The sequence below is a fragment of the Schistocerca cancellata genome, chromosome 7, assembly GCF_023864275.1.
Source record: "Schistocerca cancellata isolate TAMUIC-IGC-003103 chromosome 7, iqSchCanc2.1, whole genome shotgun sequence".
In the NCBI taxonomy this organism is placed as follows: Eukaryota; Metazoa; Arthropoda; class Insecta; order Orthoptera; family Acrididae; genus Schistocerca; species Schistocerca cancellata.
In genome coordinates this window covers 421,605,436-421,749,614 of record NC_064632.1, presented here as the reverse complement: position 1 = coordinate 421,749,614, position 144,179 = coordinate 421,605,436, and the positions used below count along the sequence as shown (strand labels likewise).

The 144,179-nt window shown below is 41.5% G+C and overlaps 1 protein-coding gene across 1 annotated transcript; it reads right to left on the bottom strand.

Moving 5' to 3' along the window:
* Positions 1-69,885: 69,885 nt before the first annotated feature.
* Positions 69,886-116,304, bottom strand: LOC126092284 (protein decapentaplegic-like). The gene is made up of 3 exons (XM_049907802.1): positions 116,012-116,304; positions 82,048-82,373; positions 69,886-73,133 (listed from the first exon to the last, which is right to left on the bottom strand). The coding sequence occupies exons 2-3, from the start codon at positions 82,352-82,354 to the stop codon at positions 72,283-72,285; spliced, it is 1,158 nt and encodes a 385-aa protein (XP_049763759.1). The 5' UTR covers positions 82,355-82,373; positions 116,012-116,304; the 3' UTR covers positions 69,886-72,282.
* Positions 116,305-144,179: the final 27,875 nt, after the last annotated feature.

Sequence of the window (144,179 nt, the reverse complement as noted above, 5' to 3'; positions counted from 1 at the left end):
CGATGGAGATTTCTGAGGACTAATGGATGTGCGGGTTTTGTCGTTCAAAAGCATGTGTTGCCAAGATCCTCCAGCTACGTGAATGCTTTTGCGAATTTATCGCCGTACTGAAGAAAACTAACATGAGATCTGCGCTAGATAGAGCAGATGGGGTACACAGATTCCTTCTCGAAAGGATGGTTGCGTCAGGAAGGGTAACCGGTCACTATATGTCGCTAACACCGCCTAAACCGATACGTAACCGACGGTGATCTCGCAGAGAAACGGCAAAAGGAAGAAGAAGACATCAATGAATATGATCGGCGCGTGTCCTACGGAAACATCCGTTCTGTGCGCTGGAATAACTTGATATCCAATGACTGGGAAATTAGTTTCCCGCTGTATATAGTCCTACATTCTTCACTTAATAATGGTTCGTGAAACCTTGTGAGCAAGCTTTTCGGTTATAGATGGCGTCTACCTATAGTCTGACACTTGAAGTTTTTGAGTGTCTCACTGACGCTCTGCTGTGAGTTAGACTGACCTGGGACGATTTGTGCTGTCCTTCTTTGTATACATTCAACGTCTGCTGTTAGTCTTATTTAGTTAAGTGACCCACAGACTTGATCAATAATATAGAAGGTGGCGCCCGTATGTTTTGTAAGCAGTTTCCTGTGTATACTGACTGCATTTTCCCACTAGTCTATCAATAAGCCGGCGGCTGCCAAATTCACTATCACTGTTATACCCAGCTTTTTGTATGAGTGTCTAACATTCTGCGTGGTGTCTGTTTGTTCTAAGTCGTGTCTCCCTACCACTTTCGCGCAACGACGCTCTGAGCGTGTTTTTTAGGGAACTGAACCTGTGACCTGTTGCTGGTAAGGAGACGCCAGACCACACATGACATGTAGGGTTAAGAAGAGTTCAGTGAGACTAGCGATGATATAACCAAATACTTCATGATTTCAGCGTCAGCTCCACTGCACTCCCTGTAAAAGAATCTTAATAGCAACTAAATTTAGTGGAAGGGGTTCAAGGCTTTCCTATTTTTAGTTAGCTGGTAAAATAACGTCGAAAAAGCAGTTAAGTTTATCATTGGAAATTTTATTCTACTCACAAAACATTGTTTATAAATTGCACTATCGATAAAAGGAAATGTTTTAATACAGGATGATAGAAACCAACTGCGTTCAACAAAAATGCGAACGAATATTCCCTGAATGGGTTTCCAAGTTCTACAATGGATCGAAGGATGACCTATGCCATATCACATCTATGATCTAGATTTAAATTAAGTTTCATAAAAGAGAAAACTATCAAAATGGTCTACAGTGACCCTCAATTATCTTTAATTACTTATATAACTTATCGTAAATTACAGTGGCTGATGTGGCTTCTCAATAATTATATAACAGAAAAATCGTCGCGTTTCAGATTTTTACTTCAAGTAGCAAATGTGAACACCATGAGACGATCGACACTAGTATTACGTAAAAAGGGGGTGTAACAGATGAGACTTCTGCAGTTCTGAGTGAAGCTTTATGCGCTGTTATACGGCATCGCTTGCGTTCATTACCTTGTCGTTGGTTAGGCTGCATCAGGGGGCGGCGGGCGGCGCAGCTCCATACAGCTCGCCGTCTCGGAAGCAACTCTCTCCTAACTTCTCCTTACTACAATTTACCAAAGTTGGTTTAAAAAAAGCTATCTGGCTGTGTTTTCAACTGACCATTCAGGGTCTCAATGTTAACCTTAAGCTCCGCCTACAAAATTCTGTCTATCCAATGAGAAACGTTATACTTTTCATGGTGGGGCAATGTTTTTAACGTTTGCTACGTAACAGAGACGCGAAAAAGTCTCACGCTAAAAGTTGCAGCTGGTGTGGCCCTTTTAGTGTTATCGTAAGATCTATACTGTTCTTCTGGAGGGCTCTATCTTTTAACATGGGCTGGAGGGCTCTATCTTTTAACATGGGCTGGTGGTGATTTTGGCGGTTGGCTGGTGACTTGGGTGTCTGTCCCTTATCGTAGGGCCTCCTAGTCTATACGATTCTGCTCTCGGCTTCTGTTCTCGTTTCTCCCCTCAGAACTGCGTCTGTTTCACAGAGGGAAGGTATGACATGCATTTAGGCATTGTTGTGTTAGTCTGTGGTATTCCATTTGCTCACTCGTTGATCGTATTACGTTGGTTAATTTAATGTCAGGATTTATTCGGAGCTACGTGACATACTGCTGGATTTGCTTATCATGTCAGGGTTTTCGTGGAAGGTGTTGAATTTGCCTGACACCTTACGTATCACCACCCTTCGAACTTAATTTTTGCACTGAAGTTAGGCAATGATTGAATCGTTGTCTAAGTCAGTAAAAAATTATTCCTTTATCTAAATTTTGTTGCCTACTGTTCAGCCATGTTATTCTAGTTGTATGCTAGTTTGTATTACTAATTTATATTTTTATATTCTTCCACATTATTCTCAAAAATATGTTTATATTGACAAGAGAAGAATATTTTTATGCTATTATTATTATTAATTTTTAATTATTTTCTTTCTTTATTTAAGTGTAAAGTTTGTTTTTTAAGAAGTTTGTTATGGAAAATGAGGAGTGTTTCACATCGATTTTCTTATAAATATTTTTTTTATAAATGTAGTAATTAAGTAAAATCCTTTCCTAACACATTCTCTAAATATCATGTACAAGTAAAATGTTTTTGTTTCTAAACACTCATTTCAACATTGTTACACTAACAAATAAGAATTATTTCCAAAAATTGCTTTGACAAAGAAATATACATAAACAAGTATTGAGATATTATCCTAACAAATGGTACAAATGTTAAAAAAAGGGAAAACATCCAACAAGATAATTTTTATTCTTTGTTTTTATAAGGAGAAAATAAATAAAATATAGTTATTCTTTTATTTTTATGAGGAGAAAATAAGTGGCATATAGTTTTAGTGTTTATTATGCCTTAATTTTGTTCTTTATATACTGTCCATTTCAGAACTAATGACTTATTTTTATCGACAGAATATTTTTTACTTAAGTCCATAGTCACTGACTGTTATTTTGTAGTTTATTAGCTGTCTTGTGTGCTTTACTTATTTAGTTTTTCACACGTTTCTTTTGCACAATTCCTACATCACATAATTTGATTTCACACATTCACACAATCCTATGAATGTCTAAGGATGAGGTTGGCGCATGTTTTTGCATGAAGGTGATGGACTTGAGCGAGATGGATATGTGCAAATATGTGATGTACAGCTTCATTCGTCGTTCCTTGTTGGCTTTGCAACTGTGTGTTGCTGTTGTGGAGGTCCCATAATGGAATGGAGCTGTGAGTGCAGAATTTCGTGGTTTACTGGCTTTGTATGCGTGAAAGTCATCGTTATGTGTCGCTGAAAGCGGTCGTTTTTCGTTGTAATACTTTGCAGACGACTAGTTTACAATAGGATAGGGATTTGGGAAGGTATGTCGTCTGTTCTTCACCCATCTTCTTTCTTGGTCTCAATCTTGCGAATCTTTAATTTCTGTTCTTCCTGCTTTTTCTCTGCTTCTTACTTGATTCTTGGTTCTTCTCTGGGCAGGATATGGGAATATTTATTGATAACTAGTCGCTTTGAAGTTCTCCTCTTTGTAACAGTTTGATAAATTGCCTGCATATAATCGGTATAAAGTGCCTATGTCTTTCATAGATCGTGCTGCTGGATTTACGCTAGGTTTGTACTTAGATATGTAGGTGGGTTTTATTTTGTGTTGTTTTAACGTGTTCTGCCATTGCACTGATTTGTATTATGGGCCATTATCCGAAATTATTCGTTCCACTCGACCTACTTGTCTGAGAAAATCTTGTCTAAATGCTTTACTTATAGTAAGACCTGTTGCCCGTTTTAATGGTGTCAAGGTAACATATTTAGAAGTAAGTTCCAAAACGACAAATATGAAAATATATCCATTTTTTGTGCGTGGGAGGGGCCTCATCAAATCTGTTGCAGCTATTTGTATTAATTTTTTAGGGATTATTTGAAACATAGGTGGTTTGGTTTGGAAAGTGACGTGTTTAGCCCTCATACATTTTTTGCATTTGACTAATACTGTTCTAATTCGTCTTTCAATATTAGGAATATGACTTGTTTGTTTTATTTTTAAAAAGCATTTCTTTGGTCCAAAGTGGCCATTACCTAAATGTCTATACCATATGTACTTATTAATTAGTTCATCTGGGATATAAATTAACCATTCATTCGTTGCAACATTTCGTCTAAAAAATAAAACATTGTTTTTTACGAGATAGTGCTGTCGAATGTCTGGAAAATCCTTACTTCTCCACTTGTGTTTGATTCCTAGTATTTCGGGATCCTTGTCCTGTTCTTTGCCTATGTTTTTCAATGCTGTCGCAATGTAGTTTTCGAAAGGTACTTGTTTCATATAGTACATTGTAAACTGGTCTTCTGCTGCCTCCAAACCTATGTTATTGGATGCACCTTGTGGACATCGTGATAAAGCATCTGCTAATACATTCGCTGGTTCTGGTATGTGTGTAATAGTGAAGTCAAATTCTTGTAGTATTAACATCTATCTGGCTAACCTCCCATGAGTTAGTTTGGCGGGAAACAGAAATTCTAATGCTTTGTGGTCAGTGTATACTTTTGTTTTTCTTCCGAATAGGAAGTATCGAAAACGTTGGAAGCCCCATACAATGGCCAATGCTTCCAGCTCCGTGACTGAATAGTTTTTCTGGCTTTTTGTGAGTACACGACTGGCACTCCTAAACCTGTTTTCGCGCTATCAGTGGCCATACAAAAATTTTGTGTTAGATCAGGATGTGCTAAAATCGGTGCTGTTGTTAGTGCGTTTTTCACTTTCAAAAATTCTTCTTTGGCTTGTTGATCCCATACCCATGGCGTGTTTTTTTCTTCAGTCAATGCACATAGGCGTGGTGTTGCGAGAGAGTCGATCCAAATAAATTTTTTATAGAATCCGGTGAGACCTAAAAATCCTCTGAGAGTTTTCTTATTATATAGAGTACAGAATTCTTTGATTGCCGTTAGTTTTTTTGGGTCTGGCATTTCCCCTTTCTCTGAAATTATGTGTCCTAGAAATTTGACCTCTCGCCTTCCAAATTTGGATTTTGTTATATTTACTGTGACCCCATGCTCTTTCATGATCTGTAAAAACTGATTTAATGTGTCGTTGTGATGTTCCCAACAGGGTTCTGCTATAATCACATCATCAACATAACAAGTAATTTTTTGTAAAATTTCAGGACTGAGTATAGTATTAAATCCCCTAATAAACGCTGCTGATGATATGTTAAATTGGTAACATCTACCGAATACGATAAATGTTGTAAATTTTCTACATTCTGGGTCCAATTCTATTTGCCATAAACTACTCCGTAAATCAATTGATGAAAATATCTTAGCACTGTGGAAGTTTTGTATCAATTCCTCTAATTTTTCTGGGCGATCTGTCTCAGTGATTATGATTGTGCTGATCTGTCTCGAATCAAGCACTAACCTGATGTTCCCATCTCGGTTTTGTACAATATGGAGTGGGCTGTTATATGTGGAGGTAGCTGGTTCAATAATATCATCATCTAACATTGTAGATATCTCCTGGAATACTTTATTCCTGTTGGTTAATGGGATTGTATATGGTGGCACTCTAAATGGTTTGTGCTGTTTTACTTCAAACTTGTACTGAAAGTGTTTAATACTGCCAGTCTTAGGTAAAAATACCTCTGCTTTATCTCGTAAAATACCCTCTAATTCTCTTTTACTGTGTTCCGAAATACCTTGAACTTCTGGCAATTTTTCGTCGATTTCTTTATGGACTTCTAACATGAGTTGAGGCGATTCCCTTTTTTGTGCATAACATTCTAATTCTTCATCCTCTTTATCTCGCATCATTCTTAATTGTTTGTTTATAACTGGTATTTCTTCTAATTTTAGCTTTTGCTCGAAGAGAAGTGCGATATTTCCGAATGTTACGCTACCTCTCCCCATATCTATTATCGCTCGTCTCTCATTTAAAAAATCTGCACCTATAATCAAATCTACAGTTAGTTTAGGTATAATCACGAAGTTGGCTTCGATCTTTTGACCTTGACACGAAAGAGTTAACCTTGTTTGTCTCGTAACTTCCGCTGCATTGTTTCTAATAGGACCTCTTACTTTAATCTTACGTATTTTCAGAACTGGCAATTCCCCATTGGCATTACACTGCATGAATAAATTTTCTGAGATCGCGGTCAGTTCACTTCCGCTATCAATTACAATATTGACTGGGATACGCTTTACCATGGCCTTCACAATTGGTTGAATTTGAAAGGGTTGGTTCTGTTCTTCGTCTTCTTGCATCAACGAATCCTCCACTGAATCATACATGAGTCTTTTCAGGAATTTCCCTTGTGAATTCGAACTTTCTGTAGGATAAGCTTCGACTGCTACTTCTCTCTCTTTTATTTCCTCTTCTCTATTTCTTCCTTCATTTACGCTTTCTTCAACATCCTCTACTTTTTCCTCATCCTCGTCTGTCTTCTCCTTCTTCATCGCTACTTCCACATAATCGCATTTAAATGCTCTAATTATCGCTTCATAACTTCCTTTATTATATACGTTGGGTTGTGTGCCCACTAGTAACTTATTTTCAACTTCTGTCAACTGCGCATTATCCTCATTGAATTCGCTTTCCCTGGTTTCCATCTCAAATAGCTCTGCATTACTCATTACTTCGTCCTTTCTTCCTACATTCGTTGTGCATGCCTCTGGTAATTGATCTTCCTCGTCAGTATTCTCCCAATTAATTTCTTCCCAAACGATATTATTATTTTTCTGTCTTCGTTTTCATCTGGTCCCTGCGGTTTTGTTTCTTCCTTCTTCTCTTCTCGTGATAAGGTATTTACTTCTCTGTTCAAGGTGCTGCAATTATCCTGGGTCGGAGCGTCATTCTCTTTGGCATGGGCGCTTAGCTGTCAATTCGAACGTTTTTCGGGGTTTGGTGGTCTTACCTCCACCTCTTCTATCTGTATTCTCTTTTCTTGCTCCGCGTGTTGATATTGGTTTCTTTGTTGATAATTTGTCGGTCTATTGGTTCTCCAATACCCGTTCCGGTTGTCATTGTTCCCTCTGTAATAGATGTTGCCGTTCCTTGGTGAAATGTAGTTATTGCCGTATTCTCTTCTAAAGCCATAACCGTTTTTTTGTTGAAATCTGTTGTCGTTTCTTGGTGCGAAGTTATCATGTGGTTCGTAATTATTGTTTCTTCGTACTGTGTCTTGTGGATTCCACTGCTTTTTGCTTTCGTTTTCACTTGCGCTTCGTCTTTCTCTTGCGTCATCTTCCGAAAATATAAACTCTAGTTCCCTTAGAATTCCTTTAAATGCTTCGACGTCATTGCCTCCGCGACCTACTAATGATTGCTTGTATTTCAATGGTTACTTCATCGCGCGTAATTTAATCAACTCTCAGTCACTGTATGGTACATCTAAGCATTGATTTTTCTTTGCCATTACTTCGAAAAATTTCACGTACTCTTCTCTCCTGAATTTTCAAAATATGGGTTCTGTAATAATTCGTACTTCATTCTGTTCTGTTCTTCGCTGAACCGGTATCGCAAGAGAAACTTCTCTCTGAAATCTTCGTACGATCGGCATGTCGCTGCAACATTCTGCATGGTTTCTACGACTGATCCCGACATGTGTGCACGTATAAAGTCTAATTTGTGTGCTAGCGTCCAGTGTTCTGGTAATCCTACTCGGAATTGATCAATAAAAGTTCGTGGATGTAAAGAGTTTCCTTCTCGCAAGTGTTGAAATTTTCTGACTGTGAGGAAATGATCGTTGTCGTACTTCGTTATAGTTCCATATGAAATTCGCGATTCTTCGCCACTTTTGTTTCTGATCATTTCTCCCGTCGTTCTGTCCGGTTGTGGTAGATCCATTGTATATTGTCCACTGTAACTTTCGCCTACCCTTGCGTAGTATCGTTGGAGTGGTACGCAATAATTTTCTTCCATCGGTTGTGAACGTGTAGCTGAATGCATTGCACTGTACTCTTCGCGACCTGGCTTTCCATTGTCACATATTGGTTCGGTATCTTGTCTGGCTAACCTTGCCGCTTCATTGCACGATCCAGACTGTCTTGAAACATACATCTGTGGTTCTGCATTTGTTTGTGATGCCGTTTGTTCATCAAGAATTTCGAAACGTGTTTGTTGCTGTGCAGGCTGTCTGATTTCATGTATGTTACTTTCCGCCTGTGATTGGAATCGCAAATGCATGATATCTTCATTAATTGCTTGTTTTTCTGGTGCTATTACAGATACGGATGTGGTTAAAGACTCAGTACTTGTTCGATCCTGTTCACTACGCCCTTCAATAGTTTGCAACATCTCTATTCGCAATTTCTGAAATTGTTGCTTCGTTTGCCCTTCTATTTTGACTATGCGATTATCATATCTTTTCAGCGTTGCTTTTGTGATACGTTTGTGTAACACACTTTCTCTAGTTTCTTGACTTCTCCCTAGGTGTTGTTACGTAATGTTTTGATCTCGTCCAGAATGTCATTACGCAATGTTTGTACGTCCGCTTGTACCTTGTCAATGTCTGTTCTCAATTGATTGTGACCTGTTACTAAGTTTCCTATCACTTCTCGAGATTCTTTTGCCTCGTCTTCAATATGACTTAGGTGTAACTGATTTTTTTTGTTTTGTTCTTTAATGTCACGCATTTGTCTCGTGGTTTCTGCATTCTGAATTTGAATTTGGTTCGCTATTTCTTTATTTTGCTTTGTCATGGTTTCCGTAATTTGTTGTAATAATTCTGCCAGATTGGTGTGTCCTATTGCGTTTTCTTCCGACGTCCTACGCTCTGTGTTTTCGCCCAAGTGTTGGTTCGCAACCGATTGCATTGAACTGTGCGGTGACACGTTTCTGCTCGCATTCCTTGTACTCTGTGGTGAGGGAGCTCTGATTACTTGTACTATGGGTTCTAAGTCTTCAAGACGCAAGTTAGAATCCTCATCGACTGTCTCTCTACTTTCCTGCTCCTCTGTCGTATGCTAACCTATGTTTTCTATGCCTTGGCGTACATTATCCTCGTTATGGTGCGTTATCTGTCCCATTTCTCGCGATACTGCATCGTCTGTTGTACTGTCCTCTATTCTCTGTCCATCTTCTTGCTGGGTCTCTACCTCAATTCGGTCAATGTCTCGATCTGCCATTGCTAATCTTTCCGAATCCCTTATTTTCTGTTTTAAAAGCAATTCACGCGCCTTACTTCGCGTCAACATGCGCTCATACGATCTCACGCGTTTCATAAACTTTATGTTCACATGACTTGACACTTATTATACCCAAGACTGACAATCCATTCACTTACTTGTTGGGTCAGAACCAACTTGTCAACGATGTATCCGTCACCTGTGCGCTTGCATTGGAGAGAAAACTTAATTGTAACAATATTAAAATTCATAACTTAATTATGCTATTGTCTCTGCTAGAATGTCTCACTTTCTATTGAATACTTTCTTACTATCTATCGCTGCAGCTACTGTTTTCAACTACTTATGATTTTCAAAAAAAATTTAATTACGTAAGTTTTTTAACAGGATATTTTACTGACCTAGTTGGGCATGTGGTCGACCTTCAGTCATGGTATTTTACCATCCTGGCAGGGTCACCATTCTCTAACATTCTGCGTGGTGGCTGTTTGTTCTAAGTCGTGCCTCCCTACCATTTTCGCGCAACGACGCTCTGAGCGTGTTTTTTAGGGAATTGACTAGTTTGAACCTGGGACCTGTTGCTGGTAAGGAGACGCCAGACCACACATGACATGTAGAGTTCAGAAGAGTTCAGTGAGACTAGCGATGATATAACCAAATACTTAATGATTTCAGCGTCAGGTCCACTGCACTCCCTGTAAAAGAATCTTAATAGTAACTAAATTTAGTGGAAGGGGTTCAAGGCTTTTCTATTTTTAGTTAGCTGGTAAAATAACGTCGAAAAATCAGTTAAGTTTACCATTGGAAATTTTATTCTACTCACAAAACATTGTTTATAAATTGCACTATTGATAAAAGAAATGCACTCTTAGTTAAGAATTGCTATTGATATTTTACTGTCAGTAAGAACAGTCAGTAAGAACAATAAGAAGAAGAGTACTGTTGTTGATAGTTCTATGACATCGGAGGAAATGCTATATGTAGAAGTACCCACATCAAGCAAAACATTCTCAACCATGGGAAAGGACATTAACACGGCCGCAACGTTGCTTACTTTAATATTTTAGTGTTTTAAGTATTTCAAATTATGATGTTACAGTATACTCATTCGGCTGATTTGCATATTAGAAGTGCCTTCAATATTATTTAGCAGTCTACGTAAAGCAATACCTAATGTATATAGACGTCACACAACACCTGGCGGTGGAAATACAGATAATTTCAATAACACTTAGGTTGTAAGGGGTTTTGGGGACGCAACTACAACAATTTGCCCTCGCTCATGTAATTCATAAAGGAAGCAACGTTCTTCTAATGGCCCTTAGTTGTTTCCACTCTTTTGTGGAAATCTACTCGGACTCTTCTTCCTTCTTCCGTCCAGGAGTAATATAGAAGAGGAAAAGAGAAATTTAGAGAAGCGCTGATGAGGCAGTAAGAGGTGCAGCTACTGACAGCCGAACTCTCCGCCTCTGATTAGGGCGGTTGGCCTCAAGTTACCGCGTAAAGAGAAATGCTACTTGCCTCTCTGCAATAAACATAGCTGTCTGGGCTTTCATTTACCGGTAAACAAGACGACGCAGCTCGTTCCGTAAGCGGAACGGGTCATCGACAACGCAACGAAGGCTGCGTGAGAGGCTCTTTGCTGTGGGGCGTTGCTGCCCAGCAATACTCGAAAACATTCGTGCCATGCTTCATGATTTCTATTATCTAATCACTTCGTATCATACGTCAGGCCATTACATGATTCTATGAATAAGAATCTATTATGATATTTAACTCGTGTCTATCATTCTTTAGGTGTGTTCAGTATTATGATATAAATGGGTTACATAGTGCCAAATTATACTTGACTTCACTTGCTACAGACAGCAGTGGATTTAGAGAATCTAAGATAAATTAATTGAACCCGTGGATAATAATGAAGGGATAAAGAAGAGCATAACTTGGAGTGAAATATTGACTTCCTGTGAGGTCTAGCATGAACACTGATTTGCAGAATATACGACTGAGACATCTGTGTATTTCATATACAGTGTCAATCGTATATGCCAAATTACATTTTAATTTGTGAATTTAGTTAATTATTTCCTTTTTCACTTGTTTCCACTGTGCTGCATCTCTAAACTGTATGAAAACGTTGCTTATTATAATAAATATGAAATGTAGAAAACATTTTAAGGATTTAACATCTTCATCATCTGAGCTGTGTTTCAATGTTTCGTCCATAAAAGCTGAAACCACAATGCACGATTAGGGTCTTTCAATATTGGCGTGAAGATCACGGTTACGATTCTTGGTAAGCACCTCAGGATTTTTTTAGGTAGCAAGATTTGGAACATGACCCATTCAGTCTCGAGAGTCCGAATAAGTTGTCTTTGAATAAAATAAACACATACGTCACCGTAATTCCTGGGAACGACAATACATTATTTGTTTAGTGAGATATTGAGAACTGCGTGTAATGCTACCAACGTTTACATTCTCCATTTTAATTCCAAGCAGTGGTTTTACAAAAGCACTCTGTCATCATGAACTCGTAACATCCTTAGTTCCAAGGCATACGGCAACACTGAATAGCTGCACCGAGTATGAGGTACAGTGATTAATACACTGGGATACGATCGGAAAGAGCGGTATTCAAATCTATCACCAGATGTTCTTGTTTATGTTTCCTCTTTTCGAGACTCATAGTACGGCGACGGTCTGAATAATCTCATAAATAAGACTGCGATATGTTTTTTTCATCCTTTTCCGAGTTCATGCTTGGCCTATAGTGCAGATGCTGTTGTCAAAAGTGACTGCGAATTTCTCTGTCATTACACGAGCCGATCCATCTGTAGAAAATATTTGGAAAAACTTCTCAAAATACCCTGCAGATAAACCATAAATGGACGTATGTCGCAATTTATGCGTACTCTGATGAACGGAACGATTATGAATACCTGCCCAATTGCGTATTGAAATAGAGCTGCGATTCTGCATGCCATAGATACTACATGTCCTTGGTAAGACATATCACGAAGGACATATCCGAATGACATTAGCTGCTCCAGTCTCAATGAATTATCCAGTAAACTGCAATTTAAGTATTACGTTGAAACTTATTGTGTGTGGATGTGTGTGTGTGTGTGTGTGTGTGTGTGTGTGTGTAGGCGCGCGGGCGTGTGTGTGCGTGAGGGTATGCGTGTGTGTCACTGTAATTTTTTAATTCGAGTTTGCTGAGTTTATCGAATTTCATAAAACATTGCAACGTATCAGAAGGCAGCTTTCTGTGGTACCAACTTATTTGAAAGATAATTACTTGTACTATATGTTTACAGTCAATAGTAATGATCTATACGGTGAACATTTTTTTGTGTCTGTCACATCACTACATTCTCCATTTTCCTTTAAAAACTGGCTGGAAGGGAACTAAAGGGAATGAAAGTAGGCTAAATATATTGCATAAAAAATACTGGCTATAACTGTCTCACGATAACCGCCCCTCATATTTTTAGTTTAAAGGTCTTTAGTTTATGCACATACAGAGGATTGCCCTTATATCTTGTAATTACTGGACTAAAGCAATACAGTCATCTTAAAAAGTGCATAGCAGTGTTGTGGCGTCTTTAGGTGACTATGTCGCCTCTGTCGGAAGACATCCATACCGAAATGGCGTGGGGGAAAGATGCAGCAGACACGCCGCCGGATCGCGTTCACTCGAAGGTGTCAAATTTCTGGCACAGGTCTACTTGGTCCTGCCCTTTAGACCCTCGCCGTCGACCCAATCAATAGAGGCCCAGCTGCGTGTCCTTCGACACTTGCATATTCGCCTCATCACGAGTCTCAGATACAAAACTGTGTGCTCTTGCTGTGAGCTGCAGGTTAAGAGCTAACAAAGAAACATCACCAACTCGAACACATATGTTAAGAAGAAAAAAATCACACTTGCCAGATATCAGCGCCAGAAACAGACCCTGCGCGAAAGTTTGCGCCATAATTCTGATAGTACTCGGTTATGACGTTGTAAGTACAGCTTTTAAACTTGAGCTCGCACCGTTTGTTTGTCTCTCTTTCCGCCCCCACTGCAGCCACCTAACGCCAAAAGCGCGAACTACGGTTCATCGTAGGAACGACCGGAGCCCTCTTGTAAGCGGCATGTTGAAGACGAGGAAAGAGGAGGGGAGCAGTGGGCACTTCCGATTAACATGTTTTGACAACTTGTTCGAGAACAGCCATGATATTCTGTGCGAAAAAAGGTAAGTACGTGATGTCTTTATGTAATACGTCAACCTCATTCACTTAGACATTCAGTACTACAATAACAATATTCTCTAACTGATATTCTGCATCTGTATATACGCCTCAAAATAAAATTTAATAACTGAAGAATAATTATGAAATGAGCTTAATAATTTTCGATTTACATTTTAATCATGTTGATTGCAAAGAGTTCTCTGGCACCACCTAGACGCTAGAAACTGCGCGCTTTGACAGCGTCTTTCTCAGTTCGCTGCGAATGGTTGAAAGCTGTGCGTTCAGAAGTTCATAACTGCGTACTATCTGAATCAGGGCCTAAATCTTCGCGCGGGATCAATTGCTGGGGCTGACATCTGGAAAGTGCGCTTTTTTCACTTTGAAACGTGAGGTCAGTTTGACGAAGTTTTCTTGCAACTGTTGCAGAACAACCTACTCAAAGGAAAATTTGAAATGTCAGAAACATATCATAAGACTAATTATATTCCTAAATACACTGGCGTATGTAACTTCCTAGTGTCGACACCAGTCACATGACGGACCAGTGAAAGTGAACGTTGCTGCAACATCCATCATATCACAGACCAGTGGCAGTGTGCTCTCAGTAAGAGGCACATCGTTTGCCAGAGCAATGAAAGTGGGCCCTTACTAACAGACGAAACAAATTTTTAAGCTACTCGCTAGGGCTGTAACATGTAACCTACTCAATCACAGTTTCAATTGCTTCCTCCTTTTATTCCTTCACTAGCGATCCACTCCTACTCCATACGTTATCTACAGCCGGATGACTTGTTACAATAGGTAGTGAAGTACACGAAAGTTTCTCTAAATCAGTCTGAAAATTGGGTGATTTAAGCATTTATAGTTCGTGAATACTAAAAGGGTGGCCTAGCAAGCGATACCAGACAAATAGGGATATTTTAACTAAAATTGCATTCACTTTCTATGTGCAACGAATAACTTTCATTAACACATAAGCTCAAGGATACGTGATAGTGCGTGGAATGACTTGATATAGACTGTGGTAATTGCACTTCGCTTTTAAGAGCGTGTTGAGGCCTAGGAAATCACGGAAGATGTTCAGATTTATATGAGATATCAATAAAAGACTGCGGGTCAGTGATTGTAATTCATGGCAATTTAGTTGTTCTTAAGACCCTTGATCGCCATGGATCTTTACCAACATACACATAAATGTCTTCAGTCCATCAAACACAGATAACAAATATAATATCACAATATTAATTACAAAAACGTAAGTTTATGAAAATGAGGGTACTGCTATGGATACAATTTGTTCTGTGTACATAAGTTATAGAGTGGTGGTTCTATATGACCTTGTCCTTGACTATCAGATTACACTGATAGGATACCCATTGTCAGGTTACACAACTGCATAACTTATTTTCCAGGTCACACCCAGTCCATCCCTCCCCCCTCCCCCACCATTCTACATATGCACTGGGTGTACTGCCTGCTATTATTAATTTGGATAAGGACTTCTGGGAACCCAGCTCATGCAAATGTATGTGGTACATTCGAGGTCAGGATGTAAACTGTTATCGCACTAGTGCCTGTAGGGCGATAAAATTAGTGGGAAATTGGTCAACTTTGGACCAACGTGACTGAAGCTCTTCTCCCTCTCCCCTACTGCTTTGATAACTAGAGGACTCGAGTGATTGGTTACATTCTCTAGCTATACACCATAGGGAGTGGGTCATCGGATTTGTTATTAACAGCAACAATAATTTACTCTGTACGCAGTTCAGGTGAGGTAAAGGTTAAGTACCGAGATATTTTATAAACATACCGGCCGGTTGCAACCAAACATTCCCTATTTACCACGTTATAACGAGGAAATTATTTACCATATGAGGACCAAAGCTGGTAGCATTAATATCAAGGGCTTGAGGAAGAGAAATAACGCAGAATCAATTCAATTAAAAACTTTTTAATGTGCTGTACGGTACATCATACCATTACGTACCGGCGATGCTACGGTACATCATATCATTACATACCAGTTCCATTACTGCTCCAAAAGGGGCTCAATATGGCGCCCATCAGTGTCCAGAAGAATCTGAAAACGCAGGATTGCTTCCTGCACAGCAGAATGTAGCATGTCCGTAGGTATGCTGGCTACCTCTCTTGATACGATGCGCTTCAGATCAGCACATGTGCAAATGTTCCCCTAGTATACCGTGTACTTCAGGTAGCCCTCCAACCAGAAATCACAAGGAGTGAGATCAGGTGATCGTGACAGCCAAGCATTAGGAACCGACCGGTTGATAATTCGTCAGTTCCCAAGTGTGTTTCAGAGAAGCAGGTGAACTTCAAGAGCGATGTGTGGTAAGACCCCATCTTGCATGAAAACTGTTGAGTTTAGTACGTCTCTTTCCTGTAGGGCGGGTATGACATGCTGGCGAAACATATCGCAGTAATGCTGGCCAGTCATACTGCACGTCTTTGGTCCTTGAGTGTCATTATATTCACAAAAGAATGGACCAATGATGAATGTAGTCGTGAAGCTATGCCATTCGGTTACAGGTTCACCATACAGAGGAACTTCATGTGCAGTGACTGGAGGTGAAGATCCCCACACATGGCAATTTTGTGTGTTCACCTCACCCATCACAGAAATGAGCTTTGTCTGTCGTAGGGTGGTCCAGAGCCAACCCACATCAACTTCAATCTTTGCGAGAAAATGGAGAGTGAAGTCAACACATCATTGTGCATCCTGTGGTGCAGGCTACTGTACGATATGGATCTTGTAGAGATACCATTTGAGAATGGTTTGAACCACCTTCCGCACAATGGACCACAGAATGTCCAATGATCGTGACACAGCACACGCACTGCTTGACGATCGGGAATTGCGCGCAGCCTTGTCTGCCATAGTAACAAGGATTTCATCAACCACCTTTGGTGCAACCCGATCGTCAGCCTTGTCCTGGAGTGACACCCAGTTCTCCAGTTGATTCGAACTTCTTCATCATGTTCCGCACAGCAGGTGGAGAAAGAGGACGCTTTTGTAATCCTTTCAGCTGGCGTTATTCTGGAAGTGCAGGTGCAGCTTTACTGTTGTTTTGGTGATAGCGCTTCAGCAATAATGCTCTATTTCTGCTGTCCAACCTCATGTTGACACGCCAACAAGTGCACTGCGACTGGTCAGGTGTGTGAGGCTATGAATCACGATGACTGATCGCGGTACCTGGTGGCTGTAGTTGGAACTGGACGGTGGCGCTGTGATTCAAGAAAATTATGCAAACAATAGGGCAACAAGGACATCACCCCACATTGCAGGTTGCATTCATCAGGGGCAGATATGCACTCAGAGTCAAACCTATTGTTCTCTTTTGTTTGAAAGGTCATTAACCTGTTGTTCTGCTAAGAAGATCCTTCGTTTTGATTGACAGGTCCTTAACCTGTTGTTCCCCCTCTCCCCAACCCTCAGGAATCCTCCAACCCACTCTGTCTGCCTCACTGCTACATGTCCCTTTCAGATCTAAGTTATTGGAATCCTATCAATTTGATTGACTACTTAATTAAATTGATCAATTAATTAACCTCTCCCTCTCTGGTATACCCCCCTCTGTCCAACCGTCCCTCACGGAAATTGACATGAAAATGTCTCAGTTGACCAGTCATTTGGAGGGAATTCGTTTGCAGTGTGTGGAATATTGTTTAAACAATTCAGAAAATGTATAGAATATTATTTAATTATATATGGCAGTGTACAGAATATAGATTAATTATTTAGTTAAAGAATTTGTACGGAAATCGATTGAAGTGTATGTGATATTGTTTAAACAATTTAGACAATGTGTGGAACAGTGTTTATCTAAAATATTTATGGGATTCAAGGCAATGAATGGAATATAATTTATTTATTTATTTAAAGAATTTTTGAGGAAATCGATGCCCCTCTCTGCCGCCCCATTCCCACCCACCACCTCTCCCCCTCCTTTCTCCCTCTCCCCTCCTCTACCTGGAAACTGGTGGAGAGGAAGGATCTCAAGAAGGGAAATTCATGGGTATATTGTTCGTTTATAAAAAAAAAAAAAATCTGTTTGCAAGGGTTGGATTTCTCTCGCTCATCATTCTCTGCTGGAACGAGGCAGGTCTTGTTAGAACTAATTAAATCGATCGCCTTTCTTTTTATTCCAATAGCGCAAGGAATACTGCTACGAAACACACATCACACGTAATTATACAGTTAAAAATCTTTTAATCTCGAAGCACGCATCGCCCGCCGTCCCCTGTCTACTGGACCACACAGAACGCCACACAGACACGCTCCCAGGAGTCTGGATGCACCGGCGGCCCCTCCACAGTGACGATGACGCGGCCGTCAGCTGCCAAAATACGCGTAGGTGTCAATTCGGGCCCCGCAAGGATGAGGCGGCGGCATCTCTTTTATACACGACACCTGAGAAATATCTGAAGAAATACGTGTTCAACTAGGCACCGTTGCTGGCGCGATGATGCACAGCTGCGGGTCCAACACTGAGAGAGATGTTTGCATAGCGGATCACCCTCAGCGAGATGTTTGCATAGCGTTTCACCCTCACAAGTAAATAAGAGCCCAGTCTTCCTCTCGGAAATCTTAAAGTGTGGCAGAAACAGTTAATGGTCACTTTCGTTGTTGGTGTAGGAGCTTTCGTGGTATCTTAGCTTGTCTGCTTGGAAATTCTTGTCCTAACAGGACCTGTTTACGAAAATAGCCCAGAATAACACCGACTGCATTCTTCCTAACGAGACCTCACCTGTTCCGTTCCTTAAAATCATGACGTCCTGCTTTCAACATGCATCTGAGACACGGTAAACGTTCTCACCGCTTAAAGCCTTCGTCACGTCTGTGCACGTCGCGAAAACACTGTGATCATAAAAGCATTCTTGTTATTTGGAAAGAGAGCACTATCTAAGCACACACGGGGGAAATCAGAAGAATTAATCAAACAGAATTCGAAGCACTGTCCTACAGAAGAGAAAAATGGCGGGAATTTTCGGTGTCCTACAGCTACCGGTCTGGAGACGACCTAACGCCACACTGCTGGATCAGTGACAGCATCCCAGCCAGAGATGGATGGTCTGCTTCAGCTTGTCTTTTAGAACTTTCCTTAGAAACCTTGCCTCCGTTTTGTTCGAACCAGTTTGTAGAGGCTCCTATATCCCAGCACGAAGGACATCTTGTGAGTGAATGGCGTATTCTGATTGGCTCTTACTGAATTTACCCTCCAAATTACTGATGATGCCAATGTGGAAGCACTGTCCGCCACTTTTCTTCTGCAGATGAGACTTTCAGCGACGATACTATTTTGTACAGATCGCCGTATGGCACTGACAGTTAAACCCCGCAAAACTGGTCTACAGATCATCAGGTACATCCCACGTACTCACGGTGCCGCTGTACAGCGCCGATGGAGGATACTGCCACCACAAATGCGGCCCATGACCACAACTGCAGAAGAGTGTGTCAATCAGAGAGAGGCCAGCTGGCCGTGGAGGACCCCACACCCAAGGAAGACCTGAGTGGTAGGATTTCGGGCACTATCATACTCCCAGCGCAAACACACGTTGTTTTGAATCTTCTCAAATTTCTGCAGAGTACACACACAACAGACGTCGTCTCAATGACGACTCAAGCCAACTTGGTATTAGTTCACTATTCACTCGTCCAGGGGGAGCTGCAAGCCAATCTAGAAGCTTTCTCGGACTCTTTTGAACTGGTGTACAAAGGATGGGCAAGCCCCAGCTTGGAACAAAGGCGATTACGCTATATATATTGAGATTCAGGCCGGACGGGGTGGTCGAGCTGTTCTAGGCGCTACAGTCCGGAACCGCGTGACTGCTACGGTCGCAGGTTCGAATCCTGCCTCAGGCATGGATGTATGTGATGTCCTTAGGTTAGTTAGGTTTAAGTAGTTCTAAGTTCTAGGGGACTTATGACCTTGGAAGTTGAGTCCCATAGTGCTCAGAGCCATTTGAACCATTTTGAGATTCATTCCAGAACATTGCTTGGTGTCAGACTGCGGCAGCAATCCTAATACTTGTTGTAGTTACACTGATAAATTGTGCCTGGTTCCCAATATTCTTGTGAGTCTGGCGATAGCTGGAGAAATCACAGCAGGAAGCAAGCAGGTCGCAGCTGCAAACAGCATCTCAGCAGATGGGGCGTAGTGCATTATCCTGTTGGAATTTGAACTTCCCGCCATTTTCTGGGGGGGGGGGGTTATGTTAGTGGAGGTAGCCCAATTGACCTTCTTCCTGCCAAAATTGAAACTTACCGCTAAAATCCACCATCTTGAATGACGTAACGGCCGCCATCTTGGATGACACTATGTGCTGTTTCCAAGTCTACACGACGCCATCTTGAATGAAGTCATCGCCGCCATCTTGGATACATCTGGCAACAACGCAGAGTGGTGTAGCAGCCCCCTTGTCCCAATGGGAGGACCGGGTCCTGAGAGCCAACTGCAACACATGCACAGACACATACATATAGAAAACAGAGCAAACGCACTGCAGAATATGTGGGTGGGTGGAGGCTACTGGATGCAATCAAGTACAGTGCTATACATTCAGCCCGATTAGAGAAATAGTGCATTTGCGTTAGGTTTTGACAGCTGTACTACATTTATATGCAATTTTAGAACACGGAATGAGGAGTGGTGTCATGATCGTATGGGTACAAGTGACATAAAATCGACAGAAGTAGGAAAATGACGGAACATACGTATAAATTGAGTGAGAATAAACCGAAATTCGGGGGTACTGAGAAAGTATTTGCGTGTGTTTTGGCTGTAGCAGAACAATTCTTGTACGTGGGAACGAGAATGCGACAGCAAGAGGAATCCAAGAAAACGTTGACACGTAAGCGCCAGGAACTAGGGAAACAGTCACTTTTTTCCAGTCGAGGCAGCATACTAATGTATGTCTATTGAGATAATAGTGATACGAGGGTAAACCAATTATTATCCGCAATTTAGTTATATTTTTGTTTATTTTGGTAACACTGTCGATTTACGTTGATGACGCGTTGTTATATCTTTCCAAATTTCTGGCTGCTGGGTTAGTTTCGTTATCGCTGCCGTGCTGTTACTCATCGCAGCTCTGCTGTCTATTTGCACCAAAGAAGAGCAACATTCAGTGACCCGTCTTTTGTTGTCGGAAGGTGTATCAAGTGCCGAAACTCATCGAAAACTTTCACTACAGTATGGGAACAGTGTTTTACCACAACGGAGTGTCTACAAATGGATTTAAAAATTCCGAAATGGTCGCACAAGTGTTACGCACGATGAGAGAGCCGGACGACCGTTTACCGCCACAAACGAAGAAACCATTGAGCGTTCATGTGAAATGATTCTCTTAGACGATTAACTGTTGACGAAGTGGCACATTGTCTGCAAATTAGTCACGGTTGTGCCTACGAGATCATCGACAACAGACTTGGGTTTCATAAAGTTTGTGCAAGATGGGTCCCGAAACAACAGTTGCATAAACAAACGCGCTTAGACATCTGCAAAAAAGATTTGAATCGCTATGGTAAGGAAGGGGACAACTTCTTAGAGATGATCGTTACTGTTAACGAAACTTGGATCCATCATTACGAGACGGACAGTAAACGGCTGAGAATGAAATGGAAACATCCAAATTCGTCGTGCAAGAAAAAGTTCAAGACCCAAACGTCCGCAATAAAACTGATGCTTACGATTTTTTGGGGCGCACAAGGTCCAATACTGGAACATTATGAGGAATGGGGCACAACAATGAACAGTGTACGTTACAGTGAGATGCTTTTTGCCAGGCTAAAGCCAGGAATTCGAAGCAAACGTCGAGGATTGTTGTCAATAGGTGTTCTATCACTTGTTTGGTCCACGCAAACAGGCATTAAGAGGGGCCGTCGATTTGCCGCGGACGAAGCAGTGAAAGAAGCGGTGCATTCCTGGCTCGCACCTCAACCGAGAACCTTCTTTTATGAGGGCATCATGAAGCTTGTACAACAATGGACCAAGCGCGTTGAAGCGCAAGGAGACTATGTCGAAAAATGATGTCTTGTAAGTTTCCTATTTGATTACAATAAAATTTTGTAACTTCTTTGCGGATAATAATTGACTTGCCCTCATACATGCGAGCTGACTACCGTATTTGACGCTTTTCCGCAAAACAGAGAACCATCTGCCTCTAAAGTTACATGCATCTGGGTTAAAGCATAACAGAGAGTGGACAGAGTGATCGTTTGAGATGGAGCTTTAACGAGGTACGATTTAATGGCAGACTGATGATGCTACAGGTTATTTGACAATTTTTCTGCTGTTCTGTCGGGATGCATCAGTCGTGAGACAGCTTGAATTCGACTCGTATAGAACGACGTGTTCTGTATGTGACTTAGAGCACTGACTACTTGTGATCGATAACAGCTAACCTCTCGGTTATAAGAGGACTTTCATCTCATGTGTCATGAAATGTGACCATCCTGTGAGCGACACATTCCTCTAAATGAACGAAGACTTATTGGATGTACTTCATTCCCCTGTCACATCTTGGGTATAAAAATCGAGTCTTCAGTTTTACACTCCTGGAAATGGAAAAAAGAACACATTGACACCGGTGTGTCAGACCCACCATACTTGCTCCGGACACTGCGAGAGGGCTGTACAAGCAATGATCACACGCACGGCACAGCGGACACACCAGGAACCACGGTGTTGGCCGTCGAATGGCGCTAGCTGCGCAGCATTTGTGCACCGCCGCCGTCAGTGTCAGCCAGTTTGCCGTGACATACGGAGCTCCATCGCAGTTTTTAACACTGGTAGCATGCCGCGACAGCGTGGACGTGAACCGTATGTGCAGTTGACGGACTTTGAGCGAGGGCGTATAGTGGGCATGCGGGAGGCCGGGTGGACGTACCGCCGAATTGCTCAACACGTGGGGCGTGAGGTCTCCACAGTACATCGATGTTGTCGCCAGTGGTCGGCGGAAGGTGCACGTGCCCGTCGACCTGAGACCGGACCGCAGCGACGCACGGATGCACGCCAAGACCGTAGGATCCTACGCAGTGCCGTAGGGGACCGCACCGCCACTTCCCAGCAAATTAGGGACACTGTTGCTCCTGGGGTATCGGCGAGGACCATTCGAAACCGTCTCCATGAAGCTGGGCTACGGTCCCGCACACCGTTAGGCCGTCTTCCGCTCACGCCCCAACATCGTGCAGCCCGCCTCCAGTGGTGTCGCGACAGGCGTGAATGGAGGGACGAATGGAGACGTGTCGTCTTCAGCGATGAGAGTCGCTTCTGCCTTGGTGCCAATGATGGTCGTATGTGTGTTTGGCGCCGTGCAGGTGAGCGCCACAATCAGGACTGCATACGACCGAGGCACACAGGGCCAACACCCAGCATCATGGTGTGGGGGGCGATCTCCTACACTGGCCGTACACCACTGGTGATCGTCGAGGGGACACTGAATAGTGCACGGTACATCCAAACCGTCATCAAACCCATCGTTCTACCATTCCTAGACCGGCAAGGGAACTTGCTGTTCCAACAGGACAATGCACGTCCGCATGTATCCCGTGCCACCCAACGTGCTCTAGAAGGTGTAAGTCAACTACCCTGGCCAGCAAGATCTCCGGATCTTTCCCCCATTGAGCATGTTTGGGACTGGATGAAGCGTCGTCTCACGCGGTCTGCACGTCCAGCACGAACGCTGGTCCAACTGAGGCGCCAGGTGGAAATGGCATGGCAAGCCGTTCCACAGGACTACATCCAGCATCTCTACGATCGTCTCCATGGGAGAATAGCAGCCTGCATTGCTGCGAAAGGTGGATATACACTGTACTAGTGCCGACATTGTGCATGCTCTGTTGCCTGTGTCTATGTGCCTGTGGTTCTGTCAGTGTGATCATGTGATGTATCTGACCCCAGGAATGTGTCAATAAAGTTTCCCCTTCCTGGAACAATGAATTCACGGTGTTCTTATTTCAATTTCCAGGAGTGTATAACTAAGGTGATTCTAAGTTAGCGATAGGTGTTTTGAGGCACTGCAATCCCTGTGTATACTTCTGCTTGACAGATGTGTTGTTTACTGAGTTAGTGACGGCATGATGTGCAATTCACATGCCGGTCGCCGCTGCTACGGGTTTATCTGTTTCCTTGTAAGAGGTATTCTCCATTACTAACGATCCTTTTTTGTAGGAGTGCTGCAGGCACGTTATAATTTCTGAACCATGATCGGACGTGAACAGTGGACATTATACATCTTTGGAAAGCTACATCGCACATGTATCACACAGAATCGATATTTTAAGGAAGTAGTTTTTACAGTTTACAGTTTGTTACCATAGTATATCGTTGAGAAACCTTCAAGAAGGATGTATGTCATGCACTGTAAATATATTTCGTACATTGGAATATTAATAGTGCCGACTAATAGGTCGGAAACTGAAGCGGTCTAACATTATAGCCTGTTTTAATTGCAAATTCAGAAGAATGAAAAGTCCCCAAGACTGACTAAGTTTCAAGGAAGCTCGAAATTTAGTGCGGACGTCAATGCGAGATACTTTTAATAGTTTCCATAATGAAACATTGTCTCAAAATATGGTAAAAAACCCAAAGAGATTCTGGTTGTATCTAAATTACACCAGTGGCAAAAAACAGTCAATACCGTCACTGCGCGATAGCGATAGAAATGTTACCGGTGATGGTACCACTAAAGCAGCGTTACTAAATACAGTTTTCCGTAATTCCTTCACGAAAGAAGACGAAGTACATATTCCAGAATTCGAAACCAGAACAGCTGTTAGCATGACATAAAAGTAGAAATCTTAGGTGTTGCGGAACAACTCAAATCACTTAAGAAAGGCAAGTCTTCCTCTCGAGATGGTATACCAATCAGGTTCCTTTCAGAGTATGCAGACGCAGTAGCGCCTTTCTTAGCAATCATATACAACTGCTCACTTGACGAAAGGTCTGTTCCTAAAGACTGGAAAATAGCACAGGTCACAGCAATATTCAAGAATGGAAATAGGAGTAATCCAATGAATTACAGAGCCATATCACTGACCTCAATTTTGGAGCATTTACTGTACTCGCAACATTATGAATCACCTTGAAGAAAATGACTTATTGATACATAACCAACACGGATTCAGAGAATATCGTTCTTTTCAAGACAGTTAGCTCTTTATTCCCATGAAGTAATGAGTGTTGTCGACAAGGGATCTCAGATCGATTTCATATTCCTAGATTTCCAGAAGGCTTTTGATACCGTTACTCACTAGCGATTATTAATCAAATTGCGAGCATATGGAGTATCGTCTCAGTTGTGTGACTGGATCCATGATTTCCTCTCAGATAGGTCACAGTTCATAGTGATAGACGGTAAATGATCGAGTAGAACAGAAGTGATATCTAGCGTTCCGCAAAGTAGTGTCATAGGCCCTCTGCTGTTCCTGGTTTACGTAAATGATCTAGGTGATAATCTGAGCAGCCCCCTTAGATTGTTTGCAGATGACGCTGTATTTACCATCTAGTAAAATCATCAGACTATCAATTCCAATTACAAAATGATCTAGAGAGAATTTCTGTATGGTGGGGAAAGTGGCAATTGGCACTAAACAAAGAAAAGTGCAAGGTCATCCACACGGGTACTAAAAGAAATCCGATAAATTTTGGGTATACAATAATTCTCACAAATCTAAGGGCTGTCAGTTCGACTAAATACCTGTTGTTGTTGTGGTCTTCAGTCCTGAGACTGGTTTGATGCAGCTCTCCATGCTACTCTATCCTGTGCAAGCTTCTTCATCTCCCAGTACCTACTGCAACCTACATCCTTCTGAATCTGCTTAGTGTATTGATCTCTTGGTCTCCCTCTACGATTTTTACCCTCCACGCTGCCCTCCAATGCTAAATTTGTGATCCCTCGATGCCTGAGAACATGTCCTACCAACCGATCCCTTCTTCTAGTCAAGTTGTGCCACAAACTTCTCTTCTCCCCAATCCTATTCAATACCTCCTCATTAGTTACGTGATCTACCCACCTTATCTTCAGCACTCTTCTGTAGCACCACATTTCGAAAGCTTCTATTCTCTTCTTGTCCAAACTAGTTATCGTCCATGTCTCACTTCCATACATGGCTACACTCCATACAAATACTTTCAGAAAAGACTTCCTGACACCTAAATCTATATTCGATGTTAACAAATTTCTCTTCTTGAGAAACGCTTTCCTTGCCATTGCCAGTCTACATTTTATATCCTCTCTACTTCGACCATCATCGGTTATTTTACTCCCTAAATAGCAAAACTCCTTTACTACTTTAAGTGTCTCATTTCCTAATCTAATTCCCTCAGCATCACCCGACTTAATTTGACTACATTCCATTATCCTCGTTTTGCTTTTGTTGATGTTCATCTTATATCCTCCTTTCAAGACACTGTCCATTCCGTTCAACTGCTCTTCCAAGTCCTTTGCTGTCTCTGACAGAATTACAATGTCATCGGCGAACCTCAAAGTTTTTACTTCTTCTCCATGAATTTTAATACCTACTCCGAATTTTTCTTTTGTTTCCTTTACTGCTTGCTCAATATACAGATTGAATAACATCGGGGAGAGGCTACAACCCTGTCTCACTCCTTTCCCAACCACTGCTTCCCTTTCATGCCCCTCGACTCTTATAACTGCCATCTGGTTTCTGTACAAATTGTAAATAGCCTTTCGCTCCCTGTATTTTACCCCTGCCACCTTCAGAATTTGAAAGAGAGTATTCCAGTCAACATTGTCAAAAGCTTTCTCTAAGTCTACAAATGCTAGAAACGTAGGTTTGCCTTTTCTTAACCTTTCTTCCAAGATAAGTCGTAAGGTCAGTATTGCCTCACGTGTTCCAACATTTCTACGGAATCCAAACTGATCTTCCCCGAGGTCGGCTTCTACCAGTTTTTCCATTCGTCTGCGTTAGTATTTTGCAGCTGTGACTTATTAAACTGATGGTTCGGTAACTTTCACATCTGTCAACACCTGCTTTCTTTGGGATTGGAATTATTATATTCTTCTTAAAGTCTGAAGGTATTTCGCCTGTCTCATACATCGTGCTCACCAGATGGTAGAGTTTTGTCATGACTGGCTCTCCTGAGGCCATCAGTAGTTCTAATGGAATGTTGTCTACTCCCGGGGCCTTGTTTTGACTCAGGTCTTTCAGTGCTCTGTCAAACTCTTCACGCAGTATCGTATCTCCCATTTCATCTTCATCTACATCCTCTTCCATTTCCATAATATTGTCCTCAAGTACATCGCCCTTGTATAAACCCTCTATATACTCCTTCCACCTTTCTGCTTTCCCTTCTTTGCTTAGAATTGGGTTGCCATCTGAGCTCTTGATATTCATACAAGTGGTTCTCTTCTCTCCAAAGGTCTCTTTAATTTTCCTGTAGGCAGTATCTATCTTACCCCTAGTGAGACAAGCCTCTACATCCTTACATTTGTCCTCTAGCCATCCCTGCTTAGCCATTTTGCACTTCCTGTCGATTTCATTTTTGAGACGTTTGTATTCCTTTTTTGCCTGCTTCATTTACTGCATTTTTATATTTTCTCCTTTCATCAATTAAATTCAATATTTCTTCTGTTACCCAAGGATTTCTATTAGCCCGCGTCTTTTTACCTACTTGCTCGTCTGCTGCCTTCACCACTTCATCCCTCAGAGCTACCCATTCTTCTTCTACTGTATTTCTTTCCCCCATTCCTGTCAATTGTTCCCTAATGCTCTCCCTGAAACTCTCTACAACCTCTGGTTCTTTCAGTTTATCCAGGTCCCATCTCCTTAAATTCCCACCTTTTTGCAGTTTCTTCAGTTTCAATCTGCAGTTCATAACCAGTAGATTGTGGTCAGAATCGACATCTGCCCCAGGAAATGTCTTACAATTTAAAACCTGGTTCCTAAATCTCTGTCTTACCATTATATAATCTATCTGAAACCTGTCAGTATCTCCAGGCTTCTTCCATGTATACAGCCTCCTTTCATGATTCTTGCACCAAGTGTTAGCTATGATTAAGTTATGCTCTGTGCAAAATTCTACAAGGCGGCTTCCTCTTTCATTCCTTCCCCCCAATCCATATTCACCTACTATGTTTCCTTCTCTCCCTTTTCCTACTGACGAATTCCAGTCACCCATCACTATTAAATTTTCGTCTCCCTTCACTACCTGAATAATTTCTTTTATCTCGTCATACATTTCATCTATTTCTTCATCATCTGCAGAGCTAGTTGGCATATAAACTTGTACTACTGTAGTAGGCATGGGCTTTGTGTCTATCTTGGCCACAATAATGCGTTCACTATGCTGTTTGTAGTAGCTAACCCGCACTCCTATTTTTTTATTCATTATTAAACCTACTCCTGCATTACCCCTATTTGATTTTGTATTTATAACCCTGTAATCATCTGACCAAAAGTCTTGTTCCTCCTGCCACCGAACTTCACTAATTCCCACTATATCTAACTTTAACCTATCCATTTCCCTTTTTAAATTTTCTAACCTACCTGCCCGATTAATTGATCTGACATTCCACGCTCCGATCCGTAGAACGCCAGTTTTCTTTCTCCTGATAACGACGTCCTCTTGAGTAGTCCCCGCCTTGAGATCCGAATGGGGGACTATTTTACCTCCGGAATATTTTACCCAAGAGGACGCCATCATCATTTAATCATACAGTAGAGCTGCATGTCCTCGGGAAAAATTACGGCTGTAGTTTCCCCTTGCTTTCAGCCGTTCGCAGTACCAGCACAGCAAGGCCGTTTTGGTTAATGTTACAAGGCCAGATCAGTCAATCATCCAGACTGTTGCCCCTGCAACTACTGAAAAGGCTGCTGCCCCTCTTCAGGAACCACATGTTTGTCTGGCCTCTCAACAGATACCCCTCCGTTGTGGTTGCACCTACGGTACGGCCATCTGTATCGCTGAGGCACGCAAGCCTCCCCACCAACGGCAAGGTCCATGGTTCATGGGGGGAATTACAATTACGAGCAACTTAAATTGAAAGACCACATAGATAATATTGTGGGGATGGCGAAACAAAGACTGCATTTTGTTGGCGGAACACTTAGAATATGCGACAAACCCATTAAACAGACGGCCTACATTACACTTGTCCGTCCTCTGCTGGATTATTGCTGCATGGTGCAGGATCCTTGCCAGGTAGGATTGATGGGGGATATCGAAAAAGTGCAAAGAAAGGCAGCTCGTTTCGTGTTATCACGCAATAGGGATGAGAGTGTCACTGATATAATACGCAAGTTGGGGTGGCAGTCACTGAAAAAAAAGAGGTTTTTTTTTCCAGCGAGATCTATTTACGAAATTTCAATCACCAACTTTCTCTTTTGAATGCGAAAATATTTTGTTAACACCCACCTAAGTAGGGGGAAGTGATCATCATAATAAAATAAGAGAAATCAGAGCTCGAACGGAAAAATTTAGGTGTTTCTTTTTCCCACGCGCCATTCGAGAGTGCAATGGTAAAGAAAATGGTTCGACAAGGCACTTAAGTGTGAATTGCAGAGTAACCATGTAGATGTAGATGTAGAACCGTGTAGAATTAGCGGTGCGTGTGTTTATGTTCTCTCTTACCAATACTCTTCTGGTACTGATTCTAGACGCTAGAACAGTACTTCAAAATTGATAGCATAGTTGATTTATGTAAAATGCTTCCAACTCCATCTGTCTGGAGTTCCATCAAGTATAAAAACCACTCGTCTCTTGTTCTTCTTAACCGTCTTCTATTACATCAGAACACTTTCAAATCTACCACTATACACCGATAAGGAGTGCTAACCTCCTCGACATAGGTGCATCTGGAGAAATCTTGTGCACTTGGATGGGCGAGGACTCGGCAAGCTCCACTCATAAATAAGACACAGAATATAGTGGTCAACCTCTGGTCAGCTGCAGATTAAATCGATAACGGTGCTGCAGGGCGGGTTGGTCAAACACAGTGCAAGGGGATCTTTCAATCTCTCTTTCAATCTCTAATTTTATCCTAAGACTGCGAGAATGCCCTGTGACTCCCGTCTGAATAGAGGTACATCGTAAATTATGCTCGAGATGCTAGAAATATATAGATCGCTGTATGGATGTACTGCACAGTCCTCTATCTACAATGATACTCGCAAAGTAGAGAATGAGTGGTTTATCGATGATACTGAAATTGGTAAACAGGCTGCTGCATCATTGGTTGGTGTTGATATTACTGTAAAACTGCTAAAATTGTTCAAACTATCAACTATGATGCTTATTACTACAGTACATCGACGGTGTCTTTTCCATCCAATTCATCCACTGTACGCTGTTGGGTACCACATAATGATTGATTGACATCGCTTGTTTGAGATGGAGAAAGAGTTTTGGTGGAGGGGCAACGTCTTCTGGTGATGCCTAGCACCAAAACAGTGATCGTGTAGATCACTGCAATAAGAGGAATCAGTCGAAATGGAATGCAGAGCCATCAGCTATTCCATCACTGTGACAGATGAGTTAAAATGTAGAGGTCGTCAATTACCTTCGGACAGCAGTTTAGAAACGCTCCACAATGCCGCCAAACTCTACCTATTTCCCTATGTTGTAACTGTCTTTTATTTAAAATCATCCAATGTGTGTGGTGAGTTATGGTAGCAGCAGTTACAACATGATTTACACCATGCTACATCTAATTTTCTGTGAGAAGCAGTGGATGAGAACATGTTAATGTCAGTTTAGAACCTGACACACACCTCGAAGTCGTGGCGGAAAAATCAAAACGTATGGCAGTGTACAAAGCGTGTTACAGGAGGGGAAAAAAAAAAAATTATTCGACACAGGGTCACAGGGAGCGTCTCTTGCGACTTATGGTGTAGTTCTACATCTACATCTACATACATACTCCGCAATCCACCATACGGTGCGTGGCGGAGGGTACCTCGTACCACAACTAGCATCTTCTCTCTCTGTTCCACTCCCAAACAGAACGAGGGAAAAATGACTGCCTATATGCCTCTGTACGAGCCCTTATCTCTCTTATCTTATCTTTGTGGTCTTTCCGCGAAATGTAAGTTGGCGGCAATATAATTGTACTGCAGTCGGCCTCAAATTCTGGTTCGCTAAATTTCCTCAGTAGTGATTCACGAAAAGAACGCCTCTTTTCCTCTAGAGACTCCCACTTGAGTTCCTGAAGCATTTCCGTAACACTCGCGTGATGGTCAAACCTACCAGTAACAAATCTAGCAGCCCGCCTCTGAATTGCTTCTATGTCCTCCCTCAATCCGACCTGATAGGGATCCCAAACGCTCGAGCAGTCCTCAAGAATAGGTCGTATTAGTGTTTTATAAGCGGTCTCCTTCTTCCCAAAATTCTACCAATGAACCGAAGACGACTATCCGCCTTCCCCACAACTGCCATTACATGCTTGTCCCACTTCATATCGCTCTCCAATGTTGCGCCCAAATACTTAATCGACGTGACTGTGTCAAGTGCTACACTACTAATGGATTATTCAAACATTACAGGATTCTTTTTCCTATTCATCTGCATTAATTTACATTTATGTATATTTAGAGTTAGCTGCCATTCTTTACACCAATCACAAATCCCGTCCAAGTCATCTTGTACCCTTCTACAGTCACTCAACGACGACACCTTCCCGTACACAACAGTATCATCAGCAAACAGCCGCACATTGCTATCCACCCTATCCAAAAGATCATTTATGTAGATAGAAATGACAGCGGGCCTACCACACTTCCCTGGGGCACTTCATATGATACCCTCACCTCCGATGAACACCTGCCATCGCGGACAACGTACTGGGTTCTATTACTTAAAAAGTCTTCGAGCCACTCACATACTTGGGAATCAAGATTCTGCCAGATTCTGTAACTGCTTTCCCTGGAACATAATCTCCTCTGTAATTTCGATAAGACAGTCCTTTGGTGCGAGCTGTCTTTATCTTATTTCTATCACAATCTGAACTACTATTCTTCCTTTTTTGGAGCCACAGTAATACAACCAACTTCCGCTCATTGAACGTTAACAGTGACTGTTAGTGCGACAACAAAGGAAGTGGATAATTTCATCAACAATGTGTACCACCTTTTCTACCATTTGTAGGAGCATGGCGTGTTTCATTTCAACACCAAACGGTAGGCTGTACTCTTAAATGTACTATTCAGTGAAAATACGAAAACTGAAAATTTTGACTTATTTGGTTTCAACAATTTGCGATTCAATTGCAGAAAACGACCATATCGATGAATTCAAAAGCATAACACAGTAACAGTGGGCTCTTATGCCCAACTGCGTAAACTGAGGGTTACTCAGCAGTCCGTCGCAAGCAAAATCAATGTGACACCGACAGTCCATACTGTAATACACAGCAGCAAGGTAAGGGGTTAGCTTTCAAGGTGGTGTGCCATCCGGTGCTTTCTTCGTGTAAATGGATGTGAACGGTAACTGTGTTGTGACTCAGTAAATTAAAAACACTACTAACAACTTCGTCAACAACTGTGTAATGATTTTCATGCACATCACATTTGGAACCAACAGCATCACTTATCGACAGAATACAATGTCCTGTACTTTCACAGTGACCAAGTAGCTAAACGTATTGAATAGCAGCGCATAAGGTGTACGAACACTTTATCAGATCCTGGCTACTGAATTGCGATCACGTTCTGCAGATTCAAACAGAATACCAGGTCAACGGAAAACACGAAAACTCGACATCTCCAATTTAGAGCCCCTAGACAACACTGTTGTCGTAATCACAGACATCATGCCACTCAAAGCTTACCAGACAGCACTCCCTGCCTCGTGATCACTCCGGGTGCCGACAGCGCCGTTTGACAGCAGTGTGCGGCTCACGGCTGATGATTGGTGGGTGAAACAGGCAGAGGAACTACTCAGTTGGTGGCGATGACGCGAATTTCTGTGACCGAAACAATGTTTAGTGGTGATATCTTTCAGAAGTGGGGTGAAACTGGATGCCCAGTCAACTGGATCATTAACATGTAAGTATACACCGAGCAAGAGCAAGCAAGTGAGCGTCTTACCTAACCTTCTTTCCTTCTTGTTGCAAAAATTACCTAGTATGACACTTTCGACAAAAGTTGCTAACCATTCTGTGTTTGACTCACATCGCAATATCGTGCCAGTATTTCCCCAAATGTAGACGTTGCTCTTCTTCTCGCCAGGATCACTACTTTCTTTTGGGAGGGGGGGGGGGGGAGGGGGCGTGAATTCACAACATAAAACCGCACTGCACCTAATGGCGGAATACGGTGCGTCATTGGTGATTTTGGCGACAATACTTTCCAAACCGCCTTGGCAGGCAGTAAGGAAAGGGCGGGATCTACGTACCGCACATTTGTGTTTTGAGTATGGTTTTGTCGGATCCTGTACCCAAAAGCGCCAGCAACTACGGAATAGTCCAGTGCAGCTGCAGGACTTGCATAGTGATCCATAACAGATTGGGCAGGGGCACTGTTACTGCTAGGCCCACAGTGATGTCACAGCAGTGACCCACTGCAACATTTGCATGATGGGCTAGGTCGCAGAGAGCGTAGCGCAGACTGTGGCAAACCATGAGTCGTCAGTCCATTCCAAGACAAAGGACTGAGTTGTGGTATTGGCAGGTACTGTATATCGTCGGTGGTCTAGGCTGCGATGTGCTTGGCTGTAGGTACATCATCGCACATGGACTGGGCCGTGACGCATCTGGCTGAAGTGTCTGTGTCATTATTGATAGACGAGATTGCCATGTTGACACGTCTGGCCCCGGACACGTCGTTGATGGGTCAGTTGTTTAAGTGCAAGACTACATCCGTACACATTCATCCCCTCTGCTAGTATAAAGTATCAAGTGAGTGTAAAAACCAAGATATTATAGTAATTATAATAATAGTTATGCGGAAAATCTTTGATGTAGCCGCAGGTTACAGATGTGCTTCATCCTCAGAGCTCATTGGTATTTTGGCGTGTAATAAAACATTTTCCAACTCTGCCTGCAGTTCACTACTCCCTTGGTTCATAGCAATATTTTTATCAAGTGAACCTAGAAACAAATAAGAACATCTCTCATTAGAATTGGATGCATGTAAGTATTTGTGTGGGTAACATACATATTACTGTACAAAAGAAAAAATGAACTACTTACGTATTCACTTTCAGTGACTGGTGTCATCCGCCATGAGCTGATACTAGAGAATGGAGATGGTTCAAATAATGGTATCTCTAACATGGCTGGAGCAGTTGTTGGCTCAATCATAGACTGTGGCGTCTAAATTTGATGTCAGCAGCTTATATCCATTCACCTGTGTTATTAAAATCAATTGCATATAGAAACAAGCAAGAACAATCACACTAGTAATGCACGGAAATCCGTGGCTAACAAATTTATTGTTGTAAAAAAAATGAACTACTTACATCTCCTATCCTCAACAACTGGTGTCATCCCCCATAAGCTCACACCAGAGAAACCGTGAGAAATGAACATAAGCTGTATTTTTGCTGCAGACACCTCAGCTTTTAACTCAGGTGAATATCTTGAAAGGAACCTCATTGACTGCTCAAATCAGGAACCGACACAAGCATAAATGCCTATTGTCGATAAAAAGTTCTTAAAGTTTAAGAACGCACATGTCTAGGAACAATGTACCTTCATCAAATAGGCAGACTCTGAATGCCGGTAGTACATTATCGAGGTGACCCCATTGCCTCTCACACCTCCTTCACAAAACTGCATACCAGCACGTACTGTATATGACATATCAAGTTGTATGGAAGTAAGACCCCAACTGCAACAAATTCTAACCATACGTCAGGGACTATCCGCGACATAGCTGCTTTCTGAGCTTTAAGAATGTGTGGGAAGTTGGTAATATTTATCACAAGAACGTTCCCATGACTGTTTTGCAGGAAAAAGATTTCTTGTGCAGTAAGACACTTGACTGTTATAACTGTGGACTGTCGTTTGATACAAAAGTAAAATCTCCGCAAAGAGACTATTGTAATCTAATGGCAAAGTTCTGTGGTGTACCCTATAATCTATGCAACTTAAAGTTCCAACTGCCACAGCACATACCCGGTGTCTTCCATTTTTTGAGCATGTATGATGACAACTTTCTTGTTGAGCTCTTGGGTGACTTTGGTTTGAAGGATTATAAGGTAGAAGCATACCACATTTTCCAAGAGAATCACGTCGAGAATAACGCTCCACTTCCTGGATTTGCTACGTTCCATGCACATGCCTCTTTAGGAGCTTATTGAGACAATACGTCAGGAAGGTATACATATCACTAGAGTTCCAAATCCCGATGATTCAACGTTTCAACTCATGACAAAGAAGGGATCTTTCCTTGTGAATATGTGGATTCAGAGGAGAGACTCCACAAAACCACACTGAGCGACATAACTGCATTCTCCATTAAACTGACAGATACTGCCATAATGGATGTGGAGTTGAGCATGTCGTAGTGACTCTTTGGCAGGAGTTCTTTATCCCTGATTTAGGTGAATATGCAAGATTATACAGGATGATTATAATTAAAGTTAAACTTTAATAATGCTGTAGAAATAACACCAGTAGTCAGAGTGACGTCCAATTGCAACGGAATATTTTCGGAGAAGGAGGAAAACGTATGGCAGAAGAAAAAAATATGAGAAAATTGATCTCAGTAGATGGCGCTGTATGCGTCAGAATACGTAAATGAAAACACCTGTCATGTGCACGACCCATTGAAGGTGGTATAAACACGCCGGGTACAGGGCTTTTCCTCCTTTCGTGTCTGCGACGTTCGCCATGACTGTCTCAATACGCTCTGCTTGTAAAGCTGTATTACAAGAATTATGACTGTGCACACGTCAGTCTGCACGAGTTCCGGACACTGAAGGGTTTGAAAACAGGCAATGGTCCGATGACTGCCGCGGGTCTGGAGAAAATAATTTGGAAATTCTAAAAGATGGGTTCTTTTGGTGTGCAACCTGGTAGAGGGAGGAAACGAATTGATTCGACGTCAGTGGAAGCAGTGGCCACAGCAATGCAGGAGGAGACGAGTGGTGGTGTGCAAACGTGTAGAGCACGGAGAATTGCCCGAACATTGGACATACCCGTGTGCAGAGTGTGTAAAATCCTACGAAACGTCCTTCAATGGTATCCATTCAAAATTACCCATGTGCACGAGTTGCTTCCTGTTGACCTGCCAGCAATATAGACCTTTGCTTTAGAATTTCTTGCTCGCATGGAAGTGGACCGTGATTGACCGTGGAAGATTTTGTGGACAGACGAAGCCCATTTCCATCTGACAGAATATACCAATACATAAAATTGTCGAATATGGGCAATGGAAAATCCACACACAAATCAACCAGTACCACTTCATTTTGAAAAGGCCACGTGTGGTGCGGGTTTACGGTAGCATTTATCATAGGGCCATATTTTTTCGAAGAGACAGGTGCTTCCAGTCCTGTTACCTGTATCGTTATTGGTAAGCGCTATGAGTGTCTTTTGCGCTACCACGTCGTTCCAGCTGTCCAACAGTGTGGATGTGTGGATGGTATCATTTTTATGCAAGATGGTGCACCTCTGCACATTGCAAAGCCAGTTAAGCAGCTGCTGAAGCGCCATTTTTGAAATGCTAGAATTATCATCTGCCATATCCCTACAACTTGGCGGTCCCGATCACCTGATCTTAATCCGTGTGACTCCTGGCTGTGTGGCTATGTGAAAGATGTTGGGTTCAGTGTTCCGATTGCAAATTTAGCTGCAGTGAAAGCACGCATTGTGCTTCACATTCTGAACATGACCCCAGAAACACTTCTTTAGTAAATCTCAAATAGCATAAAATTCTATTCTTGCTACTGTCAAGGATGAAGTCATTTGTTAGACTATACAGTGGAAATAAAAGTTAAGTTCTGAAACGCTCCTAGTCCACTCTCTTGAATGCTAAGTTCTTTCACGAGTTAGAGGGGTGTCAAGTTAAATTTCCTGACTACAATCCCCGAAATGATGTCCTAGTCCAGGCCCGCCCAGCCAGTAGTGTTCGGTACCCGGTAACGCAACGTCTTCGTCACAAGAGCGGAGGTGAACAGTGGTCTGGACGACAGCAACTGCAGTAGCAACGTCTCTTGTGATGATCATCATTTCCAGGCAGGCGACATTTTTGTGTGTGTGCATGTGGCAGTAGCGAAATCTGCTTCTAGGATACGTGGTACAAGGAAATTTTCTCTTGGGCATTTAAGTGGGTCACTTCCTCCTCTGCAATCGTAAATGCAAAAGAATAGAAAACGGAACTGTACAAAGGTTCAACGTAGCTGAACATGTGAACAGTGAATGTAGGGCAGGTCAGTTCCTTGTGCTAACGGATCATCAGTTGTCGTGGGACATTGGAGCTATGACATGGATGTGGTTCGATGGTGCCTATAGGTATGTGTTCAGGCTGCCAGACAACATGTCGTAAGGCGTCAGTAATGGGACAAGGGCTGCGTCACCCCACTCTACATTGTTGCCAAATTTATTCAAGATGGTGGATCCAAGATGGCGGCGATATATGTCACAATGACTTCATGGTGGGAAGTTCGAATTTTGGCAGGAAGATAGATCAATTGGGCTACCTCCATTAACCTGCACCCCTGTCTCTCCCCCTCACCCCTCCTCGCTCCCTTCCCCTTCCCCAAGAAAATGGTGGGAAGTTCAAGTTTTTGTGAGGAAAAAAGGGCACTCGGACTACCTCCACTAACCTAAGAAAATAGTGGGAAGGAGGGTCACTTGGGCTACCTCCACTAACCTAGCTCATCTGACAACCACCTCTTCCTTGAAATTGGTGGGAAAAGGACTCAACCTGTACTGGGCTGCAGGATAGGATGGACATAAGTCCTTATTCTGCAGGCAGTTTTTATTTAAACAGTTTGAGTTGTCATAGGCAGTAGCTCCATCCAGTGTATTCACCATGAGTCCAACTGACCTAGTACTTACAAGGGAACCTCCCCATCGCACCCCCCTCAGATTTAGTTATAAGTTGCACAGTGGATAGGCCTTGAAAAACTGAATAGAGATCAATCAAGAAAACAGGAAGAAGTTGTATGGAACTATGAAAAAATAAGCAAAATATACAAACTGAGTAGTCCATGTGAAGATATGCAACATCAAGGAAAATCAGAGTGTAGGAGCCCCGTGGTCCCGTGGCTAGCGAGAGCAGCTACGGAACGAGAGATCCTAGGTTCAAGTCTTTCCTCCAGCGAAAAGTTTAATTTTTTATTTTCAGTTTATGTGACAAACTCTTATGTTTTCATCACTTTTTTGGGAGTGATTATCACATCCACAAGAAAACCTAAATCGGGCAAGGTAGAAGAATCTTTTTACCCATTCGCTAAGTGTACAAGTTAGGTGGGTCGACAACATATTACTGTCATGTGACGCACATGCCGTCACCAGTGTCGTATAGAATATATCAGACGTGTTTTCCTGTGGAGGAATCGGTTGACCTATGGCCTTGCGATCAAATGTTTTCGGTTCCCATTGGAGAGGCACGTCCTTTCGTCCACTAATCGCACGGTTTTGCGGTGCGGTCGCAAAACACAGACACTAAACTTATTACAGTGAACAGAGACGTCAATGAACGAACGGAGGGATCATAACTTTGCGAAAATAAATAAAGTAAAGTTGTCACTCGAGGGAAGACTTGAACCAAGGACCTCTTGCTCCGCAGCTGCTCACGCTAACCACGGGACCACGGCGTACCTGAGCGCAAATTGTCCTTAATGTTGCCTATCTTGCGCATGGGCTACTCAGTTTGTATATTTTGCTTATTTTTTTCATAGTTCCACACAACTTCTTCCTGTTTTCTCGATTGATCTGTGTTCCGTTTTTCAAGGCCTATCCACTGTGCCAACTTATAACTAAATCTGAGGGGGGTGCGATGGGGTGGTTCCCTTGTCAGTACTGTCACCAGAGGGCTCTATCATCCCATGATGTTCTGGGAGGGGGGGGGGGAGCGGAATGGCGGGATAGGAACTCAGCCTGTGCTGGGCTGCTGGACAGGAAGGAGTGTACTTCATTTATTTTGGAACAATTAATTTAGGGATGGATTTCACTTAGTTCATTTATTACACTGATACAAAACACTCGCCCTGGCGTGCTAAGGGCCACACTACATAGCCTACAGACCTGCAAACTACTCGTAAGTCATGCACTACACTGACGTACAGACATGGAAACAACTCGTAAATTGTCAAGATAATGCATGTAAAACGCTCTGCTAACACGCTTGCTGATTGTAAACTGTCGAAATAATGCTTTCCACAGCATACAGACCTACAAAGTGTTTGTAAACTACCGAAATAATTCAGTACACTGATGTACAGATATGCAAACAACTCGTATATTGTCAAAATAATGCATGTAAAAGGCTCTTTAAACACATTCACTAATTGTAAACTGTCGAAATAATGCATTGCACAGCCTACAAACCTGTTCACAAAATAATGCAACAAACATGTCCACCACTCGCGAAATTGCCAAAAAATAATGCATATATAACACTCTGTCAACACGCTCACAACGCTTAAACAGCCGAAAATAATGTAGTGCACAAACACTCATTGCATGTAAAACATGCTTTTGGACTATTGACAACCGAACTGTATCAGCGAACTGTTCCCTAGAGAGGCCCCAAGGCACAATGGCGGACTGCACGCTTGCACCAGTCCCATACGTGAGACCCCTCTGGGCCATGCAGACGTGTTTACCATTGCTTACACGATTATATATAGAATTTCTGCCTGCAGTCCAATGAAAACCTAATTGCCAAGCAACTCACCCTTGCAGACGTAGCTAAAATGTTCTCAATGTTACACTGATGTCACATGTCTATGTAAGTAACAGCCAAGCCTGTCTCTGAACGTGCTATAGAAATCTGTTGCAATGCTTCCCAGAATAGCACAGGTTGCATTTTCCCTGGCAATCCTAATGGGGCATGCAAGACGCCTCTGGCCGCGTACATGTTTAGCCAACCACCACATGTACCTGCCAGTCCAGCGTAGGCCTAACTACCGGGAGAGAGATATCTGTATAGCGGCTCACCCACGCAGGTGCAGCTAAAAGTCTGTCAGTGTTTTACTGCTGTCAGGTGTCTATGTAAATAAGAGCCAAGTCTACCTCTACGAAATCGTAAAGTGCCACAGACATAGTTAATACAAACTCGATAAGATTTTTACTGCATCTCACTCCTCCCATATATCGAAAATAAATACTCTCTGCATGCCGGCATCGAGCACATGTGACAATCCTATTAAATATACAGGTATTCATCAATTGCACAGGCCAGTGTAAAGTTGCATCGCCTGTTCTGTGGGAGGATGACCGTATCCCGCTTTTGACACAGCTCAGTGAGCCTTGAGCAGCCGCTGGTGAAGTATCAGTGAAGCAGCAGTGCAGTAGCGAGTCGCACATTTAGCTTTCATATTTGTTTTGTAGTCTGAGTCTTAATTTCTTTCCGAGTGTTTGTGCGCTTGCATATTTAATTACATAAAATCCTTGTGTATTCTCGTATTTAAGAGGAGTATATTGCTTATTGATAGCTGTAGAGTATAAATTCGCGGAGTCGTTAGATATTAGCAGTAGGATAGATAGGGTGTGTGCGTGCTGTGTGCGGGTGCAGGAGGAACTGGCTGCGGTTCGCGAGCAGATGCCTTCAGGCTGCTGCCTCGAGGTGCAGCGACGACGGAGGGTCTGGCGCGCCTTTGAGACACCCCAGGTGTCGCTTGCTGCGTCCGCTGACTCAGCCGCCCAGGCACCTTCTAGTGTACCCGGCGCGTTGGGGCCGCCCTCACCTCACGGTGAGTGGCGGACTGCAACGCGTTCGCGTCGCTCGAGGCGGAGGGTCAATGTGCAGGCTGGCCGGCTGGCGTCGCCCGTTCGTCCTGTCAGTGGGCTGGTGGCCGCTCTTTCAGCAGGGTCCGAGCAGGCACACGGGGGCAAAGGCTTGCTGGTTATTGGGAGCTCCAACGTTAGGCGGGTGATGAAGCCCCTTAGGGGAATAGCGTACAGGGCTGGAAAGAAATCCAACGTGCACTCGGTTTGTCTGCCGGGGGGCCTGATCCAAGATGTGGAGGCGGCCTTGGCTGCGGCTATCGAGCGTACGGGGTGCAGTCGTCTGCAAGTAGTTGCTCACATCGGCACCAATGATGCCTGTCGCTTGGGTTCTGAGACGATCCTCAGTTCGTACAGGCGGCTGGCGGATTTGGTGAAGACCGCTGGCCTCGCATGCGGGGTGCAAGCAGAGCTCTCCATTTGCAGCATCGTTCCCAGAGTGGATTAGGGTCCTTTGGTTTGGAGCCGAGTGGAGGGTCTCAACTAGAGGCTTCGTCGACTCTGTGACGGTCTTGGCAGCAGATTTCTAGACTTGCGCTATTGGATGGGGAATTGTAGGACGCCACTAGATAGGTCAGGGGTGCACTACACAAAGGAAGCGGCTAATCGGGTAGCAGAGTACTTGTGGCGTGCACATGGTTTTTTTTTATGCTAGGCAGTAGTTCGAGGTGTCCTGATGAACACTCACCAGTCGACGTGAAGGCAGGGAAATCAGGACGCTCTCAGTGCAAAGACACTTCAGCTATCAAGATACTAGCAATAAATTTTCAGAGTGTTCGGAATAAAGTACCTGAATTTACTGCCCTCCAGGAAGCGTGTGGCGCGCAAATTATTCTCGGGACTGAGACCTGGCCGAACACTGAGATAGGAAGTTCAGAAATATATAGTGAGGGTTTGAACGTGTATCGGAAAGGCACCGTAGAAGGTGGTGTCTTCATTGCAGTTGACAAAAATATTGTGTCTACTGAGGTCGAAAAGTCATCTGGACACGTTTAACAGGGCTAGGGGAAAAAAGTTAATTGTGAAGTGTTATTACCGGCCACCAGGTTCCACCGTGACAGTTCTAGAATCATTCAAAGGGAGTCTACATTCTGTATCATGCTATATTAGTCGGAGGCGACTTCAACCCACCTAGTATAGACTGGGTTTTCTATGGACTCATCACAGGTGGTACAGACAAGCCGTCGTGTGAATTACTTTTGAACACATTATCCGAAAACTGTCTTGAGTAGCTAAATCGACAGCCAACGCGTAATGGAAATATTTTACATCTGGTAGCCACGAACAGACCAACTGAGACAGGGATTAGTGATCATGATGTTGTCATTACGACTATGGTTACGAAAGTAAAAAAAAAACCTGTCAAGAAGGCTAGGAGCGTATTCTTACTAGAAAGAGTAGTAAGCAGTTGTTAGCATCCCACTTAGTAAATGAATCGACTTCATTTACTTCCGGAACGATGGACGTGGAACAATTATATGCAAATTTTAAACACATTGGACAAGTATGTGCCGAAAAAGTGGGTTACGCACGGAAAAGACCCACCGTGGTTTAACAGCGCAATTCGGAGAATACTCAGGAAGCAAAGGCAGTTGCAGTCGCGGTACAAGAAAGATCGGGAGAATGAGGACAGGCAAAAGTTAGTAGAGATTCGTGCTGCTGTAAAAAGAGCGATGCGCGAAGCAGTCAACCACTACCACCGTCATACCTTAGCAAAAGATCTTGCTGAAAACCCAAGGAAATTCTGGTCTTACGTAAAATCGGTAAGCGGGTCGAAGGCTTCCATCCAGTCACTCACTGATCAGTCTTTCCTGGTAAAGGAAGACAGCAAAACGAAAGCTGAAATTTTAAATTTAGCATTCGAGAAACCTTTCATGCAGGAGGATCGTACAAACATACCGCCGTTTGAGTCTCGTACAGATTCCCGTATGGAGGACATAGTGATAGACATCCCTGGGGTTGTGAAGCAGCTGAATGGTTTGAAAATAAATAAATCGCCAGGTCCTGATGGGTTTCCAATTCGGTTTTACAGAGAGTACTCTACTGCATTGGCTCCTTACGTAGCTTGCATTTATCGCGAATCTCTTGCCCAACATAAAGTCCCGAGCGACTGGAAGAAAGCGCAGGTGACGCCTGTATATAAGAAGGGTAGAAGGGCGGATCCTCAAAATTACAGACCAATATCCTTAACATCGGTTTGTTGCAGGATTCTCGAACATATTCTCAGTTCGAATATAATGAATTCCCTTGAGACAGAGAAGTTGCTGTCCGTGCTTCAACACGGCTTTAGAAAGCATCGCTCCTGCGAAACGCAACTCGCCCTTTTTTCACAGGATATCTAGCGAACACGTAACGTGTATCCACAGGACATGTGGCCTGTAATTGAAGAAGTGTCATGATGATCTCTCCATTGGCAAAAGATTCCGGAATAGTCCCCCATTCGGATCTCCGGGAGGGGACTGCCAAGGGGGAGGTTACCATGAGAAAAAGATTGAATAATCAACGAAAGGATAACGTTCTACGAGTCGGGGCGTGGAATGTCAGAAGCTTGAACGTGGTAGGGAAACTAGAAAATCTGAAAAGGGAAATGCAAACGCTCGATCTAGATATAGTAGGGGTCAGTGAAGTGAAGTGGAAGGAAGACAAGGATTTCTGGTCAGATGAGTATCGGGTAATATCAACTGCAGCAGCAAATGGTATAACAGGTGTAGGATTCGTTATGAATAGGAAGGTAGGGCAGAGGGTGTGTTACTGTGAACAGTTCAGTGACCGGGTTGTTCTAATCAGAATCGACAGCAGACCAACACCGACAACGATAGTTCAGGTATACATGGCGACGTCGCAAGCTGAAGATTAACAGATAGAGAAAGTGTATGAGGATATTGAAAGGGTAATGCAGTATGTAAAGGGGAACGAAAATCTAATAGCCATGGGCGACTGGAATGCAGTTGTAGGGGAAGGAGTAGAAGAAAAGGTTACAGGAGAATATGGGCTTGGGACAAGGAATTAAAGAGGAGAAAGACTAATTGAGTTCTGTAACAAGTTTCAGCTAGTAATAGCGAATACCCTGTTCAAGAATCACAAGAGGAGGAGGTATACTTGGAAAAGGCCGGGAGATACGGGAAGATTTCAATTAGATTACTTCATAGTCAGACAGAGATTCCGAAATCAGATACTGGATTGTAAGGCGTACCCAGGAGCAGATATAGACTCAGATCACAATATAGTAGTGATGAAGAGTAGGCTCAAGACATTAGTCAGGAAAATTCAATACGCAAAGAAGTGGGATATGGAAGTACTAAGGAATGACGAGATACGTTTGAAGTTCTCTAACGCTATAGATACAGCAATAAGGAATAGCACAGTAGGCAATACAGTTGAAGAGGAATGGACATCTCTAAAAAGGGCCATCACAGAAGTTGGGAAGGAAAACATAGGTACAAAGAAGGTAGCTGCGAAGAAACCATGGGTAACAGAAGAAATACTTCAGTTGATTGATGAAAGGAGGAAGTACAAACATGTTCCGGGAAAATCAGGAATACAGAAATACAAGTCGCTGAGGAATGAAATAAATAGGAAGTGCAGGGAAGCTAAGACGAAATGGCTGCAGGAAAAATGTGAAGACATCGAAAAAGATATGATTGTCGGAAGGACAGACTCAGCATACAGGAAAGTCAAAACAACCTTTGGTGACATTAAAAGCAACGGTGGTAACATTAAGAGTGCAACGGGAATTCCACTGTTAAATGCAGAGGAGAGAGCAGATAGGCGGGAAGAATACATTGAAAGCCTCTATGAAGGTGAAGATTTTTCTGATGTGATAGAAGAAGAAACAGGAGTCGATTTAGAAGAGATAGGGGATCCAGTATTAGAATCGGAATTTAAAAGAGCTTTGGAGGACTTACGGTCAAATAAGGCAGAAGGGATAGATAACATTCCATCAGAATTTCTAAAATCATTGGGGGAAGTGGCAACAAAACGGCTATTCACGTTGGTGTGTAGAATATGAGTCTGGCGATACACCATCTGACTTTCGGAAAAGCATCATCCACACAATTCCGAAGACGGCAAAAGCTGACAAGTGCGAGAATTATCGCACAATCAGCTTAACAGCTCATGCATCGAAGCTGCTTACAAGAATAATATACAGAAGAATGGAAAAGAAAATTGAGAATGCGTTAGGTGACGACCAGTTTGGCTTTAGGAAACGTAAAGGGGCGAGAGAGGCAATTCTGATGTTACGGCTAATAATGAAAGCAAAGCTAAAGAAAAATCAAGACACTTTCATAGGATTTGTCGACCTGGAAAAAGCGTTCGACAATATAAAATAGTGCAAGCTGTTCGAGATTCTGAAAAAAGTAGGGGTAAGCTATAGGGAGAGACGGGTCATATACAATATGTACAACAACCAAGAGGGAATAATAAGAGTGGACGATCAAGAACGAAGTGCTCGTATTAAGAAGGGTGTAAGACAAGGCTGTAGCCTTTCGCCCCTACTCTTCAATCTGTACATCGAGGAAGCAATGATGGAAATAAAAGAAAGGTTCAGGAGTGGAATTAAAATACAAGGTGAAAGGATATCAATGATACGATTCGCTGATGACATTGTTATCCTGAGTGAAAGTGAAGAAGAATTAAATGATCTGCTGAACGGAATGAACAGTCTAATGAGTACACAGTACGGTTTGAGAGTAAATCGGAGAAAGACGAAGGTAATGAGAAGTAGTAGAAATGAGAACAGCGAGAAACTTAACATCAGGATTGATGGTCACGAAGTCAATGAAGTTATGGAATTATGCTACCTAGGCAGTAAAATAACCAATGACGGACGGAGCAAGGAGGACATCAAAAGCAGACTCGCTATGGCAAAAAAGGCATTTCTGGCCAAGAGAAGTCTACTAATATCAAATACCGGCCTTAATTTGAGGAAGAAATTTCTGAGGATGTACGTCTGGAGTACAACATTATATGGTAGTGAAACATGGACTGTGGAAAAACCGGAACAGAAGAGAATCGAAGCATTTGTGATGTGGTGCTATAGACGAATGTTGAAAATTAGGTGGACTGATAAGGTAAGGAATGAGGAGGTTCTACGCAGAATCGAAGAGGAAAGGAATATGTAGAAAACACTGATAAGGAGAAGGGACAGGATGATAGGACATCTGCTAAGATATGAGGGAATGACTTCCATGGTACTAGAGGGAGCTGTAGAGGGCAACAACTGTAGAGGAAGACAGAGATTGGAATACGTCAAGCAAATAATTGAGGACGTAAGTTGCTACTCTGAGATGAAGAGGAGGGGAATTCGTGGCGGGCCGCATCAAACCAGTCAGTAGACTGATGACCCAAAAAAAAAAAAAAAAAAAAAAAAAAAAAAAAAAAAAAAAAAAAAAAAAAACTTGCGATCCATGGATGAAGGGTATCAGTCAGATGCCATATTCCTTGACTTCAGAAAGCGTTTGACTCGGTGCCCCACTGCAGACTCCTAACTAATGTACGAGCATATGTGCTTGCTACAAAGAGATCACTCTGTGTAGAAGTGCTTTTTTGGCCAGTGACTGACTAAAATTATAGTTAATGTGCAGTTAATCTTATTGCTGTTAAAATAATTCGGTTTCTTCTGTTGTGTCAGACCTTTTTCTATGTGTTCTTTCAAATTACAGTTCTTCGTAATCGTAAATCCTAGATATTTTGTTGAATTTATAGCCTTTAGTTTTCATTGATTTATATGTAACCGAAGTTTAACGCATTCCTTTTAGCACTCATGTGACGACCTCACAATTTTCATTATTTAGGATAAATTGCCAATATTCAAACCATACAAATATTTATCTAAATCGTTTTGTAATCGGTTTAGATCTTCTGATGACTTTTTTAGATGATAAACGACAGCATCATCTGCAAACAGCCTAAGAGGGGTGCTCAGACAGTCTCCTAAATTGTTTATATAAATAAGGAACAGCAGAGGGGCTATAATACTACGTTAGGGACACCAGAAATCATTCCTGTTTTACTCGATGACTTTCCTTCAGTTACTACGAACTGTGACCTCACTGACAGGAAATCGCGAATTCAGCCGCATAACTGAAACGATATTCTATAAGCACACATTTTGATTACAAGCTGCTTTTGAGGTATGGTGTCAAGAGCCTTCTGGAAATCTAGAAATACGGAATCAATTTGAAATCCCTTCTCGATAGCACTGAACACTTCGTGTGATAAAGGGCTAGTTGTGTTTCACAAGAACGATGTTTTTCAAATCCGTCTTGACTGTGTGTCAGTAGACAGTTCTCTTCGAGGTAATTCATAATATTAGAACACAATATACAGGGCTATTACAAATGATTGAAGCGATTTCATAAATTCACTGTAGCTCCATTCATTGACATATGGTCACGACACATTACAGATACGTAGAAAAACTCATAAAGTTTTCTTCGGCTGAAGCCGCACTTCAGGTTTCTGCCGCCAGAGCGCTCGAGAGCGCAGTGAGACAAAATAGCGACAGGAGCCGGGAAAGCGTATGTCGTGCTTGAAATGCACTCACATCAGTCAGTCATAACAGTGCAACGACACTTCAGGACGAAGTTCAACAAAGATCCACCAACTGCTAACTCCATTCGGCGATGGTATACGCAGTTTAAAGCTTCTGGATGCCTCTGTAAGGGGAAATCAACAGGTCGGCCTGCAGTGAGCGAAGAAACGGTTGAACGCGTGCGGGCAAGTTTCACGCGTAGCCCGCGGAAGTCGACGAATAAAGCAAGCAGGGAGCTAAACGTACCACAGCCGACGGTTTGGAAAATCTTACGGAAAAGGCTAAAGCAGAAACCTTACCGTTTACAATTGCTACAAGCCCTGACACCCGATGACAAAGTCAAACGCTTTGAATTTTCGGCGCGGTTACAACAGCTCATGGAAGAGGATGCGTTCAGTGCGAAACTTGTTTTCAGTGATGAAGCAACATTATTTCTTAATGGTGAAGTGAACAGACACAATGTGCGAATCTGGGCGGTAGAGAATCCTCACGCAATCGCGCAGCAAATTCGCGATTCACCAAAAGTTAACGTGTTTTGTGCAATCTCACAGTTTAAAGTTTACGGCCCCTTTTTCTTCTGCGAGAAAAACGTTACAGGACACGTGTATCTGGACATGCTGGAAAATTGGCTCATGCCACAACTGGAGACCGACAGCGCCGACTTCATCTTTCAACAGGATGGTGCTCCACCGCACTTCCATCATGATGTTCGGCATTTCTTAAACAGGAGATTGGAAAACCGATGGATCGGTCGTGGTGGAGATCATGATCAGCAATTCATGTCATGGTCTCCACGCCCTCCCGACTTAACCCCATGCGATTTCTTTCTGTGGGGTTATGTGAAAGATTCAGTGTTTAAACCTCCTCTACCAAGAAACGTGCCAGAACTGCGAGCTCGCATCAACGATGCTTTCGAACTCATTGATGGGGACATGCTGCGCCGAGTGTGGGAGGAACTTGATTATCGGCTTGATGTCTGCCGAATCACTAAAGGGGCACATATCGAACATTTGTGAATTCCTAAAAAAACTTTTTGAGTTTTTGTATGTGTGTGCAAAGCATTGTGAAAATATCTCAAATAATAAAGTTATTGTAGAGCTGTGAAATCGCTTCAATCATTTGTAATAACCCTGTATGTTCCAAAATCGTACAGTACCTCGTCGTTAATGGTATGGACCTGTAATATAGTAGACTACTCCTGTTGCCTTTCTTGAATGCTGGTGTGACTTGTGAAAATTTCGTCCCTAGGTACCGATCTTACGTTGAGCGAGAGCTTGTATATGATTTATAAGTTTGGAGCTATTGCATCAGCACACTCTGAAAGGAACCTAATTGGTGGACAGTCTGTATCGGAAGACTCGCTTTTATTAAGTGATTTAAGTTGCTTCACTACTCCGAGATATCTGCTTCTAAGTTACTTATACTGGCAGCTGTTCTTGATTGGAATTCTGGAATATTTGCTTCGTCTTCTTTGGTGAAGGATTATCGGAAGGATGTGTTTAGTACGTCTGATTTAGCAGCACTGTCATCGATAATATTTCTATTGGTAACGCGCAGAGAAAGCATTGATTGTGCCTTGTCGCTAGCGTACTTTACGTATGACCAGAATCTCTCTGGATTTTCTACCGGATATCGAGACAAAGTTTCTTTGTGGAAACTATTATGAGCATCTCGCATTGAAGTATGCGTTAAATTTCGAGTTTCAGGAGCTTATGGGCGCTCAACAGCGAGGTTATCAGCGTCTAGCTTCTGTAAAATATTTTATCATTCGTTTAAATTTGACATGCTTTTTGGTTGTTTCTGCAAGTGTTCTAAACTGTTTTGAGTATCGTGGGGGATCAGCTTCGCCTTTTTAAAAATTTTTTGGTATAAATTTTTCAGTTGCTGTCGACATTCTTTGAATTCAAGCCCCATCGGTCTCCACATACATTGCTAATCTGGAAGGAGTGGAGATAGTCTCTCAGGAAGCCGTCAAGCGAATTTTTGTCTGCTTTTTTTGAACAGATATGTTTTTCGTTTATATTTGATGGATTGGGGAGTTACGTCATTCAGTCTCGCTACGAAAATCCTGTGTTCGCTGATCCTTGCATCCGTTTGATGCTCTTTATTAGTTCAGGATTATTTCTTGCTAAGAGGTCAAGTGTGTTTTCCCAACCGTTTCCGTTTCCTATTAGAGTGCATCAAAGAACTAATTACTCGAAACAATTTTCAGAGAATGCGTTTAGCACAATTTCGGATGATGTGTTATGCGTACCTTAAAATTTAAACGTGTATCTTCGCTAACATATCGACAGTAAATTGAAGTCACCACTGTCTTAGTTGGGTGTGTGTTTGAAATTAGACTCAAGTTTTCTTTGAAACTTCCAACAATTGTATCATCTGAGTTGGGAGCTCGTTAAAAGGATCCATTTAGTATTTTTCTCTAGTTGCCAAGATTGACCTCTACCCATACTAACTCACAGGAAATATCTACTTCAGTTTCGTTACGAGATAAACTACTTCTAACAGCAACAAACACGCCACCGCCAGCTGTGGTTAGCCAGTCCTTTCTGAACTCCGTTAGGTTCTTCGCAAACATTTCGTCTGAACTTATCTCCGGCTTCAGCCAGCTTTAAATGCCCATAACGACTTGAGCATCAGTGCTTTCTGTTAGCACTTGGAACTACACTACTTCTTCAGCATTTACAAGTTTTACACCGGTGCTTCCTAGATCTTCGTTCTTCCTGTGTTCGACCTGCACCCTTTGAGACTGATGCCCTTATTGTGTTTCTCCGAAACCCTTTAACCTAAAAAGTCGCCTAGTCTACGCCACACGGCTCCCGCTACTCGTGTAGCCGCCTCCTGCGTGTAATGGACTCCCTACCTATTTAGTGGTACCCAAAAACCTCACAACACTACGGCGCAAGTCGAGGACTCTGCAGCCTACACAGTTGCAGAACCATCCAAGCCTATGATTCAGACCATCCACTCGTCTCTGTACGAGAGGTCAACAATTGGTTCTATCGACTATGCTGCAAATAATGATGCGCCGTGTGCGGCTCGGGTTGATGCCGTTAATAGTTTGGCATCTTGTAATAGCGATAGTGGCGTCTCGTTTTCTTAGTGTGTTCACTGGCGCCACTACTTTGCTCGCCTTGTCTGTTCGTGAGTGGCAGTAGCAGGGCTTATCGATAGCGCGTTCTGTGGTGCCATCTTTGGAGCGGCCTCTAGTATTTCCGGGTCGTCGTGTGTCGAGGTAGTTGAGTTGGGACGGAGCAGCAGTGAGGTCCGGACAGCCAGTACTCCTCCGACCGCTGGCGACACACATGCACTGTCCGACGGAAGAACGTGATCGCGAGAGTGCACGACCATCTCAAGGACCGGGTTCAGCGAATTTTAGTTGAATGGACCGTGATATTCGAGTAGTGTAACTTTCACTTGTGTGTGTGTGTGTGTGTGTGTCCACCCGTCGAAGTGACCTCATGGCAATAAGTTGTCAGTCGACGATTTATACTGGGATCTTTCCGTGCCTGACTTGAGTGGAGACTACCGTTGGTTGGTCGTTCGGTCGGTCGTCGCAACGGACGACGTGCATTTGGTCTTCCGACCGCTTCTGGCATCTCTGTGTTTGTGCCGACTGAAACGCGTACGTTTCAACCAGCGATGGCGAGGCATGACAGAATCTCTGACGAGAGAGTTATTTATCTATCGTTGCTAGTCTGCGCTTAACCGCGCGAGTGTGCAGTTCCGAGTTGGACGCAGTAGTTGTACCTAGCGAGTCGCGAGAGCATGTAGTTCAGTTAGAGAGCAGTAGCGCGCGGGAGACGTAGTTGTGTGTGAGGAGTCGGCGGGCGTCGACATGGGTCTCTGGTCACGATTCAGGACGAGGTATATTGTTAAATAAGGTATTGAAGCAGGGGAATAATGTATGGTAATTGTAATTAATTTGTTCAAGAAATGCCCCAATAATAATTTCGTTTTCAAAGCAATCGTTTTTAAGAAAAGAATCATTACAATTGAAACGATATTTCCTATGCTTTTCCTCACTGAATATTGCACAGGGCCTAAGGTCAGCGCAGCTGCCCTTATAAATTTATCAGGTTGATCGTAACGTTAATTTTGTAGGGACTTAACATTTTGCACATTTTATTATCATTGAGTTTTATTACTGTGGTAAGCTAACATTTGGCACTATTTGCAATTCTATTCAATTCTTTTCATTTTCATATTTTTACGGGGAGGTTGCACTTGGATCTATTCCCATTAACATTTAATTATTGTCCTTTAAAATTTTTTTTCAGAGAAACTTACGTATCTTATGAATAATTACGCAATTTTATCTAGTGACATATTAATTTTATTAAATTCTCTCTCCATTAAAGTATTTAATTCTCGCCACTACTAACTACACAACATACAAGGTGAACTTAAAGAAGGTTACAATTCTTGTCATCATTTTTTTTATGTATGTACAATTGTTTTCATATGCACTGTGAAATAATTAAGATATAACACACACCAGTTGACTTTGACATTTTTGCCCTATGATATCTCAAGATCGTGACTGTTTTACATTTTTTGCTGCTGCATTGTGATATTCTGTGTACATTTTTGCATTTGAACACTGTCTATTTAATTTTTTTCTCTTTTTTCATATTACGTTTTCTGTCATGGTATGCTGTATGTTTAATTATGTTATCATAAACCAGTCATTATTTAGTGAGTATATGACGTAAATGCAAGACATTAATCTTTGTTCATCAATTTCAGAAAGAAATGATGCGTAAAAGAAATAAATTAAACAGAAATGGGAATTTCATCTTCGAAATGAACGAAAGAAGATGCAAACCTCGTGATGAAGAGTAAATAGATCAAGATTGACAACCATTGTCAAGAATATACTGTACACTTCGTAGAATAGCAGTCTTAACTAATTTTTTCTTTCAGAATACAAGGCGATTGATGCAGGCTGTCAGACAGAACTGCACATCTTAGTTTTAGTGATGAAATATGATAGAGATAAGAAATAGTTATGTAATGAGTAATGAAGTGATCTTTTTTGCAGATGATAATGAATGCTGATGAATAATGATGAAGAATATGCTACTATGGATAATGAAGTTTTTCTTTACAGGTGATGATAATAATGGAGTTATGATAATGAAGTGATGGATAATGAAGCTTTTTTCTTTACAGATGAGGATATTGTTGAAGTTATGTATTTATGCTATGTAGTTATTTAAGTATTTGTTGCAGTTTGCTTTGACAGCAGGTGTTATATTGCATAGTATAATGACGGAAGGTTTTGGAAAGGACAGCTATGGAACACATTTTTATACACATTTCACTACCTGTTAATTCGAAGTTCACTACTTTTCAGCATAAAATGCATTTCTTCTTTCAGCTTAATAATCCACTTTTTTATATATTTTCGCAGGAGAAATTATTTATGAGATTAATGTGCTATAAGCAGTTGTTAATTAAATCTATATCACTTATGAACGTGATTACATATACTCTACTTGTTTCATAATTTTGCAACAGCGGACTCATGACGAATGACGTTACACATTTTCATTTACAGCAACAACCCAGAAGCAATTTTTTCTTGCTTTCCCCTATAATTACCCAAAGCAATGCATTGCTAACAAAAAAAAGTATTACCAGTCCCAAATAATGATACCAGTTTAAGAGAGTTCTGAGTAATGCTGATCAGCTATGAATAATATGTCACTTGAATAATGAATGCTACTGATTACGGTATTTAAATGACCAATGATTAATAATGCTTTGTAACTAGGAAATGAATGCTACTAATTATACTTTGTAACAAGGAAATGAATGCTACTAATTATGCTTTGTAACTGGGAAAAGAATGCTACTGATTACTGTATTGAGATGATTACTGTATTTAAATGACCAATGATTAGTAATGCTTTGTAACTAGGAAATGAATGCTACTAATTATGCTTTGTAACAAGGAAATGAATGCTACTAATTATGCTTTGTAACTGGGAAAAGAATGCTACTGATTACTGTATTGAGATGATTACTGTATTTAAATGACCAATGATTAATAATGCTTTGTAACTAGGAAATGAATGCTACTAATTATGCTTTGTAACAAGGAAATGAATGCTACTGATTATGCTTTGTAACTGGGAAATGAACGCTACTGATTACGGTATTGAAATGACCAATGACAATGTTGTCTGTAAATCAATTAATGAACATTTTTCTGTAATACTACATACATGGTACAGAAATGTTCAATAACTGGGCTATGAGTGCCGCAAACTACTAATGTAATTCCCAATGAAGACTAGTATGTGACTTAATGTCCTTCACTTTCTGACCTAACTACCCTGAATTACTGTAATATCCATTTGTCCTGTATATCCTCTTGATCATGGAGCACTATATTTGGTTTTTGCACCATTTCTACGTTGGTGTGCCTTGTAAGAGCGTGGTGTTGACACGACATGCTGCCCACCACCGTGAGCGATGGAGACGTTATTATGGTCGCACTGTTTGGTGTACCTGATGTACTGCCAAAATGATAACATGGAATATTACTACGACATTTCAGTGTCTTGGGTACGCTGATAAATACTTCTGGGAAAAGAACTTCAGATTGTTTGACTTGGTGTTGTACTTCTGTGGAAAGATATGGACTTTCAGTGCAGCTGCGTGCAACCTAAAGTGCTGCAACCATGATGCAATCCTTCCCTTTCCTATCCTAATTCTTGTAACATAGTGAAAATCATTTTTTGCTAACATCATTTGTGTTCATGTCCTATACATTTTTTTTCGAATTTCAGTGCGAGTGCACTTTTGTTATTTTCTAACATGATTACTACTCGGTGTATGTACATTTCGATTTGCTGATATATTCTGAACAATAGTGCGTGTGCACTTTTGTCATTTTTCTAACATGACTTCTACTCATTGTATGTACTTTTTTTTTTGATTTCCTGATATGTTCTAAACTACAGTGCATGTGCACTTGTGTCATTTTGTTAATATGATTTGTATCCATTGTCTATACATTTTTTGATTTGCTGATGTATTCTGTATTACAGTACGTGTGCACTTTCGTCATTTGTTAGTATGATTTGTACTCATTCTGTATACATTTTGTAATTTCCTGATATGTTCAATACTTCAGTGCGTATGCACTTATGTCATTTGTTACTCATTGTATATAGATTTCGTCATTTGCTGATATATTCTGTACTACTGTGCGTGTGCACCTTTGCCATTTGTGAATATGTTATGTACTCATTGCATATATTTTGTCTTTGTCTGATATGTTTTGTACTTGGTGCATGTGCACCATATTTACTTCATGTTCTGCATCTGTATATTCTCTAATTGTAAAGTTAATTAATTATGAAAAAAATTGTTGCTCATGGCAAGTCCAAATGACTCACCATCGCTGCCAAATTTTTGCCCCCCCCAGTGGAGGGTTATGAAACGCGTACGTTTCAACCAGCGATGGCGAGGCATGACAGAATCTCTGACCAGAGAGTTATTTATCTATCGTTGCTAGTCTGCGCTTAACCGCGCGAGTGTGCAGTTCCGAGTTGGACGCAGTAGTTGTACCTAGCGAGTCGCGAGAGCATGTAGTTCAGTTAGAGAGCAGTAGCGCGCGGGAGACGTAGTTGTGTGCGAGGAGTCGGCGGGCGTCGACATGGGTCTCTGGTCACGATTCAGGACGAGGTATATTGTTAAATAAGGTATTGAAGCAGGGGAATAATGTATGGTAATTGTAATTAATTTGTTCAAGAAATGCCCCAATAATAGTTTCGTTTTCAAAGCAATCGTTTTTAAGAAAAGAATCATTACAATTGAAACGATATTTCCTATGCTTTTCCTCCCTGAATCAATTTATCAGATTAAATATTGCACAGGGCCTAAGGTCAGCGCAGCTGCCCTTATAAATTTATCAGGTTGATCGTAACGTTAATTTTGTAGGGACTTAACATTTTTGCACATTTTATTATCATTGAGTTTTATTACTGTGGGAAGCTAACATTTGGCACTATTTGCAATTCTATTCAATTCTTTTCATTTTCATATTTTTACGGGGAGGTTACACTTGGATCTATTCCCATTAACATTTAATTATTGTCCTTTAAAATTTTGTGGGAAAGTTACACGACTTATAAGTCGTCCGTGTTTTACAGTGACTGGTTTTAGTATTGTGAGTTGTTGGTGTAATTATTTTTCCGCTAGCGTGTATATGTCGTGGTTTGAATGAGCAGTTATTTTAATGCTGTCTGTGTTCTGGATTTGGTGAGGAGAGTTGCGAACGGGCATCAGTTCAGTTGGGGCGCAGCAGCGAGCAGGTCCGTGCGGTGAATGGGTAAGCCAGGGTCGCTGGCGGCGTGCTGCCACTGCCGGATCGAGGAGGGGTAGCTGTGAGAGCGACGACTTCGTTGCACACCGAACCCTGGACTTTTAAGTTGTGTGAAGAGTTCACTACTAATGCAACCTCCTCTATTCTGAGATCTCGCCTTTGGTCGGCGAGTTGTTGCTCCCATGGCCGCTGAGCCTGGCGGCAACGAGTGAAGTGTTTCGAGGCGGTAAAATATTGCAGCCGTCTTTCTCTATTTGTTATTTATCGTTGAATTTAGTATTATTCTTATTAGTGAAGTGCAACTAGCGGTATTTTCTGCCTTGTGGCAGCTAACGCTCCAGTTACCTGCCCTGGAGGTTAGTGTACTTTTCTGGCAGTGTACCTTTCCTCGTGATGTTGAGGAGGAGGAGGAGATTAGTGTTTAACGTCCCGTAGACAACGAGGTCATTAGAGACGGAGCGCAAGCTCGGGTGAGGAAAGGATGGGGAAGGAAATCGGCCGTGCCCTTTCACAGGAACCATCTCGGCATTTGCCTGAAGCGATTTAGGGAAATCACGGAAAACCTAAATCAGGATGGCCGGAGACGGGATTGAACCGTCGTCCTCCCGAATGCGAGTCCAGTGTGCTAACCACTGCGCCACCTCGCTCGGTTGTGATGTTGATGCTGTCCGACATGGCGTGTAGTTCGACAGCCTCTTGTATTGTACTGTGCATATATTTTGGAAGGTCTGCCTTGGTTCTAGTGTTTCCTTCGGCCTTGGGTGTGCTTCTGAAGACGTGGTGCTGTCCGTCTCTTTGCCCTTGCCTAAAAATATTCCATCGTTGTACCAGTGATCGGACATTAGGCGGATTGGTTAGTCCATCGGTCGGCGCTTAAGCTACCCCTAGTGTTTGTTGCCATCCTGTTACGTGAGTACAACTCACATCTGTAGTCACCTTACTCAGTCGATCTAGGGAGAGCTGTCTGTGGGTCGCTCCGTCTTATTTGGACAATTTATCATAATTGTTTAAAATTTACTCTAATGTTTTAACATGCTATTGCCTTCCCCACTTGTAATCCCGGCCTTCAGCCGTTAATTGTTTCTAACACTGCTTGTGGCCCTCAGCCAAAAAATTATTTTCAGTTTTCTCTTAATAAGGCCTGGAGTTGTCACTATAGCTTGTTACAGTTCGTTAAGACTGTTTTAACAAACGTTTTAGTATTTTAACATGCAACTGGCTTCCTTACTTGTAATTCAGGCCTTCGGCCGTTGATTATTCTGAAAATTGCGTGTGGCCTTTAGCTTCAAATAACTTTGAATCCTTTCTTAATCAGGATGTCCGCCGTTATTTGTTTGTAACATTGCTTGTGGCCTTCAGACGACAAATAATTTTCAGTACTGTTTTAGGTAGGCCTTCAGCCGTCTCTATAGCTTTTTACAAGTTATTAAGATTATTAGAAAGGGTTTTAGTATTTTTATTTGTAATTCAGTCCTTCAGCCGTTGTGTATTCTGAAACTGCTGCTGGCCTTCAGCCGTTAATTGTTTGTAACATTGCTTGTGGCTTTCAGCCGACAAATAGTTTCAGTTCTGTCTTGATAAGGCCTTGAGCCGTCACTATAACTTGTTACAGTTATTAATATTGTTGAAGGGGTTTTTTCGTATTTTTTTAACGTGTAAATGTCCACCTTATTGGTAATTCAGGCCTTCAGCCGTTGTGTATTTTTGAAAATGCTTTTGGCCTTCAGCCGACAAATAATTTTGAACATTTTTAATCAGGCGTTCAGCCGTTGATTTTGTGTTACATTGCTTGCGGCCTTCAGCCGACAATAACTTGCAATTTTTCTAATAAGGCTTTCAGCCGTCAATGTAGTAAAATCTTAAAAATGATTGTTGAGTTTTGTTTTTTAAAAATAGTGTTTTCTGTGCGCTGGCCGATGTGGCCGAGCGGTTCTAGGTGCTTCAGTCTGGAATCGCGCGACCGCTACGGTCGCAGGTTTGAATCCTACCTTGGGCATGGATGTGTGTGATGTCCTTAGGTTAGTTTGGTTTAAGTAGATCTAAGTTCTAAGGGACTGAGGACCACAACAGTTAAGTCCCATAGTGCTCAGAGCCATTTGAACCATTTGTTCTGTGCAACCTATGGTCACTGATTAGGCCCCATGCACGCCTTTCCTGCTTTCCCTAAGACCCGCGTTTCAAATGAGTTCTGCTTTCATCTCGCAACCACGACTGGGCGTCCTTATCACTTCAGATAGCTGCTCGAAACAAGAGAGATCCGAAGCGACACACACCACTGGTACTGATGTGACCACCGCCTAGAGCTGGTTGCGTTATGTGGTCTCCATGGCATCTGGAAGGAACCGTTCCACATCTGGAATGACTCCACCCGATATGCAAATGGCGTGCACATTGCCTTTCTTCCGCTCCTTGGGAGCCATGTCCCTAAGCGAACCCATAAAACATCTAACACTGGAGCTCTCAACTACCAATAACCTCACCCTCCATGACTGCCTGGATCTTGCAGTCTGAGAGATTTCCTTTTAAACAACTCAAGCGACTGTAACTGGCTTAGAGACACTGTCAGACACAGATAGCACTTGGAACCTGCTTGTCAGACTAACAAGGCAGGCCTTAGTTTCGGTCCCCCAGGAAGTCTTTCACAGTCTGCCACGCTCTGAGGCGATCTTCCTCTCTACCACATGTGAGAGGTCAACGTCGGTGCTAGCAGTAACTGGGCTGGCCATCAGTGCGGCCCATTCGGTCCATTCATGCTGGACGTCTTTTGGATCCTCACTGTCCATCCACAGTAGTGTTGCCCATCCACTGCCGCCTCAAGCTCCCAACACAGCTTGGACCTGAGAGCGATGTGTCACCAACTCAGCTAGCATCCGCACATAGCAAATAAAGTCCCTATCAATACTAAAGACTATGGAAAACTGTATTACACAGATAAACAAAGATCGACACATGTGGAACTCTACTATAGACGCTAACCATAACGCAAGAACTGTCTGGTAAATGAGATTAACACACCAGAAATTGAAAAACTAAACTACCAACGCACATGCAATTCACCCTTGATTAGGAACTCGTCAAATATCACAAAATCGGTTACTTCCCTGTTGCTGTTGTTCATTCGGCAGCTAGTAATGGTTCACCACTGTAGGTAGTTAATCAAGTTGGTGAGGGGGACCTGTTATCTTAAGCAGTCTGTGACTGTTGTGTGGCAACAGTGCGCTGGTGATGTTTAGTGTTGACCGAGTAATTCTATGTGGCCCAGTCGTAAGTTATTCCTTTGAAAATTTGGTTGGTAAAGTCTTTCTTTATTTATGCTTTAAATTGGCTGAGTGGTTTTTATTAAATTTATTGCTGAGTTGCAACTGTTATTTTAGGGTCACTTCTTAAATAGTACCCTCACATACAGTGATTAATAGATTTAAGGCGAGTTGCAAGTTCTCTCTGTGCATACATGCTAACTATTTTGATCGAAGGAAATATTTTATTAAGTATCCAGAGCTTTTTACGGGAGTGAGTTAAAGGACAAATTGAATTTTTATTAGTGGGTGTTCTTTAATTGCCATATCGGTCATCAGAACCTGTACTAAGCTATCACCAAGATTGTTGTCGTGATCTATGGTTATAGTTTCAGGTTTTTCCACGGCAGTATATTGCAAGTTTTGCCACGTCCGATCCTATCCAGGATGGTGGTGATGTCTTCCCACATTCCAAGCAGCAAGTGGACATCAAGTACAAGTCACGACTGAGGGCTTCAACTATTCTGTTTGAATCTTTAATTAATAAACCAGAATCAAGTTAACCTTATTAGAATTAATATCCAACTCTCCACTCCTACCACATGAAAATATCCCAGTTCAGCATGCTGGTATTAATGTGCAGAATGCCGCTGAGGTGGATCAATATTGCTTTGCATGGTCACTTAGCAATAAAACTACTCAAAAATGCATCAAATAGGTATACATACAAAACAATTTATTTTATGCGAGTATTATAATTTCAAAGGCATTTCATTCCCCGTAAAACTCCAGGACCTACCAAAATTCGAGGAGCAGCCAGAATGAGCAAAAATAAACATAACCGGTATTTTTGCTGCAGATGCATCAACTCCATTAACACAAGTGTCTTTAAAGGCATCTGACTGCTGGAATCAGGAAGCTGTACATACGAACATTTGTCGTGTATGCAGTCTTCGAATCCCTCCTAGCTCTTTTCGTGCATTGTGAAAGTGACCCACTGCCCCTCACACCTCCTTCAGAATGGTAGAACAGCACATATCTGGGATTGTTCCTCTCCAAGCACGAAAAACATGTGAAAATTTGATGGGATTTATCACAATAACCAATTGTGGGCTGCCATTGGATAACAAAGCGGGAACGCAACGTAGAGACCATTGTAATCTAATGGTGAAGTTCTGCACCACAGCCCACAATGCATGCAACTTGAAGTACCAACTTCCATGGCACGTACCTGTCTTCTTCCGTTATTCATGCAAGTATGAGACTACTTTTGTGCTGAGCATTTGGGCGATTTTGGTTTGAAGGATTATAAGCTCAGTGTCAATCCTGGCATTGTCGAAAGAAAGTCACATTTTCTGAGAGAATCATACCAAGAATAATGCTCCATTTCCTCCCTGACTAGGTTTCATGCGCGCACATCTTCAGATACTTGAGATGATGTATCGGAAGGATATGCATATCACCAGAGCTGCACATCGTGATGAAGCAAAGTTTTGGCTTGTGATAAAAGATCTTTCCTTCCAGATACGTGAATTCATTGCTTGACATATCCACATTCCCTAGTGAACAGAGAGACGTTGCCATAGTAGATGCAGCATACAAGCATGTTTGAATGTTCGGCAGATTTAGAGGAATATCCAAGATTATGCTTGAGTACCTATGTATGCCTGCTCACAGACATCTTTCAGAAGTTTCATATTTATGCCTGGGTACATACTTCCTGTGCCTTACCTTCTATTAAACTGTATTCGGGCTTTTGTGGGACAGGATGTAAAATGAGGATTCGCAGGGTGCTTTGCCAGCGTATGCACAGGTATGGCAAGGTGAGTAATTTGCAGATGGGTGAGGATGAGTACAGGCTATGTGAGGCTTTAAGTTATGTTCTTTACTTTTATGTGAACTGCGTCTACGTACAAGCCATCCAGCAGTCTCTACTGATTGGAGGGTTCCGATGGACGTCCAGAGTGGAAATCGCCAGACTGAAGAATTTAAATGCGGCTGTGGATTCTAGTGGGGGATATCCTATGCAACTGTCCCTGGGCCTGGAGCGCAAAGTGCCATGCAAATGTTCCACCCTCAAGCAGATGACAATGCTGGAGAACTATCAGGAGCCAGAGACATACTATATACTACATAAATCTCCATCAGTATCTCAATTTGCAGGTGATACTTGTTAGAATCACCTATGAAGCTGGTTAACGAATACAGTGATTTAAACACCAAAATGAGCGCGTCCACGTCGTGGGATTCTGAGAGAGATTTTTATAAATTAATGAACAGTTCATTTTTTGGGAAAACAGAAAATGTTAGGGAATACCATGAAACTAATTTAATTTATTATGGTGCAATAGATTTCTTTGCCAGGCTAGATTTCAAGTGGGCCACCATTTTCAATGAAGGGCTAGTCACTGTGGAGATGATTATGGTTTTAGTCTAGTTCACAAAACCTATCTACAGGGTGAGTCTTATTAGTGTTTAAAAACCTCCAAAGCTATGCAGATGATGGTGAGAAAGTAATTTAATGTAAGACACATGGAGCTGTAAATTTCGGGAAATACCCCGAGAGCGGATGACAAATGTTCAACATGCCATAACACCAGGTAATGTACCTTGCTGCGAGTGCAGCGGTTGGGCATGTCGATTCTACACTTACGGGTAAGAAGCAGTCCCACACGTTTTGCTGAGGTATTTTGTTTTTGTTCGTGCGATATTAGATGTGGTACAGTAGTGCTCGCAGTTGTGATAAAAAAAGACTATGATGAATTGTTGTACATTTACGAAAACACAGTAGCCTAGTGAAATGATTGAAACTCCCCCATACCAGCGAGAGTAGGATCGACAGGCTGCACTAGTAGTGAGGTATATCATCTGGTGACATCACATGGGCTACATTTGTCGTCCAGTTTTGTGATATTTCCCGTCATTTGCGGGCCCATATCTGTTTTGTTAAATTACTTGCCTTCGTGTTATCTAATCCACTTTGAGGCTTTTAAACGTTAATAAGAATCACCCTGCGTATCGGCATGTGTGTTATGAACCTCTGCAAACTCCAAGTGTACTGCGTTCACTATGAGTCTGCGAAGCCAGATTTTGCCAATCCCAAATTACTTTATGTAGATACAGACAGTTTCATCCACTGAGTGAAAGGCTGCGATCCATATGAAGTAATTAGATACAATCCCGAAACATTCGACACGTCAGAATATGCAGGGAATAATCCTTATGAATAACACATCACAGCAAGAAGGGTATTGGTCTGATAATAGATTAGCCGATGTGTTTCAGGTTGTGGAGTTCATGGGGCAGAGGTACTATGTCTGCATGGAGTATGGATGCTGCCTGCATCTGAAGGTGGGCTAAGGGTGTGCATTGTGTTGTTTCAAAGGCTTTTATGACTGAAGACTAAAAGAGATGGGATGGCAGTGGTTCACATAAGACGTGTCAGATAGTCTTCCAGTTGCAAGGTAATGAGGTGCACGCTGCAGTGCTGTTCCAGGAGGATGGGATCAGGATCCTACCATACACTATTCAGTTCAGAGTGTGTGAATCTGTGGATGGTCATTTATTTGTAACTGGCGAATGTGCAGGTGAGTCTATGTGGAATAGATGGATGGACTCCTGGTTATGGGTGCGTATCAGTATGTGTGAATGACTGCCCTTGCATATCATGACTGCACACTAAGTTTACACATAAATATTGCGTATATTTGTGTGTGTGTGTGTGTGTGTTTTCTTCACTTACTACTGACAGTCCGTATTTCTCTTATATTGTAAATATTGTACAGAATTTCATCAGAAAGTAATGATTAAAATGTAAATAATGTTTTAAAAAGTATATGAAAATTATTGTTGTAAAAAACGGAAATTTATAGAAAACCAACCAGAAAGTAATAATTAAATGGGAAACATAGTGGATATGGTCTTCTTCTTCTTTAGTAGTTTTAGCGTAAATGAATGAACATTATCCTCATGTACATATATATAAAAAGTATCTCTCTCCCTGATAGTATTTGCTTTCAAAAAAAATCTGTACATGTCAACTTTGAAGAACAAAAAATAATTTATTATGAAAACAGCTTTGGAAGAAAATTGTTGTTAATAAACTGTAAATTAAAAAATAATTGTAAATAACTTTTAACAAACATTGTTAATAAATTAACCCAAAAAATTAACAAAATTAAACAATATTGTTAAAATTCCTATTACACAAAAAATATTAATAACACTGAGGTTGATTTGTTAGTTCAGTTCTGTTACCACAATTGAACTTCAGAGAGTAAATTATTATTGTTGTTAATAACAGACCTGTTTCTCTCTCCCTATAGCGCGTAACTAAAGAATAAAGCCACACACTCAAGTGCTGTAGTTATAAAAGTATCGGAGAAGAGGGAGAGGGAGCTTTAGTCACCCTGGTTCATGGTTGACCTACATTCTCCTGAAAGTTTTATCACTTTGCAGGTATGGGCGAGATATCAGATTACATCCTGACCTTGAAAGTACCACATACATGTGCACGAGCAGTGTTTCTGGAAGCCCTTATCTAAACCAGTAATATGTTTCTTGGCTTGAACTGTCAGTACCCCAAGTGCTTGGATACACAGGGGAAATGGGGTGATATGTGACTTTGAATGTAAGTCATGCAGAGTGGTAAGCTGACACAGAAAGTCCTTTTCAGATACATAGACAGGCCCACGAAGGGGCAGAGGGGAGGGGGTGAGACAATGAATGTAAGCACTGCAACTGTAAACTGATATTCAAGGTCGAGGTCAAGGTTATTTGTATCCAGAAGTGGCTCTGTATAAGTACTTACGGTTTGAAATGAAGGCTAGTATGGGAAACGCTTCACTCAAACTCTCAGAAATCAACATACTAGTCTTCAGGACCAGATATATTAGAAATTTGCAGGTGCTCTATTATTATAATCAAACCACTGGAGTAAAAGCAGGAAAGCACAGGCATTTTACTGGTGAGACACCATATTAGGGAGAAAAACGTTAAATTTTATAAATGCAAGATGAGAAGAAAATCCTTACATGCTTTGGTACTCGTTCTACTCGTAATTTCGTGTCTGACAACACAGAATACAGTATTGCTTATTGGATGCAAGATAAGGGACGTATGACAGGTTCTGCTCAATATAATACTACTTGAACTCAGAAAAATATTCTCAATTGAATATGATCCCTGAAGGCGTTGGTATTTGCGTTTAATCAACTCAGAATGAGCTTCGACTGGTTAAGTTACCACGTGGCATGGTTACTGAAAAGGAGGACCATGATCAAGGTACGGATTTTATCACATAAATATCATACTAATTCCAGAAGAAAGATCCTTGAAAGTTACATGAACAAACCCGTATTTAATTTAGAAACCAACCAATGTGCAACATTCTTAACTCATTGAGCTATATTTGCATATGTTTACATGTTTCAACGACAAAGACTGTCTCACAAAACTGCATGTTACACTTAAAATCGAGGGTACAGAAGCTAAAGTATGATCGTAAAGTGAATTATCTTATTCTACCCCGAGACAGATTAAAACTCGCTACATGACGAAAAATTAATTCAAGGCCTAACACCAAATCAAATCAGTATGATGATGAAACACACCATGTAACAATCACGAGGATCTGACGAAGAGTGTCAGCATGTTTGCAAAATTTTGGCGGGTCCGTCCTCGCCATGTGGTGTGGAAGGCCAGAACCGTTACTCGCTACCAGCAGCATGTCAGCGAGGCTGAAAGCGAATGGGTCATCTCTGACCCTCCCTCCATCTACTGCTAAACTCCAAGTCCCAGAATACTGCACTGTTCGTATAGCTCATGCGTACAGATGTCACCTCTCTCGCTTCTCGTGAAACATTCAAAACTGACTAGTTCATCCATCAAGTCATCCAGAAGATTTAACAGGAAGGAATGTGGGTCAAAAAGATGTCACTACATAATAACATTTTCTCGCTCATTCTTCTTCCAGGGGCTTCGAACGACATTAAATGTGAAACTTCCTGACAGATTAAAGCTGTGTGCCGGACCGACACTTGAACTCAGTCTCGGTCCGGCACACAGTTTTAATCTACCAGGAAGTTTCATATCACCGCACACTCCGCTGCAGAGTGAAAATTTCATCCTAGAAACATTAAATGTGTGAAACTCAATGTGACTCACATATACTGACATGCTCGGAAACGCCAAGTGACAAATATAATGAAATGGAACTGACAGTGCCGTTTCAAATCTATTAGTGAACTCTGTACCAAAATCTCTACAATCGTTTCTGAGATTAGCCTTCACATACAGACAGAAAAAAAAACGTGGGAGCGGACTTTAATTAATAATATGTATAGATTTCCTGATGATGAGTTCTGAGTGAAGTAATGCACTATTCGATTAAAAGTATCTGGACACCTATTAGTGGGCATTAATATAGGGTCTGTCTATTATTGTCGTTTATGAGGTTTGCACTATGGTGTGTAAACTTTCAATAAAGTTTCTGAATGTCTATGGAGAAATGGCACCCCATTCTTCACAAGAGCGGAAACTTAAGAAGGTAATGATGTTGAACCTGGGGTCTGGAACGAAGTAGACCTTTTTTTCTTTTTTGGAGTCATCAGTCGTATTACTGGTTTGATGCGGCCCGCCACGAATGGGCAAACTTTTCATCTCAGAGTAATTCTTGCAACCTACAACCTCAATTATTTGCTGAATGCATTCTAGTCTCAGTCTTCCTCTCCAGTTTTAATCTCCACAGCTCTCTCTAGTACCATGAAAGTTACTCCCTGATGACTTAACAAATTTCCTATTATCCTGACCGTTCTTTCTGACAGTATTTTTCATATATTTCTTTCCTAGCCTATTCTGTGGAGAACCTTCTCATTCCCTGTCGTATCATTCTAATTAGTTTCTAGGTAGACTGATAAGAATTTTGCTCCTTTGAATTCAGATCGGGGCTATGGGCAGACAAGTCAGTTTCATGAATGTTATTATCCACAAACCATTGCCTCATGCAGGCTGATTTATGAGTGTGCATTGTCATGCTGACACAAACATTTTTTTTCTCAATTGTTCCTCTACTGTATCCAGAGTACGATGCTGTAAAATGAGTTCAGAGTCTTCCGCATTTACGTTTTCTTAAGTGTAGTAAAGGGATCACACCATAACCACGGAAAACACCATCATACTATAACACCACCTGCTCCATACTTCACTGTTGACAGTAGACACGATGCCAGATAACATTCTCCAGGCATTCGTCAAACCTAAATCCTTCCACAGGGTATAGCGTGATTCATCACCGCAAATCAACCGTTTCCAGTCATCCATTGTCCAGTGAAGTCGCTCCTCACGCCACATGAAGTACCGGTTAGTACTCATTACAGAGGTATGTGGCTTATGAGGTGCTGCTCGACCGCTGAAAACCACTGTTTGTAACTCCTAACGTCTATTCATGGTGCTAGCTGTATTGCTCGTAGTACTCTGAAATTCATGAGTGATTCCTTCTTCTGATTTCATGTGAACTTTTACAATCACCGTCTGCAATACTTGCCAGTCCCTGTCCCTCAGGACATACGGTGTGCCTGGTATTTGTTTAGCCATGATTGTTACTTCGCATTTCCACTTCACAAATGCATCACTATCAGTCGACTTGCGCTGCTTTAAAAGATTTGAAATACCCCTGATGGATTTGTTATTGCCGGCCAGGGTGGCCGAGCGGTTCTAGGCGCTACAGTCTGGAACAGCGCGACCGCTACGGTCGCAGGTTCGAATCCTGCCTCGGGCATGGATGTGTGTGACGTCCTTAGGTTAGTTAGGTTTAAGTAGTTCTAAGTTCTAGGGGACTGATGACCTCTGATGTTAAGTCCCATAGTGCTCAGAGCCATTTGAACCATTTTTTGATTTGTTATTCAGGTGTCACCTTTTCATCTCTGAGTAGCACTTGCAACCTATGAGCTCAATTATATGATTTATATACGTCGACGTTCTCAGTCCCTGAGCCCCCCTGACCGACCATTCCGCTGTTACTGTCTGTTTACTGACAACACAATACTGCATGCCTCCTTTGCATTGGAGCGTAGCCTCTGGTGGCATCTAGTACTCAATTCCACGTTACGTAGGGGTGTCCAAATATTTTTGTTGTGTGTGTGTGCAGGAGAGTCTTCCTAAAAGCAGAGAACGTTTGTTTCTCCAAACAGTTCTACGCAAGATAGTGAAAGACAACTTAGTTTACAGAGAATTTTGATAGCTTATTGTTAGCTGTCTTTCTATGAAGTCGTTGTTCAAATTTAAATATTTCTCGTGGCGCTCTCCAATCGTTCCTATGCTTTCTGCATACCTAGTTGCCATCAAGTTGTTGAACCTGTCACTAACGTCCTCTTTCAGTTCATTGACATTTCCATGGTGCTTTCCGCTCAAAAATTCCATCTGTTGGGGGAAAAAGACAGTCTGTGAAGGGTTGACAGTGGGTCGTTACATTTATAGTCTCTTCACAGTGCATAAACTCTAAGAGAAGGCGGCATTTCGGTCCAAAACAATGATCGTGATATTTTTGGTGCTCAGAATTTGTTTGATATTTTTATTTTGTTTTGCTGACACATCTCTCGTCATCAGCAAGTGTGGTTCAAGAGCAATTTGAAATTCTTACTGTGCTGACAAGTCAATGCAGCTCCCATTTGCTATCGCGTTCATTTGTCAAAAATCATGGAACCTTGGAGGCACATACTTTTATGCAGTCTAAATCACCACTATCGAATTGATGAGGAAGACATTGTGAAATTTCAGGAAAGCATAAGCTCACTCCATCAACGGTCCTTGATTTGAATTTGTCAGTCACAGCTGAAAGTCGACCCGCTCTTCATTCATAACATTTCGATAAACTTCGGTCACCTGTGCGTAAATTTCGAAAGACCGGACAATTTTTTGCATTAAAATACCACATTACACTATGAACCTCACACAGGATTGTTAATGTAGTTACACTCTTTTAAAATCACACAAATAAGAAGTGAACGACTATTCGTACTCGCTTTTATCGCAACGGCGACAACTATTAGTAAGGTCTATGACAAGGCGTCGTGGTTTGGGGGAGAAATGCCCGGCTCGACAGATCAGATCAAAACGTTCTTTACTTTTAGAATGACCCTCGTAAAAATGGGCAACTGTATTGATATGATGAATTCAGGTCATATTTCTGTTAGTTTTTCTAGACTGTCGATTGACAACGAGGTAGTTGCTGCAATAGTGTAGGGACATTTGTTGTAAATCTCCTAAACCACTGGAACAATTTCAACCAAACTTGATACACACATCCCTTACTATCAGGCAACAATTCTGAGCGAGAAAGAACCACCTATGTATCATACTTCAGGGCAGATGACATCATTAACACTGAAATACATGGAAAACTGCTGCATCATGCACGACATTTAAATTCATTACTACTTTGCTACTAACTCTATTCGCAACACAATTAGCAAACAGTATCCACATATCTGCTGAATGTACTTACAAAATTATATCCCTGTACAGCTCAAAGTGGGAAGGAGAAGATGGACAGCGCAAGGGGTGGGTGGGTGGGTGGAGGAGACGAAAGAGATGTATGGGAGGGGGAAGGAGGAGATGGCCAGCCTGTCTCCATACTTTATTGCCATAAAATATACTCGTCCATCATCTAGGTCAAATAAACTTTTGAAAACTAATAGTACTGGATTAATTTGTAGCAATGAAAGGTATTGTGGAAGCTATGTTATCTGACTGCTTCCAGATATATTTGGAATATGAATTTACTGTTACATGCGACTAGTTAATTTCAAAATTATGTTCCCTATCAAAGGAATCTTAAATAACTTGCTCAGTGGAAAAACATTTCAATAAAAATAAAAAGGGTGTTTCATCTTGATTATTACAATCAGGAGGGCATCTAATATAGCATACCATGTAACTCCTACCCATAGTAAGGTAAGCAGTTAGAAAGGAATCCCTATTACATCCTAGTGATCTCTTTCCTTTGTTATGAATATCTAACCTCACTAGAAAATTTATTGTCCAATGCCATTTTAGTCAATTCTTATCTCATAAGAAATGGTGCACTGGTCAACTGAAAGGTATAAATAACTTACAATCACCATTTTGAAGATATGCCTTGAGAGTGTAAGTCCTCTCTGACTTCTCTGATCATTCAGACATATGAAAACAGTGTGTTGCCTGTTACCACTGTACTTAAGCATTTAGTTGTTACTATAGATTCTGCTTTGTGAGCTGATTGATTGTCCCATGAGCTAAGTTAGTGATAGCATGGCCATTTAAGTGTGTTCGTTATGTTGAGATGTTTGTGAACATTTGGCCTTCCTTGGCAATCACACCCCATGGCTCAATTGATAGCAGAAATCTTTGCTTCTATGAACTAATCACAACAAAGCTAGAATTTATATCCATGATGACTGTCAAGTTGCCTTTTCAGTAGGATTTGACAGTTGCGTGTAGGTTCTCAGTATGAAGGTAGGATGACATCACCTCTAATGCTTTCATTAAAACCATCTTCAGGTTGACAACTGTTTATCTGTGTACATACATATAGTGTACCACAAATGAATTATCAGTATGCATTTGTCCATATGGCTTGATACCTTGGTTTTAAGTGGATTTAAAAGTGATCTATTGGAGGTGACATTATGTTGCTGATAGAGTGAAATTTCAAGCTACTTAAGCATTTACTTGCATAAGGTGAACATACTGCATAAACAAGTTATTTGTAATTCTGGGAAGCCCAGTTCAAATTACAAGTAGAATATGCATTACTCATCCCTTGAATAGGGAATTATGTGATACACAGAGAAATGTTTTGTATTTGCTCATTTGTTGAAGCCTTGCGTTGAGCATCATTCCACACATTAATGACATTGTCATTGACGCTATGAGAATTATATGCACAGTCATTAAAATGGTGCCAAAATTTGCAGCTCAGTAATCCAAAATACAGTGATGAAGAAAATAATTTTGAAGTGAAGCATTTGAATATAATAATAGCATACTATCATTTTCACTTCTTTCTCTGTGACTGTTTCTCATAACTTCTTTAGATGCTGTAGCATAGATTACTGCATGTTCACATGTCTATGTATTAAATTGTGTCGACTGTGACATATGGTGTAAAATCCTGAAACAGCTTCCTATAATCATCTAATTAAAAGTAAAACTTATCCATTTTCTGTTTTTAGGACTATCAGTACAGTTCTATGTCATTTGGAATGTAACATTTCAGGGATTTGTGGTTTCTTTATTGAAGTGATGGTTGACTGAACTTATCATCATTGATCAAACATTTCTGGATAAACAGCCTGTCACTTCAGAATTTTATGGAAAGCAATATTTACTGCAAAAGGTATAGCACCTGGTATGTAATAGGTATAATCGTATGAACCTCCTCTTAAAAATAACTGTTCCTTCATAAAAGACCATGTAAGATAAAAATCATAAAAATACATTTATTTATAGAAATATTTTATAAATGTCTTTTCCTATGTACACTTCGATATTTACAAACATTTACAATGACTATATTCACACTTTTATATCCATAATTTTAATACTTACAAATGATATAACTTTTTCAGTTACATGCATTGGTATAAAATTTTTTGTTGTACAATATACACATTGAAAATAAATATGATTTCCTTATCCAGGTACAGGTTCCTATTACAGTGCTCAATATAATTAGGTGTATTTTAGAACTCCTAAGAGAACATCCTCTGGCTAATGCTCAGAAACAAAGAATTTAATTATGCTGTTTATACATGTTTGATACTTTCTGCAGTTCATACAAGTGAGAATTTCCCAGCATCTGTTATAACATTGCATTTCTAGGATAAGTGGGTAGGTTTATTCATGAAAAAATGTTACAATCTGAGAAGCTGCAATTTGACCATAAATGTTACTTAAATTACTTGTAATTAGTTAAAATGTAGATTTTATCTTGAGTAAAGACCAGCATTATTAAAACATTACAAGAATGTTGGTATGGGATATATTTGTAATAAATAAGGAATTATCAGTGGTATCACAAATGCAAATGGATTTTTATCTAGTATAGTAAAAAAACATGTTATTGCTATTTTGATAACTCTTATAAAAAAAAGACTGCTTGAGATACCAAAGTAGCCATTTAGATTTGGAAATCTTTTGAATAGCATAATAGTACATGATTAACAAGTAGAATAGAACAAATCTGATTGGAATGTATTTACTTAGAATTACAAGGAACTTACTGTCAATGGAAATTAGATTTTGGAGGTGTTGCTGCAGGTTAACACTATAGGATATAATTAAAAATTGACTTCTGTAAGGGTATGAAGCTGGCACCACTTCAGTGGATACAGTTGAAGTAAAACAATTACTAGCGTGTGTGTGTGTGTGTGTGTGTGTGTGTGTGTGTGTGTGTGTGTACATGCTTGTGCATGCCATTTGTGTGAGAACAGATGGCCTAAGGAGATTATGGAATATTCCATCTAATAAAAGAAGAGGATGCCCAAAGAGAGTGTGAAGAGGGAGTAGGATGGATCTCTGTCAGAAAGGAATTCAGAACTGCAAGTTGGGAAAGGTAGAAGACTTTTCAAGCAAAATTGCAAGAAACAACTGTAATGTTGTATTGAATCACAGTAATAAAAAAAGAAGAGTTACTGAAGGATTAATGTTCTTCATTTCAGAAATTACAAAAACTGAAATTGTGCTTGATGTAATACTCCAGCCTCATTTGAGATTATTATATTTGAGGACAAAAGGGTTTCAATGTTAAGGAGCAATGTATTAGGACAACGATCTTTTAATTGCAGGGTTGGCTTTTTTTCCATACAGAATCACAGAATAAAAGCAGCAAATCTGAGTCTGCTTATTATGAGCAGAGTGTTGAAGTAAATCAGCAAATGTCTATAACAATTTTCCTACATGATGTGATAACTTATAGCAATGTACAGAACTGCTGCTGACATTATATACAGTCCCAGGTTGCTACAAGAGACCTTTTTGAAGGGGTGGGTGTATGAGAAAGGTGAACACTATAATTTAACTGTGGTTTCTTTGAGTCTGTCAGACACAAAAGTAATGAAACATGGTGAAAAAAATACTTTTACAATATCAGTAACATCGGAATTTTGAAGAAATGCCAATTGATATTGTAATTGTACATTTGTTTATGACCACCACAGCAAGAGGTAATACATGCTTCATGCTTTTAAAAGTTTTACTGTACAGAAATGTCAAGAATACAAATAATTTTTTTGAGCATTTGTGGTTCATTTCCTGACTGAATGCACTAGTGGTAAGACCCTACAAAATAAAAGTTTATAGTACAGTTTTGTATTAAATAATAAATTACCCCAGACTTTGTCAGGTACTGACACGTGATTAAATATTTATATATATATTGTGTACTTTTATTGCACATGTAGTCTATGAGTGAAGTTAGAAGGCACTATTTGTTCTTTCATAGTATCAGTTTAATGTCGCTTTTACCCTGTGAAACACACACCAGACTAACTGAAAAATGATTATATTGCCTCCCTAGTGCTGTATTTATTCAACGCAATGTTCTAGCGTACTAATCAGTCAAATGCTTTGCAGCACAACAGGTATCTCACTGCACTTGTCAATATTGTCATTTCTCGGACGACTTCGGGATCAGTTCGTCTGTTCACCGTCTAGGCAGTATCGTTTGAATATTCTTTCGTCATAACACAGCGAGTTTGTCGAGGCACAATTGACAGTCAAACTACATCTAACATTACAAAATGGCACAGCCTGCGAATGTGGGGAATGAAATGCACCACGGTCCAGAGATTAAAACGGAGATACGCACGTCCTACCGACAGCCACACCCAACCACTGCCATCTCGTGGTAGTTCTTAAGCACCACTTTGGACTCTTCATCTAAATAAAGCATAGAGATGGACGTGAGCTGCGTCGGTACACAGCACGCTTTCGGCACGAGGCCAGGGTTCATCGAATTCATCAAAGTCTGTACGACGGCGTGGTTCGTAGAGTTCATGTGAGCTGACAGTGGGAACGGACAGTCACCGTGACAATACCACGCTTCGTAGCCTGGCGGTGCTACAATCCAGTCGTCCCAACCGACTTCGCGGAAATCCACGTAGAGCGGGTGACGGCGACATGTCGAACGCTGGTCCTTCCGCTTCGACTTGCGGCTGGGGGGCGCGCCGTTGCGCTTGGAACGTCTCCGAGGTCCGCGCTTGTCGTCGGTGTAAGCGAGCAGTACAGGCTGCCGTTGCAGCCACCGGGAGTCGTCCTCATGGGCGGCACGACGCAGCCGCACGTGATGAGGTACCGGTGTCGTCGGTTGCTGCTTTGCGTACTGGTCCGCAGCCAGCACCTCCACCAGCAAGCCGTGGTTGTGGCGCGGATCCTCGCGCCACCTGCGCACCGCCGGCAGCACGTCGAGCGCCAGCGATTCGTTGGAGCCGGTGCCGACGACGCGCGAGTCGACGAGGCGCGTGAGGGGCACATCTCGGGTGCCGCGGCGCACCACGTCGTGCACCAGCACGCGCAAGCGCCGGCGGCCGCGGCCGGTCTCGATGGCGTCGCGCGCCAGCCGCAGCTCGGCTGCCTGCAGCAGCTCGGACTCGGGAATGCTCTTCACGTCGAAGTGAAGACGGAAGCGATGATGCCCCTCGAACTCTGCGTCCGCATCAGATTCTGCAATACAAACGGGAAAAATGAAATTTAACGTGGTAAACTGCGTAGGCGCGATATAACTCAGGTATGCAACTTTTTATTGCAATGTAATTCGTCATCATAGTTACCGACCCTAAATGTTGTACAAAACTCGCACATAAATATAGTTGTCTATATTCACGTGGTGGCGCATAGGTCCGAGCAGCTTACATCCGTAATTGCAAATCTAACCCACAAATTCCAAACGACAAGAGTAAACCAAAGTTTAAGTATACGCTATATCAGCTCTAAAGAGAGGCTCGTTTTATACAAGGATAAAAATATATAAACACTCCCTAAAATAAGCATTAAGAGAACAAAGTGAAAATATCAAGCCGGCCGGTGTGGCCGTGCGGTTAAAGGCGCTTCAGTCTGGAATCGCGTGACCGCTACGGTCGCAGGTTCGAATCCTGCCTCGGGCATGGATGTGTGTGATGTCTTTAGGTTAGTTAGGTTTAATTAGTTCTAAGTTCTAGGCGACTGATGACCTCAGAAGTTAAGTCGCATAGTGCTCAGAGCCATTTGAACCATTTTGAAAATATCATATGAGTCATAACAAATACTGAATGTAATCAGTATTTTTTACGAGTTGACCTAACTTTTAACTATTGTTACGGCAACTTCTAGTATTTTAATCCACTCTTCCGGTTATTTCTCTTTGGCATCTGTAACAGCACCCATCCTCCTGGCGACTGCGGGCAACTAGCTGTAAGCGTTAGTAAGAAGAATTTTATATTATTCCTCGCAAACAAATCGTCGCGTTTTCTTGATAAATCCTGGAGAAGCTTCCAAATCAGACCCCAACGACACAACATTAATGAGTTCTGCTTGTAGCTGTCAGAAAATACATCTTAATTCATCCTCGTGTACATCAAACTAAGTTGAAATATTTAAAGTCGTAGGACGCCAGAATGGCTGAGATGTGACGTAAATTCGTTCTTAAGACAAGCTCCCATCCCCAACCTGTATGCGAAGAATCTCAAGTGCTTGCGTAGAAATTATGGGTTGTTATCTCGAAATTATGGCCAACAGAAAGTTGTGATTAGTGGAACCGTATAATACGAAGCCGAATCCTTTAGTGTACAGTGCTTCCTTTACCTGGTACCAATCAGTGATGGCAAAAGCTGTTCACTAACGAACTGCCGGGAAACAACTATATTACGACGCAGTAACAATTCACCAGCTATTAGCGTCCCTCATACTCAATGAAGTCAACATATAATAGCTAAACGCTGAATCGAAAGAACTAAGACAGATGGTACAGCGAACCTTCAGACTGTGACGAAGTGCTGAAGACATCATCTGAGTGTTTTGTATAACCTGAATTGGTTAGCGCAAACATTCGGAATACTTTATTGAGTTTGAGGGACGCTAGTAGCTGGTGCTTTGTTACTACGTCATAATCTCGTGGCCCACTGTCCAGAAAAGGATTAGGCCCATGCTTCAATTAGGCACACATCTCTAACTTGTATAATGTAATCAGTACAGCACGTCCTTCGCTCAAAGAAAAAGCAATAAATATCTACTACTAGAAATATTTTTATCTTCCACGGTGCACAAAGGAAGAGGATACATTTACTGTGATGGTGTGATGTACAGCAGGTTCAGTAAGCATCAGTTGAAAGATGCGAAATCTTTCGCTATGTACTTAAGACTCACTGGGCGGCAAAAGACTAATTATACCCCGCAAGGTACGAGGGCTTTTCGGAAAGTAAGGAACGATAGGACGCGAAATGGAAACCACAGTGAAAATCAAAACTGTTTTATTTGCAACAGTTAGCTACAACTTCCAGATACTTATCTCCATAGTCGCCGATCAGACTTAGACGTTTGTCGTAGCGTTGTACCAACTTTCCAATACCCTCGTAATAGAAGGCAGCCGCCAGTGCTTTCCGCCAATTCTCTACACTGGCATCTTCATTGCCCCTTCAGAATGTGGCTGAGAATTGTCTTGAAGAAGAAAACGAACGACAGTTATTTAATGTCGGCTGCATAGCTTCAGGCGAGATCTCTCACCAGGCCCTCGTACTTGGCGGAGGACATTATTGTTCTAGGTATCTTTATGTGCTCCCTGTGTGCTCAGAACTAAAAATAACGACGTAACGCGATCGATAGGCATATTAGAGACACTGCCCAACACACCTGTGCAAAACTTCATCGGATTTTCACTGTGGTTTCCATTTCGAGCGATCGTTCCTTACTTTCCTAGTAACCCTCGTATATGCAGATTACGCTTTTTTTCTTGACCAACAAGTCGCTCGCGATAGTTAGAATATGAAATTTCTGTTTTGGAGTAATTCGCATCAGTTATACATCTGACTGGTTTTAGACAACAACACAGTAAATATTTGATTGATGACTAGTGTACCATGTCAAATCTTACAGAGCCCTTATGGTGCACTACAGTGAATGCCAAAAGGAGAGAGACGTAATTGCATCCATAATAACCATGAAATAAAGATATCACCAGGTTGGATTGTGCATCTCCTCAGTTACGCATGCTCAGAAGAATCATTAGTACTTGAGCAACTTGCAGTTTCTGTGGTATACGATATGCTAGGTATATCTTAAGGAACATAACACTGCGGCGAACGACAGCTGTATGAAATGAATTAAATGTATTCGAAATTGTGAAACCGATTCGACTGTAGCTGCAAAATGGATTAGTGATAACGAATATCTGTGCTGGACTGGGACTCTACCCCGGTTTGCCCGCTTATTGGGATCGCATTAACCACTTCGCTTATCCGAGCACGCATCCAAGACCGATAAGCAGGAAATTCATGATCGAGTCCCGGTCTGGCACAGATTTTTAGTGCCACCCATTGTACAGCTGAAGTCTAATCGTATTCGCAACTGCGAATACATTTCATCCATTCTACCATGAGCGACAATCAAACAGTTTGTTTGAGGGCGTTGCTGCAGTATATACGCAACCTAGCGTGACTCCGATGCTGGTATATAGGGCTCAGCACGTAGGCAAGGGATTAGCATGGCAGTGTGTCTTTCCGACGTGCTCTCGATAAATGCGGAAATGACCTACGGCGACATTATTACCAAATGCGTCAAAACAGTGTCAACGTGCTGTTATTCTTTTCTTGGACGCCGAAGGACAAACACTGGTAGACATTGCATCGGAGAATGAAGAATTAGTGTGGGGCAGCAGGTCTGTCGAAAATCACTGTTTTGGAATGCTGCTGATCCACGATAATCCACGTCGTCATATCGCAATGCCGTTGCGCCGACTCAAGCGGAAGACAATACAGCACCCACCCTGTAGTCCTGATATCTCCCCATGCGATTATCACGCCTTCAGGCCTTTAAAAAAGGCCCTTGATCGATCGACGATTCCTGTCGGGTGAGGATGCGCAGCAGGCAGTAACGGACTTCTTCACGCACCAGGACAGTATTCTGCTAAACCAGATGTGTCGGTATGATAATTGCCTCAATGATCATGGATGTTTTGCGTGATTGGGATACCGATTCTGGACTGTACGGTCTTCGGACGGATAGTCCCTTACGTATATCTATGTCCTGCTCATCATTACCTAGCAGACGATAATATTCTTACTGCACCATATACTGAGTGTTATTCTTGTTCCATTTACGGATTGTGCGTTGTTCAGGCGTCTGTACGAGCTGTTATTTGCCTATACCGTTTACTATTTTCGATCCTTTGTATAATTTTGATCGTAAAGATTCCGGGGACACTGTATGTATTACAGCAACGGGTTTTCTGCAGGCATCGCTTACACAGCCAAATCCTACTCGATGCACACAGACGCGCAGTTTAGTTAATTACATGGAACTTTCAGCGCTTACGTAGCGCATTTCACTAAGTTGATGTCAAGTGTCATCATGTTATGAACGGTTATGAAGCACTAACTTTTGTGTGTAAAGAGCTGTTCTGGTTTTACCAGAAGGAAGAAAGGAATGGAAATTCGCCCGTCGCGCTTGAATGCTGAATGCCCCTGGACTGACAAATTGTTTCGGGTACAGTTTTTCACCCGAACACTGTGTGTCTCTGCGCCTGCGTTGTCAGAGTGGCCCGCAGTACACAAAGGCGGGAAGACTGCTGAAGTTGCCTGGCCGGGGCACACGAGTCGTTAACATCTCTGCGTTTGTCCCGTCTCTGAAGACCTCATTGTCGACAGGAGGTTAAACTAAAATCTTTCTTCCGGGTTTATAGCAATTTTACAGACCAAATAATCCAAACCAAGCGACCTACAGCCACAAAAAACCGCCTTTGAAGTGTACCTCGTTGTCTGCTTCTTCACGAGAGGTAGTGGGTGTTTGTTTTCGTGCCATCCACTGCGACCAGGCGAAATGTGTCCACTACAGCCACTATTTTACTACACTAACCGATCAAGAACGAAGTGTTCGTATTAAGAAGGGTGTAAGACAAGGCTGTAGCCTTTCGCCCCTACTCTTCAACCTGTACATCGAGGAAGCAATGATGGAAATAAAAGAAAGGTTCAGGAGTGGAATTAAAATACAAGGTGAAAGGATATCAATGATACGATTCGCTGATGACATTGCTATCCTGAGTGAAAGTGAAGAAGAATTAAATGATCTGCTGAACGGAATGAACAGTCTAATGAGTACACAGTATGGTTTGAGAGTAAATCGGAGAAAGACGAAGGTAATGAGAAGTAGTAGAAATGAGAACAGCGAGAAACTTAACATCAGGATTGATGGTCACGAAGTCAATGAAGTTAAGGAATTATGCTACCTAGGCAGTAAAATAACCAATGACGGACGGAGCAAGGAGGACATCAAAAGCAGACTCGCTATGGCAAAAAAGGCATTTCTGGCCAAGAGAAGTCTACTAATATCAAATACCGGCCTTAATTTGAGGAATAAATTTCTGAGGACGTACGTCTGGAGTACAACATTGTATGGTAGTGAAACATGGACTGTGGGAAAACCGGAACAGAAGAGAATCGAAGCATTTGAGATGTGGTGCTATAGACGAATGTTGAAAATTAGGTGGACTGATAAGGTAAGGAATGAGGAGGCTCTACGCAGAATCGGAGAGGAAAGGAATATGTAGAAAACACTGATAAGGAGAAGGGACAGGATGATAGGACATCTGCTAAGACATGAGGGAATGACTTCCATGGTACTAGAGGGAGCTTAGAGGGCAAAAACTGTAGAGGAAGATAGAGATTGGAATACGTCAAGCAAATAATTGAGGACGTAGGTTGCAAGTGCTACTCTGAGATGAAGAGGTTAGCACAGGAAAGGAATTCGTGGCGGCCGCATCAAACCAGTCAGTAGAATGATGGAGAAAAAAAAAAGAGAAAATTCTACATCTGAAAGATGAAGTTTATTCAGATTTTGCTCCATTCACAGAAGAGTGGCGCTAATAGTGCCACCATGAGGATGCAAATTAGGTTTACTTTAAATACGTGTTGAAAGAGTCGTGAGCGTTAGTTACATTTGAGATTGGACGTGTTGAGTTGATGTTAGTGAAGAATGCCTTTAAGGCAACACCTCACTTTGTCGCGAGAAGACCAGACTGTGGATGGCCACGTGACACTAACGGGAGGGAAGACCATCGTGTTCGGTGCATGACTATCGCATCGCACTGCATCGGCAGCAGCACTCTGAGCAGCAGTTGGCACCACAGTGACAACGAACTGTTACAAATCTGTTACTTCAAGTACAGCTATGAGCCAGACGCCTTGTGGCATGCATTCCACTGACCCCAAAAGACACCATTTGCCATTGCGGTGATGTCAAGCAAGTGCCCATTGGAGGCAGGGTGGAGGTCTGCTGCGTTCCCTGATGCAAGCTGGTTCTGCCTCGGTGCCATTGAGGGCCGTTTGTTGATTAGTAGGAGATCAGTTGAGGGCCTGCAAGCCACCTGTCTGCGTGCTAGACACACCGGACCTACACCTGCAATTATCGTCTGAGGTGCGCTTTCATATGACAGCAGGAGCACTCTCACAGTTATCCCATGCATTCTGATTGCAAATTTTACGACAGTGTGGTAATTCGACCTGTTGTGCTACCATTTATGATCAGCATTCCAGGGGTGTTTTCCAACAGGATAACGCTCGCACACATACAGTTATTGTAATCCAACATGGTATACCGAATGTCGACATGTTGGCGTGGCCTGCTGGATCACCAGAACTGTCACAAATCGAGTACATATGGAAATCATCGGAGTAGAACTTCAGCGTCATCCACAACCAGCATTAACAGTCCTTGTATTGACCGGCCATGTGCAACAGGCATGGAACTCCATCACAAAGACAAACTTGCGAGGGCGCTGCCGCCGGTGGGTCCTTCTATCACCGTGACTATGACACACGCGGTATGTAAGGCGGAACGGAGAACGTCTTCGCCTGTCTTCGATGCCTCGGCTAAAGATGACTGACAGGTGTCCAGTTGAAATATCGTGGAATGAATTTTACGATGACCGGCTGCAGTACCGAAATCTCTTCGAACATCTTGTTACTTGTTTTACTACAGGATACCTTTGTTAAATTATATGTTAAATTATTTAACATAAAACATTTGTCAATTTTTGTGTTCATATTCTCACAATTTCTTGGGCTTCTGCTGGTTACGTCGTGTGAATGATTTTGTGACAAGATAGTTTTTAAATACTCACTGGCTACGAAAATGACTGGTATGAAGAGTAGAGTCTTGTTGAATATTCAAACAGAAGAAACTGCAGTAGATGGGGGGGGGGGGGGGATGCCCTTCTGACAGAATGCCTACCCAAGATTGCTGCTGTAAGAAATACAGCAGAAGGATAAAATTTTCTATAGCTGTACTCGTACATCATGGTACCGTATGGTGGCGAAACATATACTACGAAATAGGAACCGGCAGGTTATTTAAAATTAATGGACAGGGGAGTTTTGAGGCACAGAAGACTAGGTAACTTTGTACACCAACAAGGGGACCACGCCTACTCTTCATTAGCCATTTCGTCCACGTTTATGGTGTATGGTGTATGCAGGGCTTGGTCACTTTAGAGTGACCGAAGTGGGAGCTCCAGATGGCCAAGGGTTTATAAAAAAAAGTTAATATTTCTGATGCCAATGGTGCGAGGCACAGGCACTTTATATCAACGAAGTTAGAAGGCAGCGGTTGGCGCAGCGGAATGTGCACAGAACAGTAATCTGAGAGTAGTTGGGTCGAGTCCCTATGAGGAAAAATTTTTTTTTCAATTTTTGCTTTCAAAATAATGCTCAATATATTTTATTTATTAATATTCTCGTTAAAGGCATCAAAACAATGGAAAAGGAAAATTTAGGAATTCAAATAAATTTTCAAAAAAGAATTGTACATATGGCGTTCACGAGCACCTTGCTAATAACTTTCCAAGCAGGGATTGCAATTAAAGCGGACAGGACTTCTTTCTGGTAGTTTCTTTTTTTACTTTTGAGCAGCTGTAGGCAGCTACTCACTAACAATAGGGCCCGACTGCAGTGAAGTCGGCCCTTGGGTAGAGATAAAAGAAAAACATATTCAGATACGGCGGTATAAAAAATGGTTCAAATGGCTCTGAGCACTATGGGACTCAACTGCTGAGGTCATTAGTCCCCTAGAACTTAGAACTACTGAAACCCAACCAACCTAAGGACATCACAAACATCCATGCCCGAGGCAGGATTCGAACCTGATACGGCGGTATAAATATAAATTGTACCTTACCAGCTATTCTCGCCGATATTTGGCGAATTGGTTTGTTACGGGTGATTCACTGCCAAACTGTGCGATGAATGAATAGCAAGTCTATTTTACTGCAGAAACTTTCAAACAACCGTGTTAATTTCGTTTACAACATGTGCAAGTGGCCGAGACAGTTATTGCTTCCAATGTTTTTACGATGAATATCAACTGTAGAGTTATAAAGGTATCTAATTTTATAAACTATGTTCTCGTGTACTCTTTATAATCACTTCCTGTTAATTTTCTTACAAACCCAAATTTTCCGCCGGCCAAGGTGGACGAGCGGTTCTAGGCGCTACAGTTTGGAACCGCGCGACCGCTACGGTCGCAGGTTTGAATCCTGCCTCGGGCATGGATGTGTGTGATGTCCTTAGGTTGGTTGGATTTAAGTAGTTCTAAGTTCTGGGGGACTGATGACCTCAGAAGTTAAGTCCCATAGTGCTCAGAGCCATTTGAACCAGATTTTCCTTCGCATTTCCTTTCGACGCCTTATATAAAAATATTAATAAATACAATATAATGAGCATTATTTCGGTTTATTTGTAGTGTAAGTAACATCAAAATTTAAAATACAGAAATTTCTGCATAGGGACTGGATCCCACGATCTTTTTTTTACCTTTCTGTATTCTTGGCGCTGCGCCAACCGCTGTCTAGTAACTAAACTAATATAAATGACTCGTGCAGGCCTCGGCTGCCAGAGACTGTGGTCATTTGTGTGTGAGTAGCGTTTGCATGAGTGAGTGAGTGAGTGAGTGAGTGATTGAATCAATGAATGAATGAGTGAGTGCCGAAGGCTTACTTGTCTGACGGTCTCTTTGTTGTGCCTCACTGCGACTCAGCATCACCGCTATATGGTGTGTAGCAATCTATCCTTTTCATAATATTGTCATTATTTCATCTTGGATTTTCCGTTTTTTAAATACTAGATCGTAGTTCTAGCTCCAAAATTGCCTTAATAACGACATTTTCAAAAAGCCTTTAATTCCCTATTTCATCCCCTTAGGAATGGAATTTCGAAAAATTGATTCTTAAACGACGCCTACAGTATAAGATCAACTCTCTCCTCAAATTTCCAGTTTCTATCCTTAGCGGTTTGGGCTGGGTGATGTTGGGTCACTCAGTCAGGACGTCGCCTTTGATATACATAGATTTCGTTTCTCGGAAACTTCCTGTACGTATATCAGGTATTTCGGTACTAACCTCGGTGCGTAAAACTGCGGACGGTATTGGCGCCGTGCGCGGGAACGACGTGGCGCCGGGGTTGCTTGGCGTGCTGCTGCTGAGCCTCGAAGCGTGTCCGCCAGAGCTCGAGCATGGCGGGCGGCACGACGACGCGGGAGCGATCGGGCCGTGGCCGCGAGCGCAGCCCCAGCGCGGACAGCAGGCTGGCCTCCGCCCCCGCGGGCAGCGCTCGCCCCTGCGTTGCGCTCGCCGCCCCCACCAGCACAGCCAGCGCCACCGCCAGCAGCAGCGCCGCCGCCGCCGTGGCGGGGCGCAGCGCACTCATCCTCTCTACACTCCGGCCGCTGTGGACGGGAAAACAAGGGACAGCTATAAACGAGGGTGCCAGACGAAAGGTGCCAGCGGACTACAAGGGGAAGGCCAACGTGCAGTACACTCATGTATGACCAAAAACATTAATGCCGAGACAGAGTTCGTCAGCTGTAGAAGAAAGTAAGATCCGATCGGTGGCGAAAAGGAATCTCTGTGAAAATCAAATGTGTTTTATTTGTTAGCTACAGGTTCCAGCTACTTCTCTAAATAGTCGCCACTCCAACATTTTTCCCGCATTGTATCAACTTGCCAATACCCATCATAGAAACTTGTGGTTTCTGCCAATTCTCTGCACTGATCTGCAGATTGTTCTCTGTGCGGAACATGTGAGCAGAGATGAAACTCATAGAAAACCAATTACGGGCTGTACTTTGCGTGATCGAACACTTCCTGTCGAAAACGCTGCAGGAGCATATTCATTGACCCTGCAGAGTGCAAAATCTTTCACCAGGTCCTCATCCCTGGCGAGACACACTATTTATCTAGGCATATGCTCACTGTCCGCTCAGAACTGGAATAAGCAACGTGACGCGATCGACGGGCATTATAGAGACATGGCCCAACACATCTGTGCGAAGGTTCATTGGATTTTCACTGTCGGTTCCATTTCGCGACCAATCGGACCTTACTTTTCGAATAGCCCTCAAAAATGGTTCAAATGGCTCTGAGCACTATGGGACTTAACTACTGAGGTCATCAGTCCCCTAGAACTTAGAACTACTTAAACCTAACTAACCTAAGGACATCACACACATCCATGCCCAAGGCAGGATTCGAACCTGCGACCGTAGCGGTCACGCGGTTCCAAACTGACGCGCTTAGAACCGCACGGCCACACCGGCCGGCGAATAGCCCTCGCACTCTTTGAAGGTCTCTCTTTCTGAAACTATAACTGCAAAGAGTGAAATACGAAACACTGTTACAAAACCATCAACAAGAAGAAAAGGTCCCTTAAAAGTAAATGAAACGTTTTTGCAGCTTCGACAAGATGAAATTTTTCTGCCCGATGGAACTGGGAAGACACTTCCACCTTCTTGAGTCACAAAACGGTTTGTAGTTGAATTCATGCACTTGAATCGTGTCGAGACATCTGCGCACCTTACTGTAGCACAGAAAATTCTTTGACAGTGATAGTTCAACATCTTTTCCCGCGGACCACAGAAAAAAAAGTGTGTCGTATCACTCTGTTTTGTAGTCAGTGTTTTCCGGCGCTGCTGACATGAAATGACATTATTCGGAGCGTTTTGATGTTTATAACCTGGTTTCATATCGTTGATTTTACTACTGGAATAACTAAAGATCCAATCTGATCCAGTGAATATCTTCTGACTGGGATTGTACATAAATTAAAACAAATTATGTATTACAATACCCTACTCTGCGGTTAGTTGCTCTGGTAATATTCTCGCAAAATATTAAATCATTCTGTACATCATTCTATACATTCGATAGATGTATTGATTCTGTAGGGCTGTCAACACAGATTTTGTTGAAACTGTGTTAAAGGCTTTCTCAAAACCAGTGAACTGCAACTCTTTACTTCATACTGATTGCTTCGTTCCATAGTTGATCCTCTTGTAAAATAAAGGTGTTACGCTGCCCGTTTAAATTCTACTGTTTATTCGACGCAGTTTGTACACGTTAGGGACAGGAGGCGACAAATCTTTGTTTTTGTCTTGCTGTCTCGTTTCCTTTGTGAGTAGAAATAATTATACTCTTGTTTCAGATTTGGGAACTTCACTTCTTCCTAGGCATTATGGATTTAGCTTTGCAAGTTCATCATCTTCCGACGCCTTTCCTTTGCATATTCCTCGTGATTCTGTACATCTTGGCATTTAATTTTATTATTTATCCGTTCTTCTTATTAATCCCTTTAACTATACAAACTAGAAAATAGGTCTTGGTATGCTGATACGATTTCCTCTCTCTTGTTTGTTGCAGTGCCGTCCGTCATCTTCTCTTATGATACAAGGTGTCTGCCAAACACAAGTTTTGATTTTATTCAGTTCCAGTGTTCAGAGTTCGCTATTTATTCCCTCTCTCCCATTCTCTCTAGGACGTTAACGAATAGTTCTACAAAATTGAGAATATTCTGTTTTGTATTGCTGTGGTCTTCAGTCGTAAGATAGGCTTGATGTAGCTAGTCGTGTTACTCTATCGTGTGCAAACCTCTTGATGTCAGAATAACTACGACAGCCCACATTCTTTTGAGTCTGTTTACTACAGTCCTCTCTTTGTCTCTCCCTACAATTTTACCCCTTTTATCCCCCCCTCCCCACATACACTTGAAACTGGTGACCCCTTTATGTTTCAGAGCTTGTGCTATCAACCGATCCCTTCCTCTAGTCAAGTTGTGCCACAAATTTCTTTTCTTCCCCGTTCTGTTAATTAATTACATGCTCCATTCATCCAATCTTCAGCATTATTCTGCAGCGCCGTATTTCAAAAGCTTCTGTTTTCTTCTTGTGTAAAATGTTTATTGTCCACGTTCACTTCCATAAAAGGCTATACTTCAGGCAAATACCTTGAGAAAAAATTTCCTAACGATTAGATCTATGTTCGGTGTTAAATTTCTCCTCTTCAGAATTTCTTTTCTTCCCATTGCCGGTCTACATTCTTTATCCTCTCTACTTCATCAGTTATTTTAATCCCCAACTATTAAAATTTATCTACTATTTTCAGTGTCTCGTTTTCGTTACTTCCCTCTGAATCGCATGATTTAATTCGAATCTATTCTATTTTGTCCTCATATTTTTTATTTATTCTCCCTGGACTTTAGTTCTTTCTCCAAATTTTTCTTTGGTATCATTTACTGATTGCTCAATGTAAAGGCTGAATAACATCGAGGATAGGCTACAACGCTGTCTCACATTGTTCCAAGGGCGCCGATATTCCAAACTTTCTGTGTGTGCATATCAGTGGCGGAATGTAGTATATGTTTTTTAGGGAGTCTCGATAATTTTTAAAATGATTACCTTTCATTTACAATCATTTTTGAACATAAAGTTCTGTGCCGCGATAAAGTAAAATTTACTGGTATTGTAAGCATACGTTGAGATTGTCCTAGCTCAGTGTGTAACACAGCTGATTTAAAAGCAACAGAAATGAAATCAATCTCGGCTGCAAATGTACTTTGAGGAACCCACAACCGCAGAAGCGCAACGTACACGATACGGGCCCACCTGCAAAAATAAATATCCTTACCCGTAACATGAAATCTATAACCAACCATTAACTAACGTAAGTTTCTTTATAGCAGGTAGAAATAGAAATTTAATTGTGTGTGTTATAAAATCGCCTGTAATGTACCCAAAAAGATCATTCCTTTACTTTATTCAAAATATTAAACAAAAATGATTAATTCCGATAAATGTGATTAAAAATTAAATACATTACAGTGATATACAGGAAACTGTTCGAATTTGTATGTATGTATGTATGTATTTCAGTTTTCCATACGCGTTCAGGAACTGCGTAACGTGTGAAAACTGAGAAACTTTTTGGCCGCTGGAGAGCTTTTGCTCCACACATTTCGTCAGTAGACCTTATTCTTTGTACTAGCTATTAATGCTGTGACACTCTTCGGTCTACAGTATAGACTACTTCGTCCTTCAAAGCCTCTGCCGACAAACAAAACGGTAACATCCAGATCACATGAAAACAATTTCACTGTAATCTTAAACTACACCACTTTTATGTTTAAAAAAAAACTACTGAGGTACTATGTTGCAATCGGCTTCCTTGTATCTCTGATTATTCTTTATTGTTTCTCGATGCTGGCAAACAGATATTTTAAAACAGCTATTGATGAATGGAGTGGGAATATTGTTGCGAGTCACTTGTAAGGAAACATGAAAGCAAGCCGAAAAGACGGAATTCACTCACAGTACACTGCGACTGTTGTTCTGGAGAGTAACTTGACTTGGCCAAAGAAAGGCAAGGAACGGAGGAGTATATTGTTTCGTTGCCTTTGCACAAAGACATCTGAAACAAACATATATTTCAGAAGTCAGAAACTTTAACTACCATCTCGCTGTTTTAATAGTTCATTAATTTTTGGTAAAGGCAAGAGAGAAATATTTAATTAGTTTTTATCAAACTAAAAATGTTGTGGATCCAGCTAACCCACAAGATTTTGTATTTGGGTGCTCGAGTCCCAGCGCACCCACGTAGTCGGCGCACACGCTTCCTTCTCAACTATTGCTTCTTTTCATGCTCCTCAACTGCTGTAACTACCATCTGGTTTCTGCACGAGTTGCAAGTAGCATTCCCTTCCTGTATTTTACCTCTGCTACCTTCGTAATTTCAAAGAGTGTATTGCAGTCAACGTCAAAATCTTTCTCTACAACTGCTATAATCTTGGTCTGCGTTTCTTAAACGTATCTTCTTAGAGACGAGATAGGTCAGTATTACTTAGCATGTCCCTACATTTCTCCAGAACCCAAACCGATCTTCCCCGACTTCAGCTTCAACCAGCTTTTCTATTCTGTAAAGAATTCGTATTGATATCTTGCAACTATGACTTTTTTTAAAAGATAGCATGTGCTTTCTTTGGCATTTAAACTGCTACGTTCTTCGTGGAGTCAGTATTCCTCCTGTCTCATACATGTTGCACACCACGTGGAGTAGTTTTGTCATGGCTGGCTCTCCCAAAGTCATCAGTAGTTCTGACTGAATGTCGTCTATTTCTGCGGCCTTATTTTGACTTAAATCTTTTTGGGCTCTGTCAAATTCTTCTCGCAGTATTAAGTCTTTTGTCACATCTTCATTAAAGTCCTCTTCCCTTCCTATCATATTATCTTCAAGTTCATTTCCCTCGGATATCTCCTCTACATACTCCTTCCACCTTTCAGTTTTCCCTTCTTTCCTTAGCACTGGTTTTCCGTCTGAGCTCTTGATACACGTACAGCTATCTCCGAAGGCTTTTCGTCTACTTCATTTGCTGCATTTTTATATTTTCTAGTTTCACCAGTTTAATTCAGCATCTCTTGTGATAGCCAATGATTTCTACTAGACATAGTCTCTTTACCTATTTGATCCTCTGCTGCCTTCACTATTTCATACCCCAAAGCTATCCATTCGTCTTCTTCTGTGTTCCTTTCCCCTTTGTTGTCAATCACTGTCTAATGCTCCTTCTGAAGTCAACAAAAACTTCTAATTCCTTCAATATATATGCTTAATTTACTATCTTTTTGCAGTTTCGTAACCAATAAATTGAGGCCAGAGTCCAAATCTTCCCCTGGAAATGCTTATTAGTTTACAATCTGGCTCTGAAATCTATCGCTTACCGTTATATAATCAACCTAAAAGATTACTGTGTTTCCAGATCTCTCCCACGCATACAACCTCCTTCATGAGTCTTAAACCAAGTATTAGCGATGTCTAAATTACGCTCCGTTCAAAATTCTACCACGCGACTTCCTCTTTCATTTCTTTCCCACAGTCCGTATTACTATTTTACCTTGTTTTCCTTCCACTACTATCGAATTCGAGTACCCCGTAACAAACTTTCATGTTCCGTAATTATATAAATATTTTTTTTCTCAACATACATTTCTTCGATCACTTCATCTTGTAAAACTTGTACTGCTCTGGTGGACGTTGGCTTCTTGAGTTCAGTATGCTGTTCATAGAAGCTTGCCAAGATTATTATTCATTATCAGACCTACTTCTGCATTACTCATTTCATTTTGTATATAAACCTGTATTCACCAGACCAAAAGTCTTGTTCGTTCTGCCACCGAACTTCATTGATTATATCTAACTTCAATCTACGCATTTTTCTTTTTAACTTTTCTAATTTACCTAGCCTATTAATAGATCTAACATTTTATGTTCCGATCCGCAGAGTGCCAGTTTTGTTTCTTTGTTGTTGCCTGTAACACATTAGGTCGAGAAGGTATCATAGTTTAATGGAACACGAAATTTACAATGTTGTTCCTGTGCTGCCCATCTATAAAATCATATTTTCCTCCGTAGGAAGTCTATTTTCAGTTTACGGTTCCTAATAGCTGCACGACGTGAACCTCTGGACTGGACACTGGTATTTACCCTGGTTGGAAGACTTAATTTTCATTAAGATGTGATTAAATGTCCCCCACACCAACTCTCAGCTGAATAGTTTTTAGCACCTGTGATATATCGAGCGAAGTGGCGCTGTGGTTAGCACATTGGATCCGCATTCGGGAGGACGACGGTTCAAACCCGCGTCCGGCCATCCTGACTTAGGTTTTCCGTGATTTGCCTAAGCCGCCTGAGGCAAATGCCGGCATAGTTCCTTTGAAAGGGCACGGTCGACTTCCTTCCCAAATCCGATGAAACCGATGACCTCGCTATTTGGTCCACTTCCCCGAACAAACCAACCAGCCACCTCTGATAAGTGGCTAGTGCAGATTGTCTGGACTTGTAGAACGCAATAACAAATTTCCGTAATGTTAAACATACGTAAACAATAGCGTTGTTCCCCTGATCGTTATATTGTACAGCTGATTACAGCAGCTCTGAAATTAATCTTTTTGCTTATAATTTATTTAAAAAAATTAGTTTTATTGCACTAAGAGAAAAACATGAACTTCTGGTCCAGCTTTAAGCTTTACACACATAGGAAGTAACGAAATTTGAAATGGCCCTGTGTCAAGTATGGAGCACAACAGAGAAATAGCATATGACGCTCTGCTATACACGCATAGTATAAGCCAAACAACTCTTTTTAAAGCCATTTGCACTAAAATGTCACCACTTTTGATCCTTAAGTCATACGCATTGTTAATGTTATTTGTAATGAAGCCTACACTAAACAGTTAAGGTTTGACGACAACGCCGATTTCTTCTGGGCTCACTAGTTCTGCAGGTCAATAGCACGACGTACAGGCAATAAATATGAAGCAACGAAATTAGACGCCGTGGGTGTTGCAACTGCGGAGCCGGGCAGCACTCTCAATTATCTTTATGGTAACTGCCAGTTAAATTTTATGTGTAGAAGTGAACTTGAACAGCGTCATTACATATGCAGGAGCAGACCTCTACGTCCGTCGCTTTCGGCCAGGTGTGCTGCGTGTTCTCAAAACCATGAAGTGGTAATTAATGCTAGCTCGATGGAAATACGCTTTAGAAAGTAACTCGACGGCTCCAAGCTGCTGACAGCCAATGAAAGTAAATATAGTAGGAATCTCACTGCTCGTTTCGTAATGAGACGTACAAAAAGAACACGTGCATCCACTTCTCCGTCACCTGCTCGTGCAGCCAAGCAACGACGCGGAACAGCAATATCAGTCTTTACCGTGTCTCGGCGCTGCGTTTCAACCTTATTATACATAGAATTGTTTACAGGTAACAGGAGACATCGTGTAACGGCATAGAGGAAAAGTAGATCAATATTTAATTCACACACTGGTCCATACAAAAGTAAAAATAAAGTAAAGTTTGTGTATAGTAATAAAAGAGCAGGAAAAGTAACGAGCTGTATTATTGCTCACTGATTGAAAGTAACTAATGTTTATAGGAATTTCTAAAGGAAATGGAGAGAATATTTACCTTTATGATGGGTTGAAGCTATTCAAAAAAACTGGCAACTACAAATGCAATGAAAAGTAACAGCAGTGAGAACAACAATCTGCTGAACCTTAGGCTAGAGATAGCACAAGCTCTGAAACATAAAGGGGTCACCAGTTTCAAGTGTATGTGAGGAGGGGGGGGGGGATAAAAGGGGTAAAATTGTAGGGAGAGACAAAGAGAGGACTATAGTAAACAGACTCAAAAGAATGTAGGCTGTCGTAGTTATTCTGACATCAAGAGGTTTGCACACGATAGAGTAACACGACTAGCTACATCAAGCCTATCTTATGACTGAAGACCACAGCAATACAAAACAGAATATTCTCAATTTTGTAGAACTATTCGTTAACGTCCGAGAGAGAATGGGAGAGAGGGAATAAATAGCGAACTCTGAACTCTGGAACTGAATAAAATCAAAACTTGTGTTTGACAGACACCTTGTATCATAAGAGAAGATGACGGACGGCACTGCAACAAACAAGAGAGAGGAAATCGTATCAGCATACCAAGACCTATTTTCTAGTTTGTATAGTTAAAGGGATTAATAAGAAGAAACTGAAAGGATGCAATATTATTGACATAAATTTGAGTTAAAATGTCATCCGCAGCGTACGTTTTATTTGGACGAGGAGCAAATATCAATGTCTGACAGAGTGGTGGCCTTATTATCAATAGCATTGTTTTTGTGGTAGCTCATGCTGCATAACGAAAGAAGGAAAACGTTCACATGTTCTTCGGTATGGTGGTGTTTGTGTGATTTCTTTAAAAATCCCTGCATATGTTTCGTTTGAATGAACTGTAATGCTGTGCAGTCATAAAATATATTTGGTTTTAAACGGTTTTTACGAATTTAAATTATCCAAAATGAGTGCAAATTTGTAATTTTTTTAGAAGCGTGGTACTTAATTTTCAGCAGATAACAGAACTAAGTGGAAGGTTGACTTTTAACGTGGGCCTATTTTTCCATGTTCATTGTGTCCCAAAATTACAAATTTACCGATCAGCAAAGGTATACGGAATAGCTGACCACATAACAATACCAGCATTGTGAAATTTATACGTTTTCCTTGAGAAACTAAGTGGGAGGCAGCTTTGCGCAAGCTGATTAGACCGTTTGTTGAATGAACACCAAGAGCAAATGAAAAACTTATTTTAAAGTGGGTAGTACTGAATGTATAAATCGATTTTTTATACTGTGAAAATGAACTGCATGTCTGAGCGTGTCACGCGTTACTTTTCGTTCAACAAGCCACACATTCGACGGCCGAGCCGATGGTTTGTTCCACAGACCGACAATCACTTATAGCAATTTTTGCGTTTGATGGATGACGACACACACCGCGGAACAGCTGCATTTCCTTTGATGTGAGCTGAGCACAGCTGGCAGATTCGCCGTACGCGATGTGGCAGCCCTGCCAGCTTGCGGTCGGTATTAGGGTCAACGCGATACGAGAAACTATTTATGGACGAAGATTTCGAGCCGTTACGGAAATAAGGCTGGTAAAAAAAAAGTGGGAAGGTGTTTAAAATAGTAATTGTCTCCATTGGCGAAATTCTAGAAAGAAACACTGCTCGATCAGTGTTGCGTTAAAGTATAAGCGTAGATATCGTGCAGGAAATGGAAATAGTCATTCATGCTTCAAGGCGTGAGAACAGTGCTCCAGCGGAAAAAGCAAGTCAAAGTACACAAAAATTCATTTTTCCGGTACGCCAAGTCTTCCAAATGTATTTAAGTTAAGTCATCATTAGTCCTAATTATGTCCGCAAATGCCGATGCCAGCAGTACAGATAGTCGAAAGCCATACCGAAAATTCCATGTCCATTATACTTAAGTACCGATTATGTTTTATAATGAAGTCAAAAAGTAAAACTGTTGTAGTGCAATGTTGCACAACAGTGTAGTGTGGTGTTAACGAGCAGAAACGACGGAAAAAAGAAAATTTGGAAAGCTAAATTAAGGAGTGAAGCATTTGAGTTGTGGAGAACGTGGTATGTGAAACGTGTACTACAGTAACTGCTACAAAAATACTAATGCATCTCACACAGGCTGTAGTATGCCTATCTACAATCAAGCACTCAGACCCATCTTGCTAGTGCCTACATAGTTTATACCTCAATTACTCATAATTAATTTCTAATTATGTAAATAACTGGCGTTTTTGTATAATTTATACGAAGCAGGCGCGCCTCATGATTCAAGTCATGCTCCAAACAAGTTACAATAAATCTAATTTAAATTATAACCTAAATATGTGACTAAAATCTGTATACCGCAAATATTTCTCAAGACACTTCTTCACACTTATTTACTGTGTTCACAAATATATTTCGACTACATACTGCCTAAATTCTAAAGAAACTTAGTAAAATTTTTATCGCTACTAGAACAGAGGAGATTAAGCGTAGCTGCCGAAAACTGACTGTCTTCCGATACTGGCGGTAGCTGTAAAGGAAAAGAAAGAAGGAAAGGAACTACACCAGAATCAGTGAACTACAAGCAATAACACCCTATAGCTTCAATTAGAAATCTGTGCTGACTGACTTAGAGATGTATGAGACACTGTCTTTCGAAGAGAACTTTAAGAGATGTAACTAAAGGAAAAAACCAAATACGGTGTGTTGATAGTGAAATTCCTCTGTCCAAGAATATTACTAAGAAGAATCCGTTCTTCAAGGAACAAAAATAATCCGCAAATACGAGGAAGAAACAAGACATCCTCCAGCGATAGCGCGTCGACACAATCGCGAAGAAGAGGGCAGTGTATCGCGTTACCCATTTCGTAACAGAACGCTGTTGGAGAAAAAAAAAGATAGCGAATCATGTTTCACGCGGACAGAAATAACGCACTCGTTCTCACGGACAATACTTATAGTACAGGCAATTTTGCCTGCTCAGTTTTAAGCGACGCTATTCAGCTTGTCCTTACGAAATAACGAAGGTATTACATTGTCACGGTCTTTATTGTTACTCTTGAATGGCTTCCTACAGTATCAATAGAAGCCACCGAAACCCTCTTGCATACTTTAAGGCTTTTCTATCTCTCCCATGAAATTATTTTGGGTTTTTTATACTTGTCTTTCCAAACTTTTAGTGTCGCCCTTAAGACTTTTAATTTGTATCCTTACTTTATTAAGGTTAATATCTGATGACAGCAAGGAGGAGGGAGGGGGAGGGGAATCCAAGTGTTCATCTTTTTATACAAAACACCCACTGCCTACTCACCACATTTACCTCTGTTATAAATTTAATTATTGCTTTCTGCACCAGTATGTGATCCATCAACTTATCCCTTCTTTTATTCAGGATCTATAATAAGTGTCTTTCCTCCCCTATTCTATTGAACAAACCTATCGCTCTAATGTTCAGCGTTATTCTTCAACACTAGATTTCAAAAACGTCTATTGTCTATACTGTTTATCGTTCGCGCTTAACTTCCATATAAAAACACACTCCAGATAAATTCTTTCAAAATGCAATAGTACCACATTCATGTAAGATGATAACGTTGTGTCTAAAATTATAAAGAATGTAGCAACCAGTCGCGGAAACATAATTTATTTATCTTGTTGCAAATCGATTTCGACTGATATCAGTCATCATCGGTAAATTTTTCTACCGATACATGCCGTAAGTAGAAGTACTGTCCTTGGCAGTTTTCTATCATGAAGTTCATGTTTCCGCGACTGGTTGCTACATTCTTCATAACTTTATATTCCACGTACGCTGCACAGAAAGGGAACCTTATGGAGCCCAACATTATAAAGTTGTCTCTTTCATGGGAGCCTTTCTTCCTATTAGCAATTTGCATTTTATATCCTCTCTGCTTCCAACGCCAAATATTTTACTGCCCAAATAATGTGTCTTATAATCTTAGCGTCTTATCGCGTAACGTATTTTCCCCTTACATCTGTTGACTTCAAGCTTACTATACTCCATTACCCTTGTTTTAATTTTGTTGATGTTCATCTATTAATCTCTTGTTAAGACATTATCCATTTAGTTCAATTGCTCTCCCAACATTATCAGCAACCATGTACTGCGATAATTTTTCTTAATTTCTCCATGCTTTTCCTTAGAATAATTCCATTTTATTGAATTTGTACTAAGACCTTGTCTCACGGCTCCCTAGTCAAGTGATGTTTCCGTTTCATGTCTTTCGTCTCGTAGGACTGAATTCTGGTTCCGTATAAGTTGTAGTTAACGTTTCAAAACTAAATTTACAAATACTTTAGTTGTTGATTGTACTTTCTTCAACCTATCTTCTAAGGTAAGTCATAGGGGTGTTATTTTCTTCCGCGTTCCTACGTATCACCCAGAGTGATTAGAGCTGCAACAATTTTGCACATAGTAACCATAGAGCAGTAAAAATGATGGTTGTTGCCATGTAAACCTTTTAGTAAAACAATAATATCTCGGAAGTTGCATGAAAATGTTCTAATCTTTTTCCAGTCAATTAGACATATCCAACGGTTAGAAATCGAGTGGGTTGACACTAAGGGGAACAAGTGGGCGTCTGAAACGCCCTAGAACACGTGACATGCAACTCTTAAGTTATCGGCTCTATCCCGGAGCTCCCGAAAGTGTGTCTGTCGAATGCTGCATGTCTATGTAAGAACTCACCCATAAGAAATGTGGCTCATGCAAGGACTGCTACATAACCGTTCTATGCTTTAGTTTGCATTCTGCTAACAAATATATAGCACGATGAAGTTCTGAACACGAAATGAATGTCTACATCTACATCACACTTCGTAAACCACCTAACGATGCTCGGCGGAGAGTACTTTTGGTGAATTTAACTGATTCCACCTTTCCTGCTCCACTGGCGAAAGGCGCGCAGGAAGAGTGATTGTTGGTAAGCCTCTGTGTTAGCTCTACTTTTTCGAATTTTCTGGAGTGGTCATTTCGAGAAACGTATACTAAATGCAAGTGTATGTTGTCCGACTGTTCCCCGCTCTCTCGAGAATTCAGTAGTAAACATCACTCCGTGATGCACAATGTCTCCTAGCAACGTCTGCCACTGGAGTTTATTGATCATCTTTGTAACACTCTCGCGCCAACTGAATGAAGAAGTGACGAAACACGTCGCTCTTAGTTGGATCTCTCTCTCTCTCTGTCTGTCTGTCTGTCTGTCTGTCCCCTATCAATCCTACCTATGGATCCCAGATGATTAAAAGCAGTCAAAAATCTGTCGAACAAGCGCCCAGCAAACCATGCCCTTCGCGGATGAGTTACAATTTCTTAAGATTCATCTAATGAATCTACGTCTTCATCTGCTGATCCTACTACTTGCTTTATGTGGTCATTCCACTTTTTTCAGCAATTTTTCATCATTGCTGTAGTTGTGCAGTAGTGTATTTCTTTTCCTATGTGTGGGCAATATGGTCCATTTATTTACGTTCAGGGTCAACTGCCAGAGCCTGCACCATTCTTCAATCCTCTGCAGGTTATTCTGCAAATCGATACTGTCTTCTGGCGTTGCGACCGCTGAAAGACATTCCGACGCCCCCTACGTCGCACTCAGTAACAGTCCCATCACGCCTCTAATTATACTCCGGAAATTATATTTATATCTGTCAAAAAATGTTCAAATGTGTGAGAGTTCCGAAGAGACCAAACTGCTTAGGTCATCGGTCCCTAGACTTACACATTACTCAAACTAACTTATGCTAACAGCAACACACACACACACACACCCACGCCCGAGGGAGGACTCGAACCTGCGGCGGGAGGGGCCGCTCTTATTTCCGTCGATTTTATTCCGTTAAGAATGACTTATTGGCTTATATAGGCAAGAAAGATTTGTATCCAGTCGCAAAAACCAGTCCAATACTCGGTATGTTCATTTTTTTTTCACGAAGTGACATTGTAGGACGGTGTCACGTGCCTTCCTGAAGTCAAGGAACGTGGCATCAACCTGACCGCTATTGTCTACAACGCTATGGATCTCATGGAGGAACATAGCGAGCTGCAGTTCTCAAGATCTCTGTCTGCTGAATCTATTTTGATTTTTGTTGGAGATTTTCGTTCTCCAAAAGCTCTTAATTCTTTGGCATAAGACATGCTCCATAATTTACAACAGATTGACATCATCGATATGGGCCTATAATTATGTGCATCTGTCTTATGACTTGTGCTTTTTTCCAGTCGCTAGTTACCTTTCGTTGCACCAACGGTCTACGATAAGCTGCTGTAAGAAGGGGAGAAAGTTTTTTCGTATGATCTTTGTGGTATGCTATAAGTATTTTATATTTTCCTATAGCCTTTCCACTACTAAGCGATTGAAGCTACTTTTCCATCCTGCGATTGGTTATCTCGATATCTGCCATTTCAGCGTTCGTACTGTGACTGAAAGAAGGGACCGTGTTACTATCTTCTGCGTCATTTCCTATTGTTGTGTCATAGATAATCAACCAAGACCATCGTTGCTAGATCAATTACAATCCTAAAGCACGCCCCAAATGTTCGTTTGAATAGCTACACGATGACAGTATGTTGTACGAAAATAAAAAAAAAAGAAGTTATCACGTTTGGCATGTTGAATCGGTATGTTGGTGTGCTTCAATCTTTTGTAGTACCTGAGTTGCTGTAAGAATCTTGATGTCAACAAGTTGCTGCGACATGGCGCATACAAGGTAATTAACGGCAGCTGTGCAAGTATTATTCGTTAACAGCGGTATCTGAAGATAAGATTTCTTTCCCTGTCTTTATTAGCACCGTATTTGCTGTAGGAACCTCAAGAGTCGCGTCGATAAGACTCAAGCCAAAGACAAAATCCGTGTAATGCCATTTCAGATCCACTCAGCAAAGTAAGGCTGCTGTTACATGTGTACAGGAAAACTCAATGTACGGTACGTGATTTCAAAGAATTGTTGATTTCGTATAGTGAGAAATACGCTGCCTTGCAAGTGCCAGAAATTCACTGAGGTGACCAATCGCACGCGTCGGAGAACGTTAGTAGCTTGAAATAGAGGTTGAAAAGAGAGGAAGTGTATTCGACCATCATGTTCGTCGTCATCAAAAACGATTGTGAGCGCATATCGTATTCTGTATGTACTGCAGAAGATAAGCTTTTGTGGTTTACCACAGTTTACGAAAACACTGATTTGGCTGTGTTTGAACTTCATAAGAATAACTAATAATTTTAACTAGCGTTTCAAACTTACGAAGGGACGAAGCAGGAAGACGATACGATACGTACAAATTGTAGCCAGACCACACGTAACGAAAATTATCTAAATATGACTTCGTATGTATGTAACAAGAAGAAGAAGAAGCAGCTATGAAATAAAGTAATACCATTTTATACACACATGCATGTGAACTTCATTTGAGGATCTGAATGATGTTAGACAACAGAAGATGCAATGGTTTCGTTTTGCCACGTAACAGAATGTATTCGGATTTGTTTTTATAAAATCGCAGCTTCGTTTCATACAAGATAGCTTAAAGTATTTCGATTTTAAATCTCCAGTTAATATCCAGGTGCAGTAGATTATTCACAGTAATACTTGTGGAAGAGCGCTTCTGTTTTATACTGTTTTGCTTTCACCGTGGAATAGCAACGACAGTCACTTTTACACAGTACAGATCTATACACTCAGTGGGTCACGGAGTTTGGTCATTTTTCGAACGACTCTACTAGATATTAAGGTGTAACGACTACTGTTCTAGTGCGGTGCATTTTCAAGCGTTTTAGAGATGATGATGACGATGATGATGTTTCGTTTGTGGGCGATCAACTGCTCGGTCATCAGCTTTCGTACAATGTCCCAATCACAGTCCAATTTTAGCCACGTTCCCAAAGATGATTATGACGACGAAATGATGGGGACAACACAAAAACCCAGTCCCCGGGCAGATAAAATCCCCAACCTGGCCGAGAATCGAAGCCGGGACCCCGTGATCCAGAGGCAACAACGCTAGCCACTAGACCGCGAGCTGTGGACAAGCGTTTTAGAGAAATCAAAGTTTGACGAGCATGTTACGAACAGCTTACAACCACGACAGGTGCCTAGCAACGGCGTTAGCACTACGGGTAACCCGTCAGACTAGAAGTCCGAGAAATGTGATTTTTTAAAAATGTTTTACGAAATACTTGTATCGCCACAACGAGTATTCTTTCTTTGGTGAGGTAGGATGACGATGATGATGCTGATGATGAGTGTTGTACATTCGTGGCAATGTGTAATCGGGGTTTAATATGGAACCTTATTACAATGCGCTACAAAAGTACCAAGAAGACTTGGTCGGATGTCAGTATTACTTTGTACACGTAGAAACTATCGGCTGGTATGTAAATGAATAGAACTGCAGTTCTCAGTGGCAGGAAGAACGGCCACCAAAATGTGGTAGTATTGTTCGTCACTAGTGTTGTCACCACGCCTGCTAGGGTGTATGAGGAACGTGCACAGCGTCCAACGCTGAGTTATTACGGTGAAGGACACGGAGATTCCGCGTACTCCTATGAGACAGTGTTATCAGCTCGTGACAGTCTGAAAAGGGCCTCAATTTGGCCTCTGGACGAATAGTGTGATATCAAGATTTGTGGAACATTCAGATATGACAATAGCTCGATGTTGGACTGCATGGGAAAGTGAGGGCAGGCATACTCATCAATATTCCGACCGACAACCTATGATCAGAAAAACCGAGAGACGCCGTAATGTGCAGAAAGCAAATGGTATACTCTTCATGTCCGCTCCTGCCATCCGAGAACAAGTAATGGAGACCCTGCAACACTGTGTGTCATCCCGTACCATTGGTCACAGACAGACAGCAGCCAGATCAGGACATTATCGTCCCATGCATTGGCTGCAGTTAGATCGCAACACAAATCGCTGCGTTTGAAGGGATGCCGTGACCGCAAAACACGGACTGCTGATGGATGGCGTCGCACTGTGTTCAGCGATGAATCGCAGCTCTGCACTACCCTGGAGGAGCATCGTCAGCAAGTTGTGACGGTGACATGAGATGTCCCATTCTTGCAGTGTTTCGGAGAGGCACAGCCGCGTTACTCCTTGCTTCGTGGTAATGGAGGCCATCGTGTATGACGTAAGGCTACCGCCGATAGTGGTCTCACGTATTTCCTGCGTTCTCTTGTGTTACTTCTCCTGCTGCAGAATCGTGGTAACATACTTCTACAGGGCAATGCTCGACCACCCAAAGTGCGTGTACCTATAAAATATCTGTGTGGTGTTGAGTTGGCCAGCGATATCACCAGATATATCCGCGTTGAACATGTGTGGGCGCAGCTTGGAATCAAACCTCTCCCACTGCCAGTATATCGAGGACCAATTACAACAGTTCTGGGCCAGCTAGGCTCGGGAGAGGATAGAACGGCTTTATGACACCCTCCTCAAGCCAATCACTGCATGCAGCCAGGACAGATGGGACGCAGTATCAAACTGAAAAGTGGGACTCACACTGTAAAGTCTTTTCTGAATCTCACTCAATACTGTAATCACTGAAATAACTTGACATATCTTCTGAAACAGTTAAGTTTAGTTTCTTTCCCCCTCCCAGTGCGGGCACTTTAAATCTTTTTGTCAGGCATGTAAATGAACATTTATTTATCAATACTTTCGAACGCATATCGCGGTGAAGTCATATACGTATGTCTTATTTCGTAAAGTTTTGTTTCTTACTTCTCCACAGATTATTATTATTGTTACAATTATTATTATTTCTTTTCTTTCTGAGACGTTATGTCTGGTTAAAAATGGAAAGTGACGCGGATCTTGATCAAGCGTGACTTCCTTTCAACTGTACGGTATATGTTACATTGCATTTAGGAACTTTCGGGTAATTGAACACGTATCAATAATTACAGATTTTTGTATATATATATATATATATATATAAGTTTGGATGTAGCTGTATTGCGTTGATGTACTGGTGGATATTGTGTGGTATGACTCCTGTAGTTGATAGTATAATCGGTATAATGTCAACGTTATCCTGATGCCACATGTCCTAGACTTCCTCAGCCAGTTGCATGTATTTTTCACTTTTTTCTCCTGTATATTTGTTGTATTGGGTATGGATATTTCGATTAGTTGTGTTAATTTCTTCTTTTTATTGGTGAGTATGATGTCAGGTTTGTTATATGGTGTTTTATCTGTTATTATTATTATTATTATTATTATTATTTTATTTTATAAGGAAAAGATGTTTGGTTGGTGACCAGAAAAAAAAATAAGCCAAGAAAAAGTAGGACTCGCGCTCTGAATTAATTCATCCCAGGAACCGAGAATGTCTAGGGTTTCTGCCGATTACCGATATCGATAGTTAACAGACGGACAACCAGACTGTCGAATAATTAATGACAAGAGATATATTTTATTCCGTGTGACATAATTACAAATTAACAATTTTCAAATTATTTCGTTTACTTATACTGTAAAATCGTGCTTCTTGCCAAATTTCATGATTCTGGGTCAACGCGAAGCAACCTACAGGTTTTGAAGAGTTTGTTTGCGAGAATCCAAATGTGACGCAAATGTTCAGGTTTTTTGATTGCATTGACTTAGAAGCTTAATGTTTACACTCTGCCAAGGGATCGTACTGTACTACAAATTCCCGAGAAAAAGAGTTCTTAACAGTCTGACAACGAAGTGATCCTATGAAGGTTCTTTTCTTACCACACATGGCTCTAAGCACTATGGGATTTAACTTCTGAGCTCATCAGTCCCCTTGAACTTAGAACTACTTAAACCTAACTAACCTAAGGACATCACACACATTCATGCCCGAGGCAGGATTTGAACATGCGATCGTAGCAGCAGCGCGGTTCCGGATTGAAGTGCCTAGAACCACTCGGCCACATCGGCCGGCCCTTTCTTACCGACTGGGATATAGAACCCCGAAAAGAAAGAAAATGACTCATACCGATTTCTAGTTCGCCGTCTTATTAGGTTGCACTGACGCCGCCAATCGGCGACTAGTTCTCTGAAACGTTATTCAACAGGTTCGTAACACCTCGATTTCTCTCTACCTCTTGAGAAGAGTATCTTACTAGAGAATCACTTATTCTTTTTAAGTGTACACTGTAGTAACCGCAAACATGAGCAAAACGGTGGACCTGTTGTGTGTATACATTGCTGTGAGTCATACGCCACACGAAGAAGTGCAAACAACCGACGTGAAAGAATATGCGACCAACTGTGCGGCTGGTTACGTCAATGGGTCACAGCTTAATGCCGTAAACAATGCCAATAAAACATTTGGTGAGGTTCCTGAACACATTTATTACATCTCCAGATTAATTTATTGCGTTTCTTGTTCGTACTCGTCTGTAGGAGGGATAATTGCGGTCCCATCACCTCACACTCTGAAAATAACGCTCTCGCTTACCCGAGGTATACGGTTTACCGTGTTCATTCGGATTAGCAGGAAGGGCACCCGAGGTGACGTCGTTGCCGGCCGGCGTCAAGGGTCGCCTGACCCAGATCGTGCGCCGAGAAACTCGATCGGGCTGAGGCGCAGGCGGCGAGGCGGCCGGCTCGGGGTCGGCGCGACGCCCGGCGACGCCGCGGCTGAAAGCCGAGACCGGCCCGTGGGGTGGCGGGCTTCGCCGTCCCGCCCCGGACTGACTCAGCGGGCGCACCTTCGCCCCCTGGACCCACCTTTTACACCAGTGTCTTCCCCGTTCATAAAGGCGAAAGTAGTTCTCTTCACGTCCTCAGGCCTCTTTCCTTCGGTGACCGTCCAATAAAACGAATTGCATTTCTTCACCCTTCAAAGAATGTGGGCGGCACTGTTCCACAGCGAGCACAGCGTTTGAGACTGCATGCACCTATATCACCCTCCGAATGATTTTTCCTCTCTAGTGGCAGTATGATGTGTTTCTTCACCTTGTTGTTGACGGAGTCAACATTTTTTTCGGTTGGGATGAAGATTCTACGAGTTAAAGATTACGAAAGCTGCAGCGCCATATTCCCTGTAACAGTATTTACGTCGTTGCTCGTGGACGATAAGTCGAAACAGCGAATTCTCGGTAATACAATACCGACAAGAGCAAGGTCGTGGGGAAGCACAAAGTGTCACGTGACAGAAGGGAATCGGCCAACTCATCTCTCATCAGTCGTCGTATTACCAACACGGATTACAGTGTGGAGCTCAATAGTGGATTCTGTGCTATGACAGTGGAGAGCATTGAAAAAGGTGAACAACGCAGCGTCCGAACGTGTTTATCTCAGTTAAACCAACAGTCAGACGGGAGTAGTAATGATAAACTGGGTATGCATCCCAGAGACAATGAATTCATCGTACCATTCTGAAATAATTAGCCGCGCGGGATTAGCCGAGAGGTCTTAGGCGCTGCAGTCATGGACTGTGCGGCTCGTCCCGGCGGAGGTTCGAGTCCTCCCTCGGGCATGGGTGAGTGTGTGTTTGTCCTTAGGATAATTTAGGTTAAGTAGTGTGTAAGCTTAGCGACTGATGACCTTACCAGTTAAGTCCCATAAAATTTCACGCACATTTGAACTTTTTTTTTTTTTTTTTTTTTTTTTTTAAATACTTACATTCTGTCGCAACTCATTTTTCAAACGGAGGAACATCAAATTGTGTGTAACCGAAGGTATCGACTTTCGATGAACAGTATTACATTGACCAAGTTTGTGGCACTTCATAATACTGCTCCATACATTCTGCACGTTTTATTTTTATGTAGGTAAGCCGAATGACTTCACATTCGAAGGGTTGCTTTTACAACGAACTCCCGATTATCCGAGTTACACAGATGACTAAAGACTGCGCAGATAGCCAGACAACACGATTAATAGAAATACATATGATTTTTACCGAAATCTGTACGTTGTATTTACGAAACATGCTACGTGTCAGATCCGAAAACGCATGATATCACTTACTCGTTACAGACGGGAAACTGTCATATTACTTACAGAATTACACCTAGAACAAATTGTATTTCGTATCATTTACTTCACTATCTGAAATATTTCATTCACTTTTTCCTCGCTATCCGCACAGTCGAAACGTCGATACAGTAAAACAAATATGGTTCTGCACACTGTAATAATGTACCAACGAATTTCATTGCATCGGCGTGCGCGACGGCCGCCTCTTCGCTTTCTGAACTTTGTTTAGTACAGGGTGTCACAGGAAGTAAGTTTTATTTTTGTTCACATAATCATTCCTGTCATATTCCTGAATAATGATTACCTACCATTCCTCTCAGAGACACCATGTATATTCACGTCGCTTACCTTCTCAAACCCCGGTTCTGTAGACATGAGATTTAGCCATTCGCAGATGTTTTCGTAATTTACTTTTTCAGTTATGAACATGTATCCTAAACAAAAATATTTGTTCTAACTGTGAGATAATATCAACATTCGTTTTTTGTCTTTCAAAACTCGCCAAACTAGCACGAATCATCCGCAAGTCGGATAATCCGCACTCGGATTCTTGAGAACTTACACGATGGCTGATGGGAGCGACCACAAACGCATTTCCCATTTGTGATAGCTCTCATCAGCCACGGCGCCGACTGTCAACTCAGTCTGCACGTACAGCATTTACTTTACAACTCTTACGCAAGGACAAATATTAAGTGTGCGATAGACTGAATAGAATATACCAAAGAGCTATTTGGACTTCATTGTTGTACGCAACATGTATTTTGCTGATATTAAGAAACGTGTTCTGAGCAGTTAGGAGTTTGTCTCAAAATTTGACCACCTGTTTTGTTTTTCTAAAGTTTGTTCTGTAAACTAATATTCTTAACATGTTTTAGACCTCTCTCAATCTGTCACTAAAACCTGCTAACGAATTATACTACCTTGTATATTCCTCATAGTTCCAGTTTTTCAAAGAGTGTTCAACCAACGTTCGCCTACGTACCTGATTAGTAAGCGTAAGATGTCTGCCATGCGGAGGAACCGGGTTCGATTCCTGATATTGCCAACGATTTTTTCTTGGTGAGAGGTCTATTACGGGGTGCACTCGGCTTCTGATGGCTACTGAGGAGCTACATGAAAGAGGAATAGACGCTCCACGGTCTGTAACGTCGGCAAAACGGCCGGGAGGGCTGCGTGTTGGGTATATGCCTCTCCATACGGCATCCGCAACGCTGTGGATAACACCAACGGCCGTTCGACATCCCTTGGGCCTTCAAGTCTTTGACGACGCGCTCGTCTCTCTCGTTTGATCAACCATAGGTACACTACATCTGATATAGTATGGTGTTGAAAAGCCAAGTATATCTACTTTCACATAATTTTCGTAAGTAATTGAACATAGCCTGAAATTTACAGTGAAATTCATAATTTAAATGCCTGGGGACAAAAGTGATGTTCACAATTCATTACTAGATCACTCTATTGCACACAGAAGACAATCAAATTACGGGTGGTATCCGATCTATATCTGTACCTATATCTATATGCCGCAGCCTACCTTCCTTTTCTTTGCGGAGTGTGCTTATGGTACCAATATTATTTCTCCCCTTTTCTGTTTCATTCATGAATGTTCGTTGAGAAGAACGACTGCAGAAAAAACTCCGTAGGGGCTCTAATTTCCCTGATTTTCTTGTCGCGGTCATTTCGTGGGACCCGTGTAGCATAAATTGCTATGTTGTCCAACTATACTTGGAACGTAAACCCAAGGAATTTCGACAGGGTATACAACGTTTCTGGCATAGCGTCTACCACCTGAGGTTGTTTGGCATCGTAACACACTCGCGCTTACTAAACCGTCCCATATCCAAACGCATATGCTCTTCGTTGGATCTTCCCAATCTCTTCCATCAGTCCAACCTGAAAACGGTCTCACACTAATGAACAGTAATCAAGAATTGATGTTACTTTTTGTTTTATAAAAGTCTTCTTTTGTGGTCGGATCACATTTATAAGATTCTTTTTATGAATCTCAGCCTGGTATTTGTTTCTCCTTCAATTTTTTTATAGAGTATGTGATCATTCCACTTATGGTCACTCCCAACGGTTATTCCCAGGAACTTTGAGGATGTTACTGTGATTTATCACCAGTATCAAACAGTAATGGATCTCTTCACGTAATTACACACGATACGTTAAATTTATTTGGGTTCATGGTCAACTTCCAGTATCTACAGTACTCCATGAGTCTCTGCAGGTCATCGTTGATTTCGCTAGTGTCTTTTAGCGTTTTAGTCTCTCTATAGACAACAGCATCGGATGCTAAGACACTCGGAGGTAAGCCATCATATTTCTCACTAAACGACAATTGCAAAGTATCTGATGTCTTCCTGAAGTTACAGAAGACGACATCAGTCTGTGGTGCAGTGTGCATAATGCATGAGTGTAGTACATATTCTATAATTCTACAAAAGATTAAAATCAGCGTTACAGCCTTATCTGCATCTGTGCCGCGATCCATCCTGAAAAAGGGAATGAATGGCACTTTTTTTCCAGTCGCTAGCTAGCCTTCGTTGTTCCAGCGACCTACGATAAAGCATTACTAGAAGGAACAAGGTCTTTCACATAATGCCTGTAGAAAATCACAAGCCTCTCGTTCGATCCAGTTGCCTTGGTAATGTTGAGCAGATTTAGTTGATTTTCTGTTCCGGGACAATATCTGCCGTTTCATCGTTTTTGCAGTGACTGAATTCAGGAACTTATTACCATTTTAGGCCGCGAAACAATTTCTGAATACCGTATTTGGTGTGAAGTGTGATAGAGAAAAAAAAAAGGTTCCGTTCGAAGTCCGTACGGTCCGAGATCGGTATGCCAATCAGGCATTGAGACAATTATCTCAAGTCCTTAACTGACAGCTGTATATCCTCGTCCGATAGGAATCTTCGACACTTCAAGGCCTTTTCTATGGGACCATAGGCGTCGTAATTGCATGGGAAAACTCCCGCTTGAGTTGGCGTAAATTCAGCGTTGTGAATTTTACGATATGGGGAACGTGTGTTTTCATGAAACAGTAGCACCGCTTGTCGCACCATTCCACAACGGTGGTTTTCGACAGACATTCTCCAATGTACGTCTGCAGATGATTGTGCTTCGGCAGCCGGGAAAAGGATAACGATACGTTGGACCTGTCTGGACGCATTTTATAATATCGTCGCCATTTTTCAAGTTTCTGCATTTAGCACAGGCGCGTTGGAAATATACGAATGCCACATGAACCTTTGGCTACATGTCGATACTTATATACCCGCATCGGAGTCGTTCTACGTTGCCTATATGCTGCAGCAACGCCATCAAACGAGGTCTTTTTGATCGCATCTTATATTTCAGGTTTTCTCTGTCATGTTATGTTTTGGTGCTAGTACGGACATACATCACCAGGAGAAACTTATTTCGATCCCCTTGCTGACTGTACGGAAGACTAAAACTGTTTAGCGTTTTTCGTCAGGTCACCTAGCAGACTCTTACGATTCCAGTGAACACTTGTGTCTTTGCTGTCCTTATGCTCACTTTGGCTCCGTTCAGCTAATGCTTTTCAACGAGGATTTGACTTCGTTGCGTTTAACCCCCCCCCCCCCCCTTCTGGCCCAAGCTTGCTCAGTACATGCTGGTGGAAGGCGTGTAGTACAATACCATACATTTTTGTTCCACATCTTCGTCCGCACAGTTGAATATTTTATCTCGACTACTGAAGTAAATGGAATTTTTTCCCGTCACTCTTATTAATCAAAATTATTTTCCTACATGTCGCAACATTAGTCATTAGTGTTGAAACAGTACATTAAATCTAAAACAAATCAAAATAACGTAACAGATATTCTTTTAACTTTTAAGTAACTCCTAATCATTAGAAAATTAATTTTATTATTTGTATGCAACGTCAACCGCCATTTTACTTACTATCAAAATTCGTACTCAAATGCTCATTGTGCAGTCAGAACGGGTCGTAACCATAGAGAAATATATTTCGTGAAGCTAAAATATTCCCGATCACTACGATTTGTTGTAGTCTTGGGCTACAGTAGACGAAACTATATTGCTACCTGAAAACAATGGACATTTCCATTGCCAAGTCTCTTCTACCATGAAGAAATATCGTATTTTCATTAGTGCTCTGATATATAATAAATAGACAGCACACACTATCGTCATGCACCACCCAAACGAAGTTTCCAGAGTATTAAAAAACTCTAATTCGTTCAAGGGAACGTCGAATGTTGACATATATGGATCAGTGATATCTCGAATAGTTAAGTTATAGTAACAAGGTTCCTTAGAATCATATTTTTAAAATTAGAACCGGCAATCTCCAGTTGCGAAACTTCGGTCACATCACGATTGCGTCTTTATGAATCTGGCTGAGTACGAAACGTTAGGAGGCATGAAACAAAATCTCTCTCCCTACAGGGAGAATTTAGTTTATGATGACTGTCGGGGAAAAAAGACCAGACAATATTGGCTTTTTGTTCGATATTCTCGTATTTAGTACAAAAATTATGCTACATAGTATTTCCTCTTATTTGAAATTTTTAAGTATAGAGCATGTTTGGAACTGGTAACTGCAGTACATGTGAAAAAGTAATAGTTCACAAGATACGGCGCTTTCAAATGAGCTTTTCACTCTGTAGCAGGATGTAAACTGTTTTAGAACTTTCTGGCAGATTAGAACTGTGTGCCAGGTCGGAACTTGAACCCGAAACGTTGTCATTCACGAGCAATGCTCTTACCAGCTGAGTAGTAAGTAAGAGCATTTCCTGCGAAAGGTACTGTTCCGGGTTTGAATCCAGGTATGGTGCACAGTTTTAACCAATCAGAAAGTTTCGTATTCAGCGGTGTTATCCTTCATCGCATGCTTTCATTACATTTTACGCACTGCTTTCCAGCGACAAGGCAGAAAGTGGAAAGAGAATATTATAGCTGTTGACGATCTCGTGAAACTGTACGAGAAAACTTTTTTCAATATGGTTGGTGAAGGGAGGGCATATTATTTTGTGCTTACTGTTCTTCTTCCTATGGCCATTGTTGTCGTCTTCACCCCGAAGACTGGTTTAAGGTAGATCTCCACGCTACTCTAACCTTCTTAAGCCTCTTCAGCTCTACATAATTATTACAACCCAGATCCAGTTGTAACTGCTTACTGTGGCCAAGCCAAAATTTCCACATACAGTTGTTATCCCCCCCCCCCCCCCCCCACACACACACTTACTTCCATTACCAAAATGACGAATCCTTGATGCTTCAGGACTTCAGAATGAGGCTTATCAACCTATCCCTTTTTCCAGTAAAGTTGTGCGTAACGTCCCCCTTTTTTTTCCCCAGTCTGATTTTAGCACCCTCTCAGTTACCCGATCCACCCATCTAGTGTTCAGCAGTTTGACAAATCTGCTGTATCATCACATAACAGAACCTTCTATCCTTTTCGTATCACAGGTGTTTATCTCCCATTTTGCACTGATGTACAAGGCTGCACTCAGACAAACACCTTCAGACAAAGAATTCCTAACATTTATATCTATACTCGAAGTTAACAAATTCCTGTGTAGTAGAAATCCTTTTCTTGTTATTGCCAGTATGCTTTTTATGTTCTCTCGACTTCGGCCATTGTCAGTTACTTTGCCGCACATATAATGAAATTCATCTTTACTTTTGTGTCTTATTTGCCAACTTCAGCATACTCTTATTTTAATTTGTTGATGTTAATCTTATACCCTCAGGTTTTTACTTAATTTCCCTTAACTTGACCTTCCTTTCCAATTGTCTCCTTGGTTTCTTTCACAACTTTCTTGATGATATAGAAAAAAGTAAAATGTATTAAATAACAAGGAACGTAGATAAATATATGTAGTTTTCCTTAGGCAGACAATATTGGGGAAAACAATTTCCCTGGACATCGATTAGTCAGCCAGAGGACAGAATCGGTCAGTCCAGAAAGTCCGTGACTGCTTGCGGAAGCAGTACGTACAACCTTCACCTCGTTGGAGTGGTTGAAGATGTGCGCGAGGACTAGTGAAGGCCAAACATTATTCTCTTTCTTGGAATATGAAAAACCAATTAAATGTACGTTACAGCAACCACCCTATCACATCAACAGCCTACAACTCATAGCGCATGTTAGTTTCCTAAAATCGATCTCAAGTGTGTTTCTGAAGTTAATGCGCGTTTTTTCGCCGTGTATGCACGCGTACTAATTTTCTTGAGTGATGTCCCTAACCTAACCTAACCCAACCTAACCTAATGTTGGACCCCATGGCAGAGTAAGCTAGGTAAGCTTCGGTAGCATTTAGCTACAATATTTCCAGATGTGTAAGCTGTCGATATGTGGTGCAATATTTGATTGAGAGTGATTAACGAGGACAGTTTCGCTTTCAACTCATCATATACTTGCACTGGGCAAACAAACTTCCTAATTATAGTTACGTAGTCCCTGGAGACTATCAAGTAACAACTTAGAGACTTCCGACCCAGTCCCTGATATTGTTTAAATGCGAAGTTATGGATGATGTGACAATTTTGGTTTAAATAACACTGATTAACGCTCAGTGTTCTTGTGATCTCGAAGTAACATGGAAAACAACTTTACTTTTCATGCCATACGGGGTAGGCTTCAGCGTTTACTTTTTCCTTCTGTTCTTTGAGTTTCTTTACTGGGTGGCAGTTTTTCCGGCGTTCCCGTGAATCAGTTGTGTAGCATAAAGAATAGTTATCAGTAACATTATTTATTAAGTAATTTGCCTCACAATACGCGTATTAAATTCGATGTTTAGCAGCTCATTCGTTTTCACTGTGTTTCCGAAAGACTTGCGTTTCATTCAGAACATTTCCGGTGAAGCTTGTTTCTCCACCAGACATTTTGTAATATAATATTTTGTGCTAAGATCTCCAAGTACGAGTATTTTCTGTCATGAGGATCTCCTATTTAGCAGTCCAGTTCATCGGGAAAAAAAAAAAGAGTACCAGGGTTAAGCATCACATATCACTAAATTCACTATTTTTAAGCCCTCTTTTCACGCTTTAAAGTGTGTGTGACGTGCTTTCTCCATAGAATAAAATCTATTTGACATCACCATACATACGTATGTGTACAAAATTAAAAGAAAAAAATTACTGAACTGGACTGAACGATGGGTGCGGACTAAAAGCAAATACACGATGAGAACATTGCGAATTTATCTAAGAAAGCTGCGATGCAGATGTGAGAAATAACTTTTATCATATTAAAGTTAAATAGTTCTCCACAGACAATTGATTGTGGAAATATGGAAATACTAATATTTCTCTTCTGTATCCCTTAAGGGAAACAGTATCTGATGAAATTCGATATCCGTCTCTGGCGCTTTCCTCGGTTACGGATCTTTTGGAACGTGGTTCATAGAGGCGACCAGAGGCGCATATTTTCTTCGAGGTCGCTGCGCACATATAACCAGTTGCCGCTTCTTGGAAAGAAGGCGGCCGGCGTTAATATTCCAAGTAGACGCCAGACGCGATGTACGCAGATCCGCGAAGAGCGCTGTCGAATAACTGGAAGTCTCGCTGCACATAGCTGTTATGGAAATCTAAGGTGCTCACACGTAGACACGTGTAATAGTATCCTAGATTCCGTAGACACACTGAGGCTCTTCGCAGATGACGCATTTTTATAGAGCTAGGTCATGTCATTGTACAATTATTACGAAATGCATGAAGTCTTTTGGTTATCAGTATAGGTTCGAAACACTGACAGCTGACCCACATCATAGACAAGTGCAGAGTAATGCGCGTATGTGAAAAGAAAAACACGGTTTCGTTTGACATCACGAATGGCGACCGTTCACTGCAGTCAGTCACATCAGAGAAACATATTTGAATGATTGTTCGGAGCAATTTGAAAGTGATAACCCACAATCATCTAGCCACGGAGAAACTAGAAACAGGTCAGACTGGGATTTATCGGACGAATCCTAAGAAAGTATTAGTTATTTTCGAACGGTGTCTGTTACTGTTCAGTAGTATGACAAATGTTAAGGGTATTCTTCACATAAGAGACCGTGAAAATCAGTAAAGTGCTGCGCATGCCCACTTCGTTGAGAGTTAGATTAGTCCAGCAGAGTCGACCTCTGTGGCCGAGCGGTTCTAGGTTCTTTAGTCTGGAACCGCGCGACCGCTACGGTCGCAGGTTCGAATCCTGCCTCGAACATGGATGTGTATGATGTCCTTAGGTTAGTTAGGTTTAAGAAGTTCCAAGTTCTAGGGGACTGATGACCTCAGATGTTAAGTCCCATAGTGCTCAGAGCCATTTGAACCATTTAGTATAGCAGAAACGCTGGAACAAGTACAGTGGCGAACGTTGCAAGAGCTTTCGGTGTTGCACTGAAAAGGGAAGGCCTCCTCAGACACAGCAAACCGAATAGGCTGATATCTGGCAGGTCGCTTGTGTGCTACTAAAAATGAAAGACAAGATGTTTTACATCAACATTCCCGATGCTCCCGCGCTCTCCGTCACCCCATTCTCGAGAAAACCACCCCTGAAGGTCATCGCATAATTGACCAAAACTTGACGGGACCCACAGATAATTGAAAATTATTTGGGTGCGCAAATGCTTATTTTCCTTAAAATCGAGGAAAATGTATGACAACGAAAAATGCTAAATTTTCAATTACCTATCGACCCTGTCAGTTTGAAGTCGATTGTGCGTCGTGAACTTTAGGGATGGTTTTCTCAAAACTTGGAGGGATGTTGAGCAAAAATATCTTAGAGTCTTTCATTTTAGTTTTTGCACAAACGACTGCCAAATATGTGAAGGATCGGTAGGCCCCTTGTGGGCGTTACTCTCAAATGTCTCAGAACCCACGTTCCAGTACGATTCAGGATACATAATTTCCTCCAGTTCGTATCGTGCAATGACCGCGAGAGTCTTGGGCACGTTATTTGCACTTGAGCTGTCCAGGAGCCTTACTTACGCCGGCTGAATGCCTCAGTGTTCCATTAGTTGTCCTTACGTCTTAGAAATTATAAGGATCCTCCTTGCTCTGCATAGAAGGAAATCCCACACATACAGCTTTCGGGGTTGAAATTCATGTGCTAGTACATTTTTTGAACACCATCTGCGAATGCAGAGCTCTGCAGTTCCATTAATACAAACTTATCTGTTATTCTTCTAATGATGCATTTTGATAACGAGAGAACTAATATTGGAATTTCACATCACGTCAACGTCAGTATCTGTAACGACAGAGTACTATCTCTCTTGACCAGGTATGGGGTCAAAATTGACCGTGGCTCTTCAGAGGCAACGCCTCGGCATTTACCTTAATTTATTCAGGGACGCTGAGGAAAATGTCATGTTGGTCGAACGGACTGCAGCTGCTCCAGAATGGAAGTCGGGTTACCAACATGCAAAACTGATGTCATGGGAACTGAGTTACTGCAAAGCTTATACTAACAATACAGATAGTTTGTTACCTAAACAGGCAATTGAACCAGTATTATTGAAAACAATAATTCCAAAATTCTGTCTTTACGGTTCATCGTTGACGGACTATCAGTATTACTGTAGGTATTTCATCTGCATACTACAAGAACGTTGGCTTTATGCCAGCAGCTTTTTTGTCTTTTTTAATCAGGCTGCGCACAGCCGCGCTACAAAGATATGAGGCACTTGTCGATTTACAAATAATGTGGAAAAGCGCTTTAAGCATGACGTTAATTATCTGTACGTTCAGTGGATCATAATTGCAATCTCTCAGTACTGAGCAGAGCACGTCAGTTTTAAAATTATAGTACAATTTTTCAGTGAACTTGCTGAACATTTACACAACTGTCGTAGCTTATACCATTTTTTTAAAGTCAGATAATTTTGTGTCCCCCCGCAGTTCATGTTATGAGTCTATGTGCCTTGATTACTGGAATCCAATGATAATTCAAATTGTACAATTTTTCCTCAGATTATTTTTCTTCTTTTGGTATGAAAAGTGAGTTTTACGTAAAATCGGATGTGATTTCTAGATACTCGTTTTGCAGTAATATATCATGAATGTCGTTTACGTCTAAAAACGAAGAACGTTAAGGATGACGCAAATGTAAGCCATTTCGCACGTCCTTATAGAAATGTCGATTCATTGACCTTTGTGTAAGATTAGTGATTTATGCCTGTTCTGTGCTATATTTACCTCCTGCAGTTTGGAATCAGTACAGACAGATTCTACAGCAATCGGCACTACCTTTGGTATAAAGAAACCTGTAATATTTTTTTCTTTTAGAAATGCTGTACCTATATGTCACTGCAAATGGCATAATTTAGTTTTCATTTATGAGCGTCATATCCAGCAGTATTATACTCACTTTGGCATGAAGTTCTGATGTAAATGAATTTCTTTCATATAAGGCGTTAACAGTAACTTTTCAGTCCGTTACGTGTATGGAAAGCTTAATGTCTACATTTAAGGCTAGTTAATGAGTTTATACTAATCGTTAACACAGAGTTCTCACGCGATTAGATCTCAGAACGCTATATGTCGATGGAAATACAGGTTAACTTTCTATGATTACTGAAGTGTGAAGTGACTGCGGTAACGGGAAAACAATGTCAGTGTAGGTGATGTTTCAACAGGAAGGAAAGTAAACATCTAAAAAAAAATAATAGTCGCGTTCTGTAGCAAACGCTGAAGAGATTTCCGAAATGTTTCTTTGAAAAAAATCTTCTTCAAAGTATTGACCTGGGCGCTTATCTCAGAGGCAGCAATGACTCTGGCCTGCTGTCTTTGTTCAATCTGAAATACAAACTTCCAAAGAAGAGATGATACAGCCATAGTGTTACCATTCATCTTAGTAAACCTTGAAGTTTATTACATTAAAATATACTGCGAGCACTAGGAACACCTTAATGTATTAACGACCTTAATTCGCATTATGTATTATACCTGTTATTGTGAAAGTGCATTGCTACAGAAAGGATTTTTGTTACTATTATTCTGTTTGGTGCACTAGTCGTTTCTCGGAAGTGTAGAGCTTCAACCTCCAGTGGCGGTCACTAGTGACAGGTAGGTAGAGGGGGAGGGAAGGGACGGGAAGTATTCTACCTGCTCCAGTCCGACAAGCGATTAGGCACAATAGCACTGTGGACACTGGACAGTTATTCATACCCACCTGCAACGAACACAGTGCACACGTGCCGTAAATAGCATAGCGACACAATGCGAATTAGAAAAAAAAAAAAAAAAAAAAAAAATAAGATCATACTTTAGGCGAATTCGTGGAACGTGACTATGCATTGTTACATGAACAGGCTTCCGCATGATTTTAAAATATCACGTGCTAATGAAGAAGCCATTTATTACTATGGAAGATGATCCTTTTTATGAAAGTTTTGTGTTACTTGAATTTCGTATCCAGATGGTTCGATGTCCACCGCATCGTGGTTATGAGTCTTATTGCCTACGGTGTACTGATTCTGGAAAAGACCGTTTTGACGGCATGAGGTACAGAGTAGAAATTAAACGAACCTTGTTAAAGCTAAAGCGCGTCGCAGCTAATTCATCACTAATTTCCCGACAGCGAGGATCATTTATTTGTCTCTATATTATAATGTGTGTTTTCAGTCAAATGAAGAAGAATATGTACTGGAAGCGTATACCTTTTTCCATTCACGGATTACTGAAGCTTATCTTTGGAGTATTGGCATTCGCACAGCTCTTCGGAGAAATGGACTTCACTGCTTACTGAAAACGACCAAGTTGAACTAGATGTATTCTGTTGTCAAGTAACATAATTACCATTATTATCGACAGGTCACAGAAATTCATGTTATCTCCGCAATGTAAGTTTATCGAACACCATAATGACTGCTAACACAAAAACTGACCGACGGAGGCCAATTGAGCCCACATCACTCTGGTATTAAATGTCACAGCCCCTTCACAAATTTACAAAATGCTAGAACTATCCTCTAACTTCCTATAAAAAGGTGGGATGCAAGTACAAATGTACACCATCAAATATTTTATAAAACGTCTTATGAAAAATATCTGAGAACTTATCTTACAATGCAATGCGGCCCTTGGAGAAGCCGCTATGACTGACGGGTATTATCTTGTTTACTGCAACTATTATTTAACAGCAGAAGGAACCGATATCAGAAATAATGGTGGGGAAACACTGTGACAAGTCGGATCGTCCATAATTGTCCAAAATGATAACTTTTCTCTTTTGCATCTTTACTGTTGCCAGCAATCGCACAACTCATTTTTACAGCGGTGCGAGGAGCCATATGTCCCATTGGGCATCACCGATGAATTAGTTATGGATGCGCCTTTAGAAATCTAACTGATTTAGCGGATGAAACTAGAGCTCTGAAAAATGTATTTTGTAAATGCAGTTAATCGCTGGAAGAGTTACGCCTACTTCCTCTCAACCTGCGTTGCCTTACAGAACTGCTGTCACGATTCACCTCTGGTCCTCTTATCACAACGGGTGACGTTATCTGACACAAAATACGATTAAAGAGAATACCAATAATATCCAGATCGAATTCATGCCGAAAAATGTACAATTGTTCGTAGTCACTAGTGGGATACAGCGAAAACCATTGAAAAGTTCTGCACCCAGAAACGTTTTGAGATCGTGAATATCGGCCCGCTACAGCGTTTCCCACAAGTATGAAGGATTTGTAGTTAATGTACTTTAGCAATTAATTTTCAGAATAGGTTGGACTTGGGAGTTTTGAAGGTCGTACAACTTCTAGATGAAAGATTCGGTCACTTTTGCCAGAGAAAGTAGAAAGGGGAGAAACATTCTCTGGAAGCAGGTTAAATAAACTCTGTTGGCAACAAGTTGACGTGGAATGGTGGATCGAGACAATTCGTTTCAAACATGCTCGTATGTAAGTGAAGACACTTCATCACGTTACGACGGTGGCGAAACTCCCAAATTATCGCGGATTTTACATAATACCCAATGAGTGGTTGTAGATAACAGAACGTGAGTTTATTTTCTATGTGTGCTCACCGGAACAAGTTTCTTGCAGTGATTAGCACTAACTGAGGCCGTACAGTAAGTTATGGTTCAAGTGTGCGGCAGATAGAAAATGAGAATTACTGTTGGTCTCCCGCACGGTGTGAAAGGTGTTGTCTTACCGATAGCATGCTATGTTCTAGAGGTACTTACATGAGCCGTCCGTGACGGCGGCAAGCAGACTGAGCTGACAGCGACGACACCTCACTGGCGAAGCGACGATCGTCCGTAGGCACATCACCAACTGAACGGGCGCACACCACAACAATCACCCTTCGTGCTCTTCAGAACGTCGTAATCCAAGTACTCTGTATGCTGTCTGCCACCACTGGAACTGGGGACAACGTCACACTATTCTGCGGGCTTATCTCCTGTCCGTCAGACGACGAGCGCGTGTTTCTCCTACGAAGGCAGATCTCCGTCCTGGAAGTGGCGACTCCACCAGCTGCCCGCGAAGGACTGAGCGAGTAGCGACTCTCGCGGGCGCACGCACTGACCGCCAGGGAGTGGGGCTCTTGGGGTGGGGGGAGGGGGGGTGGGAGGTCGTGAGGCGGCCCCACAACTGGGAGCCGCTGTTGGCCTCTGGACAGGCTTACGCGCCTCAGAGACGCGTTTGCTTTACACGAGCGCCAAACGTGCCTTCGTTGGGAACTCTGCGATTAAATTCTCGGCAGCAGGACAGTTGCCGCCTAATGTCGTTTTTATTTACTGGCAAGTACTTTATTGATTATACATCTGTCTCTAAAAAGAAGAAAATGCTATAAACTGCTCCACTCACTGTGGATCATCCCATAAGCCAATAAGCAAACACATACCGTCTTCTTTTTGTGTGATGCTGCCTAGGGCCTAGCTAAAACGTTTACCCTGTTTTCTTCAGTGCATTCTTCAGCGTAACCATTTTCCTTTCAGTATAACTGCTGGGAAGTCTTATTGTCCATAGACTAATATAGTGAATTATCGTCTCAGAACAATGTGTTCTTATCGTAGTTTAGCGAAAGTTTGCCACTCCTATACGTGGAAAGTTGCGCAGGTCACACCAGTGTCCAATAAAGGCAATAGGAGTAATCCGGTGAATTACAGACCCATGTCACAACCGTCGACCTGCAGTAGAATTTTGGAACATATACTGTGGTCAGAAGATATCAGTTATCTTGAAGAAAACGATTTACTGATAAATAGCCAGCGCAGATTAAGAAAATATTGTTGTTATACTAGCTCTTTGTTCTCATTAACAAGGGTCAGGGCACGACGTTGGGATCACAGTTTTACTTCAAACTTTGTACACCTTTAGTATGCCATTGAACGTGCGAGTAGTAAGGTGCACTACTCTGGCAATTCTGAGAAAATCGCAAGAGAAGTTTTACGAGTCTATTATATGACTGATGTATCTGCGTAGGTGGCGGGCGTTAAGGGTTCAAGGTGGTTAAGTGGTTAGCATTCAAGCTACTTAAGACGAACGTGTATGAGGTGATGGTTAGATTCCCGCTAAAACCTTCATTTTTGTAGTATAACTGTAAGTTATGTCATATTCAAAAAATTTGCACCTACACTATTCGTTCTTACTACATTAGGAACATCTCATCGGTGCGCAGGTTGATTGTCAAACGGGGCCTGACACTGTATCTGCAGCAGGGAGCGTCGAGGTGCAAAGTAGTTCCGGGTACCTTACCAGATTGCATGTATAAGGGATTTCGCAAATCACGAAAGGCATACATTTTCAGGAAAACACTATGTGTTTCTTCATGTAGTTGTCGATAATTATAAATATGTTAAACAGTTAAATTTAATTACAAAAATGTAAGTAGTCAAATAACATGAAATTCACTAACACTTCAGGCATATACAGATTGTTTTTTTAAAATTGTATTACCTCTCAAATGTCATAAATTTAATAACATGACCAGTGATGCAAAAAATATACATTAAAACACAAGTCTGCAGGTAAGTCGAACCGTCGCCTCATAGACGTTCCTCTTACGCGGCTCGAACGCTAACCACTTAACCACGAAGGATTCTAACGTCCGGCACCAACGCGCAGATACATCCGTTACATAATAGACGCGTAAATCTTCTCTTGCGATTTTCTCGGAATTGCCAGAATAGTGCACCTTACTAATTACACCTTATGTTGTTTTAATGTCCTACTAAAGGTATAAAAAGTTTGAAGTAAATCTGTGATTCTAACGTCGTGGCCTCTCCTTTAAGTAATAAGCGCTATTGGCAGTGTATGTCAAAATGATTGCATATTTTTAGATTTCGAGAAGGCTTTTGATGCCATTCCTCACAAGCGATTTATAATAATATGCTGTATACATGGTAAAACGTACCGCCTCAGTCGTGCGACTGGATTCGTGATTTCGTGTCAGAAAGGTCACAGGCCGTAGCAAACGAGTAAAAGTCATCGAGTAAAACTGAAATAATTTCTGGCGTTCCCCAAGAAATTTTTATAGATCCTCTGCTGTTCCTGGTGCACAGGAACGATTTAGGAGACAATCTGAACAGCCTCCTAAGATTGTTTACAGATGAAACGCTGTCATTTACGGCCTTTTAAAGCCATCATATGACCAGAACAACTTGAAAAAAGATTTATACAAGATATCTATATGGTGCGAAACGTGGCAGTTGAGTCTAAATCTTGAGAAGTGTGACGTCATACAAACGAGTATTAAAGGGAACTGCTAAAGTTCGGTTACATGATAAATCGAACAGGCTGTGTATTCAGCTAAATACTTAGGGATTACAGCTATAAAAACTGAAAATGGAACGATCACATAGATACTGTTGTAGGGGCAGCGAACCAAAGACTGCAATTTATTGGCAGAACGCTTAGAAAATGCAACAGGTCTACTCAAGAGACTGTCTACACTACGCTTGTCCACTCTCTTCTGGAGGATTGCTGCACAGTATTGGATCCGCATTGGATAGGATTGACTCGGAATATAGAAAAAGCTCAAAGGACTACAGCTCGTTTTGTGTTATCGCGAAATTGGGTTGAGGTTGTCACGGATATGATAGGGGAATTACTGTGGCAACCATTAAAACAAAGGCGTTTTTTCGGTGCGGCAGGGTTTCCTCTCGAAGTTTCACCAAATTTGTCCTCCGAATACGAAATTATTTTGTTGGCGCCACCTACCTAGTGAGAAATGATCGTCATTATGAAGTAAGGGAAATCAGAGTTCACACGAAAAAAATTTAAGTGTTCGTTTTTCCCGCACGCTTTCTGGGAGAGGAACGGGAAGAAATAATCTGAAAGTGATTCGATGAATCCTCTGCCAGGCAGTTGACCGTGAATTGCAGTGTAATCATGTAAAAGTAGATATATTGGGTTGATGCATAGGTTCGTAACTTTTTCCGTAAGTCTCATAAAGACAACAGGTACAAATAATAGAGACTTTAATCGTCAATAACATATCATCCCCCACTATTTACAGCAGTCTGCCAACGATGGAGTAACTTTTCGATTCCGCGACTGTAGAAATCACGTGGCTTTGGGCGAAGAACTCTTAAAACCATATTCGGAGTGCATTTTCATTCCGAAAGTATGTTCCTTGGCGGTTGTTCGATAGATAGCGGAAAAGGTGAAAATCCGAGGACGCTAATTAGGTGAATAAGATGGGTGCGGAATGACTTCTCCACTGAACTCCTGTATACTGCTTTATGTAAGTCTAGCAGAATGTGGGCGGGCGTTATCGTGGAGTAGCAGACTCCCTCGTCGTTGTTCTTGGAATGCGTTTCCTAGACGTCTCGGTTGTTGATAATAAATGTCAGCAGTGATTGCCACTCCTCTGGGGAGCAACTCGTAGTACATCGCGCCGTCGCTGTTCCACCAGATGCGTAACATTATCCTTTATGGATGCTCGTAGGTCTTGTATGGGGAGTTACTACTTTGTTTGGACTCAGTCATTCCTTTCTTTCCGTCTGTTAGCATAAAGATACCACTTCTCTTCACCAGTAGCGATACAGGACAGGAATGGTCGGTGTTGTTCACGAGCCAATTGATGACGAACAAGCAGAGATACACACATGATCACCCACTGAATTTTGTGATTTTGGTTTAGAGCATGCATTACCTATACACCCGATTGTGAACCTTTTCCTTTATATGCAAATGCCGCACGATATTGGAATGATCATAGTTTACCACCTTTGCCAGTTGTCAAGTACACTAACGTGGATCATTGTGGATTAATGCGTTCAAACGATCTTTGTGAAATCACGAGTGTCTCCCTGAACGTGAGGAGCCACTAATGTCGAAATGATCCTCCTCAAAACGAGAAACCTCTTTCTTGCGGTGCTCCGTCCGACGGCATTATACCCGTACACTGCGCAAATGTTTCTGGCTGTCTCCGCTGCTGTCACCCCTCTACTGAACTCAAACAGAAGAATATGTCGGAAATGTTCCGATTTCTCCACTTGGCACTCCATTTTCTAGCGTCCACAGCCTCACTAATTATCTCCGAATGACAAAATGACAATATGTAAGCTCAAATAGTTACAGTGAACTACAAATAAAAAATGACAATCGATAAATAAACCCTTAACAACTTGAATAAAAACATGCAAAACCAAAAGGCTGCAAACTTATGCACCAACCTGGTAGACGACGAAGAACTATCGAAACACTGTACATGAAAAGATTATACAGAAGTCCTCTAATTTAGTTCAAGATTGTAAGAAACCTTTTGCATGACAAATCTTTCCTAAGTGATCTCACGATTGCAAAAGAGCAGATAACTGAAGGAGCACATAACACTTCTACTGAAATAGAAACAAAGGATGATGCTATACAATCCTGAAGTAGATTAGCGGAAACTTAGTAAATATTCTTCTGGGCACTACAATTAGCCTAAAAAATGCAAGAACGCACGTATTATGAAGAATAATGAAAAATTAACGAAAATTCCGTAAAACAAAACCAAAGTGTACATCTTCTAATAATTTCCGGGTCTGCAGCCGGATCCCGTCGACATTCTGCCACGATATTTCGGCCCAGAGACGTCCGGCCATCATTCACCATTCTGTATACTAAATTTTTAAGCTATAAAGCGCTTGACTAAATTAACTTAATTGCTATTGAACCAAATATTCCTAGACCAAGTAAGAATATTCTGTTGCAAGTGATTTTGGTGTATGCGTGCCATGTTCAGAGGAGAGTCGAACAGAGTATTTAATTTGCAGTTTGTGGATAAGTTCATGTAGTCTAGTCATTGCTTCAGCGGAAGAGCCACCAGCAACAGTGAGATTTTACGATGCGATAGAAAAGGATTGGAAAACTAAACCCTGTATAATGTGAAACGAATGAATATTCCTGTATGACGCCGTCGGTTGTCACACGCTTTCAACCCAAGCATTCGAACGAAAATCGAGAAAATTAGAATGTGCAAGTTGAAGGAAGAGAGATTTTTAACGTCCTGTAGCCCAATCTCTTCTGTGTGCTTTTCGGAGCAACTATCCTGGCACCTGACTGGAGCACTTTAAGAAAACTATGGAGTACAAAAAAACTGGATGAATGGACAAGGATTTGAACCAACATCCCCCGGTGTCGGAAACACTGCGTCATCTTGCTCGGCAGCACAGCAGCTGGGTTCTACGCTTTTCATTATACAACAATGAAAGTTACAGATATGATTTTTGCATTAAATTACGAAATTTATGCAGTTGCAAGCATACAGATGACGCGTTCGAGAATCATATAACACGGTTCCAATAGCCTTTGTATTTTTACTTATCTCTCATAGTTTTAGATGGAATCATGAAAAACGCCGATAGCGGTTTCGGAATACTTAAAGTTTCATCACCTGGTGTAAACTGCAATAATGAAAATATTTTGTTGCATGAGATTGAGAGGGAATCTTCAAACTACCTAAATCAAAAATTCAGCTCAGGAATTATACAATTAAAATTACTAAAATAAAAGAGAGGACATGAAGTTACTTATAAATAAAATCACTTAGCCGTCTTAGGTCATCCTCATCTCCATTGTCGTCATGCCACAAAAGTTCCGATTCAAAAGAGTAAAAAGGCAGCGCTACGTACGCACCCTAACTTGCCTGAATAATATCATGCTAAACTAAAATATTTTGCGATACAGGTCAGTGCGTTCGTTAATAGAATCATGAGGATGGGAATGGAGACATCTTAATATTCCAATTTCTTTCAGAACAGTGAGTGACCGACCTTTCTCTGCAGTGTGTGACACTGTCACTTTGTCGCTAACCTGCTGCAGCTGGTGATGGTTGTCAATCAAATGGATTGTTAACGCTAACCTGGAACTGACATGGTCTTTGTGTTCTTTAAAACTGATGTGAAAATTCTTACCTTTCTGGTCAATATACCTGCTCCTACCCAACTGGTGCGTATCGCACTCAGTACAATACACACCAGGATACGAGAACGGTTTCTTTTTAAAACTTCGCGATTCCGTAACCTACTATCCAAATTTCTGGTGTGAAAAATGTCGGAACTATTTTGGCTGGCAACAGTTTCTTTCTAGATCTCTCTAATAAATACCCATGATATGCATCTCACTTGTTTTATGATTCTCGTGCCTCTCGCTGTCCGGTCATCGTCCATTTGTTTGGAATTTTTGTAGGTTTCGCTTGTCACGCTTCTTACACGGAACTTCTGTTCCATGAAAACATTGGGGATGAAGATGGCCTGAAATTATCAAGTAATTTTATTTGCTAGTAACATCCTGTTGTGTATTTTATTTTAGTATTTTCTTACTGTGCGTTCCTCATCTGACATTTTCTTAAAGTTGAGGATTGCCTCCCATTGTTTTGTAACACAATATTTTCATCGTTAGAGTTTACACTAGATGATGGGACTAAATTTTCGAGACAGGTCGTATATGCAATAAAAAATTGTTGATTTAGCAACTGTTGTGCGGTTTCTTAATTTCACAAAAAGTACTTGTGGAGTTGCTACTGCCTCACTGGAGGAAACATTAGTAGGTTCTGCTGGATACGCGAATTCCTTTTACGTTCAAACAAGCAACAATACAGTTTTGTAGTACGATTCAAAACCGCTGTACATAATATCAAATGATGCATCTTACATATTCCTGTTCAAATGATCACTTGAAGTCCATTACAAAGCGTGAACGAACTTACGATCGAGAATTTGTCTAAACGAGTGTATTTAATAAATATAGACGTTATTACAGAAAGATAATACGGCTTCGGTTAACTGCGTTAGAGATAGTGAGCTGGTACAGATATTAACCTGCTTGAATCCCCACCCCCAACCCACGAATCCCGGAGTTTGCAGAGTTGGGATGCCTTGGGTGCCTCAAGAATACCTTAGGTTCAACCACAACGTAGGGGTATCTGCCAAGAGGCCAGACAAACATGGCATTCCTGAAGAGGGCAGCAGCCTTTCGAGTATTTTAATGTGCAATGGTGTGAGTGATTGGCTGATCTACTCATGCAATAGCAGCAAACATGGCCTTGTTGTGCTGCGACTGCGAATGGTTGAAAGCAAGAGGAAACTACAGCCGTTATTCTTCCCAAGTGCATGCAGCTCTACTGTATAGTTAAATGATGATGGTGTACCCTTGAGTAAAGTACTCCGGAGGTAATATGTCCCCCCCCCCCCTCCTCCACTTGGATCGCAGTCATGGACTACTAAGGAGGATATCGTCATCAAGTAAAATAAAACTGGCATTCTACGGTTGGGAGCGCGGAATCTTAGATCCCGTAATCGGATGGGTAGGTTAGAGAATTTAGAAACGTAAGTGAACAGAAAGTTAGAAATTGTGGGAATTAGTGAAGTTCGGTGGCACAGTGAACAGCACTGTTGGTCAGGTTTGTACGGGGCTATAAATACGAAACCAAACAATAGTAATGTAGGAGTAAATAACCAATAAGAAAATAAGCATACGATTATATGGTGGATGCATCTTATTGTTGACACCTGCAAATTATGCGACAGCTATAACCTTCTGAAGAAAGGCACTTCATATCTGAAACCTCGTAAGGAAATAAAATTTATTTTGTACAACTGGTTGTTCATTACTTCGATGAATAAGTGTAAACTCCTATGTATATTATAGTGAACGCATTATCATAGTCAAGACAGACAGGAATCAAACATCTACAACAGTAATACAAGCTTATGTATGCCAACTAGAACCGGAAATGAAGAAGAGATGGAAATAATTTTTGAGGAGATAAAAGAATTGATTCAGATAGTTAAGGGTCATGAAATTTTAATTGTGATGGGTGATTAGAATTCGATATTACTGAAAGAAAGAAAAGGAAAAAAATAGTACGAGAAAATGGACTGGGGGAAAGGAATTAAGGAGTAATCTACCTGTTAGAAGTTTGCACATAGCATAATCTTCTTATTGCTAACACTTAGTTTCAGAATAATGAAAGAAGATTCTATACACGGAGGAGATCGGGAAACTCTGGAAGATATTATTATATTGATTATTTAACGCTAAGAGAGGCGTTTCGTAACCAGTTTTGTTACTGTAAGAAATTTCAAGTGCCATATGTAGACTCTGGCCGTAATTTGTTGGATGTGAACTGCAGATTAAAACTGAAGAAGTTGCAAAATTGTGGGACATTAAGGAGATGGGACCTGGATAAACTGAAGGAACCAAAGGTTGTTGAACGTTTCAGAGGGAGCGTTAGGCAATGTTGGACTGAAATTGGGGAAAGAAATGCAATACAAAAGGAACAGGCATCTTACACAGATGAAACAGTGGATGCAGCAGAGGATCAAATAGGTAAAAAGAGAATGCCTAATAGAAATTCTTGCGTATCACAGGAGGTATTGAATTTAACTGATGAAAGGAAAAAATGTAAAACCGCAGAAAATGAAGCAGGCGCTAGGGAATACAGATATCTAAAAATGGGACTGACAAGGTGCAAAATGGATAAGTAGGAATGGCTATAAGAGAAATGTTTAAGGATACAGAAGCATACCGCTGTATCACATGGGAAAAGATAATACTGCCTACAGGGAAGTTACAGAGGCCTTTGGAGGAAAGAGTAGGAGCTATATGAATATCAATACCTGAGACGGAAAACCAGTACTAAGCAACAAAGGGAAAGCTGAAAGATGCAAAGAGTATTCAGAAGGATTACACACGGCAAATAAACTTGAAGGTACAACCGTTAAAAAGGGAAGAAGAGGTAGGTGAGGATGAGCTGGGTGATATAATACTGCGAGATGCATTGACAGAGCAATAAAAGACTTAAGTCGAAACAAGCCCTCTGGAGGTGATGTCTCCTCAGAATTTTTGATATTTTTGGGAAAGGCAGCCATGTCAAATGTATGTGTAAGATATATGAGGCATGAAAAGTACTCTCACACCTCAAGAAGAATTTAGTAAATTTAGTACCAAAGAAACTAAATGTTAACAGGTGTGAATATTACATGTGTGAATATTACAGGTGTCAGTATTACAGTTTAGTAAGGCATGGTTGTAAAATGACGACACGAATTATTTACAGAAGTATGGAAAACAGGTAGAAGCCGACGTCAAGGAAGATCAGTTTCGGTTCCGGAAAGTGTAGGAAGAAGCGGCGTTAATACTGACCCTACGAATTATCGTAGAACTTCAAAGATATATTAAAGAAAGAAATACTTACGGTTTTAGCACTTTTAGATTTAGAGAAAGCTTTTGACAAAGTTGACTCGAGCTTGCTCGTTGCAATTTGAAAGTAGCATCGATAAAATATAGGGAAGGAAAGGTTATTTACAAATTGTACACAAACCAGACGGCAGTTTGAATAGTCGAAAGGCATGAAAAGGAAGCAGTAGTTGAGAAGGGTGTGGAGAGAGGGTCCTAACCCATCTCCGGTGTTGTTCGATCTGTACACACAGCAAGCAGGGAAAGAAACAAAAGTTCACGGAGAAGAAACAAATTTTGAGCTTTGCCGATGACATTGTAATTCTGTTAGAGACAGTGATGGACCTGGCAGAGCAATTGAACGGAATGGACCGTGTCTTGAGAGGAGGATGTGAAATGACAGTCACAAAACCAGAGCAAGGGTAATGAAACCTAATCGAATTGAATCATGCGATGCTGAGGGAGTTTAATTAGAGAATGAGACATTAAAAGAAGTAAATGTGTTTTGCGATTTGAGCAGCAAAATAACTGATGATGGCTGAAGTAGAGGGGATATGAAATTTAGAGTGGCAGTACGGAGGAAAACGTATCTAAAACAGAGACATTTTTTAACATTTAATAAAAATGTAGGTGTTTAGACTTCTGTTCTGAAACTCTTTGTCTGGAGTGCATTATTGTGTAGAAGTATAGCGTGGGAGGTAAGCAGTTCTGATAAGAGGATAGAAGCTTTTGAAATGTGGTGTTACAGAAGAATGCTGAATAGTAGATGGATAGAGCAAATAACTAACGCGGAAGTACTGAAAAGAATCGGGAAGAAAAGAAGCCCAAGAGATGAATGCAGTCAGCAGGTTCGAGTGTACGTAGGTCACGGTAATTATTCAGAAGTGAAACGGCTTGCACAGGATAGACTAGCGTTGGAGCCTGCATCAAACCAGTGTTCGGGCTGAAGACCACAACCACAACAACATGAATCCATGGCTGTAGTAAAATTGTTATCGCTTGGAAGTAACCATAAGGTTTGAAGTTTTTGTGTGTGGACTCTTATTAAATTGGCATATTCTCTTTGAGCTAATTCCGCCCGGGCACTGGGCGTGGCTGTGCACCTGCCGTTAAGGGCAGGCTTCTGTGAGAGGTACAAAGGACGCAGAGCACTCTTGTTTACCTGCCCGTGCGGGTTCGTAGCCATCCAATCACCAGAAAAAGCGCGTGATAACATTCTACACAAAGCGAGCCTCTCGACACACGTCGGTCATCGGCTGCCATTCTCAAGGTTAAGCAACGGACACAGTTCCCTCCACGAAGTGACATATGAGCCGTAGGTTTGTTGTTGCTGTTATAGATTTTGGGCACGAAGAAAAGTGGGCCTCTTACTGCAGAAGGGCAACTTTTACAGTAGAGAGAAAAAAAATTGAATAACATCGGTTTAATGAAGTTTATCTCCTGACATGTATTTCTCGATGTAGGTATACATACTTAATTCATACACGTAAAAGTCAAGTATGACGCAAGAGGAAAGAGGGGAGCGGTTAAATGTTGCACGTGTTCCCTTTCTGCAGTATATTAGATTTTTAAATTAATTTTAGGGTTAAGTTACTTGTCTTAAAATAGAATTATACATATAAACCTCTTTAATTCTAATAAACATTGTTTGTTACATATTTCTGCATAATATTTGGTGTTTTGCGTGGTTTCATTACTCAATTATCTTCATCTACATGACGAGATGCCGTTGTTGTAGGCTCAGTTCAGAAGCTGTATCTTCTCTTGAGGGCTATAGACGAAATTTTTTATTTCATTCATTTTGTTGTTATTTATGGGCGGTACAGGTATGTAGCCTTTCTTTGAAGGGAGTTCCAAAGGCGGTACAGTTTTTCTCAGCCTATTAGCGCCCATCGTCAAGCAAGATCAGTGTTGCACGCAACACTATGAGAATTTTCAGTTGAAAATTGCGTCATGATATTTTAAAATAGTGAGATCCCCTTTTTAGGTGTCTTTCGGCGTCTGTACCATACGAATCACACTGAGGCAGGTTCTTTTACAGAAAGTAGGTAACCAGCAACTATAGGCGACAAAAGAATCCACCTTCATTTGAACAATGGAAAACTGGTTTCCGTTTTTTTACCGACTGTTTTATGAATCCAGCAACGTCATCCACGGTATTATATCTTTCCTCCTTCCTTCAACACTTCCGGACTAGTTCCCTATCTGGAGTAAAGGGAAAGTTGACGGCGTTGCCAGACCCGAGTTATCGTGCATACAGTTTTCCGTTTTTGCGGTGAACAATGCACTGATCCACTCAGAACCATAATCGTTTAAAACTGAAATTATAAATTTTGGACTATTTGGCTTTCTCCACTGAGCGATACATGTAATCATATGACCAAGAAAAGAAGTTAAATTTGGTTGTCACTCTGATGTCGGGTAAAGAACATCTGGAAACTTCAACTTCTTATCGTTATCACTTACACGTTTTGTGAGGACATTCCTGGTGCGACTACAGGTATCTGGGAAAACTCTAGTGGTGTTGAAAGATTGGAATGTGATTTTTGTGTAGACAGCATGTAACCGATAGAAATATAAAACGAGAAAGATTTCATTTTCATCGGAACTTCTACATTTGTCTACGTTTATGTAGTATCTCCAGCAACTGGGACCTGAAATCGAAATTACATATTTGTGAACGACATATAGCAAACTGTTTTAAATTTTAGCGAAGCAACAATTTTTCGTTGCCTGAATATGACAGAGAATGGAAGCAGAGCTCATGAGGTAGCAGGATTTAGTGAGAACCAGCGTCACAGCGCTTTTATCCTCTTAAAACAATATGTCAGCATTGAATCATAATTTGGAAACTACAGTCTCTTTCATAAAATTCAATACCAAACTGTTATCTATTACGTATGACTTAAAAGTAATAAATTAAGTAAGAAATAAAAATCATTGACCATTTACCCGATAATCTGAGGGGGGCTAACAGACAATAAAAGTAATTATGAGGCAAACAAACATTTTGGCATGACAACTTTTATTACTTAAGTTAATTTCTTAACAGGTTTATTGAAGTACAAAGCCTATAAACCCGAAGACAGCTATCGGAAAACTCAGTACCCCCCTGTGTGCACTATCAAAATGGGCGCAGGATGTAGGGTTAGAGCTCAACCCTCCCAAAACCTAAGCGGTACTGGTTTTCATTCTAGGCTCAGTAACCCGAAATACCGGGTACCCTTACTATCTTTAATCCTAAACGGGACAAATATCAACCAGTCCCCTTTAGCAAAGAGTCTAGGAGTAATAATAGATAAACTAAATTGGACTGAGCACGTAACTATAATGTGCACAAAGGCATCAGTATCTCTCCATTCCGCGTAAAAATGTGTAAGGCTCTTTCCTCTTCACATGAAAAACTTGTACAAACGCTTATACTTCCAGTAATTGATTACAGCAATGTTACGCTGCAAGACCTTTCTAAGGAAAGCTCATAGAGCCTGGAACTGCTTATGAATCCCTTCGTTCGTTATACCTGTGATGTGCAGCACTTTGATCACATTTCAGTCTAATACTCACAACTATCGTGGCTGCGTGCAGACAAGCCTACAGATTTCCATACCTTCTACTCTTCCTTAGTGTCTTACCAGTGAACACTGTACCTCATATCTCTACTTGATCTTAAAGCTCTTGTCTGAACAACGTTGCACAAACACCCGTTTCCATCAGAACAAAATACTTTCTGTCCCAGTCCATCGAAGTTCTTCTCAGCAGCAGGAATCCGACTTTGGAACAACCTCCCGCATTATATTAGAGAACTAAATAACGTCTCGCGCTTCAGAAGACTTATCTATGAAAGCAACAATAAGAATACAATTGTCCCCGTAAAAACTCGTTATCCTTTTGCATCCCTCTTTACAACCTGATCTTCCTTATTTCCTACATTCTTATCCGATTTAGTCTCCTTAAATTTCCCTTCCCCAGAACTCGCTGTCTCAGAAAACATCTATATTGTAGACCCATAAATTATTCTTATATCTGCGAATATCATTATTGTTATTAATGTCACAATTATTTTCATCATCATCATCATCATCATCATCATCATCATCATCAGTGGTTGCAGCTGCACTAATACAAAAATTGCTTGTATGAATTTTGTTAGTTCATAGTGTAATTTACTCACACTGTCAGTTCTGACACAAATCATTTTAATACTAGTTTTGGTATTAAAATTGTTATTTCTTAGTTAACTGCGTTGTAAGAGGTACTGAATGTGTGAAACCCTGGTCCGATGTAAGAGAAGGACTGATGACCATGATTAGAGGTTAGTGTATACATATATAATTCTGAAATTAATCCCGGCTTAAATATCGCATGAAAAGGAAAGCAGTTATCATAACCGGATCGTGAATAGAAGGGAGGAATATGGGGGGATTAGAGTCATATCGACGACGAAGATATTTCACAACATGATAAGGACAACTGTGCAAATTACATTTGAAAGAGGCAACTGGTAAACTGAATTTTTAACTTTCACGTCGGCTCTTTAAATCACTATAAAGCGCACAAAGTAGTGTGATTCAATCGAGGCGCTAGGGCTCTTGTAGCTGCTCAAATACGGATTTTGGGTCAGTCAAGCCTTCGGAATCACACGTAACAGTATCAGTCATCAAAAGTTTGGAGCCATAATTTTTTTTTTTTGCGTTTGAACTCTCGTAACAAGTCAGTGTATCCCTAAATTAAAGTACCAACATTAACATCTTCTGTAAAGCCAAAATTACGACTTGGTTGTCATGTAATGTGTCAGTTTTGCAATTATGTTGTGAATGGAGCTGAGTGTGGCTTCTTTTCAGTCAATTGGAGTTTTAGAGAACAAAAAAAGTAGCAGAAAGCAGAAAGACTGGACTCATTCTTAGACAAAGAATTAGTGGACGGCTTCTGGGAGACTGAATTCGACGTTGTGGTATTATTATTATTATTATTATTATTATTATTATTATTATTATTATTATTATTATTATATAATAAGTAGTAATAGTAGCAGTAGTAGTTACGCATGAATAAAACCTATTTTTATTACTTGGTTCTGGATAAGATGTTATGCAATATGAATACTAGTGATAGCCTTGGCTACATTTTAATGATCCCAAAGAGTTGACGATTTTCTTAGCTCTGTAAAAACAGAAGTAAGTACACTCGTTTAGACATGAACTAAGGAAAAATTGACGTAGTTGAATATCAGTAACTGACATGCCAAAATTAACCACCTTCTCATACAACAATAATGACAACGCAACACTAACAGATTCCGTTGCAGAAGACGTGTTCAGACTACATGAAAAATACGTTTTCACGCGCGATAGCCTAAGCAATGAATCCAATTGTCGCTGAAAGTGTTTACAATGTGTCGTGGAATCCCAATCGTCGAGTGTTCCGAGATTTATTCTCATGACCAGACCGGGCTCATCTGTAACATTCGATGGACGTATGACTGTTTCCTACGTTGTGTGAGGATTCAATTCTGGAGTTGTACGCTCCCCAGCACAACTTTAATATCTAAACCGCAGAACCATCAAGTTTTAAATCTTGTGAGTTTAAAAGATAGCTGCTTTACTGAAGTAGTAGTTTATACAGTTCATTTTATGTGGAACAGCCACACAGATTTAAATTAAAATCTATAATTATTTGTTTTTACGAGGTTTGGAACTTAAATAGTGGCAACTATTTATTCACAACCGATACAAAAGAGTTACTTGTTTGCACCTGTTACTGTTACTGTCCTTCAAAGTAGTCACCAGCGTTGTGTAGAACCCGTTGCCAGCGATGTGGAAGGCGTAGTATACCGTTAGCAGAGCCTGTTCTGTTGACAGTGCGAATGGAGCAGTCTACTGCCTGTCATATCTCTGGAACAGTTCTCAAGCGAATGCCAAAAAGTGGTTCCTTCATCTTCGGAATCAAATCAAAGTCACAAGGAATTAATTCCGGGGAGTATGGTGAATGGTACAGTACTTCCCAGTCCCATCGACCGAGCAGAGCAGCCACAGCTTGCGCTGTATGCGCCCGGCATTGCCGTGCAAAATAATGGGTGGGTTGCGCAGAAAGTGTCGCCGCTTCTTTCGCAAAGCTGGTCGCAGGTGATGCTCCAAAAGCGAACAGTAATACTGTGCATTGACGGTCTGCCGTGGAGGAACGTAATGCATTAGGATAACACCATCACATTCGTAGACGAGAAACCACCATAACTTTCACCATACTGAGGCTCTGAAGCACTTTCGACTTTCGCGGCGACCCCTAATGACGCCATTCGTTGGATTGGCGTTTCAGTTTTGGCTCGTAAGATGTGGCCCATGTCTTATCCAGTGTTATGATACGGCGTAAGAAAGCCACGCTCATAGCGCTCCAAGTGCGTCTGAGCAGCGTTGTAACGCATCCATTTCTGCATTTCTTTCAAGTCATTCGGAACCCATCGCGATGCAATTTTTTGCATGCCCAGGCGTTCCTTCAGGATGCGAAGCACAGTCGTATGCGCTAATCCGGTTTCATGGGCGAGCTTACGAATCATATGGCGTCGATCACTGTCCACTACCGCGGCAACAGCATGCACTTCTTCAGAGACGCTAGGACGACCTGCCCGATGCATGTCTGCCACAGTTTGCCGACCTTCGTTGAAGGCTTTTACCCAACGCGCCACTGTTCTGTAAGGCAATGTCGATTCCCCGCACGGCTCTTGAAGGCCTTGATGACACTGTCGTGGTGTACGACCTCTGGATCATTCAATCCTGATCCAGCTCCGTTGTTCCTGTTTCGAAAACATAGTGACACCGTTACGTTAGACCGCTTGCTCACAAGTGACTGAGTTTCTCTAGATCGTGCGCACAGCGGCGACGGGGGACGGGCGAGTCCATTTGCTCGGAGGTAAGGTAGGTATGTCAACAACGTGTGCTATCAGCGACAATAGTAGATTCCATTGCATATTGTCTCCACAGCAGTGTCTCCCAGACTGCACTCAGAGGACTGCCTCAAACTTAACATCTCTATCCTAGAGACAGATCACAATCAACAATAACACTCTCGCTCCATGAGACGCCACGGAGAGATTTGAATATTAATCCGGGACTTGTTTGGTGATATGGACTGGCGGCGGAACTATCTATCAAATCGACTTCTTAGTTAATGGTTTGTGTATAATAATATTCCTGAAATGGACTGGCCTGCCCAGTGTATCGACCTGAACAGCTGTGGGATGAGTAAGATCGTCGACTTCGCTTCAGACCTAAACCTTCTCTGGTTTCGGTTCATGCGGAAGACTGAGCTGAAATTCCTGTACATCCATTCAGATGCCTCATCGAAACCGTTCCCTGCACAGTTCAAGCCGCCGTAATGGCGAAGCGTGGACACACCCTATATTAATGCCTACTACTAAGTGTCCGGATACTTCGATCAGACAGTGCATCTTCCATCTACATCTACATGTCTACTCCGCAATTCACATTTAAGTGCTTGGCAGAGGGTTCATCGAACCATAATCATACTATCTCTACCATTCCACTCCCGAACAAAGCGCGTGAAAAACGAACATCTAAACCTTTCTGTTCGAGCTCTGATTTCTCTTATTTTATTTTGATGATCATTCCTACCTATGTAGGTTGGGCTCAACAAAATATTTTCGCATTCGGAAGAGAAAGTTGGTGACAAACTTCGTAAATAGATCTCGCCGCGACGAAAAACGTCTTTGCTTTAATGACTTCCATCCCAGCTCGCGTATCACATCTGCCACACTCTCTCCCCTATTACGTGATAATACAAAACGAGCTGCCCTTTTTTGCACTCTTTCGATGTCCTCCGTCAATCCCACCTGGTAAGGATCCCACACCGCGCAGCAATATTCTAACAGAGGACGAACGAGTGTAGTGTAAACTGTCTCTTTAGTAGACTTGTTGCATCTTCTAAGTGTCCTGCCAATGAAACGCAACCTTTGGCTCGCCTTCCCCACAATATTATCTGTGTGGTCTTTCCAACTAAAGTTGTTCGTAATTTTAACACCCAGGTACTTAGTTGAATTGACAGCCTTGGGAATTGTGCTATTTATCGAGTAATCGAATTCCAACGGATTTCTTTTGGAACTCATGTGGATCACCTCACACTTTTCGTTATTTAGCGTCAACTGCCACCTGCCACACCATACAGCAATCTTTTCTAAATTGCTTTGCAAATGATACTGGTCTTCGGATGACCTTACTAGACGGTAAATTACAGCATCATCTGCGAACAACCTAAGAGAACTGCTCAGATTGTCACCCAGGTCATTTATATAGATCAGGAACAGCAGGTCCCAGGACGCTTCCCTGGGGAACACCTGATATCACTTCAGTTTTACTCGATGATTTGCCGTCTATTACTACGAACTGCGATCTTCCTGACAGGAAATCACGAATCCAGTCGCACAACTGAGACAATAGATCGTTCCCTTCGAGGTGATTCATAATATTTGAATACAGTATATGCTCCAAAACCCTACTGCAAACCGACGTCAATGATATAGGTCTGTAGTTCGATGGCTTACTCCTACTACCCTTCTTAAACACTGGTGCGACCTGCGCAATTTTCCAATCTGTAGGTACAGATCTATCGGTGAGCGAGCGGTTGTATATGATTGCTAAGTAGGGAGCTATTGTATCAGCGTAAACTGAAAGGAACCTAATCGGTATACAATCTGGACCTGAAGACTTGCCCGTATCAAGCGATTTGAGTTGCTTCGCAACCCCTAAGGTATCTACTTCTAAGAAACTCATGCTAGCAGCTGTTCGTGTTTCAAATTCTGGAATATTCCATTCGTCTTCCCTGGTGAAGGAATTTCGGAAAACTGCGTTCAATAACTCCGCTTTAGCGGCACAGTCGTCGGTAACAGTACCATCGGCACTGCGCAGCGAAGGTATGGACTACGTCTTACCGCTTGTGTACTTTACATACGACCAGAATTTCTTCGGATTTTCTACCAAATTTCGAGACAATGTTTCATTGTGGAACCTATTAAAGGCATTTCGCATTGAAGTCCGTGCCAAATATCGCGCGTCTGTAAATTTTAGCCAATCTTCGGGATTTCGCGTTCTTCTGAACTTCGCATGCTTTTTTCCGTTGCCTCTGCAACAGCGTTCGGACCTGTTTTGCGTACCATGGGGGATCAGTTCCATCTCTTACCAATTTATGAGGTATGAATCTCTCAATTGCTGTTGCTACTATATCTTTCAATTTGAGGCACATCTCTACATTTGCATAGTCAGTTCGGAAAGAATGGAGATTGTCTCTTAGACAGGCTTCTAGTGACACTTTATCCGCTTTTTTAAATAAAATTATTTTGCATTTGTTTCTGGTGGATTTGGAAGAAACGGTATTGAGCCTAGCTACAACGACCTTGTGATCACTAATCCCTGTATCAGTCATGATGCTCTCTATCAGCTCTGGATTGTTTGTGGCTAAGAGGTCAAGTGTGTTTTCACAACCATTTACAATTCGCGTGGGTTCGTGGACTAACTGCTCGAAATAATTTTCGGAGAAAGCATTTAGGACAATCTCGGAAGATGTTTTCTGCCTACCACCGGTTTTGAACAAGTATTTTTGCCAACATATCGAGGGAAGGTTGAAGTCCCCACCAACTATAACCGTATGAGTGGGGTATTTATTTGTTACGAGACACAAATTTTCTCTGAACTGTTCAGCAACTATATCATCGGAGTCTGGGGGTCGGTAGAAAGAGCCAATTATTAACTTAGTTCGGCTGTTAAGTATAACCTCCACCCATACCAATTCGCACGGAGTATCTACTTCGACTTCACTACAAGATAAACCACTACTGACAGACACAAACACTCCACCACCAATTCTGCCTAATCTATCTTTCCTGAACACCGTCAGAGACTTCGTAAAAATTTCTGCAGAACTTATTTCAGGCTTTAGCCAGCTTTCTGTACCTATAACGATTTCAGCTTCTGTGCTTTCTATTAGCGCTTGAAGCTCAGGGACTTTCCCAGCACAACTACAACAATTTAGAACCACAATTCCGACTGTTCCTTGATCCAAGCACGTCCTGTGTTTGCCATGCACCCTTTGAAATTGCAGCCCACCCCGTACTTTCCCGAGGCCTTCTAACCTAAAAAACCGCCCAGTCCACGCTACACAGCCTCCGCTACCCGTGTAGCCGCCAGCTGAGTATAGTGAACTCCTGACCTATTCAGCGGAACCCGAAACCCCACCACCCTATGGCGCAAGTCAAGGAGTCTGCAGCCAACACGGTCGCAAAACCGTCTGAGCCTCTGATTCAGACCCTCCACCCGGCTCTGCACCAAAGGTCCGCAGTCGGTTCTGTCAACGATGCTGCAGATGGTGAGCTCTGCCTTCATCTGCATTGGGTACCTCCGAGTGAAGCGCCACCGCACAAGCATGCATCAGTGACCGTGGTTACGGAATCGATTTATCTGGCAGCTTCCGAGACATTTAAATCAAAATCTCTTCACGTATTCACGCTTTTTTACATGCTAGTATTAGTACCCATGCCATGTAATATAATGCATCATGTCGGTAAAGTAACGTAACACATGGTGTCATATCGTATAACGTGACACATGCCACCATGTCAACCAACATGGCATTTGTCATGTCGTGCATTAAGACACAACGTGTCATTAAAGTTTAGGGTGCATCCATCCCCACTCTGGCGTACTTCCTATTACAGATACACCCCCACGCTCTGATACTTTCTCCTGTAGATGCATCCCACTCTCTAGAAACGCATAAATTTGTGTATATTTGATGTTGCCCCCTCACCATACCTGAAACAGAGATTGGGTTTGGGAAAGAAATGGTCCCCTCCGAGGAAAAAAAATTAATTCCCCCACATCCAACTATCTAAAAATCATTTTAGCGTTTCCCCATCCCAGGAACAAATCCACCATAAGATATTTAATATCCCAGAGAAATTCTCAGCTGTTACATGTATGCTCTTCAGCCACATTATTTTAAAGCCAGCCGCGGTGGCCGAGCGGTTGTAGGCGCTTCAGTCTGGAACCGCGCGACTGCTACGGTCGCAGGTTCGAATCCTGCCTCGGGCATGGATGTGTGTGATGTCCTTAGGTTAGTTAGGTTTAATTAGTTCTAGGGGACTGATAATCTCAGATGTTAAGTCCCATAGTGCTCAGAGCCATTTGAACCATTGTTTTATTATTATTATTATTATTATTCGTTACAGTCAACTTTGGACTACGCTAAGCATCAGTCATTTCCTGTGCTTTTTCTTGCGTTCTTCCCAGTACTTCTTCATTTTTTCTGAGTGGGCTTCTTTACGTTCTTGCGACCAGGTTGTTCCCGTCTTCTTTGATTGCGTTCGGTCTTTGAATCCCTGTATTTTGTTGATGGCATTCCTATATTCCATTCTGTTGTAAACTGTCTCTGGTATAATGTTCATTTCTGCAATGTCTTCTTTTACTTCTTTCAGCCAGTTAATTTGTGTCTTTCTGCTTTCCATGTATTCCAGGATTTTCTTTGCCGTTCTTTCTGGTGCCATTCTTTTGACATGCCCATTGTTTTGATATTATTTAGTTTTTACCACGGCTGATGAATTTTCTGGATTTTGGACTCAGGATCAGGGACTTTCGCCTACAAATTGGAAGTTGCAGGTGTGCAAACACCTTGCAGCTAAGAGAGCTCATTGCGCTGGGGAAGTGGGTTAGCTGGTGAAAAAGCTCGAATGTGTCAACATGTTTTGATTCAAATATATTTGAGCTGCCAAATACGGGGGGAAGCTAGTTTCCTTCACATCCCTAACTCTGCCCAGGACATACACTTTTTTTCATTCTGATTACCAACTTTTACTCTACCATAATTTTTCACATTTGGCCGCCATAGCTTGGCAACCGATGTAGATTTGTGTTGACTCGAGCTACGACTGATCCGGTATAGGTTTTTTACTATCTTCCAAACCACGTTGCTTATATCATGCCAACGGATAGAGCTTTCACAAAACAGCAGGACGACCACTAATATGTATCTGTCTACCTTCTTAAAAAAAAATTGAATCGATTCGCAGAAGTGTGAAACATAGAAACGGCGCGCGTAAAAAAAGATTTACAAAAAACGTCCTTTTTGCAAGTAAAATCAGAATTAAGGTGGATTTTTATCGTAAGAACGCATTTTCACTTCTTTTTTCGAATAGCCCTTCTTCTTGAAAGGCTGCTTCTGATAGTCCAGGTGTTCCGGCATCCAAATTCTTTTTTATCTGGAAAAATATGATTTCTCTCTCTTTTAGCAAAAAGTAACTAACCAGGTCGGAAAGATTTTGCAGGAACATCACATCAGACCGTTTTTTTGACCAAATAAGAAAATATGTTAAGCATTCCTATCTCTAAAGGACAAACGCGCTCCTCTGTCAGCAAGTGGAGTATATAAGATTTTGTGCACTTGTTGAAAGGTCCAAACTAGAACATCAAGAGAAGAGTGAATACAAAACTGAAAGAAGATAAATGTCTTTGCAGACTAGGAAAAACAAAAAGATCAGCTACAGCAGAGCATGCTCTGCAGTGAGGAAATCATGAAGTGAATTTTTCCGAAACTAAAATTTTATCTACAATGACCAACTACATTGACTATATACAGGAGTCATTGAAATATTTAATCATAGTGATAATTTTAACAGGAAAGAAGCAGCCGTGAAACTAAGTGCAATATGGACAGTAACTCTGCAGAATCGATAGATAATTTTTTACCTTTGACAGGCGACAGTCGATAGTTAAGTTTTATCTCTGACGAAGGTTATCTCTGCTGATCACGTGTAAACTCGACAACGCTCGATTTATACAGTATTTATGTCGCTCCAGGGGCATCTGCGAAGATGCCCAGCTTAGATCTGGACGAAATGACAGAAACCGAAAAGTTTCTTCGACCATGACCGAATTGCCCGGAAAATTCACCAGCAACTATGACAGCCGGTCGTGAAAGCCTTCATTGTATGATAACTGCAGTAAGACAAATGTTCGAATGACTATGCAAATGGCTACTGGGCCGGGCAAAACCAGAAACTTTTTACCTATGTTCCTGGCCCAAATATGAACCTAGCGCCAAGACATCCTCCTCCCCCTAAACCGCGATTCCGCGCGGCCTATTCGGACATATTTGACATTTCATTAATGCTTTAACGAAGTGTATTATTGGGTGTTTCAGACCGTTTAAGAGTGTTCTACTAGTATTTGATGACTAGAATGGAGAGCAAATTTTAAACTGACCAGACAGAAGGAATCGCTCTGCCCTTGTACGTTCTGAATATAAGCTCCGGTACTTGCCTTACAGTCAAACAGTTCAGAGTGCACCGGCTTCTCACAATTTTAATGCCACAGAAATTCAGATTTAGCCTCTAAATGTTAGGTGGCGGAGGAAAGAGACGTCATGGGGCCATCCACCTGGCCCCTGTGTGGAGAGAAGAGCGGTAGTGAAAGATCGGGCAACCCGGCTGCCAGTTTCCAGGAGGCTCGCCGCGCTGGCAACAAAAACCGCTCCCGGCCGATACCATCTCGGCAGCTGACGGATGGCTCTATTTGTACAGCCACCCAGGTCCGCCTGTTTCGCCGCCGCCCTCCGCAATGCCACCTCGCGGGTCGAACTTCGCGCGCTTCCGTCTCCTTTAGCCTACTTCAAAAATAATTTCTCTCGTTGCTGTGCGAAAACTAAGGCGCTGTACTCGATGCGTCGGATACATTTACCTTTGCTAATGACGTACCGTACCCTACACATTGCAAGCCTTAAAGATTTCGCAGAGCAAGTCTTGCTTTTTCATTGTTTTCTTACTAGAAGGAGCACATAGAAGTACATAAACGTTTATTTCCCCCCGTATATGTTAGCTCAGCACCTGAACGTAGTATGAGCGATCACGTAGTTATTGTATTCGCCTGGAAATGAACTGTTTGCCCCACCTTAATTCGTTTTTCCAAATGTCACATTTTCTGATCATCAAAATGTCCACTAATATCTTGAGCTAAATCCGGAAGTTCCACAAATTATTACAGAATTGTGCAATGCTACAACTGATGATGCTTATCGGCCTGTCAGTTGGAGGCCGTCAAGTCTAGCGATGGTTTGATTTTTCTCCTACGAACAGCTATTGAACTATGACTTTATGTGGCACTGCTCGCTTTGAATAGGCACGCGATTCAGGGACAACGGAAAGCTGTGCACTATGTCGATAATGTCTCGGGTTTGTTCGCATTTACGTTTTGAGACAAGTTATTCTTTTGAGTTATCAGTCTTCTGACATGTATGATGCGACCCGCCACAAATTCCTCTCCTGTGCCAACCTTTTCATCTCAGAGTAAGCAACTGCAACTTACGTCCTCAATTATTTGCGGGTTGTATTCCATTCTTTGTCTTACTCTCTACAGCTCCCTCTAGTACCATGAAACTTATTCCCCAATGTGTTAACAGAGGTCTCCTCTTCTTGTCAGTGTTTTACATGTTTCCTTCAGAGAAGGTCCTCATTCCTAACCTTATCAATCCGCCTAATTTTCAATACTCTTCTGCAGCACAACATCTCAAATACTTCTATTCTGTTCTTGTTTCCCCACAGTCTGTGACTCACTGCCACCCAATGCTGTTCTCCAAACGTACATTCTCAGAAAATTCTTCCTCAAATTAAGACCTATGTTCGATACAAGTGGCTTTCTCTTGGCCAGAAATGCCCTTTTTGCCAGTGCTGGTCTGTTTCTTATATCCTCCTTGCTTCGTCCATCATGGGTTATTTTGCTGCTTAGGCAGCAGAATTCCTTGATTTCCGATACTTCGTGATCACCAATTCTGATGTTAAGTTTATCGCTGTTCGCCTGTGTACTAGTTCGCATTACTTTCGTCTATCTTCGATTTGCTCTCAGGCCATATTCCGTGCTCATTAGACTGTAATTCTTCTTCACTTTCGCTGAGGATAGCAATGTCATCAGTGAATCTTATCATTGATATCCTAACATATTGAATTTTAATCCCACTCTTGAACATTTATGTTATTTGAAGTCTACTGTACCTTATAACATGAACTCATAAGCACACCACCTACAACCCGTTTGTAAGGGTAGAATCTTCAGAAGTCTAAGTAGTTCCGCCGCAAATTTTAACCTCACTAGTATCCCAACGAGCGTCATCTCAAAGCCATAGCGACGGTATTTTATCATCGAATGTAGCGTACCCTATTTGTCCATTTTTACTTTAACTGTTGTTTTGTGGGATACATCTGTAAGTGTGGTTGTAAGCTGCCCAAACCTGCGCTCCACCGTGAGGACACATGGTCCTATATGATGCCAATTGACCCTAAAGAAGAAATGTGGAGGGTTTCCACATAAGTACTAAAAGGAATCTTCTAAATTTCTGTTACATGATAAATCACACGAATCTAAACTACTACTGTTCCACTAAATACCCAAGAATTACTATTACGAACAACTTAAGCTGAAACGATCACTAGATAATGTTGTGGGGAAGGCAAACCAAAGACTGCGTTTTATTGTCAGAACACTTAGAGGAGGCAGGCAGCAGGTCTACTAAAGAGACTGCCTCCGCTATAGTGTTGGTGTGCGGTATAGGATGCTTGCTTGATAGTTATTATTTGACATTGACAACAGTTAGAGAATCAATTTAAGACGTGTGTGGATAAAAACCTAGTTGAAAATAGCAAATTTTCTTTATTGATTACCGGCTTCGATGTGTGATGCTCGTTACTCATCGTATTTTTTAGAGCTAAGTCACTCTGGTTAAATAAAAAATCCTAAGGTGAAAATCTTAGCTGGTTATATTACATTTGGTTAGTGCTTAACGTTGATAATTTAGATAACGAACTAAGATTTTCACTTTAGGATTTTTTGTTTAACTAGGATGACTTAGCTCTAAAAAATATGACGCTGTGTAATGAGTGTCAGACACTGTAAAACAATTTTAGATTGATCTGATGATGGCTCGGTAAGGAGCCGAAAACGGTTATGAGTAAAGAAAATTTGCGATCTTGACGTAGGATTCTTATCCACACATGTCTTACCAGACAGGATTAACGCTGGACATTGAAAAAGTTAAAGAAGGGCGGCTTGTTTTGTGTTACGTAATTAAGTGTGTGTGTGTGTGTGTGTGTGTGTGTGTGTGTGTGTGTGTGTGTGTGTGTGTGTGTGTGTGAGAGAGAGAAAGTGTGTGACAGCATGGGCTCATTACTGTTAACAACAATATATGCAGGGCATCCCAGGAATGTTGCGTCGAACTTCGACGGGCTGTAGAGGGAGAGGACAGGAACATGTGTCCGGAAAGGTCATCTAACGTCGCTACAGTGCGTCACAGCTTAGGTGGCAGCCCCTGCCACTAGGAAACCCCTTCAGCAGCAACGTGACTTTATACGCTGACGGACCGATTGCAACGATCGCCAGTGGAGAAGATGAAGCTAACTGCTAGGTAGTCAGGCGCTGTCTCCTGTGAATGCCATACTCTGTTGCCTCCGTGGGTGATGATGTCGGACATTGGTTTTCCATCGTCAGTTTATTTCTCTTGGAACCCTCTAAAATCTGCAATGTTTTTCGTTATACAGAGACCGTAGGAAATATTAAAAGACAATTTAAACATTCTACTGTTAAAATTTCCGTGAGAAAATAGACAAAATGTAATTACGACTTGTTATGTAGTACCTCGTTTCAATATATTTAATTACAAAATAAAACCGGAATACCCTTCAACATTATAGGATTCTTCCTCTTCGTATTCAGTGGTTACAATGGGCATCTGAATTTAAGCCCGCTCATGAAATTGTTGAAAATGAAGACTGTGGAAAAAAATTCACAGCATCGTGATCAATGATTTCCACTGGAATGCAAGTGAGTTCGCTGACATTGCAAAGATCTCGAATGGTTGTGTACACCATACTTCACACGAAGTTCTGAGTATGATCGAGCTTCCCAGCCAAGGTTACAGGAGAATATGGCCTTGGGACAAGGAATGAGGGAGGAGAAAACTAATTGAGTTCTATAATAAATTTCAGATAGTAATAGTGAACACACTGTTCAAGAATCACAAGAGGAGATGATATACTTGGGAAAGCCCGGGTGACACGAGAATATTTCAGTTTGATTACACCATGACAGAGATTCCGAAATCATGATACTGAATTGTAAGGAATACCCAGGAGCAGATACAGACTCAGATCACAATGTAGTAATGATTAAGAGCAGGCTGAAGTTTAAGAGATTAGTCAGGAAGAATCAATACGCAAAGCTGTGGGATTCGGAAGTACTAAGGAATGACGAGATACGCTCTAAGGCTATAGATGCAGCAATACGGAAAGGCTCAGTAGGCAGTACAATTGAAGAGGAATGGACATCTCTAAAAAGGGCAGTCACAGAAGTTGGAAAGAAAAACATAGGTACGAAGAAGGTAACAGCGAAGGAACCATGGGTAACAGAAGAAATACTTCAGCTGATAGATGAAAGGGGGAGGTACAAAAATGTTCAGGGGAATTCAGGTAGCCGAGGAATGAAATAAATAAGAAGTGCAGGGAAGCTAAGACGAAATGGGTGCATAGAAAAAGAAATGATTTTCGGAAGGACGGGCTCAGCATATAGGAGAGTCAAAACAACCTTCGGTGAAATTAAAAACAAGAATGTTAACATTTAAAGTGCAACGGGAGTTCCACTGTTAAACGCAGAGGAGAAGGTGGATGGAGGGAAAGGGTACACTGAAGGCCTCTGTGAGGGTGAAGAACACATCAGATAGGGGGAAAAATTAAAAAATCAAGAAACGTTCATAGTATTTGTCGACATAGGAAAAGCGTTCGACAGTGTAAAATGGCGCAAGATCTTCGAAATTCTGAGAAAAGTGGAGGTAAGCTATAGGGAGAGATGGGTAATATGCAATATGTACAAGAGACAGGAGACAGGAGGGAATAATAAAAGTGGATGACCAAGAACGAAGTGCTCGGATTTAAAAGGGTGTAGGACAAGGATGTAATCTTCGCCCCTACTGTTCGATCTGTACATCGAGGAAGCAATGATGGAAATAAAAGAAAGGTTCAAGAGTGGAATTAAAATTCAAGGTTTAAGGGTGTCAATGATACGATTCTCTCATGACATTGCTATTCTGAGTGAAAGCGAAGAAGAATAACACGATCTGCTAATTGGAATGAACAGTGCAATGAGTACAGAATGTGGACTGAGAGCAAATCAAAGAAAGACGAAAGTAATGAGAAGTAGCAGAAATTAGAACAGCGAGAAACTTAACACCAGGATTGATGGTGACGAAGTAGATGAAATTAAGGAATTCTGCTACATAGGGAGTAAAATAGCCAATGACGGCGGAGCAAGGAGGACATCAAATAGGGCATTCCTGGCCAAGAGAAGTCTACTAGCGTCAAACATAGGCCTTAATTTGAACAGAAGAGAATCGAAGCAATTGAGATGTAGTATCAGAGACGAAGGTTGAAAATCGGGTGGACAAATAATGCAAGGAACGAGGAGATTCTGCGCAGAATTGAAGAGTTCCATGGTACTAGAGGGAGCTGTAGAGGGCAAAAACTGTAGAGAAGGACAGGGATTGGAATACATTCAGCAAATAATTGAGGACGTGGGTTGCAAGTGCTAATCTGAGATGAAGAGTTTGGCACAGGAGAGGATTTCGTGACGGGCTGCATCGGACTAGTCAAAGACTGGAGACTCAAAAAAAATGCAAATGTTACTCGTCGACAACAATCGCTTTAAA

Coding starts and splice junctions, on each gene's coding strand:
- LOC126092284 (XM_049907802.1), bottom strand. CDS start 82,354: ATGAGTGCGCTGCGCCCCGCCACGGCGGCGGCGGCGCTGCTGCTGGCG. Junction 73,134..82,047: donor CCGCAGTTTTACGCACCGAG/GTTAGTACCGAA, acceptor TTTGTATTGCAG/AATCTGATGCGGACGCAGAG.